The 121364-nt window shown below is 42.8% G+C and overlaps 8 protein-coding genes across 14 annotated transcripts; 7 read left to right on the top strand and 1 right to left on the bottom strand.

Moving 5' to 3' along the window:
• Positions 1-13438: 13438 nt before the first annotated feature.
• grin3bb (glutamate receptor, ionotropic, N-methyl-D-aspartate 3Bb) lies at positions 13439-26320 on the top strand. The gene is made up of 8 exons (XM_081708038.1): positions 13439-13683; positions 14666-15821; positions 16150-16295; positions 17472-17587; positions 20204-20355; positions 24084-24248; positions 24556-24623; positions 24898-26320. Exons 1-8 carry the CDS (start codon positions 13439-13441, stop codon positions 25433-25435), a joined length of 2586 nt encoding a protein of 861 aa, XP_081564164.1. The 3' UTR covers positions 25436-26320.
• A 286-nt stretch (positions 26321-26606) lies between these two features.
• On the bottom strand, positions 26607-38222 carry tmem259 (transmembrane protein 259). 3 transcript variants are annotated; one of them, XM_026996803.3, is made up of 11 exons: positions 36877-38222; positions 35606-35887; positions 35318-35480; positions 32836-32946; positions 32412-32534; positions 31817-31917; positions 31322-31379; positions 31100-31183; positions 30593-30725; positions 29668-29767; positions 26607-29445 (listed from the first exon to the last, which is right to left on the bottom strand). In XM_026996803.3, exons 1-11 carry the CDS (start codon positions 37087-37089, stop codon positions 28840-28842), a joined length of 1974 nt encoding a protein of 657 aa, XP_026852604.2. In that variant the 5' UTR covers positions 37090-38222; the 3' UTR covers positions 26607-28839. The 3 variants fall into 3 exon arrangements, with proteins under 3 accessions (XP_026852604.2, XP_026852608.2, XP_081564207.1); XM_026996807.3 differs by having other exon boundaries at positions 35372-35480; XM_081708081.1 differs by lacking the exon at positions 32836-32946 and having other exon boundaries at positions 35372-35480.
• A 136-nt stretch (positions 38223-38358) lies between these two features.
• Positions 38359-47667, top strand: med16 (mediator complex subunit 16). The gene is made up of 14 exons (XM_026996814.3): positions 38359-38827; positions 39073-39180; positions 39659-39828; positions 40039-40470; positions 40650-40755; positions 40916-41071; positions 41213-41430; positions 41682-41888; positions 42468-42678; positions 43234-43367; positions 43661-43853; positions 44236-44452; positions 46988-47071; positions 47208-47667. The coding sequence occupies exons 1-14, from the start codon at positions 38689-38691 to the stop codon at positions 47332-47334; spliced, it is 2502 nt and encodes an 833-aa protein (XP_026852615.1). The 5' UTR covers positions 38359-38688; the 3' UTR covers positions 47335-47667.
• A 487-nt stretch (positions 47668-48154) lies between these two features.
• Positions 48155-62136, top strand: plppr3b (phospholipid phosphatase related 3b). The gene is made up of 8 exons (XM_026996824.3): positions 48155-48722; positions 50153-50256; positions 50524-50709; positions 51142-51271; positions 53185-53380; positions 53594-53651; positions 54147-54320; positions 54958-62136. Exons 2-8 carry the CDS (start codon positions 50176-50178, stop codon positions 56224-56226), a joined length of 2094 nt encoding a protein of 697 aa, XP_026852625.2. The 5' UTR covers positions 48155-48722; positions 50153-50175; the 3' UTR covers positions 56227-62136.
• A 2837-nt stretch (positions 62137-64973) lies between these two features.
• palm1a (paralemmin 1a) lies at positions 64974-88851 on the top strand. Of its 4 annotated transcripts, XM_026996645.3 has the most exons (9): positions 64974-65692; positions 73282-73327; positions 75162-75242; positions 79418-79545; positions 80261-80369; positions 81562-81583; positions 82046-82120; positions 83457-83588; positions 84958-88851. In XM_026996645.3, the coding sequence occupies exons 2-9, from the start codon at positions 73283-73285 to the stop codon at positions 85524-85526; spliced, it is 1161 nt and encodes a 386-aa protein (XP_026852446.2). In that variant the 5' UTR covers positions 64974-65692; position 73282; the 3' UTR covers positions 85527-88851. The 4 variants fall into 4 exon arrangements, with proteins under 4 accessions (XP_026852446.2, XP_026852452.2, XP_026852460.2 ...); XM_026996651.3 differs by lacking the exon at positions 82046-82120 and having other exon boundaries at positions 64975-65692; XM_026996659.3 differs by lacking the exon at positions 83457-83588 and having other exon boundaries at positions 64975-65692.
• A 4844-nt stretch (positions 88852-93695) lies between these two features.
• On the top strand, positions 93696-101178 carry misp (mitotic spindle positioning). Of its 2 annotated transcripts, XM_026996629.3 has the most exons (5): positions 93696-94541; positions 95814-98087; positions 99206-99405; positions 99688-99726; positions 99809-101178. In XM_026996629.3, exons 2-5 carry the CDS (start codon positions 95948-95950, stop codon positions 99893-99895), a joined length of 2466 nt encoding a protein of 821 aa, XP_026852430.2. In that variant the 5' UTR covers positions 93696-94541; positions 95814-95947; the 3' UTR covers positions 99896-101178. The 2 variants fall into 2 exon arrangements, with proteins under 2 accessions (XP_026852430.2, XP_026852436.2); XM_026996635.3 differs by lacking the exon at positions 99688-99726.
• Positions 101179-101337: 159 nt separating this feature from the next.
• Positions 101338-104524, top strand: LOC113568558 (solute carrier family 46 member 2). Its single transcript, XM_035523234.2, has 4 exons — positions 101338-102709; positions 102999-103082; positions 103642-103798; positions 104389-104524. Exons 1-4 carry the CDS (start codon positions 101659-101661, stop codon positions 104420-104422), a joined length of 1326 nt encoding a protein of 441 aa, XP_035379127.2. The 5' UTR covers positions 101338-101658; the 3' UTR covers positions 104423-104524.
• A 3981-nt stretch (positions 104525-108505) lies between these two features.
• On the top strand, positions 108506-121291 carry ptbp1b (polypyrimidine tract binding protein 1b). The gene is made up of 16 exons (XM_026996873.3): positions 108506-108597; positions 109308-109358; positions 110498-110528; positions 113697-113757; positions 113849-114021; positions 114342-114488; positions 115135-115290; positions 115468-115578; positions 115905-116085; positions 116207-116287; positions 116425-116573; positions 117778-117811; positions 118682-118774; positions 118949-119165; positions 119282-119359; positions 119445-121291. Exons 1-16 carry the CDS (start codon positions 108590-108592, stop codon positions 119575-119577), a joined length of 1704 nt encoding a protein of 567 aa, XP_026852674.2. The 5' UTR covers positions 108506-108589; the 3' UTR covers positions 119578-121291.
• Positions 121292-121364: the final 73 nt, after the last annotated feature.

Here is a 121364-nt window from a genome sequence, read left to right as displayed (position 1 = left end):
AGCAGGTGAAGGGAGTAACTAATAAACTGGTGATGTGCGTGTGGGTCGAGAAGGCCGGCTGGGTACCAGCCGGGGCGTGACGCCCTGCCTATCCCGACTATTGTTACTGAACATTTTAACGTGCAGTGAATGTAGTGAAGAGAAGCACTGTGAAAGGCATTATGATGAGCTCTTCTGAGCCAATGAAAATGTTTTTGGGTAATATACACTACAATCATATGTATATCATACAACTACTCAACAACATTGTCCCAAATTTCTTGCAGCGCATAGATTCACACTTGTCTATAAAAATACACACAAGTTCACATTGGTGGCAGTGAGATAAGAAAGCGACAGTGTGGGTGACAGATTACTTCTGAAGGAACCGTCACAGCATTCCGTCATCAGATAATTCACAACTTACAAAGCTACCAGCGGCTCTGTTAAATTGGCCCTTAGCTGGTTTCAACTGACTGCCTCAAAATGCTGTTGTCAGTGACGAGAGACAAGGATTTCACTGCTGTCTCGTTGGTTCGTTAGGCAAAATGATTGGCTGGTGGTTAGTTGGTGCTGACCCTCTTTGGGATTAATGGCTGCGGCTGTCTTCTCCCCCGGGTGGCCCAATGTTCTACGGGCTCGGTTGCACAGGGAGAACGCACTCTCACACTGTTCTCGTGCAGTGATACAAGCAGCTTCTCTGAAGCACGTACGGTCTCTGAGACTTCAGAATGTAATGGAGTCATGACATCATTTGGTGCAGGCCGGGTATGTAGAAACAGATCTCCATGAGCCTTCCTTAGAAGTAAAAAGATACAAAATGGAACATCAAGTTCATAACATGCAGCTCTTTCCTTCTTACAGTGTTACTGTTACTTTAGGGCACTGGACTACGCTTAAAGAATTCCAATCAAGTTCTTCAATTATGCCACGGTAATTACGGCAAATCCACACTTTGACATGTTTCTTTTCTTCTGCCCTTGAAGCAACTGAAGGATGTGCATTTATTCATTTGTTAAATCTCCTCAAGCTCTCATGGGTCGATCCTGACACTGAAGAATGAAAGCACTAAATGCCAGGGAAGATGCAATAAGTTATGAATGAGACCCTCCACCCATCCTGTGCTTCACACAAGGAACGACTGAATAGAATACCAGGTCCTCATCCTTAGCTATGGCTTGTAGTAGGAGGAAAGGACCTTCAACGTCTTGCCGAATTTGTAAACGAATTTTAATCCTCAGCGGTCATTAACACGCATATCTGAGTGGATTGTCTTTTAAATGTGATGCTTTTTCCTGACTTTAAAAACTTTAAAATTGACCTTGTCAGAGTTTATTTAACTTGTCAGTATTCTTAAAAGGAAAATTTCAGGTGTCTCGCACCTTGAAACCTTCACTACAATGTGCCCAGACAAAGGTATGTTTGCCAGTTCAAGTGAAGGGGCAGTTCAAGCAGTTGAAGGGAACGAAGAGCTATGATTATATATTCGCCATTTTATGTAATAGGGGTTTTGATCGGTGCAGCCGCTATCCCGTTGATTACTTATCATAAAGTAGGAAAGCTTGTTTGTACACTAATCTCCACACATTCGAGCTGTTGAAATTATGGATATAAACAGGCACATTTCATTTCCACGGCCATTATTGTAAAAGACGGGCAAAACTGTTCATTAACTTGTCATTCAGGATTTAACTTGCAAACTTTTAGCCCCTTGTGCTGAATGAAGTCCTGTGTGGTTTATATCTGGCAGCGAGAACAGCTGCCCTGAATTTAAACTGAGAATAGAGAACAAATATCGGGGTGATGGGTGAGCTTGCTGCCACCAGCATAACTGCCTGTAAAACAGTGTCGGCACACAATGGAGGCTAAGTGCAGTGGACAGAACTGCTGAAGTGGATGGGTAATGAGAAACGGAGGTGTCTGTGTGGGAACCAGTCTTGTGCTGGATGTCTCAATAATGCTAAAAGACCTGTCACATGCATTCAGTTTTGTAAGTGTTTACATATTAATTGTATGAATCTTTAGGATCACATGTGCTTTGTCATGTATTCCTTAATAATGTTATGTCATGTGTGTCACATTTAATGCTACAGAAATGCAAATAACTGATCTACATTAAAGTTTACAGTGACGGCAAGACAATATCCTCTGTTTTCCACATTCTCTTTACAGAAACACAAAATTACAAAATTTATCTGATTCTCATGTAATGTGACCTCACTGTCTTCCATTTTATTTCGTTTTATTAAATTCTACCCCTTTTAAAATGCAGAGGTTTTTGCAGTCCTTGGTCCATTTTGATAGACGCAGAATCCATCCATCCATGAACTATTTGTCCATCTTACAGCAGAGTGCCTAGGCTGCATACTTCAGTCTTTGCAGAGACACAACAATTTTACCTCAACTGTTCATGAAGTCCTTTCTGACCTGAATGGAGAGTTTGAGAACAGGTGTAAGCTAGCGGGTTATTTTATTATACATGAATCGGGATATCGTCTGCTCTGAGATGTATGAAGACTTCGATATTCATGTGTCCTCTAAAGGATCAGGACAGACATGCCTAGTGTATCTGTTCCTGAAGGATGTGGACACCTTAATTGGCTTAGGCCTATATAAAAATGAAACCTCTTTAAGTTTGGGTAATGCCACCAACAACAGCTCACATTAGTCTTCAGAGATGGTCTAATGCAGAAAAATCATTTTCATTATCATGGCATTTTAGTGGAGGGTGTTTAGCCACAACAGTGTCCTCCTAAGCCGTGGAGCAGACACGCTAATCTCCAGGCAACTCTCGCCGTGTTTGGAGTTTGCGGCAGTGCCGGTGGAAGTGCACATAGCTCTCACCGCTGAGCTGTCTTGCCGTCAGGAAAGGAGAACTGTCAACAGAGCTAATGAACCTCAAATCTGCCGGAGTGTTCTTCATGCGTCTGCGGCATAGCGCTTCAGATCTCAAGTCAACTCTTGTCGTATCACTGAAAGCTATAAATGTAATATGTGAGACTTTGTCAAGCAGTGTTTTTCATGTTAATCGGATAGTTCTTCTTTCGGAGGGCTAACTATTAGATTCAGTTTATTTGAAATGTCCTATTGGTTCTGAGTTTCTTGGAGTGAGCTGACACACCGCTGTGTGCTAGTTTGCTGGGACATGATTCTCTGACTGGAGAATTGCGCTAATGGGCTGTGTAGAAGCCCAAGAAAGAACCAAAAAAAGCCTGTATAAACCTTTACATCCCCCACCCTTCAGCTAAAACCTTCTCTCTGTCTCTCTCTCTCTCTGTCTCTCTCTCTCTCTGTCTCTCTCTCTCCGTCTCTCTCTCTCTTCCCCTCTCCCCCCTCCATTTGGAAACACTAATCTGGCTGTGTCTTTTTCCGAATAAATACCCTAATTTCTTGTTGGCAGCACCAGTCTCCATTCATATCCCAAAATCCACTTGCTTTGGGAATTGGTCTCCCCACGAAATCCCGCTCGGCTACCTCCTGTATGCAGCCTCGCCATCCGGAATGCCGACGTGCCCCCTTCCTGAGCTGGCGGTAGCCGGAAAGGGGCTGGCGTGTGCCGCGTGAACAGTGGGTCTGTGAGCACTTCGACTTGACGCAGCAAGAGGGAAGAGGAAATGTCTAGCTTAGCGTGACCTACAAAGCCTGCGCGCTGCCGGTTTCGCACTTTCTCTGCCTTTCAAAGCGGCTTCTCGCACAGTGCAGTAAACTCCAAAATGAAAGCCTGGACCATGAAATGATGAATTTTTATGGGATGTCTGAAGGGTGTTGATATCCTGTGTGTATTCTTGCTCCATTTCATCAGGATATTTTATTTTGTTTACTTCATACTTTACGTGTGTTAATATGACTTGACTGACAGCGTTGTGTGACTGTACTACACAATGACAATAGTGCCAAAGTAATATGATTTACAAATGTACACTAATATTTATTCATTCCTGCCTGTTACTTGGCAGTTGGTGGGTCCTTGAAGATGCATGTATTCATTAGTACATTATGCTCACATGCCACTTGTTTATGGACTGCAGTTGACACATACAAATCTCAATGCAGCACTATTACTTAGGCCAGTTGGACCATTTTCAATACTGTGCAGCAGTACTTTGTACTTTTGGATTCTTTTGTCTCCTTGACTAAAGAGATTCCCTTCTATGCTATTAGAGTAATGCAGGATGGAAATATCCATCACATTGGATAGACATATTATTGCACTTGCCTTCCAGGTTCGAAATTGCCGTCCCGGATCTGGCATGCTGAATTGTTATGCACGGTGTTGTGTGCTGAGAAATCTTCATTCATTGACCGCATTCAGGCAGGTCATTTGCAAAAATGGATCGTCAGTAATTGCGTGTTCCTAAATAATGCTTATATCCAGCCTTTATCTGGCTTCTCCTTCCACTCCTCTCAGTCTTCAGTATTCATAGAGTCAAACGTAAAGGATTAGTTTCAATAGATTGGAGTATCTCTTTTTTCCAGCAGATCCAGGCTGCAGTTATTCCTGTGACGTTGTTTCTGAGCTCGTAATGAATGTTCTAGTACTTGACGTGTACCATTGCAGTGCCTTCGTGAAGCCTGTACTTTTCTATGATCGAGTTTCACCTCCTGATTCTGCTGGGATGCAGGCCTGTAGCTGCATGCGTTCTCCCAACCCGAAGATCCTACAGGCCAGACGGTTGCTTAAAATCAGCGTTACCGTTATAGCGCTACAGCGCATAATGCAGTGTAAATATTACTGATTAAAGTGCGTAGCTGCATACAAATGTGCTACTGTGTTTCATCACACTTCTTCACACTCTGATGTAGCATCACTGGTCCCCCTAGTGTCAACAGCTGACAAACAGGTTATCAGTGTGAAAGATTCCTGCCCTCTGTCCGCCCCGCCATCACAGCAGACGAGGCCAGCGCCAGGGAGGCCGCAACCATCCTGGAGTGTTCCCTTAAACACAGCGGCGGTGGTCCCAGCCTTCCCCGGGGCTGGCGAGGGAAGCCTCAGGTTTGTCAGCCTTTTCCACCCTGATGAAGATCACCAGTCACTGATCCCCTCCCCCCAATGAGCAGCCGCCTCACCCCAGGCAATTAGACTGATTGCCATTGCTGGCAGAGGATGAATGGCATAATGGGGTCTGCCCTAATGTTATCTGAAACGGTGGTCTTCCCCATTAAACAAACCAGGCTGGTGAGGACTTGGCTCCATCAGTAGGTCATTAGTTTGAATTGCGCTTCTTGTCTGGAAAACAGTGGTTCTGGTTACCTAATTGTGATGTGGTGACCGGCGCAATGTTTTTACCCACTCAAGGTGACTTTATTAACCAAATATGGCCTGAGCTTTGCCGAAGTCCTATTGCAAATCTCTCCTCGTGTTGATGCTCTTGTCATGTTCATGGGTCAAAATCTTTGCTATGGGCTCTGAAGTCTGAAGTGGGCTCTCAGACTACCACCCTGCCATTCCAACCACGGGTTGTGAAAATGTGTCAAGCGAGAGAATACTTCAGAGAGTACTTCTAATCATTCTGAATACATCTGTTAAAGTCTTGTTTTTTTTCATTCATTCTGCAACCTTGGCCTAACGAACATATCCAGTGCTTAGATTTTGTTTCTAGCATTTAGCAAGCATTAGGCTGTATTTAATAACTGTAGAAGAGATCAGCCATACTCTCTGTTATGTCGAAGAGTCTGAGCAATTTCTCGTCTTTTCCCCTTTTCTTACTTATTTTATTATTTGCCTTCCTACCAGCCTTTGACATCAGCGTTGCATTAAAAATCATTCTAATTTCACAATTGCAGCCTCTGGTGAACTGTCTCCCTCTTACCTAGTGAATGGCTGCACCTCCGTAGACCTGATCAGTCTGCTCTTTTCATAGCTCTTCAATGCCTCCATTTATCCGATGTCCTCAAACACAGAACACATGAAATATATAATCTGGTGTTACACTGTAACACTCTTGGCACTTGTAATAATATGAACAGAGTTCAGCCAAGCAGGACAAAGAAAGCAATTAATTTCCTTTCTGAAGACTGCAGATAAACTGAGGTCCAGTCACAATTTTATTGTGTGTTTCCAAATAGGAGCACCTTGTGTAAAATAAAAAGGCTTGTAATTAATTATGAGAAGTGACCAAAAACATGCATTTTTACAGCAGCCGTTTAGGCCATTAGTTATACCTGTTTGATGAGCGAGTTTCTCCGAACGACACAGGTGGACGTGCTCGGACCTTTGACGAGCGGAGAACAACAGAACAATATGAACGCTGATTGATCTTTCCTCTGCTCACGCCAGCAGAACGGCGTGATGCCAACAGAGCCAGTGAGACAATCAGATGTGAGGACTTCAGTCATGGCCTGGTGTGTGGTCTGTAGCAGCGCTGATGTCCTGCACTGACCAGCTGGGGGCACTAAGGAGCAGGAGCTCGCTCCTCATCCGTGATCCCGCGGAAACAAGGCGCAGAAATTAACCACTTAACATTAGAAGTTTTGTACTGAAATATATTTTGCATTTATTACAGTATAGTTTCTGTACTTAATTTTTTAAATGTAAATTTCCGTATATGGCCTCTTTTTTGAAATCCACTGGACTATCCAAGCTCTACATGTGATTGCAGGCCATATTCTGTGGCGTCTTTAAAGTGTCCCAGGCAATGACTCACCAGCCCATGATAAATGAGAAGGGAGGAAAATTAAATTGGCAGAAGAATGCTCATCTATTGATCTGCCACTGACATACAGCAAAAAATAGAAAAAAGACACAAATCAAAAAGTGTGTCTCCTCCCAAGGGCTGGGACTAACCTAATGGTGCATGTTGATACACTGCATTTGCATTCCATAGAGAGCAACCAGCTATGTGTGCAGTGACAGGTGATAAAATTAAAGTACATGCCGCACAATGGCAAATTAAACGATGACATGCTATGCTGAATATGTATTGTGCTGTATATATTGGGTGGCCTGAACTTTTTTTTAATACAGGAAAAAAAAGAACAACAACAACAAAAAAAAAACCACACATTTTTTACATAATTGTCTCAGATAGATGAGATAATAAAGTGTTTTCTGGAACATTTGAGAAGACTCATTTTATTGCGGCTGTTTGCATTGGGTCCTAGGCCACCCTGGAGTAATGTACTGTTTTCACATTCAAAAACCATGAGCTTACAGTGCAACTCACAGTGCATTTCCGCTGGCTTTGTTTTTTTTTAACATATTCCACATGACAAATTCAGTATGTTATTTAGGGCATTTAAAATAAAAATCATTAGTGTTTTAGCATACGATAAAACAAAAGTCATCTTAATGCGTGATGTTATTGGGACTGCTGTTATGCTGGTACACATTTCACATGTAACCCTCCTGTCTTGGAAGCCATGATTTTGCATAGCTACTCCATACCATAATATGATATTAACTTTAAATCCATATCTCTAAATCATGTGATGCGATCAGACTCGGAAGGTTTTTATTCTCAAAGTACAGGGTGTACAAGGAAATCTTCCCAGTAGAGTGTCATGCATGGTGCAGAAGATCATCACACAGACACAACAACATAAACCTGTTGTGGTGAGTGCAGATCACAGCTTCACTTAATTAATTGATTGATTGCAGTTGGAGACGTCAGTGCAGGTCCACTGAAAGGGAAAGGATGCCGAGACCTTGGACTGGAGCTTGGGCGAAGCTTTTGCATTATATTAGAAGTCTGGATCCTTGCTGCTGAAAGTCCAAAGAAAGGACTGTAGGATTCACCGTGAACAGCAAGGAGACATGGAGGTGGTGGGGTGTGAAATCTCATCATGAACAACAGCAGTTCTGAGAAAGGGGAATATATTTGCTAGTGTTTTTGTTCTCAGTTCATGTTTGCTGCCTTTGAATCAGATTGAAAAAAACCGAAATGAATGTTTTGTATAAATATCTGCCATTTTCAGATTATATGAACACTTGTCAGTTTGGTGTTCCATTCCTGTCAATCTCACACTATTGTGCGTGCACACACACAGAGGACCCATGGAGACTTCAGAGACACTGATGACACACGGCGCATGTGGGAGGGCATTCAGGCCATTACTAACTACAGGAAAACATCACCTTCCTGTGATAGCGATGCATCCCTCCCAGATGCACTGAATGACTTCTATGCATGGCATGAAGCACAGAACAATGTTGCAGCGGAAAGGTCCATCCCTCCAGAAAATGACCAGGTGCTGTGCCTGACTGTGGCTGATGTGAGGCGAACTCTGCGTGGAGTTAACCCACGGAAAGCTGCTGTACCAGACAACATCCCGGGTCGTGTGCTCAGAGAATGTGCTGACCAGCTTGCAGACATCCTGACAAACATCTTCAATATCTCTCTAAGCTGCACCATTGCCCAACATGCTTCAAGACTACCGCCTAAGAAGCCCACGGGGTTGTGTCTCAATGACTACCATCCCGTCGCACTCACATGCATCATCATGAAGTGCTTCGAGAGACTCGTCATGAGGCACATTTAAACCCAGCTTCCCGCTTCTCTGGACCCCCTGCAGATCGCGTACCACTCCAACCGCTCTACAGATGCCATCTTCACCACACTCCATCTGGCACTCACACATCTGGACAAATAGGGCACCTACACGAGAATGCTGTTCATATACTTCAGTTCAGCATTCAACACCATCGTTCCTCAGCATCTGATTGGAAAGTTGAGCTTACTGGGCTTGACCACCTCCCTCTGCAACCGGATCCTGGATTTCTTGACTGGTAGACCTCAGTCAGTCTGAATCGGGAGCAGCACTTCCAACACCACCACACTGAGTACTGGTGCTCCCAAGGGCAGCGTACTCAGCCCTCTGCTGTTCACACTGCTGACTCATGACTGTGCAGCAATGCACAGCTCCAACCACATCATCAAGTTCGCTGATGACACGACCGTGGTGGGTCTCATCAACAAGGATGACGAGTCAGCAAACAGAGGAGAGGTGCGAGAACTGGTGAGCTGGTGCAAGGCCAACAACCTTCATCTGAATGTTGACAAAACAAAAGAGATGGTTGTTGACCTCAGGGGAGCAAGGCGAGATCACTCCCCGCTTGCCATCAACGGCTCTTCAGTGGAGATTGTCAAGAACACCAAGTTCCTTGGTGTTCACTTAGCAGAGAACCTCACCTGGACCCTGAACACCAGTTCCATTACCAAGAGAGCCCAGCAACACTACCTTCTATAGAGGTACTTTAGAGAGCATCCTGAGCAGCTGCATCACTACCTGGTTTGGGAACTGCACCGTCTTTGACTGAAAGACCCTTCAGAGAATAGTGAGAACAGCTGAGAAGATCATTGGGGCCTCTCTTCCCTCCATCACGGACATCTACACAACAAGTTGCATCCATAAAGCCACCAGCATTGTGGAAGATCCCACACAACCCCCCCAAACACAAACTGTTCACCCTTTTGCCATCTGGAAAAAGGTATCACAGCATCCGGTCCCTCACCTATAAACTGTGCAACACCTTCTTCCCAGAAGTCATTAGACTCCTGAACTCTGGTTAATTCCAATTCCAATTCCAAAAATGGACACTTCTATAGTCACACACATACACACATGCTTATACACAGTCATGCACGTGCACACACATACACACACATACATATCCACACACACCCACACACACACGCACACACAGTTTTTGTATCGGACTAGTTGCTGAAGTTCTTTTGCACTCTTGCGCATTATTCCTACTTGCTGCTAGAGTACTGTATTAAATCAGCACTGTACTCTGAACTGTTCTGGCTGCTACCGGTGACTGCTGTGTTCAGTATAGGATGTCACTGACTGCTATGCACAACCAATTTTACATATTTCCAGTACTGCGTACTGGTAAAAATAAATGCACTGCCTGTTCTTTGTGTATTGGTCCTGTCCTGTATTTTATTGTATGACATATTGCACTGTATTGTATTGTTTGCATTCGTGTAGAGTGTTGTCTCTTGCAATTGTTTTGTTTTATGTTGCACCATGGTCTGGGAGGAACATTGTTTCGTTTTTGCTGTGTACTTTGCTGTGTACTGAAATGACAATAAAAGCCTTCTGAACTTTTGAACTTTGAACTTGAACTAACTGTATTTCACTGGAGCCCCGTGGCTTGTGTCTTATTATGCACTCTTACATGGCCCTGACCTGGTCCCCCTGCACTGAGGAGGGAAAATGGAGGGTAAATGAATCCAAGTTTTTTTTAAATAAGGAATTTTGAGCATATTTGTAATATTTACAAAGATATTACACAATAAATTCCCGATGAACAAAACATCATATTTCAAAGAATTCCACAGCTGGGCATAATCAGACACTGCAGGACTTTCTTGAAGCAGAATGCACTCAGTGTGACAGGTTGTAAAGGACTGTCGGTGCAGTAAGGTTGTCCTCTGCATCAAAACTGTGGATAAGTGGTGCCTGGTGCTCCTGCCGCATGTCTGCTCCTTCTAATTGATATGACAGGCTGCTGACTTCAGAGTGACATTCATTTTTGATCGCCTCTCTCCCAGTGATCCTTGAACTACTGATTCTACTTATACTACAAATTATCAAAGAGCATGAGCTTAACATCCATAAGAGGTTGAAATATTAAGTATGAGGTTTCATCATTCAGGCAGACATCGGTCTACAGCCTTTGGTGCATTTGTCTCATTACTGAGACATGACACGTACATCGATCATAATGCCAAATTAATCATTCCATAAGCTGTGCGCTCGCAGTGGTAATGATGCTTGACAGTTTATGGAGTGTTAGCAATATCTGTCTTAGCAATCACAGTCAATTTTTGGTAAAAAAAAAAATTGATGGAAAATCAATAATTTGTATTAAAAATACTTTTAGTCCATTTCCCAGTACAGCTGTGCATCAGTGCAAGTTCTGTATGCAGAGGGAGTTTTTAACTTCCATTCATGCTAACAAACTTTGTACAGCAACTGTATGTGTTTGATAATGGTAACGGTAATGAGACTTGAACCTCAAGTGGGTCTGTATGACAGCTGCAGAAAAATAAAGTTAAAGAATTTGGGCAGCAGCAGTTTCAGAAGAATGTCATCACAGTGTGTTGTTCGTGCCACTCACCACGAGGGTGTTCAGTGCATGACCTGGAGCAGATGGCTGGTGCTGAGTTTAGAGTTCAATCACCATGTAACCATGTGACTGGCAAAAGGCATACGTGGGTGATATCAAGCTCTGTGTGTGTATGCATGCTCTGTTCATGTTCGGCACACGGTCCCTGTATAGAACATCTGCCTACAGTGTCTGATTGAATAGCTCTTCTAAGCTGCTCCCCCAGGTATTGACCAGGCCTTGATATGAGATCTGGACATGAATATCAAATTTGTATAAATCCGATTGGAAGGTTTTTTACCATCCAAGTGTTGAGAGATATCAAAGACTCTGTGCCCTCCTTTATCGAGATGTTCTTATCCCAACAGCTCTGGTTAAACAGCTTAAGTCAGGTGGGCTTATGCCCTGCTGGGAAAATCTAGCAAGACAGGCCATGAATAGCAATCCCCCATACAATCACTGTAGCCTGCTTCTGGTGGCCTACCAAATGCACCTGTCCGACAGGTGATTGAATCAACTAGGCCCTTTTGTATCAGTAGTAATAGTGTGCCCCACGGAAACAGAACATTTACCACACCTTTGTAACTACAGTATGTCTGACCATCGGAAGGAAGTTACGGGTTATTCATGTAACTGTTTTGATGAATTTATTTATTTAGTAAAAGTAATATTAATACGGTGTGATAAAAGTTGTGGGTAGGACTGAATTGCACTGTAATTTGTTGCTAAGTAAAGCAGCTGATATACATTTAGATTTTTAATTGAACATTGAAGAAAATTATTAATCAAATGAAATTAATTGAACTTCACCATACACTGTAGTATACTTCATACAGAGCTTTTATTTCCTGTACTGCTGTATTATTTTTCCATGCTGACACCACTTGAGAGAACTTTACCATGCAGAAAAAAGTGCATTGCTGAGAGGAGTACAGTGCCTAGTTCTCCACTGACTGAAGACAGTGGCAGCTTAAGTCATGTGGCTTACTCTGGCTTTTGTCTCTACCACAGAACCGTTTCCACCTGCAGATGGTGACGCGGGTGCCTCCATCAGGGCTGGCCGAGCTGCTGCTGGCCGTGCTTCAGCGGAGCGGCTGGGAGGAGGGCATGGCTGTGCTCTGCCAGGGTTGGGAGGAAGCTGGCCTCCTCCAGCTCCTGGAGCCTCACGGTGGCGAAACAGGGGGCGTGGTTGAGGGTGTGGCCAAAGGCGGGGACCCTCGCTGGCACCTTCGTGCCGCCTTGGACCTTTCTGGCAGTACGCCAGGCGCGGCAGACGTGTCGGCTTTCCTGGCCGAGCGCTTCGGCCAAGAGCAGGCGCCGCCTGCCTCTATGCTGCTGTTCGGGGCGGATCCGCAGTGTGCTTCTGCTGTGCTGCATGGGGCCCACCAGCTGGGCCTCACTCTGCCCTCTGTACACTGGATCATGGGATACCCATTGAGCCCGGACGCCCTGCACTCGATCGGCCTGCCACTGGGCTTGCTGGCCTATGGTGAGGTTGACCACAAGCCCCTGGACTTCTACATCCGCGACGCGCTACAGCTGGTTGGCCGGGCTGTCACCGCTGCCACGGCTGTGCGACCAGACCTGGCCCTCATCCAGAACATGGTCAACTGCTTCGACAAGCCCAACAAACATGAACTGCCGTCATCTGGGCAGTACATTGCCAGGCGAGTGTCTTTACCCTTCAGTGCATGATCGTCTGAAATAAGTTTATGTGTAGCCAAGCTGCTCATTCACCAAATAAATTGCCTGCAGGCACTAGTTCACACCTAAAACACCCGCGAGGCATTCAGCTGTGAAGTTGGGCTGAAAGTTATATAGAAATTGGCCCATTATTTGACTTTGCCGAATGCACTGTTAGATTGATGGACATTCTTCCACAAAAATGATGCATTGATCTCTTGTTTTTACAGAGTTCATCGTTCTGATGCATGCCTCATTTAACCCCCCAAAACACTCCTGCAAGGAAAAATAGCACTTGAGAAAAAAAGGTAGAATCTCTAGTAGCCTATTAGGAAATCAGTCTACATTTCCAGTGGGTTGCCTGTTGTTTTAGGAAAGGAGCAAAACCTCTGGCATTTAGCCATGCTGGCAAATGGGATTTGCTAAACAAACTGTGATTAACTGTCTGGCTCATGGGGTATTGAAAATAAATGGCCTAATGAGAACTGAACTATATGGATGGACCTCCCTTGAATTTTTACATCTCACTGCCCTTTTAATAGGCCAGTGAGATTATATAGTATTATAATATATATTGGAGGATATATACATGTAAGATCAGAAAAGGTCTATGTATGTAAGGTCAAGAGCGGGGCTACATTTTTATGCTTGCTGAAAAGTTTGGTGGCTCTCAGGCTCCCAGCTGGAATTCGTGTTGTGGAGCTTTAAGCTGTATTCATGAGTTTTCTCCGGCTGCCTTCCCATGAGGAGTGGATCACTCTTATCGAAAGCGCCCACAGCAACCCGTCCTGGCAGGCCTGGATCCTGCGCAGATCAGCGCGCTGCAGCTTTCCACTATTCCTGTCTGTCTCGCCCCGCGAGCACAACTGTGACCGTTCGGCAGCGCAGCACAGCGGAAGTGAGCGGAGGGCGCTGTCCGGCCCCGGACTGAACCGCAGCGTGCTGAGCGACTGGGGTGGGGGGCAGGTGGATCAATAGCCCGCGGGAGTGTTTGGGCCACCTTAATCGTCAATAAACCGAATCGCTTTCTGATCCGATCGCCTATGGACGAGATTACAGTACAGGCAGCTTCACCAGGAGACAGCAGGCCAATCGCGACATTTAGCGCGACCTGTTGTCCTTTCATTTGGCATTGTTATTTCGCCAAATCGATTTTGAAGGGTGCAAAATAACTCAGAAATTTTTGCAGTGGTACACAAAGTAGTGACTTTAAATTTCTGTTAACGCTGTGAAATAGCCAAGGAGTAATTAGCATGTAATCATTTAGTCCTATTAGGACTCTCTGCCCTGGCTGTGGATGCGAGTGGGTCGGATTTCAGCTATTTCTACCTGCCATCCTAACAAGAAGGAGCCATTATAAATGCACTGTCGCTCAGCGCAATGATCTCGGTGAGAGCCACCCACATGGGGCGCAGTCAGGTGTCTCTGTCAGCTAAAATAATCACATAAAGGTTTCAGGCCAAATTGCATTTTCCAATTATTTTTTTCCCCTGTAACTTTTTATGAAGCTGTTCATCAGCCCTGGATAGGAGCCATGTCTTTGATGGCTGTAGTTCATTTCCAAGCCCATGTTGGAGCGTGGCCGGAGCATCGCCTTCCCTCAAGTGACCGGAGCTGTGAAGCCTAGCCTCAGCTCGGACAGACGAGCCGCTGTAAATTCACTAAAGGGAGAGGGAGTTTCTCAGCCGAATATGCTGCCCGTTGAAAGCAACTCCTGAGGTTTGGAGTGAGAAGGGAGCCAGGATGTGTCAGTCATCCCGATAGGTAACCCCTTTCCAGGGCGTCCCCTGTCTGGAGCCTTGGGATTTATCGCAAATGCTGGCACGGATAAGACATGCTTAACCGCAGGCCAATCCCATCACTGACACCAGTTGGTTGCTTTGCAAGAGAAGTGCAGGAGAATTATGAACACGCCTGACCCCTGGTGCTTTGTCTTCCTCCTAGTGGAAGTTTATTTTTGTCACTGTTCTGTGCTGAGCAGCTTGATGTCTGTTCTCTCCTCCACAGGTTCCTCTCTAACACGTCATTCACAGGGCTGACAGGCCAGGTCAGCGTGCGGCGCAACGCCTCGCGCGTGCTCACCACGCAGCGTGTGCACGTGTGGAGCCTGCGCCGTGACGCCCTGGGCCAGCCCGCCTGGGTGACAGTGGGCAGCTGGGAGGGCGGGCGGCTGGATGTAGAGGAGCAGGGCGTGTGGCAGGGCTCACCCCCCCGTCATCGCGGCGACGGGAGGCAGGGTGGCGAAGGCGGCCGTTGGCGCTCCGGCCTCCCCGTGGCGGGGAGCCGCGTGCGTGTGGTCACGCTGGTCGAGCACCCGTTTGTGTTCACGCGGGACGTGGATGAGGATGGCAGCTGCCCGGCTGGCCAGTACTGCCTGGACGCCGGCACCAACAGCTCGGAGACGCTGGACCGTCTCTTCACCAGACGAGCACAGGCGAATGGCACGATCTTGCCGGCTGACCACGGCAGGTGCTGCTACGGCTACTGCATCGACCTGCTGGAGAAACTGGCGGAGGACATGGATTTCGAGTTCGACCTGTATATCGTGGGCGACGGCAAGTACGGCGCATGGAAAGGGGGGCGCTGGACGGGCCTGGTGGGCGACCTGCTGAGCGGCGTTGCCGACATGGCCGTCACCAGCTTCAGCATCAACTCGGCACGCAGCAAGGTGATAGACTTCACTAGCCCGTTCTTCTCCACCAGCCTGGGCATCCTGGTGCGGAGCAAGGACACAGCGGCGCCTATCGGCGCCTTCATGTGGCCCCTGCACTGGTCCATGTGGGTGGGCGTCTTCGTGGCGCTGCACACCACCGCACTCTTCCTCACGCTCTACGAGTGGAAGAGCCCCTTCGGCATGACGCCGCACGGGCGGAACCGGATGAAGGTCTTCTCCTACTCGTCCGCCCTCAACCTGTGCTACGCCATCCTCTTCGGCCGCACCGTCTCCAGCAAGACGCCCAAGTGCTGGACGGGACGCTTCCTCATGAACCTCTGGGCCATCTTCTGCCTGTTGGTGTTGTCCAGCTACACGGCCAACCTTGCTGCGGTTATGGTCGGAGAGAAGACCTTCGAAGAGCTTTCGGGCATTCACGATGCCAAAGTGAGTTCTTTATTTGACATTTAATTCCTAATAACATCAGCTGTGCTGCATGGCTTGCTGGACAACTGATAGTAAATAGGTTAACACTTTATTTGATGGTCCCTACTTAAGGACATCTAAAATACCCATCACATAAATAGCTTTTTTACGAATGCAGGCATGGCACTTCCTAGGGTTGCCTGCAATGCCTGCCAGTCATGTTATGTGTGTCTTAGGAATTTTTAAAGCCGTTACACAGATGAAGCATTACTGTACATCGAGTATCAGGTAGCCCATGTGGTGCAGGACAGAGACGGGTTGTTCCCCACCTGTCTGCCTGTGTCCCCAGCTCCATCACCCGTCTCAGGGCTTCCGCTTTGGCACGGTGCGAGAGAGCAGTGCAGAGGACTACATGAAGAAAAGCTTCCCTGAAATGCACGAGTACATGAGGAGGTTCAACGAGCCAACCACCCCAGACGGCGTCGCAACACTCAAGTAAGAGGTCGTGGCTCTAGCAGACCAGCCATTCCTATCTTGGCTTTTCTGTGTCTCTGTTGAAACTTTCCATAAAGGATTTTTTTCCCAGATGCGTAGTATAGTCTTTTATGGGTCGTACTGTATTGTTTGGTACCCTCTTGGTATTTCTAATTCTATGAGTAGAGAAGGTCTTGGAATCCCTGGTGATACACAGCTTTGTCTGCTTGGAGAGATGTTTGCTTCAGGGGTGATGTCTGTCATATTGATACAGAAATTGGGGTGTGCGTGTGAGAAACAGAGAGAGATGGAGAGACATTCAGAGAGTATTTCTACATGTCCATGTCTGTGTCCATGCATAGGTGTGCTTTTTCGTCTAGGCTTATATTAAAAATAGATAGCTAGGAAAGTCTTGTTTGCAACCAGATTTCTTCCTATTCATACTGTCAACATAAGGGTTTCCTTGCAACGTCTTGAAACCAAGTGATATAGCATGTATGAGACACAGGAAAAGATGAAGGTGCAGCATATCTCTCTGTTTACAGTGGGACATACATCTTTGTTTTTAAAAAATAAATGCATTGATTGATTCTGATGTATTGATTTTGGGATTACAGCACGAAATTTAAGAAGTTTTATTTCAGTTTAAGTAAAAATCTTGTACTTGTGATTAAAATTGAAGCAAAAAATAAAAACTGTCTGGCTTCTTGAAGAATTCCCAGCTGGATGCCAAATTGGTATTAATCTATGTATTCTTTCCATGTCTGGTGGTTTCAGCTGACCCAACCAAATAGGTTGTTATGCAAAATATTGTACCATGTAAAATTCTCTGTTGCCTTCAATTATGATATTTTGTGGGAAATGCCTTTGGTCAGTCCTTTTTGCATAACTGTCATATAAAGTGTTGGATCCAAAACTTCACAAACATACGCTGTTTACTTGGTGCAAAACTAATACTTTGCTATTCTCTTTATCTCAGCAAGTGGTCAGAAACAAGATGGCTGTCCTCGTTTGCTCCCCTTCTCCTCAGACGTCGTTGTGTTATTTGTACATCTCGTTTAGTCTGACACTTGATCCGAGTCTGGACAAATGAGGGCGACTCCATGTCCTACACGCGGGGAGTCACAGGCCGAGCAGCGAAAATCGCATGGGCGCCTGCATGCAGTTCTATAACCCTTCTCTCTTTGTGTTGTGAAGGACAGATCCCCCTCAACTTGACGCTTTCATCATGGACAAGGCGCTGCTGGACTATGAGGTGTCCATCGACGCGGACTGCAAGCTGCTGACAGTCGGCAAACCCTTCGCTATTGAAGGTCGGGTGAACTTTCGTCTCGGAGCATTCCTCACAGTGCACAAGCTCCCTCTCACAGTGCCGCAATGTAATATTCAGCATAGCTGCACAGAGGGCTGCCTTTCAATATATCATTCTGTGTTCTATTATACAACAAATGCTCCAAAGAGAAAAAATGTTTGTTACAAAAGGAAAAATAGCAGTACAGAGCATAAAATAACCACTATTTATTCCATCCATGTGGTTTTAAAATGAGAGAAAACATACATATTAAGGTGTACAGTATGCCCAGGAGTGGCAACTCTGTCAAGTTCTTATCTTTATTTCCACTGGTGGTTAATGCGTTGGAGGTCTCAACATCACAGCCGCTTCTCCCCAAACCACACACTCAAGGGCACTCTATCGGGGAGAACACTTCAACAAGTGTTGACGTGCTACCCCTTTCATTTCCTCTGAAAGTGAGTTGAAAGACAAAAAAATGCCTTTCATACGCCTCAGCATATGCAGAAATGTACAGTGGACAGGGGCTTACAGTTCGCTGGCACTTTTGTCTCCATGGAGCAGAAGTGCTTGAAGTGCTGTTTGTACAGAATTGAAATGCGCTGTAAGCAGTAACAACAATGATAACAATAAGAAGAACAAATAGAAGAAGGCTTCCAAAGCTTTTCCAAAGATGCCCTTTACAATATTAAAGCACCATTGTGGACCAATTGTTACTAGAAGCCCATATACGTGATTGTTAGTTCAAAGATTTTGCACATATTTCAGCTTGGTGAGGGCATAGTAATATTTAAGGAATTCCTGAACTAAGTCAAGGCATGATGGATGACCTCAAAGCACTTGCTCAGTTTCCATAAGTGTTTGAAGGCATCTCTGCAGTAGTGGTTACTCGGAACAGGGTCAACTGTGGACCCGAGACAGGTTCTGCCTCCTCTCGCGCTCCAAAGTCTACTTAGAGGTTGAGCTGTACGTCCCTATTTTTAGAAGGAGAAGACAGAGTGTGTGCAGGCAAAGGAGGTGCTTCCCTGCATATTTTCACATTTTAAACTCCTTAGCATATTTCACAGCTCACCAGCTTTGTAGTGTTTTTTTTTTTTTTTTTTTTTTTTTTTTTTTAAAAAAAAGCTCTGGCAGAGATTCTTTTCTGAGACTTGCTCGTTCACTTCTGGAGGCACGAACAGGCTGTGCAGCAGAGCCCGGGTTGCTTCCTCACTCACACAACAGCACTCGCCTAAAGGCTCGGAGCGCAGTTCCACCGCGTTGCTTTGGGGGAGAGGAGACAAACCGAAGCAGCACCAGGCTTGGGTGGAAAAATGGTTTTTCCACCGTACGGCCAGCCACTTTGAGCTTTCTCGATTTTATGGGCCTGATGGGCTTCTTGGAGACAAACAGAGGGCTGTCTGGGGTTTGGCTCAGTCAGACCACTCCCTGTTCCTCCTTCTCTCATCCCTTTGTTAATTATGCACCTTACCTGAAGGATCCTCTCTCGTTAACCGTGTCTGGATTTTCAGCCTCCAGTGCTGACTCACTCTCTGCCACATTGTTTATTCAACCCAGAGAGCTGCGTTATTACTGCCATCCTACCTCTGGGCATGTGTTCATACTATAATTCAGCTGCATGTCCACTTCAAGCCTTAAACATTAGACATGGGCACACAAAAACGAATACATTTACCAAAAAGTAACAAACACTTGGGTGAGGTAGTGGTTTTAAAAGTCCGGTGGTACATAATTAATTGCCTTTGTGGCAGTAATCTCTACCGCATTTGAGCCAATTCTGTTCATTTTGTCAGGTTGGCCTGGTTTTGTTGAGGGGGACAACTGCCCTGAGTGTGTGTGTGTGTGTGTGTGTGTGTGTGTGTTGATGTCTGATAAGAAAAGATGTTAGAGTGTGCAGGGCATCTGTCAGGCAACATGACTGACAGCTGCACACCAGGGAGGCTGAGGGCATCAACTTGCTGACTGAATAAGATTCATACCTGTGTTCCATCCGGGATGCTGGTGTCTCAGTAATAAGAGCTCTTAAGCCCTGCACAAAACATAACTCATCCCTCACTCTGAGCAGCCAAGGCTGGTGGGGGGTAGTCTTTGACGAACACTTCATGTCATTATTGTAATGGATGCGGCCAGATATCGCCTTGCTTTTTCTTCGCCCTGTTTCCCTGGATACTCCGCCTCTCAGATATTTGGCTCCCCCCCTCCCCCCTCCTGCTCTTTGTTTTTAGGCTGGAGGTTCGAGCTGTCCTCTGTCCAGCAGATCTCATTTGCGTTTTTTCATTAGTGGCATCTAAGCAAAACGGTAAACAGATGACTGAGATTTTCTAACAGACACACAAGCTTTATAACACAAACCTGTGAGCTTAATTACACAAACACTTGAGCTTTGCCCCAGATTGGACCGCGTGCGCATCACAGACTCTGCATATCAGCGTAGTCTCCCTTGTATTGATTGGGCCAAACTTTCTAAAAAGGTGCCAAGGAAAATCCCCAGTGGACATGCTAGTGGTTCTCTATCCCTCTGCCCCCCAACGTCATGTCATTGACTCACCTTTACTGCCCACACCCAGGCTAGAATATAAAGTGTTGAGCTCCCTGCTCGCCGGCACACTGCCTGATTTGACTGCTGATCTGTTGACAGGTTACGGCATCGGCCTGCCCCAGAACTCCCCGCTCAGCTCCAACATATCGGAGTTCATCAGCCGTTACAAATCAGACGGCTACATGGACATGCTGCACGACAAGTGGTACAAGGTGGTGCCCTGCGGGAAGAGGGTCTTTGCGGTGACAGAGGTGAGGATGTCCGGCTCCGACGCGTAGCCAAATGCTGCTGTGACCTGTTCCGTATTGTTAACACCAGCCTCTGAATGAGCGGTGGCAGTAGCTCAACGGACGAGGGCTCTGAACTCTTTTCAGAGTTTTCGCTCTGCTCCAGTATTATAGCCTCGATTCAGCTGCCATTGACTACTTGAGACGGTAATGCCATGTGACACGTATTGACATCCTATTGTTGTGAACTCATTTATTATCTTAAATCCTGTAACATATTCATGGATGACTAACAGGTTAACTTGTAAACATGGCCCTCTTCTGAACAGATTTAAACTATAGACCCTCTGTCATGAACCGCTAGACTATGTTATTGCAACATTAATTGATGTTTAATTGCCTTTTTTTCAAAGAAAAACTGGTAATATAGTAGAAAGCATAATGCAGTTCTACCTTTTGAACTTAAACAAAAAGTTAGAAACAGCCTTCAATAATAGCAGGATTTCCTTTTTAAACATAAAGCCAATAGAGTATGTTTCCTTTCCCACCTTTTCCAGTGCAACTTTCATACCTGTGCATCATGTGCCTTATCCTTTAGTGGCCAGGGAGAGTCATTTCTTTCGACATATTGATTTTCCTCAGCCATTTCTCTTGTATCATTATCTCCCAGGCTGTCAGAGGTATGCTTTGGATCAGGTTAAAAAAAACCTTCAGAAGATTCTTGAGTAAAAAACACTTTGAGAACTCACTGATTCTTTGACATGTTCATAACAGAATGACACCAAGAGATTTTGAACATTTGTACCACAAAAACAACGGGAGGAATACTGGGGTTTTGAAGGCTTCGTTCTCTCCAAAAACACGTTTCACAGTATGCTTTAGTGTGAGCTTCTACTAATACTGGGGAAATTGACCATGGCCTTAGAGAAAAAGATTATTTCTCATTTCAGTTTTAATCTTCCTGCTTGATGTAGTGTCAGAGTTGGAATGAGAGAGATGGGTTGTAGTGTGCGAGCAGCTTGTTCAAACTGTAATAGACATGCACTGCTTTGAATCAAACTGATGAGATCATGCATCAGCTATGAGCTTAAATGGATCAATTACTGTATTTGCCAGCAAAACGTTATCTGAGCATCTTGGGAGCCATGTTAACAAAGCGTGACAGAGAAGGTAAGGAAAGGTACACAATGCCTCTGATTTCACACAGGTAGTTCAAACAGGCATGGATAAACTCATTACAGAATTCAACAAAACTCATCAAACATGGCAAAATAAGCAGACAAAACATTTTAAATAAAAGTACATGAAAAATTGGATGTAGAAGTGCAGTGCATTATCTGGGAATGTAAAAATGGCTGAATTTGGGGCACATCTGTTTCCCAGATGAATTCATCCCCACCATGTTTGGGTGTAATTTTGAGCACAGCTAGCTGGCCAGTGCCTGGTGACATAAGTGGACTGCTGGGGTCATTTTCCTTCAAGCACGTCGGACACATGTTTTGGTTCAAAGCCATTTAGCATTTCATACACAAGTAGACGCGCCGTTGCGGAGCTGAATGGAAGGATCTGAGTTGGGCTTATTTGCTCAGATCTCTGCACTTGCAGCCAAGCAGTGGCACCGTTCTGAATGACTCACAGCTGTTTAATGGGCTTTTGGGAAGTTCTTGCCTGATGGTTGGACAATGCAGTTTTAGATACTTGCTTAGACAGTTAAGCGACGATGTGAGTCTGTTTGAACACCAATACTATGAAATTGGATTTCAAATTTGGAGTTGATGTAAGCACTGACCTGTAAGTTTTTCCTCTTTGGTCCAAATATTATCTGTGTTTTTTCTGCATTTACACAAAATTTTTGCACATTCAATTGTCTGTGCTCTACACAATGACAGAGCAATCCTACGGGGCCGTAGCCGCTGGGCAAAAGAACAAAGCAGATCTGGGTGTCGTCTGCATTAGTCTGATAAGCAGTTTTGTTATCTTGCTAGATTTGGCTTAATGGTTGTATATAGAGGTGGAATAGGCGAGGTGCAAAAATTCAGCCTAGGGCAACCGCACAAATTTTTGTTGGTTCACTTGGATTGATGGTTGCCAACGGTGATGAAAACGTCCCTGCTTTCTAAATGTGACCTGACACAAGTGAGGACCATTCTAGAGTGTCCTGCCTGATTTTATAATGTCTAAATATGTTTCATGACTGAGCGTGTTTCTCAAAAATACACAAAGAGGAGGAAAGTGTGCAAACAAGATTTTAACTTTGAAGTGTACACTTACCTGAATCTGGTAGATCAGGCCATTCTGCTTAAAGGGCTGTTGAAGTGGGCAGAGGTCAGTGGAGCACACTGAAGATACTTGCATGGTGAATGAGGCATTAGCTAAACAAGCTTATAAGCTAGCTGTAAAAAACTGTACTTAACTGCTAAGATGGAAATGCCTGCAGTGAGACATCTCTGTACATTATAACCTGTATTTAGAATGTTGCATATGTAAACAACATTGTAAATGTTGGGGGGAGTCTTCTTAACCTCTATTGTACATTTGTAAATATATATTCTTTGCACAAACATTATGTAAAAACCTTTGATTTTGCATGGGAACTCAGCTGGAAGCCTCAGTGAAGTAGTGGACCCCGAACCTCTCTCACTGCTTAAGACCACACCACTTCACCAAAGAGATCAGGATTTTTTCTAACTGGCTTTTCGGAATACTGCAGTACCGACCAATCCTGATCAGGCGGTGCTGAGTGATATGTGAAAGGCTTTCTCTTGAGTAGAGCGGACTTCTTAGGAACCCTTGAGAGGGAAGGAAGTTGGTGATCTTCTTCAGACTTCCTGCTGTTACTGTCCTCACCTGATGCCCTTTTAGGTCAAAAGAACCCAAGACAACACAGCAAGCAGGAGATTTCCACCACTCTTCTTACATTCTTTATGTGCAAGTTGTGAGTCATTTCCAGCAGGTACAAATGTGACACTATTTTAACAGTCTGTGTCTTTGAGATATATTTAACATTTTCAAAATATATTTTCAACATTTTCTAAAACCAATCTTCTACAATAGCCTTTGATGTTTAAGAACATATTTCGCTCTTGAATTCTGTACAGAATTACCTGTTGGAGGCTATTTTGTGCTATAGTTAGGATGTCATCTGTAATTTAGTACTGAAATGACATGCTATATGGTCTGGAGATTATTTGGTCCATTTTAAGATGCTAGACCTCTGGTGAGCTGTATCCCCCCCCCCCCCCCCCCCCATCGACTGATGTGACTGCAGTTTCTATTTCAATTAACCAAGATTATTTCTTCTGCAATTCTAATTAGTTCTAGTCAGTAGGATTCTTTCACTGTCAAAGTAGTTCTTGGGAGCACACAGGACTCCTATTTGCACGAATCCTGTGTTGCCAGTGAGACCTCAACAGCCCTCAAAATGAAATGAATACAGTGCCCCCTACTGACCAACTGGGATAAGAACCCGTGCACATACATGGACTTCAAAGGGGACTTTTCAAATGGATTTTAGGTTTCATGCCCTCTAACGAAGCAGAGAGCTGAGCCCGCGCTTGGCTGTGTGTGTAATCTTAAACTCGTGCCTTTTGTGCCTTGGCTTATGTCACGCATGTGTTTGCAAGCTCATTCAGACCTGGATATAAAAGTTGGACAGCTATTTAATTCTTGTTTTTTTTGCAGCAACAGGGGAAGCTAAATTTCTTTTTGAAATTAAACAAAGCTTGAATGCATGTGTCTGCTCTTTTCTCCAGACATTGCAGATGGGCATTCGTCACTTCTCAGGGTTGTTTGTGCTGCTGTGTCTGGGTGTGGCGGGGGCATTACTCACTCTAGCAGGAGAACACGCCTTTTATCGCCTGGTCCTGCCTCACATTCGCAGACGGCAGAAATTTAAATACTGGCTCCACACCAGCCAGGTGAGACTGAGTAGCATATCTTCAGGCATGGTTATGCTGTACCTTGTAAGGTATTACTCTAAAAGGCACCAGATATTGATTTTTTCATTTTGTTGGACAATTATATATATTTATAAGATAAACAGGTTTTAAAATAATGGTTATCATTTCCAAGATCGCCATCTAGTGGGTCATCACATGAACAAAGCATAGTAGCTCTTATGAGGACAAATCTGTACTCAGAGTAGCTGCTACAATCTCTTAGATCATCTGAAAATTAAAAACAGCGAAGATTGCTTTAATTTCTCTCTGATTGACTGTTTTGCAGAAAATCCACAGAGCTCTAAATATGACGTACGAGGATGTGAAACGGCAGAGGGCAAATGCGGAGAAAAGGCACTGGCTTATTTTTAGAATGCATATTTCCCTTTCGATTTACCTGAGATTATCTGTGTCTTTCCTTATGTTTTAAACAACTTGCCTCAAACCTTCTTGTGGCAGTCAAGCTTGGTGATTTCCATGCTCAAACACACATGAACCAACTCAACAGTTAATGACCAGGTTTAGTAGGTGTGTATGAGCAGGGAATTCTGGCCCGCCAGACCAGGTCTGGCCAAGACAGGCATCAAATACTGATAGCAAAACTAATTTTCATTTCTCTTGCCCTTAGCTGTAATATTCAAAAGTCACAGTCCCCACAACCTCAAGCACCTCCTCCAACACGATCCTTCGCCAAGTGGAACAACGAGAGCAAACAGACGGCCAAAGAGCCTAAAGACAACAAGAGGGTTCACTTCAACCTGGAGACCCTCAATACACGGCGCCTCCTGGCCCGAGTGGTGGCAGAAGGGGGTCAGGGCGGCTCCAGTTCCAGCTCGGGCTCCGGGTCCGCCCCTGATGGGAATCAGCTGTTACGTTCATGTGAGAACGGCGGGCCGGCCCCCCTACAGCCCACGAAACCGCTCCCGTCGTCTCTCCCCGGCTTAGCAACCCTTCCCAAGAATGGGGAATTGGAGGAACTGCAGGAGAAGATCGAGGAGATCCGCGGACAACTAAAGGAGGCGCTCGCTCGTCGGGCGCAGCTTCAGACGGCTCTGGCCAAAGAGCGGGCAGCTGCCGCCGTTACCCTGGTCACCCCGGGAGCTCCACCCACAGTCACCGCTACCATCTGCCGTTCCCTTGTCAAAGACTCAGAGGGGAAAAGGTGATGCTATCGGTTTATGGAGTGCCGACATGGCTGTGGACATGTGGAGGAAACGTATGCAATGAAGGACGGAAGGCTTCCTGTGTTGACATCCACCCTGTCCAGTAGGCTTTAACTCATGCCTGGGACCTTCTGCAGTCTTCATGCTATGGCACCATCGAGCCCCAGGCACTGTTTTTGCTCATGAGAATGGTAATGGGACATTATGTGGCCTCTTTACAAGAGTTTCAGAAACGTCTGTATCTTGTATGGAACCCCAACAACGAAACTGAGCCATGTAGGCCAATTGTCTTGAGACCTGAGGGCTAGAGCGATCCAGTCCTCTGAAGACACTACTAAAAGTATGCACCACTGGAGAATATGCACAGAATTAGATTTCCATATCCTAAGAGGACCATTTACTCTTGTATGCAATTTCATTTTTGTTTGATATTGTGGTGGAGTCTGCAAAATGACAATATGGAGCACTGGATTCCTCAGAGTGACAAAGGAGGTCAAAAACAAAGACTTTGCTGGGTTGATCCTCTTCAGTTACCCAGTATTCTCCATCTGGAAGTATAGGATTGTTAAATGGATCAAATTGGGGTTTTTTTTCCACAAATAAAGTGTAATGTAAGAATGGCTAGATAACAGAATTCAGTTTTGTGATCATGAATTGGTCTGTAAATGGGATCCATTTAATGGTTTACATTTCATTCTTTTGACAGAACTAACAATTCATCAACAATCATGATGTCTTTTTTCCATTCTCAGGGGTCCACATGTTAATAGAAATTCACAGTTGATTTTTCTAGGTCACTGCCCGTGACTGTTATTTTAAAAGGCAAGTGACCATTTTATTTAATATTGGATTTGATTCATCCTGGGTTCTAACCCTATACACAGTTATTTGGTTCAAGAGAATTCTCTTCCAGTGGGCTTGATCTAGCAATCTGAAACATGATGCTCAAAGAAGGAACTCTTTAGAAAAAGGATACCAGGCTGTTTACAACCATAATATGCCAAGGTTTAGGATGTTTTGCTGATGAGTTTACATACAGCTCCAGAATATTAGGCAAAAACTGCTCAGGACTTCAGGATAAGGCCTAAAACTTGCATAATGGCAATTTTCCCACTTAAAAGGTAAAACTATCACATTAAATGCTATGGAAACAACAACAAGAACAAGAGAAGACTACAGTTTGAAAGAAACATTAATTGATGGCTTGTATTGAATTAGTGCTCTCCATTTCCCAGTGACTGTTGAAGCCAAATTAAATTGGACAGTGTTGCACCATAGACCAGTTCAGCTGTTTTATAACTTCTAAAATATCTTCTCTTGCTTTATACACCATGTATAGTATTATTGTACTGCTCTAATTTGAAAAGGCATTCATACCTGGTGCAAAAAACAAAACAAAAAGACAAGTAACCATTCAGAGTGGAAAATACATCTGCTTGTTTGAGAATTTTGTTTTTACTGTTAAATACATCTGAATGAAAGAGGAAATCTGTTTCAGTATAGAACTGTGCATTTTCTTCACCTAACAGAATGGACAGCATCTCATCACCCTGCAGTCTGACACAGAACATCAAATAGGCACAGAATAAAATAACGAGAAGTGATCATAAAAGCCCAATAGGGGGCGTTCACACCGAAAAGTCCCAAACTTAAGATATTGCACTTTCTGAACGAGATCATCCTCTCAGAGTCGCTGGCGCTTACCTAGTCTTTGTGTTGCATAGCCTTTAAATGAAACCCTGACAAGAAATTAAATTATGCACTTTCTTCCAGTTTTATCACAGCCTAAGAGTGGAGTTTGACTAATTTATGCTGTGGTCTCATTTTGATGTCATGGCATGAGAGTTGTAAACTCAAGATGACTGCACTAATGAACTAAAGCTGTAAGGACAGGGGCCATTTCAGCTTGCTTGGTTTTAGCTGAAGGTGAGCTGTAAGACATGCATGGCTCTCCATGCTCACCAATTACGATCTATTGGTAAATGCACATCAGACTACCTTTCTGTGACATCTGGTAATGTCAATTTCTAACTGGTATTGACAATGAGACTGCATAAATTTTGAATGACGGACACATGACGACTCCTCTGTGACAACTTGCTCTATTGTAAGACATGAATTGCTTGGTCTGGGTATGTGCTATAGTTGCCATGGGAGTACCTGAGAAGGTTTCACTGCTTTTTAAAAAACCTTAAATATACAGTATACTCCCACATACCATAACAATTACTATTTGGTAGATTAATAAAGAATATTCTCCATAATGTAAATTGTAGGGAAAAAGATGTCTATTTTAGGTTTGCATTTATGATGCTATTATTTCCTGTGAACTAAGCAAAGAGCAAGAAATATTAGTTAGCAGTACAAGGACAAAGTTCCGTCTGATAAGGCTATCGATACAAGATACCATCACCACCTTCCAGTTTAGAGTAGCTTAAGGCAACCATTTCAAAATGCCCTCAAGTAAAAATTCGACCTACAAATGAAGGCCGAAAACTACCCACTAGCCTTCACAAAACTGTCCCTCAATAGAGAGGAAGTACCAAGGAAACTAAAACGTCCTCCAAGAGTTTCTCGTCTTGCAGGTCAGAGTTAGGTGGTTGGACTGTCCAGGAGTAGAACCATTTCAGAAGGTTGTAAAACTGAAGCAACAACGGCATCATTTTTTAAATGAACAGTCAGGCCATCCAAACAGGTAATTTTTCTGCACAGTGGAAAAAGAAAACTCTACAGACCAAGATTACTCAACACCTGCATGTAAGCTTTAAATGTACATAAAATGCAACATGGCTAAATGTTTCCAAGAAGCAGAATCAGAGGTGTTTCTTCAGGGAGAATAAACGCCTTCTGTTTGGGCTCTGCATTATATTGGGTGAGCCTAATTACGGCATGTCACCTCAAAAACATATGCCATTGAGGGTTTGGCTTGAAATAACTGGTTATGTCAAGACTGATATTCCTTTGTACTGCTGAGCTCTGAAAGACTCACAAGTAATATTGTAGAACACATCAGCATATACAAACACACCCAGTGTTTCAAGAAACCAAATCATCAATTAATCATTAAAAAAGAAAACACACAAAAAAAAAAAAAAAAAAAAAAAAAAAAAAAAAATTGCCCTCCATATGGTCACACCTTCACATGTGGGGTCTTTTCACTATAATTTGAGAAGCATCTACTTTCATCTCAAGTTCCTAAGAAAAGCAAAGTTTGCTTCTGATCAAGCCTCAGTTATTGGCCAGACATTTGGGGGATGGGGTAACATTGCACGCCTTGGCCAAGATTGCTCCTCTTCCTCCTCAAGGGCTGCCGAATGCATTTAGGATGAATAAGCTCTGTTGCTGCTAGCTGAGGAGGAACAGGAGGTGAAATTGTAGGTCGGGGGAGGGGCAAATTAACTCTTGGTTCAGGAAGGGGCGGAGTCTGGGGCACTTTCACCCGCCCTGAGGGTGTCCCAGTCTGTGGCCCCCTGCCGCACACACGCACCGCCTGCCTCTGCTCCTCTGCAGTCCGTGAGGAGTGTGCTTGTCCCTGGCTCATCACCCTCTCCTCCATCTCCCCCGGGGGGGCCCAGGCCCTGAGAGCAGCCCTGTGCTTTCACCTCCAGCAGGGCCGTGGCACCGCGCCCCTCGCGTTCATCTCCGGCCGGGTTTGGGGCTTGCACCTCCAAGGGCGGCCCTGGTGTCTCACCGTCCAGGTGCGTGGCTGACAAGGCCTCTGTGATGATGGCCTCCGTAAGGATGGCTGCCGTTTCTGCCATCCAGTCCTGCTCCGCGGGCATTCCCGCAGCTACGGGCGGCCGGGGGGTGGGGATGCCATTGGCCGCCTCAACCTGGGGCGGATTCGGAGCGGGTGGCCGATCCTGGCCGTTGGGGGCGGGGCCTACCACACTCGTGTTGTTGTTCAGGTTGTCCTGGCCCGCCTGCTGGTTCTGGAGCAGCATCTCCTGGATGCGGATCTGCTGCAGGATGGCTGGCAGCTCGTAGTGATGAAAGAAGTAGATCATGGAGTGCTGGGGACAGACAAGAACACATTGCAGTGAGCGGAGGGGGCAGGAGGCAGGTCACGCACCTTAAAGCATTTCCCTCCCATTGGGTGGTCATTTCTGTTTATAGAAAACAAACCTTAATTCCAAAATTGTAACTATTCATTGTATAAAGAATGCTGAACAGAATTCCTATCTAAAGTTGGAACCAGACACCCTCCCCCCAAACTTTGACCAAAACAACCTCACCTGAATGAAGAGCCAGGATGTGACGAGGGCCAGGCTGCTGTACTGTCCATTAAAGCGATAGTGGTAGGCGTAAAACGCAAAATGGTACAGATAGAAGAACCTGGGAGGGGGAGACAGACACAGCTCCCTGAAATGACCTTTTAAAGCTCACGGTTTTACAAAGTGGCAGATAATGTTTGCGCCAGAGGAAGCACTATACTTCAGAGCGAACGGCTGCAAGAGCACTCAAACTTTTACTTTTTAATTGAGTTGCTACAGGCAGTTTAAACAAGTTGCAGAGAGCTTAGCAAACGATTATTTCCAACTTTGATCTTGAATATAAAACACACATACACTACATATATACTATAATATATAAATGTTAGCTGTAATGTGAAAAGATGAGTCACTCTGCGCTGCAGCTCTGAGGCATAAATAAGGAGCTTGTGGACTGGAGAGAGGTTTGAACACCAGGGGCCAGGTGGTGCAAGCCCTGCAGCTGGACAGAATCTCCTCAGGAGTGCTGGGAAAAGTGGGTTTCTCACTACACCTCCACTGCCCTATACTGTTGCCATCTTGCTTCAGTGCCTGACCAAACGTGATTTAGCTGTGATGAAACACTGATATCCGCTCTACAAGTTCCCTCGGGAAACAAGAAAAAGGAAGCTCAAACATAAGGCATTCTTTTTATGTATGGGGGTGCTTGGTTGTGTATGTACTTGGCTCAATGTGGACTGATATGTTTGTTATTATTTTTGAAAGTTTAACGTGATTTCAATGTGTGTGTGAGAGAGAGAGGGAGAATAAGCATCATAACCAAGCTTAGGAGCTTGAACCAGTGAGTTTCATCCAGGCATGTTATTGCAGCTATGCAGACCAGTGGTTCAGCAATGCTGTGCTTTATATAACTGAAAGGGCGAAGGGTGGAGCAAGCCTGCTGGCATACCTCAGCCAATGGCGTTTGCTCGTGTTCGTGTGGCAGCAGATAGCATCATACTGGTCTGCTAGCCACACAATGAGGATGATGTAGAACGCTGTGGTTGTGTCATTGAAAAACTCAGACATGATGGCTTCCATTCCTGTAGATGTGAATGAAGGAGAAATCTTAGAACTCTGCCAGGTTTCAGCATTTACATCTAGGCTTTTTTTTATGATGGCCTAAAATAATAATAATAAAATACAAACAAACAAAACTTTAAGGATAGATAACTAGACCACAAATCTCAGTGTTTTGCAAATGCAAGGCAATGTCAATATACAGAATCAATATCTTGCGTGTTGGGTGAAGTTCCTTTTGACTGTTTAATACAAATTGTGGTTCTATGAAATATGACAATATTTAGGCCACATGGCACAGCACAGTGACACTGTAAACGCAGCATGCTGCTTGCGGCTGGCTGTGCAGGCTATGTGGGTGTTCTGGCCTGGAGCACTCTCCGGTAGCTCTACCTACCCACGAGGGCCAGGATCACAGTGAGGAGAGGGGCCGCAGGGAAGGCGATGGTCATGTTCATCTCAAGCATCTGCAGAAGGTCCACTGCACACCCAAAGAAGGAACAAGGGACAGAAGAGTGACTGTATTAAACAGCAAAGGGCCCATGCTCATGGTAAAGGGAGTTTGCTGCATGCACACAATGCTGGTGGGTTCAGGGTGGACTCTCTTCCAGCAGCTTACCTATGAAGACAAAGATCTGGTGGTGGGAGTACCGGAGCAGCATAGACACAGACAGGGTCTGTGGCAGATGAAAGAAACCAATATTCAGTTACCAATAAATCAATTAGTACAGGATTTTTAAAAATACAACAACAAAAAAAAAAAAAGTATTAATTTGCCTTAAGGGCAGAGTATATTCAGTTAGGAGGTAGAATGTTAGGAGGTTTTACTCTTTCTTGGCTAATTTGATGAACTAAGATTACAACACACCAAATGATACGTTTTGGTACACATTTATTTTTGCCTTTTGTCATTTCAGTTGACCTTTTAAATATCCTCTGCATGGTATTGTAGTTTACTTTAGCTGAGGCAAATTAGGCCCACTGCAGCATTTTCAGAGCCACCAGCATATGACATGACTGCACTGACCAACACACATCAGTCATAGCACCAGTATTACACCTTCTGTTACTGCATATGACAAGGTCAGTCAGTTAAACAAAGTAAGATACTCACAAATATCACCATGATTACAAAAGCAGCCAGATATGAGGTACGTGCCATCCACATACTAACAAAACGGTAGTGTTCTCCTGAAACCACGTTCCTCAGGAACCCTAAACACACAATCAATATATTAATACAATTACTGTTATTCAAGTCCATGGTTAACCATGTTTATATGTATACGCCTTAAAATGATTTGTGCACACCAAACCATAACACATGAAAAGTGGTCATTACATAGTATTCCCTCCCACTAATCTTTAGCTTGAATGGCCTGAAGGGAGCACTACCGCAAAGCAAAATGTGTTGAGGCCACTAACCCGACATTTGGGACCTAGAGACAAACTTCTTGCAGATTCTGATTTCTTGGTCTATAGAACCAGTCTATAAAACCACAAAGCTATTTTGGTTTTGAACCCAAGAACACAAATGGCGTTAATTCATTTGTTAATGCATTGATTTTGTGGCTTGTCGTATCAGTCTAAGAAGCCTGGCGGACTTGGGGGGGGGGCTGGGGCATGTATAAGGGTCATAGAGCTTTTGGACTTTTTTTTGCCAGAACTGGGCTTGAACCCTGCAGGTTTCTGCTTGAAACTATATTTACCTTTATTTTCCTCATTTTCTGCTAAAGCTTTAACACTGGACATCAGGATGTCATCATAGCCAAGGAACTCATCCAGCAGGAAGCGGCTGAAGCCGTCTCCAAAGCACTGGTCCTTCATTGGGTCTGCAAACAGTTGAAAATGGCGTCACCAAATTAATGCCATAACCTTGTAAAACCAATGCTCAAGTTGTTATTTACAACCTTTTAAGTACTCTGCCATTAGTCATAAATATTCAGATCTTGTCATGTTAAATATTTATCAAAGCACATAAAAGCAAATAGTTGCTCTCAGTCAAAATAAACAAACAAACAAACAAACAAACAAACAAACAAACAAACAAACAAACAGAGACAGCTGGCCTTCATTCAAGCCTTCTCGAGCCTCTGTGGGCATCCAGGGCTCTGGCAGACTGGTGCCACTCACCCAGGGTGACCACCATGACAGGAATGTTGAGGCGCTGCCGTGTGGTTTGGGATAGGCGGAGGAAGCCGTACTCCAGAGAATACTCCACTATGTACTCCTCCTGAGGCCACACTGCGCATGGAAACATACAGGCCTGTCACACCACCCCATGCTCCAACACCGTTCAGCACGTAATGAGCTGGCAGCATGTGATTATAAGAACAGTAAACAGGAGCAACTGTGCTGTGAGACATCTGACCGAATCGTACAGGTAATATGGATTATCCAGTCAGCCCTTATCTATTTCTGCCTCACAGACCTAAGGCTTGGTGGCCTATTTTAAGCATTATGAAGGAACATTAAGACTCGTCTTTAAGTTGTATTAATGTTCACATTAGTCAAAACCACAACATATACAGTGCCCCTAGTAAGTGTGCAGCCTTCACTATTTTTTGTATTTCTGCATAAATTTTACCTGAAATGTTATCAGATCTTCACCTAATCCCTAAAGCTAGACAGATACAAAAACATTAGTTTTAAAATGTATTTATTAAGCATAAATATGCAACATTTAAAAATATCTCTGCTGTAAAGCTTATGTGAATCTCTAGTAGTTCATTTAAAGGGGTAATTAAAGTGGGGTGTTTCAATCAAGAGTATCGCAATGAAGTGCTAGTTTATCAGGCCCGGTCGTTTCAATAAACTCATAAAACCCAAAAAAGAACCTTTACCAGTCCACTGTGACACCACTGAGATGAAATATAAATGGAGGAAGTTCAGCACCACTGTTACTCACCCAAGGAGTGGTCGTCCAGCAAAAATCGCTCCAAGGGTGTGGCGAATAATAGTACTGAAAGTCACAAAGAACCCCAGGGTAACAACTAAGGACCTACAAATCTCAATGGTGATGATTCCACCATCAGGCAAACACTGAACAAGAACATTTGGTAGGATAACAAGGAGGAGGCTACTACTTTCCATAACTCTGTTGCCAGTCTAAAGTTCTCAAGACTAGATGGATAAGCTAGAGGCTTACTGGAAGAATATTCTGTGGATAGATTAATCAGCGACAGGATTTTTGGTTTAACTGAAAAGTGTTATGTTTGCTGAAAACCAACCACCACATTCCAACCCAAGACCCTCACCCCAGCAGTTAGGCATGGGGGTGGCTGTATAATGGTTTGAAACTGCTTTGCTGTCTGCTTTGGTCCAGGTCGATTTGCCATTATTTATGGATCTAAGAATTCTGAATTGTGCCAGCAAATGTTCCAGCAGAATGTCAGAGTATCTGTCTGTGTACTGAAATTTAACCACAAGTGGATCATGCAGCAAGACAATGACCCTAAGTACAAGTCTATAAAGAAATTGATAAAGGAGAAGAAATTTAACATTTTGGAATTGCAAGTCAAAGTCCAGGGCTCAACCCAATAGAATTGTTGTGTAAAGGGCAGTTCACACAAGGAAGCCCACCAACATTCCCGAGCTGACGCAGTTTTGTAAGGAGGACTCGGCCAAAGTTACTCCGACCCATTGATCACTAGTTCCCAGAAACATTTGGTTGATGTTATGCTCAAGGGGGTCACAGCAGTTACTGAATGCAAGGGTTCACATACTTTTTATATTAAAGATACTTGTTGGATCATTTTGCTCATTAAATAAATATAAAAAATTTAATCTTTTTGCATCTTTTGTTTAATTTGATTCCTATTACCTAACTTTAGGGGTTAGATAACAATCTGATCCCATTTCAGGTCAAATTTATGCAGAAACACAGAGAATCATATGCTTCACTGAGTGGAGTAAAGGCCTGAGCTCAGGCACAATCAGCAGGAGATAGCTGCAGCTTCGTCAGCAAGCAGAAGCCCTGTGAACTGCTAGAGAGCACCACCACCACCACCCCGTCTCTCTCCCACACACACACGCACAGTTAACAGAAAGGCTCTTTGTTCCAATGCTGACGAAGCCTGTGAGGAAGGCAGAATGCCACTCCATCATTCGTTTCAAAACCACCTACACAGTCAAAGTGTGACTAAGACATCTACACTGAACATTGCTTATAGGACATTAAATGGAAGATGATTTAATAGTGAATAGAAGTAAATAAAATCTTCAGTGAAGCTTCAAGGTTGAAAGAGCTGAGGGTTAACTCTGGGTTTAAAAATCTAATTAGAATCCAGGAGCTCTGCAGTTGTGGAACCGATGGCTGATGCTGTTAGGAACCCTCAATCCCTTATTCTGGTCATATTACATTAGCTACATGCCTCAAGGCCTCCTGGCACTGACCTGCGTGACGGCTCTGGGGGAAAAAGCGAGGAAGCAAGAAAATAGGGTAGGCAGAAAGATCCAATGCACCAACAGATGGGGGCATCGCAGGCACGAGCGGATGGGGGGCAGGAGAGAGGCAGGCGAGTGAGGTCATGAGGTCATACAGGAAGAGCAGGAGTGGAGCTGGCTGTCTGTGTGGCCGGGGGCGTGGGAGAGCGGTGGACGTGTGGAACTTTACCTGCTTGGGTTAGCATCTCAATCTCGGAGACAGTCTCCTTCAGCAGCTGCGTACCTTTAGAGGGCGCCTGGCTGAAGGATAGGTCCTGCGAGTCATTGTTTCCTGGAGCTGGGACACCAGCACCCAGCGACGGCTTCAGTCGCGGCTCGATGTCCAGCTCGAACTGTGCCGGTGAACAAGAAAGACAGAGGGAGGAATGGGATGGAAGGAACCTTGCAATTTTAAAACTGGCTGCTTCAGCATCATTTTACAGCAAGCAGCCATACGCCTGCATTCCTGGACACTCACCCGCACGGAGCTGTTGTCGAACATGTCCATGGTCATCTCCTCTTCCTCCTCCTCATCTTGACGGGCGGGGGCTGGGCCAGTGTCCGGCTCCCTGACAAGCCCCTGGAAGCCCTCAGCCTCGTAGAACTGCAGGAAGATGGGTGCACGGCTGGAGTTGCGTTGGATCTCCACGCGCAGGATGCCGTCGCGTGGCCATTTCTCCCGGACGTGCTCCAGGCAGTTGATAGGCGAGCGAGAGAAGGCGATGTGGATGTAGGCCAGAATGAAGAGCACAAACAGGGCCTACCAATGGGGGGTTGGGGGTAATCCAGACAGCAGGAACACGTGCGCATGCACACACACACAGGCAAGAAAATAAAAGGCATGTCAGTGATAGGCAAGATGTCCCACTTATATCAATAAATGTTTACCTACAGTAAAATAAATAAATAAATAAAAATAAATCACAAAGTATCCATATTCTGACAACGTTTACCCCTGAGACTGTCCTAACAATTGGTCTTTATAATCGCTTCCAATTGTTTAAGCATATCTACTAATTAGGCTATTGAGTAATCAAGATCTGGTTAAGGGGGATAAGATGGGTGCCCTGAAGATGCTCTTCAGGTCAACAGGTCATCAAGCCATTGCATGAAGACAGCCTTCCCCTTATAACTAGGAAAATACAGAGTCCATTAAAGAGTTACGCTTCTCATTATTTACATCTTATCACACAAGTCTTCAAGCACCATTTGTGCCAGACTCTTTATGGTTGTGCTATAGTCCACATGCAAATAAACGTGATGTCAGTATTACGTTATAAGCACAATATTATAGTGTCAACATCTGAGCAGACATTTAATCTGTTCTGTGCTCAACTTCCCTCTAATTTTACTACTCATAATCATAGATTGCTTTGGGTAAACAGGGTGCAGGCGAATATGTCTGTACGAGGCTGTCAAATGACTTTCACTTACTTATCTTACTGAATCGTAAGAGAGGCAATATCCAGTCAGAACCCCAGATTGGTTGGGGTTGTTGCATTAGACACAGTAAAACTGACACACAGACAGCACAACTGAACATTTTCAACAAGGTTGTGCCATGAAGCCAGAAAGCAATGTTACAATATTTCAAGACACCTCCTAAACAACTATTTTCCAGTGCCTTATTTATAGGTCTCAAATCCATTATATCCTTAATGACATAAACGCCAATATATCTTATTCCACATCTCAACAACAGCAAACGACACATTAGAACGATTCTAAGTAAACATTAAAAATACGTACCTTCAAAAGTACGAAGAACTCGAAAATCCTTCGAAAGGACGGCGGAAACAGTCTGGCATAGGTAACTGCCATCTTAAAAAAGAGGGCGTGAAAAAGTCGATCCCGCACATTGATGAGTGGATTCTGGTTAAGATTTGGATTGCGTATTCGGTTCGCCCCGCCATTGTTATTCAATGGTACGTTGTTATTCAAGTTGCCCTGGTTGTCTGACATTTTTTATTCCGGAGCCAATGGTTTATAAAGAGAACTGTTGGTGTATGTTATATCATGCGGGGAGCAACGTGCGCAGATCATTCGCTACAGATCACCAGGTTTATAGCGAAAGATATAAACGAAGATAGCTAGCTAGGTGACTTCAATGCATCAAAATGCATTTGTTAGCGAGCCACTTGCTGAGATACTTAATTTTACATTAACCAGTACGGTTCATTAATTACACCCAGTGCCAAATCTTAGTTATGGCGACGTTGTAGGTTGCTTCTTGCTTGGCAGCTGCTTTCTAGCTATGCATTTCTTATGACATGGTTACAAGGTAGCCAAGATGGCTAGCCATCAAAAACAATTAGACTCGCCAAGTTCGTTGCTGTTACGAAGAACAAATTAAGGAGGAGCATGTTACACCGTTATCTAAAATCGTTATTTTCAGCAGACGTTTAGACGGACTCGGACTTCCTGGTGCTGAATTAAGTCTTGTCCAGTAGTACATCGCAGGGTTAGCTAACTGCACTGAAGCTAGTTAGCGTTGTAGCTCAACTACACTTCGCTCAGTGGCTGCCCCCTACTACTAACATGCGAATTCAGAAATAGTTCGCTACATTAAACCCTTCGTACAGACTGATTTTATATAGTTAGGCTAGGCTATTAGTGCAGCGTACTTCAGAACCGGCAACTAACGCGACTGGATGATCTAGTAACAGTCAATCATAGCCAGCTAGCTAGCGGTTAGCAGCACAGCTCGCGCTGACGTGCGCCTGGGTCAGTACCACAGAACCCGTATATTGTGTTCCAGCGAGCTTCCCGGTGAACCCTGACAGTGACCGTCCCTCTAAAATTCCGCCAACTTGACAGTCTCTAGATCCGTTCGATGGCGACTCTGGTAACATGAATCCTATGCCACAATCCTGCTGTTTACTCTTGGTTTTAAGGCGTATTTGAGAGAGTGACGGGAAAGAAGCAAGCGAGAGGATAGTAACGTCGTGTTTCAAGGTGGGACCAAATTACAGCGCCATCTGTCCGCTGGATGACCACATAATGCGCAACGAGATCTCGGCTAAACCCCGAACCACTTCATTTTTTAACACCGAAGCAAGGACTCGCTAAATAACCACAGTAAATACTGGCTCTGAATCAAACATGCGAGGCTTTCTGTACCGTTTTTGGAGACCGTTAAGATGTTCCTTAGTTACTATAGCGAATGCCATTAAACTCCTATCCAATGGGGGCGCTATGAAACTTCTCTGGGACAGAAGCGGGGAGAGAGAGAGAGAGAGAGAGAGAGAGATACACACAAACACTTCAAAATTCCGTCGATAGACATGGAAGTTAACTGAGTTTCAGGACGTCTGTGGTGAATATTCTTACACAGAACTGTATGGTTAATGTATATGTTTATAAATAAGTCGTCATACGTTATCCCTTTCCCGCCACATACACATTTCGCATTTTGTGCGTTTTTGTCGAACTAGGTAGTTAAATGGCTACCTAGTATGGTACTCCACCATAGATTCAGTGACTATTTAGTTTGACCATTGCTTAGTCGAAACTAAGCGTTCAGGTATTACATTAGCCAAAGCCTTCGTCAGTGAAATAGCTATGGAAGTCGTGTATGTCTGCGAGTGGGAGAAGAGACCCAAAAGCAACCATAGCCCCTCCATCTCGTTGGTGTGTGCATGGTCCTGCAGGAACATCATCGCCTTTACAACGGACCTTAAAAATGAAGATGACGACAAAGGTAGGATAAGACGTTAGGTGCATAAGTGGCTTCGGTTTTCAGTCGAGTCAAACTGCATTCTGCCTTATTAATGCGTGGAGCGAATCGTTTTCATTTACCAGGAGCCGCAGGTGACGTTAGGTTGCTAGTTGTATTGTGCACCGTTAATTTTACCATCTAGTCAGCTCATTTATGATCATGACTGGTATACTGCCAGCTGTGTTGTTTGTTAACAACATTCAAACACTATTCTTCTTGTGTTTTAGATCTCAGTCACATGATCCATATCATTGACACTGAACATCCCTGGGATGTCTATTCCATCAATAGCGGTCATACAGAAGTTATCTCATGCTTAGAATGGGATCAGTCAGGTAAGTAAACCTGAATGGTCGAGATTAAGTAATATTTCAAAGGAAACTCAATCAGTTGGGCCTCATTTAGCTCCTTTATGGTCTCTTCACTTTTTTGTCCCTAAATAATAGTTCTTACAAAATCATTTTAGTAGGTTTTGGTATTCAAGATGTGCTTCTCTGTCTAGAAACTGATCAGTGTCAGCCAGAAGTCTCATCATGTAACTGGACTATATCTCATTCAGGAAATGTGTGCATGCTTACAGAAAGGATATTAAAAGCTAATTGTGCATTTAATTCACTTTAGAAGTATCTGACCTCATAAATTTCAGATATGTAGTTTACTTCTCTGAACTGCTTGGTTCTTATTTAAGAGAGGTTGTATTTTGTATGGATGGATGTGTGTCTCCTGAAGATAAGTATTGCAGTTCTGATGGCACTTGTTGAAGTGTGCAGTACTGGACATTGCAGTTTACTTAATGTAAATGTGCCTGGCTAGGATCCAGGCTACTTTCTGCCGATGGAGATGGACAGATCAAGTGCTGGGCAATGACCGAGCACCTTGTGAACAGCTGGGAGAGTACTCAAGGCAGCTCTGTTGAGGGAGACCCTATTGTGGCTCTCTCATGGCTGCATAATGGAGTCAAGCTTGCACTGCATGTGGAGAAGGTAAGGAGGAAAAAAAAATGTGTGTGTTTTATATTTTTATATATATAATATGAGTTGGTTGCTGGTTGAAGCGCTGCCACTGTTGGGGCCCCTGAGCAAGGCCCTTAACCCTCAATTGCTCGTTGTACTCAGTCATAATTGTAAGTCGCTTTATTACTGATGAGTCTCAGGCACATAGCTTTCATTGTGCTCTCCACGCCACATGCACAGTCTGGCTCAACCAACTTCGGTGAGAAGTTCTCCCGGGTGAAGTTCTCTCCGTCGCTCACGCTGTTCGGCGGCAAGCCCATGGAGGGCTGGCTGGCAGTGACGGTGAGCGGCCTGGTGACGGTGTCCCTGCTGAAGCCGAGTGGTGCGCTGCTGTCAGCCAGCGAGAGCCTGTGCCGGCTGCGTGGACGCGTGGCCCTCGCCGACATCGCCTTCACGGGTGGTGGCAACATCGTGGTGGCTGCCACTGATGGCAGCAGCTCCTCCCCCGTACAGTTCTACAAGGTGTGCGTGAGCGTGGTGAACGAGAAGTGCCGCATTGACACTGAGCTGCTGCCCTCGCTCTTCATGCGCTGCACCACCGACCCGGTGCGTCGAGACAAGTACCCGGCCGTCACACACCTCAAGTTCCTCACTCGTGAGAACTCTGAACAGGTGAGGCTACGCTGTTGGTATGGTGACAGTGGTGTGTTGCAGAGAAGTTGAGCATGGCCAGGAGTCAAAAAAGAAGGACATTCCGTAATGTTTATACTCACTGAAAACTAAAGATTAAGAAGCAGTCTCTCCTAGGGTTATAGGTTACATTCTTCATAATAAAGTGAATGTTTTTGAAGGTGCTTCTATGCGCGTCCAGTCAGATGGGCAGCATTGTAGAGTGCTGGTCATTACGAAAGGAGGGACTACCAGTCAATAACATATTTCAGCATCGCTCCCCTGTTGGTAAGTAATGTGATGTCCAGTGTTTAGATGCATTTCTAAGCTCTGCCTTATAAAACTGTTTGTGGGATGGCTTCTGGTCCTTTCAACTGCAGCATATGAAAGTGCTGTGTAAACTTGCTGTTCACCCCCTTCCTCATTTGATTTGGCCGTTGGTTTACAGTGGGAGAGAAGCAGCCGATGATTCTTAAGTGGCGAATCCTCTCGGCCACTAACGACCTGGACCGCGTCTCTGCCTTGGCTCTGCCCAAGCTGCCCATCTCGATCTCGAACACAGACCTTAAAGTTGCCTCCGACACAAAGTTCTGTCCTGGCCTTGGTAAAGAACTCCTTTTTCCGTAGTCAATTTATAGGCAGCACTCATGACTTTATTCACTGATCGTGACTTACCTTTGGAGTTTCAGCATTTTAAATGCTCCACATCTTAGAAATCTTAGTACAATGATCCTGTGTCCATCAGGTCTCGCTCTGGCGTTCCACGATGGCAGTATTCAGATATTGCACCGCCTCTCCCTCCACACCATGGGGGTCTTCTATGGGACCTCTGGCTCCTCCCAGCGTGTAGGGGATGAGCCGACCATCAAACGGCAGAGAGCTGGCGGCCCCACTGTGCACTTCAGAGCCTTGCAGTTTTCCTGGACCTCTCTGGCTCTGGTCGGCGTAGACAACCATGGCAAGGTGCACTGGCCAAAGTTGCCGACAAGCAAATTTGCCTATTTTAACTTTCGAAATTGACTAACTGACCCTCTTTTAGAGGTTGTAATTCCAAAATATTTTTTTTGTTTATTAATGTTGTTTTACTTCTTGTGTTGGTGAATGTAATGTAAACCTTTTAATTCAGACTAATTGAATTCGCACATAATCTGAGTGACTAGACAAGAAAAACAATTAAACCCGCCCTCTTTCCTGCCTCCTATTGCCGACCTTAGCTGCACATGATCCGAGTCTCTCCCTCCATGGGCCAGATATTAGACATGAACACTTTGCTCCGCCACCTTCTGTTCCTGCTGGAGTACTGCATGGTTACAGGCTACGACTGGTGGGATGTGCTGCTGCATGTCCAGCCTGGTATGGTGCATAACCTGGTGGAGAAGCTGCATGAAGAGTACATGAGGCAGAACCAAGCTTTGCAGCAGGTACCGTCACACATTAGTGGGACGTCTGGGAGGATAGCAACCTCATTCTCCCTTTGGTGGAAAATGCTCTTTAGAAAAAGGAGTACATAGGATGTTGATACTTGTTAGCAGCATGTAGACCAACATTTGCTTTAACCCACATCGAGATGCACAGCTGTCTTCCTTGTATTTTCACCTATGTTCTCCTTACTAATTGAAAATCTGCATATCCAGTGGATAAAACTACTGCCGTCTGCTTATATGAGTGAGCATTCACAACATTAGCATTACTGTGAATGAAATTCTTTCAGCAGCTGTTTCATTTGAAGTAATATGGTGGGTGGCCTGGATTATCACCTCTAAGATGCACAGTGCAGTATGACTGTTGAAAATGAGTAATCTGTGGCCAAACAAGCATTAGAGGGGTTTTTGGTTATTCACCAAAGTCATCTCTTTGTTTTCTTAAGTGACTACAGGTGTTTACAGAGATATAATGCATAATGTCGTATCCACACATAACTCTCAAGCTTTGTTACATGAAGATATCTAACAGCATGGCCAGCATGTGATGAAGCTGTTATACTTGGTCGCGTCTGCAAGGTGCTGGCCACCCGCATTGTAGCTGTGAAGGCCTCTCTGTGCAAGCTGTCTTCGGCCACAGCGGCCCGGGCCTGTGACTTCCACGCCAAACTGCTGCTCATAGCCATCAGCTCTACGCTCAAATCTCTGCTGAGGCCTCATGTGCTCAACACGCCCGACAAGAGCCCTGGAGATCGGCTAGCGGAGATCTGCGCCAAGAACACAGACGCTGGTAAGAAACATGCCCTAGAGCATCTATGGGGTGAAGAACTGTTTCCGGATCACCTTTATTCCTATGCACATTAAGATCGTTCTGGATAAGAAGAACCTATTCTAGGCTTGCCTGTGCTTAGATGGTATAAGATTGGAGCTTCATTTACAATGGAGCAAAAAATGATAATACACGTAAAAATATTGTGGAAAGAAAACAGAGTAAAACTGGTAAAAGTACACCAAACAGCAAGAACACAGTTCATTGTGACTGTGCCACAAACTCTCATCTAAAATGCATCTTAAATATCTTTTAAAAAGTGGTTTGCAGGTAAAGGAAATGAAAGCGAAATGGTTTGTATCTTCTATGATTTACTTTTTTGAAAATCCTCTGTAGGCAGGGGATGTTAAATGAAATCAGTCTGATCGAACTTCTTTGCCACTCATCCAGAAAAGTGCTTTTTGTGCAATGCCTTTTGATCTGTTGATCCATGAACGCAAGGACAATGAACACATCCATTGACCTTTCTGACTTGCTGTCGAGTGAGCCTTCTCACGTCGTCGTTATTCTGGCCAGACATTGACAAGGTGATGATCAACCTGAAGACGGAGGAGTTTGTTCTGGATGGACCCCCACTGCAGTCTCTCCAGCAGCTCATCCAGTGGGTGGGCGACTTCGTGCTGTACCTGCTCGCCAACCTGCCTAACCAGGTACGTTTAACAGAAAGCAGCTTAGAATTAATGACGCGTGAGATGTAGGGCGGCATTATTGGTCAGCCAACATGACTCTTTCTGTGGAATTCTCATTGATGATTGATGTATGAGCATCATCTATAACTCTTTCACTTACCCATCTTGGTTCTTATATTGTTCTGTTTAGTACTGATTAGTGTTAAAATGCAACATATTGGTTCTATTGCATAATGAGGTAATGTTGTGCCCTGTGACACTGAGAGACTGATGTTAGCTGCAACTCCTCCTCCTCCTCCTTCTCCGTGGAGCAGGGCTCCATTGTGCGTCCAGGCTTCGGCTTCCTTCGCGACGGGTCCTCGCTGGGCATGCTGCGGGAGATGATGGTGATGATCCGAATCTGGGGCCTGCTGAAGCCGGGCTGCCTGCCCATCTACACGGCTACGTCAGACAACCAGGACAGCATGTCTCTGCTGTTCCGCCTCCTCACCAAGCTCTGGCTCTGCTGTGAGTGCACCACATGACACGCCTCAGACATGTGCTGTCTGTGGGGGTGCTTTATTATTATTATTATTATGTTTTTTTTCGATTTTTGAAATGCAAAAAGAAGAGTACAGAAAGCCAGAGAGAGAGAGAGAGCAAAATAAAGAAAGCAAAAGAAAGTGGTCTATCTGAAACCCTCCGTTTGACCAGAGTGGAACAAACGCACTTTCACCGGGTACAACATTAGCCAGCTTTTAGTGTGATGGCAGCATATGTGCTTTGATTCATTTAACATCAGTGTTCCTGATGATGTATACTTCCTTTCTTTTACACTCCTGAAAGTTAACATGATGAATGATTTTGCTACATTTTTGCTTCCCCTGCTGTGGTTTTCCTGCGGGTGAAGCGCGAGACGAGGGCCACCCCCAGGAGCCGGACGAGACGCTGCTGGACGAGTGCTGCCTGCTGCCCAGCCAGCTGCTGGTACCCAGCATGGACTGGCTGCCCATCAACGACGGTGTCATCACCAAAATCCAGACCAAGCATCAACTGCGTTTGCAGTTCGGCAAACCCTACACACTGCCGGGACTCAACCCCAACGGCCAGGTGGAGCTCTTCTCCAGGTGAGCTGCACCGATCTCACAATCGTGATCCAGGTCCTATCTTTATCACAGGATATTTGCAGTTAATGTTGGGAATTAATTCTCTCCCACTACTAACGTCTTGTATGGAGTACTTTGGTCCACCCAAGCTCAATGACACTCTAGGTAAACACTTGTACTGAATCAGGTGAAATTATTCTGTTGAGCAGTTTCTTAAATCTTCAGTCAGTCATTTCTAACCCCCCCCCCAGGATTTGGAAAAGGTCGTACATACACTGATCCCATCTTGCATATATTATTCTAATGACCTTTACGTAGGTGTCAATAAGACCTTTTTTGGCTCATCTACAGTTGCTACAGTAGCAAGATTAATAATGGCTACAAAGAAAAAGTATCATCTTACACCGATTATAGCATCCCTCCATTGGCTCCCTGTTGATTATAAGGTTCAATTCAAGGTTATTTTATTTGGCTTTAAAGCTCTAAATGGAGCTGCCCTAGCTTACGTTACAGAATTACTCTAATCCTACTCTTATTCCAGATACCTGAGATCTTCCAGTTAGCTGGTCCTAGCTGTTCCACATGTACCTAAATGATGCAGCTTTTGGAGTTGCAGCTCTGTAGCTATGGATCATATATGTGATGGCTGATGGTATTTCTGTTCCTGAATCTGTAGCTGTACCCACTCTTACTGATGAACTGGTCGAGAGGATTCAGGCCTGTGCAGAACACCATTGGGAACAATAATATATCACACTTTATGGTGACTTGAACAGTTGTCTTTGAGTTGACTTCAGTGAGTCTTGAATGAAGGCCCTTACAGTCTTATTGATCTTATGCAGGTCTATTCATTCAAGTGTCCATGTGTGTATGCTTTGTTGTAGTCAATCCAGGCAGTGGATAGGTAGATCTGTCTGCTCTTTGAATCTTGGATGACAGCTTTGTCTGTCAGTATGCAGTGCTTTGAGCCTCTGGTTGTGTTACCAATCCTCTTATGAGCAGTGCTCATGTACATGCACATCAGCTCATTCAGCTTGTTGCCTAGTACTCCTGTCAGGAGCTTCCATGTTGTGGACAAGCAGGTTATTGGTCTAGTTGGTTGTTTGGCCTTTTTTGGGTTCCTTCATGACCAGTACTGTTGTGCCTTTTGTTAACAATCCAAAATGGGAGCCAGTAGATAGTAGCTGGTTCATTTGTTTACATTTACAACATTTGGCAGCCGCACTTGTCCAGAGCAACCGAAGTGCTTTGTAGTCGCTATCAAATACATATCCCCCTGTGAGAATAGACAGATCAGTGGTAAAAATACTATCGGCATGAAACCCTGCCTATAGTGAAAAAGAAGGCAGTAGAAGATTTTTAAGTGCTTAGTGACTCAGTGCAGAGGTGAGTTGTCTCAGCTTTATGGATCCTACATGGGTGTTGAGAGGGCAGAGAATATTGATGTATGTCTTTGTGTCTTGAGGGATGGTGGTTCTGCTAGTTGGCTAAGAGCTGTTTTTATTTATCTGTCTAAGCTAAATGCTGTGTGTGCTTGTGTATGCATGCACTCACAGTATAGGATAAATATTCCTTTGGTTTTATTGATAGGTACTTTAGAGAAGCTAATCATGCTATATTTGCATGTGTAAGATGATGAGCTTTTAGGTAATGCAAGTTTGTACTTTGTCATAAACAGCTATATTTGCAGGCAACACAAGGCCTAGTGGACTGATTTTAATCTTCATTGAGGCAGAACTGGAGAGACTGATCTCATACAACTGCAAACACTGAAGTTGATGACTTGCTCTAATTAAAATATGACAGACATAATGTAATATAGAATTGCTTCACTAGAAATGTATTAAGACCAAATGTATTCAATTACTAAATGTATTAATCATGATTAATGCTCCATTTATACCTATAATGCTATATCCTGTGCAGAAATGTTTAATAGCTACATACTATCCAAGTTCTTGATATCTTAAATCCTACTTAAGAAATAAAACATTCTATAAGATATATTATTAGATTCAGCAGATAATTTGATTTGCTGTTTTTGTCAAAACACATGAACCTTTGTTTAGTCAGGAAATTAGCTCTGACTGGCCTGTACAATTTTCATCAGACCTATTCACAAATCCTGGCTCAGCAGACAATAGCCAACAAAATTCTAGTGCATCTTTGTTTCAAGCAAGGCTGTAGCAAATTATTGTTTTGAAGAAATGCTGAAGCAAATTAGCTATATGTTTTTGTTTGTATTAGTCAGTTTTCCAAATAACAGAGCCGGTAAAAATGTTTTCCGTGTCATTTTTTAAATTGCTGACAGCCACAAAATGAATAACCTTTTGTTAAATATTTTTGTTAAAGCCTTGTTCCCAAATGGAACACTGGGGTAGACGGGCTTTTTTATTTCCAGTGACGCATTGACCGTCTTGGTCTGGATGAGTGTGCTCTTCTTCTGGCTATTAAGAGGAATGACATACCACCTGGAATGTTTGGCACTCAACACACTTGGAATTCAGACACTTGGCTTACAATTTTCCATTTTTGCTAAGAACAATTTCTTTTCAGGAGTCCAGCATCCCAGAGGATGGACAATCTCCGCTGCTTACACATGGGCATCTGTCCCACAGAGGACAGCAAAGCCTGTACCAGGTCCAAACAGACACATTACTCATTTATCATACGTAGGGGTGGGGTTGAAGACTTCAAGGCAACATCATTGCTATGATATTATACTACATCTACGCCACAAGTGTGACAAGCCTAAACTCGTCTTTGTGTGGCTCAGGTGTGGCTGTGTTACGATGCTGCGCTCCCCAAATAAGACCAACGCTATGAAACAGTGGGAGCAGCGCTGGATCAAGAACTGTCTGTGTGGAGGTCTCTGGAGGAAGATCCCCAACTCACTGCCATAAGATGGTCTCAACTGGCAGCAGGCCCATAACGAGGAGGGGGTGAAGATGTGCGTCATGTGCTACTGTCCTGCATTTGTGGGCTACGTGACTTAGTGGGGTGGTTAGCGTTGCCATACCATTACAAGTCAAAGGAACTGACTGTATGTGTTCTCACTGCCGAGGCGTTTAAATCCCTAATCAGGCAGCTTCAGTGAAATGTTTGTTTAAATAATGAGTAATGGTTTAATAATGTACTGTTTTAACTATCTGTAAATATTACCCATATTACTTTTTCAAAAAAATTTTTTTTATAATATTTTAATTTTCAATAAACTCAGTGTGCGCTATAACTTAGCTGGTGATATTTTTCAAACGAATGTGTTTTTGCAGTAACATGTTTTGGGTCAGAGAAACGGAAATCTTTCAGTCTTACTGTACATCCACAAGGAGGTGCTAGATTTGTTCTATAGTTCAATACCCACACAGACAAAATGGTCTTGATTAAAAGCGGGTGTGAAAGCATATATAGAACCAGCAATCATAAATTGCTGAATTAAACGTTATTGCAAACCCATCCCCTCTACCCCGCCAAAAAAGGTTGGGAGTTTCCGGATCAGGAATCTCTGCCTTTCAGGCATCCGAGCTTGTAGCTTTTCACGCATCCTTTTGGTGCTTCGTGACAAGATGATCTCGTGTACACAAACTTCTCCCAATCACGAACGGCATTTCTGCCCCCCTTGAGAGACCTAATTACGGATTCAGCGCGGTTAAGCCCTCATGAGCAAGTCTACAATGATAAAATTAGTAGTAATAAGTAGTACCCCCACCCCTCATCCATCGCTTTACCTTTGGCTGTCTACATGTCTAAGTAATTACATTACAGTCAGTTTCTAGTCAATACCAGTCGACTAACGGCTAATATGCGTGAGATCTATAGTTTTCAGGTTCAATATACACGAATTATATAAAGTCGAAGACGATCTATAAAAACGCCGAGTATAGACCGTAACGGTGACAGGTGCTCACCAGCCCGTCTTCATCGAGCCTTGAGGAGGGACGTCGCTTTCTCAGACGTCGCCCACACAACAGCGCTTCATTTTTCCTTGTCGTATGGCCGTTATCTTTCGAGTCCTTACACGTCTCTATGGTAAACAGCGACTCCGGTGTTGGGGCTGCCCCTTTCCGAGGGACTCCGGTTAACTGGATTATTCCCTTCGCTCCGGTGCAGCGGTAGCTGGTGTAGTCTGTACCCCTTCGTGTGCGGTGCGGAACGTGAGCAGAGAGAAGATTGTAAATTAAAAGCGCCGCACCTGAACCCGTCAAGGAAAGAATAGTTTAGGCACCTGAAAATCATCTCCGGAGGACCTCCGTGTTAAATTAGGAAATAATCCATTTTTTTCTCATAGCAGGTGAGTGAAAACGCATTGGTACCTGTATTAGACCGCAAACCGCAGGCTATTGGAATAATGGTCTGAGGTGTTGGCGCAGTGAGGTTACAGTGCCCAATATGTGCGGCGCGCTACATTTCTTAATGGCATGTTGTTTGTTTACACCATTTATTTAGTTTATTTCGAATGATCTTTTGCAGTGGATTAATCCTGCATTATTTTCCATCGTTACTTACACGTTACTCATTACTGTTTTCCTGCTTCTGTGTGCATATAATCAATCATCAGTCATCAATCAGTCTTGTCAAAAGTGGACTGCTGTGTTACTGAGGAATTGCGGATTATTTTGTGTGATAATATGCAACGGAATGCGGATTTTCTCACATTCACAGATCACTGAATGTGTGACGGACCCCCGAGTCCTATTATTAAGATAAGAATAAACACGGCGAAAATCACTCCCAACCATCTATGAGTTATCATTAAAAATATTTATTAAAGCAGACATCCACATTATAACAGGACCTTTCCAGCTATATTAATGGAATGATTGAAGGTACCCCCCCCCCCCCCCAAAAAAAAAAAAACTTGACACAGGCAGTTTTGTCCAGTTTGATTCCCTTCAAGTGTCTAATGACTACACATGGCTAATTTCGTTCTGAACTGCATGTACTGCTACCTGAACATTACCTTTGCAAAGTGTCTTATTTTCATTTTGGGGGTTCCTTAGCTGAAAAGTGCCTCCTCCTGAGAGCATACCCATTTGAATTAAATTGCTCTTTATTGGAAGCTCTTCAGTCAGTGGATCACAGACATCAGCCACTTTGAGGAATAGCCCAGCAACTAGCACCAATCCATCCTCTCTCACCACACACTCACACACACACAAATTCAGAGAGCTCTCAATACTGCTTCATTGCCTAGAAGGCATTTGTGCATTCTCAAGATAAACACAGCCTATCTTCATGACAAAAAACAAGTGTCCTGTTAAGTTCAGTCAAGCTTCGTTTGCTCTCTGTTTGAAAGTCAAGTGCATTTTGGGCAAAGAAGTTCCTTTAGACATCACTGGTCTAGAGAGCGTCTATTCGTCGCCACATGCAACAATAGAAATGTTGCATGGTTCTGTCCTTATTGCTTTCCACTTCCAGAATTAAAATGGAACGCAAGAAATTACCTAAGTATGTTTCCACAGGCAGACATGAAGTACATGTCTGAATCTCTGTCAATACTTCAATGAGATCTTTTTAATCCTCTCCCTCCAGAGAGCTGGAGGATCTGGAAAGAGTTCTGTCATTGGTTTTTTCACCCATCTGTTTCTGTAAGAGATTTTAGAGGATAATACTGCCTGTTGAAATGAAGAACTGTGGGGGTTTAGCTGCCTAAGTCTCTTTGAGAAGATGTGACCACAAATCAGTTTGCAGAACACTAACCATCAACCAATGTTTCTTCAGGTCAGTGTTTGAGAGAAGCTGTAATGATGCCCACACGAGAAAAGATCAAGAAGAAACCCCCCAAAGACAGCTTAACGTTATTACCCTGCTTCTATTTTGTAGAGGTGAGCTCTATTGGGTACTGCTACTGTGAGCTGTTTAATGATATGTGATTAGTCATTTTTCTCCTTCTAAAACACTGTGGTTTGGCAGAAATCTTTCAGTGGTCATTTCAAGACAAAGCATTGCACTGAGAAATATTCCTGAATCTGGCATGGTAGATACTGCCACACCTGTACAACTCCATTATGGGATACTCATTCCTAATGTCCAGGCCACTGTGCTGTGCTGCGCGCTCCAGTGAGGCACCATTTCTCTCTCATTGCTCACAGCTGCCCATCGTCGCCTCGTCCATGGTGTCGCTGTACTTCCTGGAGCTCACGGACGTGCTGCAGCCCGCGCAGGTGGGCTTCCGTTGCCATGACCGTGCCCTCAGCATGCCCTACGTAGAGAGCGGCGAGGAGCTCATCCCACTGCTCATGCTCCTCAGCCTGGCGTTCGCTGGCCCCGCCGCATCCGTGAGTACACTCCGCCATGCGCCAAAAATATCACCCCCCGGCAGAGGCTGTTGTGTAACACACTGTTCACATGCACTGTGCATTTAACAAGACAGATATGCGCTCACGTCCAACCTTAGCAAAAGGGTCTTAGCAATCTAAACTATTGATTTGAAAGTTCCGGTGACCTTTTTAGATCCAAGAAAGAACCTTAGAAATGTCACCATATTAAGAAGCCAAAGCTGTTTTATTTTGTGGCATGTTTGTCAAAGGTCTGCATTCCTATTCATCTCCATTTCTTGGACACATGCCAAATCTGCAGAGTGTACATGTAGCCCTTGATATACTGTGTCTGAAGCCTGTTAAATCTCAGGCTATAAGAAAGATACTTCTGAAACATTAAATGTTTTGGGCTTTTGTCTGATTCACTGTCTGGTGTTGTCTCTTGTCTAGATCATGATTGGAGAGGGTATAGTGTACTGCATGCAGTCCAGGCTCAAGATACGTCCAGGGAACGAAGGCAGCATCAATGCCGGGGGCTGCAACTTCAACTCCTTCCTGCGCAGAACCGTGCGCTTTGTAGGTAAGTGGCCTTCACGTACTGTGCAATTAAAGCCAACTCCAGCTGTTTCTGCTTTTCTTTCCTGATAATTCAATCTGTTCATAAACTGACACCATGATTTATGTCACCAGTGTACGGTCTTATGTCGTACTGGCAACACCCAAATCACCGTTGTCTTTTATGGCTTGTGGGATATTACTGTGAGAATGTTTATATGCATCACTTATTATTAGAAAGCCATTTTGAAAGCTTACAATTTTGAAAAGGGTCTAAGAATAGCACATCAGTCCATGACATCCTGCTTTATAGCACCAGTGGGACCTCGTTATGACACTGCAGTTAAGAAGTTGTTTCTCATAGCAGGAACCTTATAGAATGTATTGACTACATAATTTGAATTCAACAATGAGCTATCTACAGTTAGTGATAGTGACCACAGATAGTGATACTGTATGTGCACTGTTGTTGACCCCAGAATTATGTTGAAGCCCCTTTTTCAAGCCATTGTAGCATTTGTTTGCCAGTGTGTGTCAGCTCATTATCATATCGAAATGTAAATGAATTCCCCAGGGCTAAACTTCCTATCACGTGAGTGGAGGTTTCGAAATCTAGAATTTCTTCATCTTCCCATCCCCAAAGATTGAAACTACTATCACAGGCATATCGCTTGTGTAAGCCTAGAACATAGGATAAAATCATGAAAAAGCATACTTGGTCACCACTGGGACATTTTATGTCTATTTAATGGCTGGTGTGGCTGGAGGACCTGATTAAAGCTGCAATGCACAAGTTTGGGGATTTGGGCATCTATGGTGGAAATAGGTCAATGAAAACAACTTGCAGAAGAACATTATTCAATGCTAGTTCTGCTGTTCAGCCAAAATACTGTAGCCTGTGTGTTACGCCTGTATGTTGTTACCAATAATGAAAGCCATGGACTAAAATATCTTGTCCTTTCAAGAAAGGGAAAAAATAGTCAACTTCAGACCAGTCTTGAATCCCTTTCCGATTTCAGAGTTGGTGCCACATCTAACAAGCAAAGCTGAGGTTTATTCCTATTTTAGGCTGAGCTCTGTCACTCGGCCCATTGGCTTAAGGTTCTTTTGAGTTCGAGAGCATTTTTAAATTGCCCACAGGTGACGCCACAGATGCCATAACTGTTGCTGCCCTTTCAAAGTATCCTCCATGTTCAGTGATGGCTCATTCAGTGCACCTCACTGTCTTTAATACCAGCACTCTAAGCTACACCTCAGGTACTTGGGCATAAAAGCTGGACCTTTTTTGGTGCCTAAGATTGTAATGTCAGTCTGCTATGATGTATAACAAAGGCAACCGTCCCGCCCCACTACATCCCTCCTGACACGTCTGACTTTCAAATTCATAATTTAGTCTTCACAGGCTGCTTTGTGGTGGTGCAGGGACACATTGTTTATTGTGTTTTAGGTATTGTTTTCTCTACTATCTCAGTAATGTTACTTCTTTAAAATTTTAACCAAAAACGTATGTACTGCAGCTTTAATATGGGTGTCATGCAGAAGCACACTGTTTTTCACTGCCGGAGTGAATTTGGCCTAAAGCAAGAGGTAAGCGAGCACACCAGCACCATGGGGCCCAAGGCAACCCAAAGTGGACATAGTAATATCATCTTCAGGATCATGCAGCATTATTAACAAACATTATTAACAAAAAGAAGCTAAACAACAATACTTTATCCCTCCGCCTGTCTGACTGTTTTTTCAAGTGTAATACGATTCCACGATATTATAGTTCAACATTTTAATAGTAGTAAGAAAAAGATTTACAAAGTTTCAGGGCTGCACTTCACATTTATATGAAACTGGTTTCAGGTTCACTTCAAATTTCACATCCTTTACATGTGTTCCGTTGTTAGCAGGTTGTCGCCTCACTGATTTCCTGCGTTATCATCTCTTCAGGAGTTCATGTGTTTGGTCTTTGTGCCACCGCATTGGTCACCGATGTCATCCAAATCGCCACTGGCTATCATGCGCCCTTCTTCCTGACTGTGTGCAAACCCAATTATACCCTCCCTGGAGTGTCCTGTGAGAAAAACCCCTACATCACTAAAGACATTTGCTCCGGCCAGGATCTCCACGCCATTCTCTCTGCTAGGTAATCCCATGCCCTCCCTCTGCAAGAGGCAGGGGATCCAGATTATTGTTTCCCACTAACAACAATCCTTAGCCAATGTGAATTTTGAATTGGTTTTATTTTTGCGCTTGGTGGTTTTATCTATTCTTTCGTAATGCCCTTAATTAAACCTGTTTTTGTTTGTTTTTCCCCATGATTTTATCTTACTCTGGAAATTTGTTTTCCTTGTGGCAGGAAAACCTTTCCCTCCCAGCATGCAACTCTTTCTTCATTTGCAGCTGTTTATATTTCAGTAAGTCTCCCTATCAGTGTGAATGTGTTTTTGCTGGGTGTGAAAAGAAAAGCAAACAATGTTTTCCCATTTGACAAAGCCTAACATCCGCCTAAATAAATGCAAACATTAGTCAAAGCTTAAGTTACTATATGCCAAAGCATAGCATACTTAATATTTCTTGTAATAGGTTTAAGATTGTTATCTTGTAAAACAAGGGTTAAAAATCTACTCTTATTGATCACATTCATTCATTCATTCATGGTGTAACTGCATGCTTCATTTTTGTTGTTACTATATCCTCTAACCACTTTAGAGGAAGCTTAGTTATTAATAACATATTCCAAATGTACCTGGCAGGATGAAGGAAGTGTTCCATTGTACAGGAGGTTAGATAAACCAGTCATCCCCCCTTTATCAACCTGCAAGGATGAAAATATCACAAACTGGCAGGCAAATTGATGGCAATTTGTGCAAGTCGCTCAGGCCCATCTGCTGTGCTATCCGTTGCTCTAGATGTACTTCAACTCCACCATCTCAGACAGCACTAAACTGTTGAAGCCTGTACTCGTGTTCGCTTTCGCCATTGCCGCTGCCCTGACTGGCCTCACTCAGATCACACAGTATCGCAGTCACCCTGTGGATGTCTACGTGGGCTTCTGCATTGGCGCCGGCATCGCCGCGTACCTGGTGAGCCCCTGCCGCCGCCTGGGGTTTCCCCCCCTCCCCTGCCTGATTATGCCGGCTTCTAATGCTGTGATTGGCTGTCTTAATGCAGTGTTCATAAGGAAGTGTGTGTAAGGAAAGGCAGAGTGGCAAACCTCCCAGACAAAGCATATCTTCTTTTTCCAAAGTGTAGAATCCAAGCTAAGGGAGATCGTGTCCTCAGGGTGCCAGCTCGAATCTCTTTCATATCAGTAATTTTTCTCTTCCTCTCTTTACTGCCCCCAGAACAAGTCTGTCAAAATGTGGAAATGCTCTAATTAGTGGGTCTCCAAAACCCTTTGTGGCCACTCATATGTTTGATGATTTCTCAGGGCATCTCTTTAGTCCATATGCATTGGCCCAAATCAGCAAAACAGGAAAACCTGATGAAAAGTAGTTTTTAATCTGAGACCGGTTAGCCAAGGATAATACTTTCAAATTTTGCCTTCACAATTTCTAGATAAATGAGAAAATACTTGAATTGGATACCAGAGGTGTCAGTTTTGTTAAAGTTCATTAACATCCAACAGCTGTTGGATAATACCAAAAATGGCATTTATACATGTGTTCATCAGAAGATGGTGGGTTAAGCCTCGTCTGAAACTGCTCTGATTGGTCACAGGCATTCCATGCTGTCGCTAACTTCAGACCAGCAGAGGACACAGTTCCCCTCCCTGCCCCTCCACCTCCGAAGGATGCTTTACGAGCTCTGACCCAGCGCGGCCATGACTCAGTCTACAACAAAGGCCATACCTCTCAGAGCAATGAGGAGATCACATCACCAGCCTCCCTGGATGCGCTCAACCGGCCCTTGCAGCGGGAGAAGGCTTCCTTGGGCAGTCTGAAGAGGGCCAGCGTAGATGTGGAACTCCTTGCGGCCCGCAGCCCAATGGGTAAGGAGACCATGGTGACCTTCAGCAACACTTTGCCACGTGCTACAGCCGGGGGCCCCGAGGAGCCGACGAGGCGGCTGGTGACGGTGCCCGTGCCCATGGACCCCATGCGTTCGCAGCAGCTGGTCTCCGAGTGGAAGCAGAAGTCAATGGAGATGCGCAGTGCCAGCCTGCAGAGCGAGGAGGGCAGCAAGGAAGGCTCTGAAACGGGCGAGGACACCACTGAGGAGGAGAGCACCCCCTCACCATTGCATGCTGCAACACCACAGCCCACCAAGCCAGCTAATCCACCTGCCGGTGCCAGGGTGGTGATGCCCCCGAGGCCCCCAGGGCAGCCATCGGTCCCTCCGCCAGTGTCACCCAAAAGTGCCAGCACTCGTGCTAAATGGCTGTCCATCACGGAGAAGAGTGCTGCCAACATTCCAGCTGCCCTCAGGACGGGGAACCAGCCTCGCATTATGCAGGTCATCGCCATGTCCAAGCAGCAGGGCCTGCTGTCTGGGACGCCCAAATCGTCCGAGGCCTCGTCCTCTTCTGCCGCCTCCTCGGTCACGGGGGCTGAGTCACCCCCTTACTGCCCCCCATCTGAGCGTGACAGTGGTTCCAGCATCGTCACAGTGGACGCTCATGCACCCCACCATCCTGTGGTACACATGGTCTCCAACCCTGCCAACCCCTGGGAGTGGAGGGGGACCTCCAACGGGGGCACAGCTGGGACATACGAACTCAACGACCTGAACCGCGAGGGCTCCAGAGGCTACCGTCAGGTCAGGAACAGCTCACCATGCTCTTCGACCAGTGAGGCAGACCACGAGTCAACGCACCCTCCTCAGCACCCCCAGCCTCCGCATATCCCCCACCTGGATCGTGCCGTGGAGGGACGGAGCCTGCGCCGCAAAACCCCCTTGGTGTTCTTAGATCGGGAGAACACTCAGAGCCAGAACGAGCAGGAGAACTTCTACCGAAAGCTGCAAAGTGGCCGGCGCTTTAAGGAGTGACGTGGCATTCAGCAGGGCAGCTAACTGCACCAGTGAAGATGCCGGGGTGGACACATCTCACTATGCATCACTCAGACTCTGTCATTTTGTATTTTTGCTTGGTTTTGATTAATCTGTTTGCTAGCTGAGGGGAAATACCTGGGTGGATGTCATGCATCCACAGATTCCAAAGGAGAAACACTGCATCAGGAAACCTTACGAGCACAATGGTCTTCATTACATCTCTCCTAGAGTGGAGTGCAAACCAAATGTGTAACACCAAAATCCCAGTGAATGATCTATAATCTGCGTACTGTATTTACCAATATCTCAGATTTTCAATTTTCAACATTGTGAAATGCAGACTGCAAAAGATGGAATTGGTTATTTTGTATTGTGGCCTTTTCTCTGTTAAACACTTTTAATTTGTGTGTGCCTATGATGTCAAGTGGATTTCATGTGTGTATTTTAGTATGGTACTATTGTAGAATATATTGCCTTGGGGATAATAATACTTTAAGAAGAAACTGAATAGAGTTTGAATTGAACTTCTTCTCATGAAGGAGAGAAATTGATTTCTTTGTTTAAAGAAATGCATCACTCAAAAATGCTAATTTCATTAAGAGTGGATTATATATTGTGGCATGATATTTTTTGCAGAATGCTAACTTGCTCTGAATACTTTTCACTTATTGCTAACAGTCTTAGCATTTCTGAGTGAAGTACACATTTAAAGGGGAATGTTACTTTTTCAGCACTTGAGGCTCACATGTTCATCCATTTTTCTGGATTCAGTTTATACTCACATTCATGTACTTCATACAAAGATTTTTCTAAAGTTGGACCCCACTGAAAAACATATGGAAAAACATATTGATGGCATTCTTAAGAATACTAAAATCATGTCATTTTTCATCTATGTTTTGAATCAGTGGTGAGCAGGTTTCAAGGTGATACTTTAGAATGAGAAATACTCTGAAACTATCTGAATTTCTCAGATTCTGTGGATTATTTCTGTGGAAAGTGTTTTGAACCCCAGAGCACTTGGAACAGAACTGAAGGAGGTCCCTGATCCAGAGGGTCCATGTGTAAGAATGAGTGACATTCCCCCATAAAAAAAGAGAGTACTCTTAATATCGGTTTACATTTTAAAAACAACAAAAAAGTAAATTTTTATTGTCATTTTGAAGGACTGCATTTTTCTCAGCACTTAAAAAAGTAAAGCACAGGAAAATGTCTCAGGTGGCAGAAGACGTACAGTAATAAGTTCATAAAATACGAGCGGGTTAACAAGTGAGCCATGTCTCGCCTACTTCAGAGGGGTGGGAAAGCCGATAGACTACTGCATGTTACGTAAGTGGTTGTCAAGTTGGAAGTTCAGCTGTGTTACAGTGATGAATTAAAATTTGTTAGCCTATCAGTAACTGTTATTATATTATGTGGCCAATGCAGTACACTGAAAGTATGACACAGCTTGCTGTGAAGATTCATAGCTAGTCTCAGATCACTGCTTCTGATTGGTCAACGTCCTCTGGTTGTGATGATCATTCTTGGAGTATTGATTCAGTCATGCAAAAAAAAAAAAAAAATGGGGAAAAAAAGCAGTGTAATGCAATAAACGCTACCCTTGTAAATCATGTTGACAGGACAACTAGAGTGTGTGTCGTGGTGTGAAGATATGCATGAGCTCATGATTTTTTAAAAAACATTTTGAGAGTTGTGAGTGACAAATCAAGAACCCCATTGCTGCTTGAACAACTATGTAAATGTCGTGGTTGTTAATTCGTCAGAGGGGGTTTTGAAGCGTATGAATGACAAGTCCAGGAATAACCCTTTCCCATTTAGATTCGGTAACAATGAGTTTTATTTGTGTAATCGTTTAAGTGCTCAGTATGAAGAATTGCAGTAATTTTCATTGCTTTTGCAGGGTCCCTGAGAAATGTGCTTGTAAAGTGTTCGTTTGTGAGGATAGCCCTGAGCATCTAGCAGCCTGACAGAGACTGAGGCAACGGTCGCTTGAGGCCAGAATGTGCACTCGGACCAAAAACCCTGACAGAGCCCTCAAATACAAATTACCATGACAACTAGACCCGGAAAGACCACCCACACAAAATACATTCACATGTATGCAGATTTTGTCATGTACATAAGTAGCTATGCTGTGATGGGAAACTTGGAATTTTAGTAAACCTAACGTCACAACAAAAGTGAAGAACACAAATTTGAGTAAGATGCTAAAGTACTTCATCCTAGTTTATTTATTTCTACTAGCGTTTTTATTTGTAACACTAAATATGGATCTAAGGAACAGTCGAAATGATTGTTCACACTGAATACTTCAGTCCCTAATTACACTGCCTGGCCAAAAAAAAAAAGGTCACCACCTGGATTTAACTAAGCAAATACGTAAGAGCTTCCCATTGGATAATTACTGCATGAGTGATTGTTTCAGCTGGCAACAAGTTATTTAGCCCTAACTGATGCAGTGAGTAGCTTCTCATTTGTTAAACAACCTTGTCGAAAGACACATCCTGTGGTCATGGAAAAGATGTTAATCTGTTTCAGAAGGGACAAATTATTGGCATGCATCGAGCAGAGAAAACATCTAAGGAGATTGCTGAAACTACTAAAATTAGGTTAAAAACTGTCCAGAATATTATTAAAAAGTGGGGCAGTGGGGAAACACCAACTTCGAGGAAGGAATGTGGTCAGAAAAAAATCTTGAATGATTGTGATCGGCGATCACTTAAACTTGTGGTGAAATCAAATCATAGAAAAACAACAGTAGAACTCAGGGATATGTTTAATAGTGAAAGTAAGAGCATTTCCACACGCACAATGCGAAGGGAACTGAAGGGATTGGGACTAAACAGCTGTGTAGCCTTAAGAAAACCACTTGTCAGCAAGGCAAAAACGGCTTCAATTAGCTAGGGAGCATAAAGATTGGACTCTGGAGCAATGAAAGAAGGTCATGTGGTCTGATGAGCCCAGATTTCCCCTGTCCCAGAGTGATGGGTGCATCCGGGTAAGAAGAGAGGAGGCTGAAGTGATGCACCCATCATGCCTAGTGCCTACCGTACAAGCTTGTGCGGGCAGCGCTATGATCTGGGGTTGCTGCAGTTAGTCAGGTCTAGGTTCAGCAACGTTATTTGCCCAAAGAATGAGGTCAGCTGACTGCCTGAATATACTGAATGACCAGAATATTCCATCAATGGATTTTTTCTTCCCTGATGGCACGGGCATATTCCAAGATGACAGTACCAGGATTCATCGGGCTCAAATTGTGAAAGAGTGGTTTAGGGAGCATGAGATCATTTTCACACATGGATTGGCCACCACAGAGTCCATACCTGAACCCCATTGAAAATCTTTGGGATGTGCTAGAAAAGACACTGTGCAGTGGTCCAAATCTCCCATCAATACAAGATCTTGGGCAAAAATTAATGCAACTCTGTATAATAAATATTGTGACATTGCAGAAGCTTGTGGAAACAATGCCACAGCAAATGCATGCCGTAATCAAAGCTAAAGGCGGTCCAAAGAAATATTAGAGTGTGTGACCTTTTTTTGGCCAGGCAGTGTATATCATATAGCCCAGGCAAAAGAACACTCAAGAAATGTTTAAAAAGTCAAATATTTGCTTCTTTATAAATTTTCATCACATATCTTGGTATTTACTGATTTAATAATATTTTTCCAAAGTCATATTAGCTAAAATAATTGGTTGAATAGATAAATCAAACTCCAAAGTAGGTAACTATACGGACAGATACGCAATGTTGCCACAGCAATGGACCAGGTGCTTGTTGCTAAAGACAGGGGGTCCCACACCTTCTTTTAGGCTGTCATTCATTTCTTTTTTTTTTTAGAGGGCTGCTTTTCTGCTTAATTTAGACAAGATAAAATTGGATTCTGTGAGACTAGGATACAGAAGCAATTCTTAATGGACTTTATGGTGTACCACCTTCCATGTTAATTAACTGTTTGTCATTCAACATTCAACATTCTGGTGTCTTTGTAATAAACACACAACACAATGGTAATTAAAAATCATGGCAAAGCTGAAAATACACCATAATGGCAATTTTGACATGCCATTAGTTTAAACTGGTTAATAGCTTGTGGTATTTTATTACCTTAGTAATAAAAGTATACAGTGCACTAATGTGTGGCAGAAGACCTGTGATGTCAGGCCTCGTACATGGTCTTGAGTTTTGAGAAGTAATCCATTGCGTTTCCTGCACACTCTCAGGGTCTTGAAGCGCTGTGCCCATCAGCCAAGAGGGGACTTGGGTTGGTACTGGACCTCGTTACGCATCCCACTTGGTGTCCCTCCTACTCTTTAGCTTGGGAGAGTGGCGCTCTGCACTTTACCGACGCCCACTCGATCCATTGCAACCACGCGTGGGCCCGTCGTGTACCTTTCATTTATTTATTTTTCCCTCCAAGTTGATGTGGGCTCTAGCTGTTGCCATGGTGACCGGGGACCGAACGGTGAGTGCCTGGAGTGTGAAGCCATTTATCATTTTAATGAGAAGCAGGCGAGGGATGGGACGAGGAGGGGCTTTGAGATCACAATCAAATACTCGTTCCATCCATTTCATTACGCCGAATCCCAGTCCCAGGCGAGGCTACAGCAAAACGTGCTTTGCATGAGTCCCAGTCACATGTCTGTTCAGAAGAAAACTCGGTAAAACAGTGGGAAGCAATTATGCTGCGAACACATCCAGCGAGTTGATCTCTCATTATTCAAAACAAGTGTTTTATTTTAAGCTGACACTGCAGTGGCTCAGTGGTTAAGGTGCTTGACTTGTAATTGGAAGGTTGCTGGTTCAAGCCCCACCACTGCCAAGCTGCAACTTTTGGGCCCCCTAGCAAGACCCTTAACCCTCAGTTGATCAAGTTGTACTGAGTCATACTTGTAAGTCGCTTTGGATAAAAGTGTTAGCTAAATACCGTAAATGTAAATGCTGAGGAATATTCAGTTTCCAAGAAATCCTTGCTGGAGACAAAATCTATTCATAACATCATTTTAATGTGGATTAAATGCAAATTGTTTTGCTGTGACTCTTATGTTTCTGATGTCCATGACTGCTTCTAATTGTCCGTATTCCTTCTGTAGATGGAATGGAGGCAGAATATTGATGTGTATTTTTTTTCACTCTTTCTGTTCACACCCAATTCGTTACCCTGATCCATTTTTAAAGGGCTTTAATTAAGGCTAGGACCCCTTTGATCTTCAGGTACTTGTTGTTTTAAAGCTTTTTTTTTTTTTTTTTTTTTTTTGCAATGCACTTTTCCTGTTCTCTGTCATCACCTCTACTGGAAAAAACAGTACACCTGATTCTAAGCTTCAGAGGCTATCACGTGTACAGTGGTAATAAAAGTAGTGATCATTCGTTTTTATCCTTTATAGAAACGAGTGAAGTGACTGATAGACAGGAGCTCCCTTATGTTTATGTCTCAGATCAGAGTTTTCAGTAAGGATTTGTCTCAACATTAAAGTTTGGTGTTGCAAAACAATCTACTGCTCTGTGTATGGTGTAACACTTTGATAGTTAAGCGCACTGCCTTTAAACCAGTGAAGCACAAAAGTTATTTTAGTTTAACATCTGTTAGCTGTTTCTGCTATTGCGGGCCACCTACCCCAGTGTTCAACATGTTGAAGATACTGAGATGTTCTGCTCATTATGGTGGGAAAGAATTATTATTTGAGTTACACATTGCCTTTCTGGCCCCTCAGAACCAATTTGGAAGTTCACCTCTGACCTCTCTCATTCAGGAATTTCCAGCCGCAGAATTCCTGCTCAGTGGATACTGTGTTTCTGCTCCATTCTACATAAACTTTAGCGGCTGTTATATATGAAAATTAGATCACGTATGTCACCTTTTTGATGTTTAATGTGAACATTAATTAAAGCTCTTGGTCTGGGTCTGTATGATTTAAATACAATATGGTACCACATGATTGGCTGAGTGGATTATTATGTGAATGGGCAGGTGTACAGGAGTTTCTAATACAGTGGCCTAATATATACGGGTGATATATATATCCATATATGTCTGGCAAAGCAATTATTGCCTGACCATATCTGTAGCTTCCTGCACAACTACAGAAGGTAGAAAATCTCTCTCTCTCTCTTTCTCTTTTTTGCTCTGTCTCTCTCTCTTTCATTCACTTTCTGTTCCTGCTATTTTGCTATCTGTAGCCTATGAGACATCCTGTGTGCACCTCAAGGTCAGAGCTAAAAGCATTGCCAACCTTCCTCTCCCTGACAGAAATACATGCTCAGCAGTATTTACAGATTGGAAAGTGTATATTATTCATGTCTTCCTCACACTGGTGCAATCACAGATGACTGATGCAATCACAGAATATATACACAGTGCAGTCCAGAAGTAATTAAATGGAGACAATTTTTGGAGTATTGGCTGTAGTGTGAGCAGTGAAACCATGAATCTAGAGTCAAAGTGATGTCAGCGGTCAATAAAGACTGTATAGTGTTCATCCCCAATGGCTGAAACATTTTTCCACATAGGTCCCCAATTTTAGAGGTCCAAGTGTAACTGGACAATTGTCTGCTCTGTTATTTGGACAGCACCATTGTATCATTAGTTAATGCATTAAAAAAACCTAAAAAAAACAACAACTTTAGCATTGATTCTATACATGGAATGGTGACTTTATTAGGTACACCTACTCTATATCTGTGTCTGATTGTCCACCATGCATTTTACAGTCAGTTGTAACTTGGAATTCACCACTATGGCATAGCTGTTTTAGTCTGAAATCAGTTGGCTGTTTGTAAAAGAATCCTATACCTGTATATCTTGTCCACTTTTCTTGTCCTCTTTCATGAGTGGATTTAACCAAAGTAGGTTATAGATGTTGGCTGAGTACTCTTAATATGAATTTACACTGTATGTTGGACCTCAGAGAGCCTCGGGAGTAGCAAGACCAGGTCAGCAAAATTGAACAGTAACGCTGACTTACTCAACTTTCTAACTTCAGCATTGTTTTTTTAATCTCATATCCATCATATGAGCACGGAGCCAAAAGCACAAGGATTTTGCCACTCTGCAGTGACATACAGACTGCACTGTATTTTAACCTGTCTGCACATTTTGTACTCAGTGACATTACTAAATGGCCGCAAGTGTGTTGTTCTGTTGGAGCATGGCTTGTGAGTCCAGTTCATTCAGAGTGAGATGCAGTGCTTTCCTCAGTTGCACTGTCTGGAACACACACACACACACACACACACACACACACACACACACACACACACACACACACACACACACACCCTGTCCCTCCCTCTCTGTGTCTCCTTGACACTCAGAGCGGGAGAGCTCCTGAGAGAGTTGGCAGCATTCCAGCCTTCTGCGTCGCTAACATTTCCATTGATCAGAGCAAAATGGAAACCTGTCAAGTTACCACGGCAACAAGCAAGCCAGTGCAGGCCTGTGTGTGTGAGCAGTTAAAGAATCTGCAGAGGCGCTGGTTGTGGGAGGATGGGTCAGAACCAGCCAGGGGAGGAGAGAGAGAGAGAGAGAGAGAGAGAGAGAGAGAGAGAGAGAGAGAGAGAGAGAGAGAGAGAGAGAGAGAGAGAGAGCGAGGAGGGGAGATCTGTGGTGCTTTCTCAGCTAAACATTAATGCCTCTGTGTAGTCCTAACTAGCAATCTTTTTTTTAAACCTGTAATAGTTCAAATTATGTATTACCATAAACCATTTTAGCCATGTTTTCAAGTGAGGCATTCAGAGTGCAGTAATGACTCATAAGGTACCACTACACACTGATTTATTCACTGATGTCCAGTGTGTTTTGTTTGTTTGTTTACTAGCCTTGCAACTCTGGCAGGCATGGCGAGATTTATTTGGAATGCGCGCTGCTCAGATGTCAAGCAGTGAAGGTTTGTGCTGCCATTCGTGGGAGGGTCTTTCAGAGGGCTGGTCTCAGCAGGAACTCACCACTGTCTTTGGTACTGCACACTGTTTTATCTTTGCTGTTATGCTTCGCAGCTGTGAACCTACCGGTGCAAGAGCCCAGGGCATTGATGCTCGACAAGGAAACTGCTGTGTTTTCTATAAGCTAAACTGTTAGCTCATAAAATGCATAAAAAGCATGCAGACATTATTCTATATCACAGAATAAGTGTTAATATTCTGGCAATGTTCTAAACAGTACACAAATGCTTCATTCAATTGGGTTGCAATATGCCTACTACTAATTATAAATATTTAACCAAAAACTCCATGACTAGATATATAGACCACAAAGCTTAGCTTAATTACTTTCTGTTTTGTTTTGGGTTTATTTCTTGTTATGAAACTGTGTATTTTCGAGCGAGGACAATTTTGCAAAAGCAAGTCACATACAAAATATTCAACATATACTATGTTTTTTAAAATTGCTACATGACAGATACGCCTATTGTTGACCAGTTACTGAATGCGAAAGCAGGTGTGTGCTCATTTATAACTAAAGTGTGGCGTGTCACGGTCACACTTCATGCTACGGAGCCTGGTTGAAAAAATGGCACAGTACGTAAAAAAACAAAAAAAACAAAGAACAACTGTAAACGTCTGCGCGTCTTTCTTTAAAAAGATTCAGACAAGCAAAAGCGCATCGCTTCTTACCCGAACTTACCACAAATTTGCAAAACGCCCATTTTTCCTGTCACCCAAACGCTTCTACAGAACTGCCACTAGGTGGAGCATGTCTCCACAAAACATCTCTTCTATGGAGTTGAACCTTTGCTGCAATGTTGCTGCGCATGTTTGCACTGGTGCTTGTCTAGTGCGGTTTAGCTTTCGCAACAAATGTCATAAAGTATGATATGCTAGGTTAGTTATACAATTAATTATCTTGAAGTTAATGCAATTATTTTAATGCATGAAAATACACCTGGATAAAATGTAGGGAATATGTCGGAGCGGACGCACACACTAAATCACAGTGTTTTAACGACTGCGTGTGCCTGTTTAAGTAGGCTGTGGCTTTATGACTGAAGTCGATAAAGGTTCGAGGTAAATGTCTCGAAGTGTTGCGCCCGAAGACGTTTTCCTTGGTTCCACAAACTGTTATACGTCCATAAGGGGGCGTCGAGAGCTTTGCCTTTTATCACCTGGGGCGGATGAAATCCACTGAAATGCATCGAAACTGAAGTCCAGACACCCTTGCCGGACAAAAAGGGACAGGACACTGTCGATGAGGGGGATGAAGAGACCTGTACTTCATGAGCTGCACTGAATAGTCTTCCGACTTGATCAAACTACCGTATCAGTAGCGTTGAGAGGCGCTCCCTACGCTAGCAGCAGACAGAAGAGAGGGGCGCCACCAAATTTGCCCTGGTCACCCAGAGGGAGAGGGTACCGACTGTAATTGGTGCTTTCGCTCCTCTGATAAGAAATTCAGAAGAACACGGCAGAAAAGCTACATTTACGCTCGGAAAACAGTTCGGAAAAAATAAAGACACTGCAGAGTAAGTCTTGTTATTGTTTTTCCCCTTTGTAAGGCCACCGTGTATGTGGGGCCCTTAAAAAAAATTCCTTCCGATGCCACACCTGCGGTTCCATCTTCTTATCTGAGCTAGAGCACACCGCGATTCTTTTTCGTCGGTGGAGTGTTGGTGCATGCAAAAACGCTGCTCACTTTCTCTTTAGAAACCTTTTTGGTAGTGGGCTATAAAACCACATGTTTATCCGAAACATTCGCTCGGTGTGTTGGCATGACTTTGGATGCGCCAGTATAATAAAGAGAAGGAACGCGCACCGGTCAGCAGCGGTGTCGGAAGGTTATGGGATCAAACATAGAGGAACAGAATGGTAGACACTGCCCCAGCTTCCTGATTAGGCTTCCTAAGTTTTTTTGTTTTGTTTTGTTTTGTTTTTTGTTTTTTTTGTTTTTTTTGCATGATCACCGCTATTGTTCTCTAGCCATTTTACGCATTTTGTGATCCACGGTGTCCATGTTGTTTTTTGGATCAATACGGCCGCTGCTGTTTACCTTCATCAACGTGTAGGTCCCGCTGAAGAATTACAGGGTATAATTTTGACACGATATTGACTCTTTTTTTTGTGCTGCGGTATCGTATAACGGTGTAGGTGTAAGCGGTTGCGCCTCTTGCCCCAGAGATGGGCGTGCATGCGTGCGGAGAATCCAGTACCGCTCCTGCACAGGCGCTCATTTTCTCGCCGTGTTGACAGAAACAAGCTGCTCCGACATGGCTCTGGCTCATTATTAGATCGCGGATTTCATTAAGTCAAAATTGAACTGACCCCTACTTCTCATCATCAGTGATCTAAATGTGAGAAAAAATAGCAGGAGGCGTTCAGTAGATTTTTCCAATTCTAGCTATGCTTTGTGTACCTTTGAACTTGCTTTAGGGTCAATTCTTTAAGTTAAACGAACACAGTGATTCATTGAAGAAGATTTGCGCTATAGGATGCACAGTCTGAAGCAATAAAGGCCTTTGATGGAAATAAATCTTAAGAGTATTCCATTAAACAAAAAGCAGCCTATACACTTTGAAGGATAATGTTATATTTTCCAGCCATAAAAATGAGATTTGCATTTCATAGGCTTCACATTACATGCTGCCTTTGCTGTTTCCAAACTAACTGTGGCAATAGTTTGTGAATATATTGAGGATATCAGCCAGTGCCTTGAGTGTCCCCACTGGTATTGGAGAAGCATGTGCTATCTGATATGGGCAGGGCCGTTTGCTGGGATTCCTGGAGCAACTGTTCGAGAGTGAAGGGGCCATTTCATTGGCCTTGTTCGCAATCTCTCTCCCAACCCCAAAAGGGTTGTCATTACTACCTTAGGCTCAGCACTGCCTGCTGTAACCATCTGCATATTCACGGAGGCTACGTTGATTATTAAACTCCTACTGCACGCTGTGCTCTTAGTGGAAATGCAATGTTTTCAAGATAATTTCTCGTCAATGTAGTCCCTTTTAGAGAAAGCATTTCATGTTTAAAGGAGCAAATGTTAATGAACTTCACAAAGGCAGATCAGACATCAAATCATGATGGCAGTCTCTTAACATATTAGTACTTAGCCTGCTAACTTCCCCTCAGCTAAAATCTCCCTCGCCCATTCCTGTGCAAAATGGATTCACAAGTGCTGAGGGGCTTCAGAGCTTCAAACCATGCAGTTCCTAATGGCGTATTAAGATAAAGCTGACGTTACATTAAACAACCAGTTATAGTGTGATTTGTATTATCCCACTAATGGTGTATGACTCCTGTTCTTTGGACACAGTTTGTGGGTTCTCTACAGAAACAGCATATGCTTCTACCTCTGTGAGTGGTTTTGTGATGAATTCTTTGACTGGTCAGTTTAAATGGAAAAGCTGGACAAAAGGTTGTTGAGTTCATAAGAATATATAACGATGTAAATGAGGCAAAGTCACATGTGAGAGACATGCTGAAAGCCAGAGGAGAGGATGCTGAAGACAAAACTACTAAAGCTGTTGATAAAGCAATGTGTTCACACTGTAATGTATTCTTACATGATCAGACAGTCCTCAAAGAACCAGCGAAGCAAATGATGATGGAATCAGGTTACTAGGCTAAGGTACTCCAGTGTTCTTACTCTGTATGTTTAACTCAAGAACATGAAGTATGACACCAATCTTTGGCTAATTTTATGTCTTCTCTTTGTCCACTTGCTCAAATCTCCATTTATTCTTGTGATTTATCTCAGCACACAAACTGCCATGTACATACAGTAAAGGGAAATAATCCAAATAAAAGTCTAACTATGAAAGTGATACATATCTTACAGTGATACAGTGGCTTACTGTTATAGGCTACTCTTGACAACTACTTTATATTTCATTAGTTTTTTGTATGTAGCAGAGATGAATGCTATTAGTGTTGATGGAGAATGCCATACAATGACATACGAGGGCAGTTCTTTGGGACTTGTGGCGTCTAGCCCACATGCTCCCAGTGGTTTAATATCTCAAACCAGCAGCTACCAGCAATCCAGCTCTTGGATGCTGAATGGGTTCCTAATCTAAATGGAGCATATGGGTGTGCTGGAGCTCTGGATGCTTTTGTGGGCCTGACCCAAGATCACACCACAGCGTTGAGTTTTGAGTCACAGGCTGCCTTGAATGGAGGTATAAATCAGTGGGCTCTAGCAAATGCCCCAGGGTTAGCCTGCAATTGCCTTTTCTAGTGAGTAATCGTACGCAGGGGTATTTTTACCCACAAGGCATCATCATTAAATGGCACAGTCTCTGTATCGAGCAGGTTTTGGTGTTGAATATGCACTCAATATGGCAGTCATCCAAAAGCCCTACTAACTGAAACAAACAATACGATCGTATGTACTCCAAGGAAGCTCGGAGACAGTCACATGATGCCTTGGGTTTTTTACACAGTGGAAATGATGGCCCTCATGCATCATGCGATCTGGCTTCTGGCTTGTTCTCCTTAAATGCTAAAGTGAACAGCGATGCAGTAAGGCTCATGCTGATGACATTTGAGTAATGTTTATTGTGTTATGGTTGTTTGTTTTTGGAAGGGATTATTAAGATATGACTCATTAGACTGAGGGTATTCAACTGCAGACTGGAGTGAGACAAAGCGGTGAATGCAAGCACGCCATCTAAATCATCTCATAATAATAATGACTCCTCTAGATGAAACAGTTGAGCTTATTCACCCAGAGCACCAAGCAGCTCACAATAACACTGCTGAACATGCAATCAAGCAATCTAATAAAACACTGGCCAATCACAGCTGCCTGCGCTGGGCTCACTCCAGTGCACTCACTTCCCACACATCTGCTCTTCCTCCACACCAAGCCCTGGGGCTGACAGGTAGGAGCAGTGGTTGTTCCACTTCCTGGCACCAGTGTTAATGGAGTTCATCCAGGGCAAGGCACCTACTCATGAGCTCACATGCGGCAGCTAACCGTTCTGCTCAGTGACTTTATGCTGCGTCAAGTACGGGCATACCTGTGGGCGAATTAAAGCAACGGGGAGCGTGGGAGGTGCAGAACGGCAAGCTTTTCATTCAGGATGTTTGATGACAATTAAAAACTCTGGCAAGTCCTTAGTATTGTCTGACGCTTTAAATAAAGAAATATTGCTAACAGCATTTAAATTAAAAAGATCATGTACCACAAGTCACCAAGACTGAGTCTTGAACCACAATACCCCTACTATTTTTACCTGGAATCTTATCTAAGCAAATCACAGATAGACCTTGTGTCTGCTCTAATATACCATGTACATTTAATTCAACCTAAGGGTCACACACACATGCTAAGTCAATTAGATGGGCGGTGGTTCATGTTCTTACCCCTGCTACTGTTAACGAGGCTGTTTTATGAGCCGCTACAGTTTGTGGCTCTTGTAAAACACTAGAGCAAAAACAGCCAATGGTCCCTATTAGCTTTCAGCCCATGCTGCGATTTTCCCGAGGACCCTCTTTTATGTCCCATGCATTCACCAGTTAAAGCAGGCCGGATACGGGCCATATTAACACATCTCAGAGCAATGCTGTCAGCACACAAATTAGTCTCAAGGACGAAATTTGGCACGACCTCTTAATGCCCCTCCTAACTTCGAGAAATCCTGAGCGGTCATGGGATTTTCAAAGCCACTCTTTGTCTCCCGTGCTTCTTCTCAGAGCACCCACCAACGCTCCGTCAGCCACGGTCACACCAGCCATTGCAGTGAAATCTGCTCCTGGCCAGCCGAAAGGTATGAAATGATCTAACCGCATAAGCACGGAAAGAAGTGAGAAGGCTGTGTTCAGGTTGGAGGCCTGATGAGAAGTACTTTTCAACTGAGCGGAAAAACATCTGTTTTAGCTCAGCTGCATGTCTGAAATGATTTCGAAAAGAGGAAAAATGCCCCAGATTCTTCTTTTTTTTTCCAGGGGAACCTTTAACAAGGAAAGCATCAAATTAAAAATGTAATTTAAAAGATCTTAAATAAGATTCTTTTGGGTTGCACATTTTTATTGCAGGGTCACATGTCAAGTTTGTTTGCTGTACTTATGAACAGTCATGAAAGCCATTTATTTATATTATTTAGCAGAGCAGAAATAACAGCACAGGGTATCATCACTCTGAACAAGTATGGAGGTCTCACACTGAGACTTCTGATGTGGGAACAGTTATGGCCTCATTGTAGACTTCTTGCAGGGCCATATATTTATCATTTAAACATCTTTCGTAATTGTGCAGTTAGCACAGTAGGGTTCGGCACTGCTCTGCCAATGTCTCTGTCCACAGCAAGTTTCTATTGGGGCTACTGTAGTGATAACTAGCTGAAATGTGAGCACAGATCCACAGCTGTCCTGTCCATATAGATAGAGGAAACAAAAATATCACTGCATTCTTTAACAGGATTTCTGTCACTACCCAGCAGATATAAACCTTTAGTTGTTACAATATAGTGCAAAAGGATCAATCAACTGCAATGATGATCATAATACCTAGTAAGGTATAATTTAAGCATGGATCGGGAAAAGGTGAGAAATCCTACCTCTTCTTGACCCTCTTTCATTGCACATTTGTCAAATAGATGAGCTAACTCCACCTGGATAGTGACACTGTTGTGTGTAGTGGGAGCAGTAAGGTATCGTTTCGGCTTTATCGCAGGAGGCGGGAGGTATTTCTGAGAACATACCGTAATATATTTCAACTTTTCATGGGACTCGTTCTACAAAAGGTGCATTCGATTTATGTTGTATAGTGTAGTAAAGTCCTGATTACAATTCTGGCACTGAGGTCCTGTCATTGTTTGCACTCGCTGTGATTTAGCGATTTTGTAGGGTAATTATCATTATCCTTTGAAAATTTGGATATAAGGTCATCGCAGACAACACAGGACACACACATGCAAGTCTCCAATATTATTCATTTATAACATGTTAACCATAAGCCTTTCTCCATAATGGTGCAGTGTCTTGTCCTTAATTAATTCAAAACATTACAGACATGATGTCAATAACTCACACATTAGAGTTTGTAGATTAAACTTTAAAACACACATTGTGTTACAGAAATGGTGTCCCTGTGCCTGGTGACCACTCTAGCCTTGAGGTCCTGCCATTGTTAGTCATTAAGCATGTGACATGCAGCAGAATTAGTGTTCTGGAATGTTCTGGAAGACATATGATCACTTTTACCGAATGACCCTAAATGTGCAGCTGACTTTATACTTCAAGCTCAATGTCTGGCCAAGATGCTGGCGGCACCCACGCCAGCAGTTTCATAATATTCAGCGGCGCAACTTTGAGCCACTAATCCTGTCCATGAGAACACAGAACACGGGCTGTCCTGCGTCTCTTGTGTGCCAGCCAGAGCTCGAGGCCATTGGATGTCGCAGGGGTGTGCGTTGTCTCGCGTCAAACCAGTGCTTCATGTTGCATCCTGTCATATCAGTGGGGCTGGAGCAGAGAGCAAACCTCGCAGGTGAACCATACACCAGGCAACTTGTTAGCACCTGGTTACAGATGGCACGGCCAGTTGTTGGGGATTGCTGGGATTCCTGCTGACCAGCTGATGGCAGTTGAAAGGGGTAAACTTCATCCCAAAAAACAACAGCAACGATATTACTAATCGACTCAGATACATTAGTAGGCCTGCAGCATAGTGGGAATGGCATTCAGATTTCTTCAGACTCATTCGGGTTTGTCTCCTGTTTGTACAAGTGGTGTGTGTTATATGTCGAGGGGGGGTGAGGGTGTGTGTAGCAGGGATGGGGGGGTATCAGGATAGGAAACACATGTCGGTCTGTGGGGTGTTGGGCAGCAGGGCTGGTGGGGAGCAGAATCCACACATTCTTCTTCTCCCTGGTGGTAGGCCTCCTCATCTTTCAAACTCCCACTTCCCTGTGCCCTCACACTCCAAGTGACTCGGGGGACAGGAGACAGACAGCCTGGATCGACACTTATTAGAAAATGTGCAGCAGACTGTCCCAGAAAGGCAGGAGGGGGTGTGTACATCTGCTGTTAAAGACTGGCGGGGTGTTAAATGAGGATGTCTCCAGATCTGGGATCAGTTTTGTTTATCCTCTAATTGTTAATATCCGAGTCTGAGGCAGAGAAGCTGGTTTACTGTAGGTGCAATTAGTGGAGCTGATGCTTGTATGAAAAAACTCCCACTTCCACATGTCCCAGAGTTAGAGATGGGGCTGTATTGAGTGCTTGTTGAACCATGCAGTGCAGTGGCTTCCCTGTGCTTTCAGGATCGGAGTAAACCAGGAATATAGGAACACATGCTGTTAGAAATGTTGCCACCTCCACATAGTTGCTTTCAGTCCCCCATTTACAAAATGGTAAGGTGTTATGATCAGACTCTCACGAGAGTCCAACTTTTATCGTTTGCCTGGCTCATTGTGTCCCTTCTCCCAGGAATGTGCCATCTTAATTTAGCATGAGCTGGACATGATCTGGATATAGCAGCTGTGTCCTTCGGTGTCTGTGTTAAACATCGTAAAAAAAGCTGCACATCGAACAGGGACACTGATGAGTCTCAAACGATGTGAACAGTCACAGGGCCCTGGTTTGTATGAGAGCATGTGATTAGTAAGGGTTCGTAAATCTTCTCACACGTTTACCTCACATGTGCCTGAAATTACATCCTGGAGGAACAAAAAGTACTGGAGAGCACTGGAGCAAAAATCTATTCCACATTCCTGGGCTGAAGGATACCTGAGTGCATGTGTTCTTCGTACTAATATAAAATATGCAGTGTACTGTATAAATCGCTGTCAAGGAGGTAGCATGAATTCTTAAGAAAGAATGAATGCAAATGTGGATTTAGGGGGGTGGGGTGATATTGTGCAAACTGAAGAAATTGGAGTGGCTTTAGCCAAAAGGAAGGAACTAATCCCCCCCCCCACAGCCCATTCTCTGAACCTATAGTGGAACTGCAGAGAAACTCCGGATGCAGCCGTGAAAACAACTCAGACCGCCTGTGTGATTAGTTCCTTTTCAATCCATTGCTGACCTAAAGATGTTTCTCACTTATGCGTCTGTCTTTCTCCCTGTCTCGTCTTTCTCTCTCTCTTTCTGTCTCACTGTCTCTTGCTGGCAGGATGTCTGAAGCATTGGCACAGCAGGAGCGACTCCAGGCTATAGCAGTAAGTGAGATGCTCATACCACATGTTCTCCTAACCATTGCTGACATCCAGACTTCATCCACCTTGAAAACTCACAAATCTCAACATCAGAAACTCTCTAGATCACCTACATCTAGCCTATACCCTCCCAAAACCTGCCATTAATCTTAACTAATGAGGAAAAATTAACTCTGGTCTTTAATAGTCAATCTACACAAATTTTAGGACTGCTTTAGGAGTGCTTTTGGGTGATGTTTGTTACTGTGCCCAGGTTTCTGCTAGGTCAGACAGTGACCTCTGCATGCATATCAATATTGCTGAGGGGTCCGTACCACCCCGTTGTTTTGGCCAAGTCCAACCAGGCCTATATGTCTACACACCACCCCCAACTTCTCTCGCCTTTTCTCACATTTCAGACTACAGGAAGGAATCAAAAGGACACAACGAGCCTCAGCCACACCGATCTGTGTGACTGCAAAGATGCAACAAATACATAAAAGCTTTCTGTTTGAAGTACGCTAACACACCAGCAGTAGTGGTGCCGCATAGGCTCAAAGTGAGGTGGGGTATACAAACTCTATGGGCATGTATCTGGACACCCCTTCTAATTATTGAGTTCAGGTGTTTCAGCCATTGCTAGCAAATGTTTAAAACCAAAAGCATAACCATACCGTGGAGCTCAGTGACTTTAACCATGGTGCTGTCATATGATGCCACCCTTGCCAGAAGTGACACAGTTCTGCCCTGATCAACTGTAAGTGCTTATCACTGTGAGACGTGGGTGTCTAGGAGCAACATCAGCTCAGCCATGAAGTGGCAAACAATGACAGCTTGAAAGGACTGCCAAGTGCTGAAGCACGTAGCATGTAAGAATGGCCTCTCCTCGCTCACTACAGGCCCCAGCCGCCTCTGGTAGCACCATCAGCACAAGAAGTGTGCATTGGGGTTTCCATGACCAAACAGCTCTGCACAAGTCGAATATCACTGTGTGCAAAGCCAAGTGAAGGCTGGAGTGGTGTGGTTTGCTGCCATTCGATTCCAGAGCAGTCGAAATGTGTTTTCTGGAACAATTAATCATGTCTCACTATCTGGAAGCCTGATAGAAGAATATGAGGAGAAAGATACTTGCTGGAATGCCGAGTGCCAGCAGTACGGTTTGGTGGAGGACGTATAATGATCTGGAGCCGATTTTCAGGGTTTGGGCTAGGAACCTTAGTTCCAATGAAGAGTAATAGTGCTATAGCATGCAAAGCGACTTTAGACTAGTATATGCATCCAGTTTTGTGGGAACAGTTTGGGGAAGGTCTTTCCTATCCTGGCATGGCTGTAACCCCGTGCACAAAGTGAGGTCCATGAAAACATGGGTTGACAAGTATGTTGTGGAGGAACTTCAGTAGCCTGCACAGAGCCTTAACCTCAACCGCAGTGAACACTTATGGGATGAATTGGAACATCACAAATACTCTTTTCACTGAATACGTATGAATTCCCACAGACACCCTCCAAAATTTTGTGAAAAGCCAATGCAGAACAGTGGAGGTTCTTACACTCACAATGGTAGGGACAACTAAATATTGGTTTTAGTATGGGATGTCCAACAATCATACAGGTGTCAGTGTGTGGTGTTCATATACATTTGTTCATATAGTGTTTATGTAAGTGTATGGAAATATCACCACTAGTGAAAGAATATTTGCTTGGTTGCTTATAACAGCATACAGTCTTTAACTGATGCTCAACAGAGTTGTTTTTTTTTTTAATTTTGCACACTTTCTCCACCAACTTCTTGACATACGCAAAGCGCATTGCTTGCCCGAAGCTGAAACGCTGAAACGTGAACATGTGTTGCTCTCAGGAGAAGAGAAAGAGACAAGCAGAGATAGAGAACAAACGGCGGCAGCTGGAGGACGAGCGCAGGCAGTTGCAGCATCTTAAGGTAAGACCTTCTGCCACTTGCCACTAAACACACACCAAAGAACGCCAGTGCATGGGACCTTTCTCGTCTGAACTGAATGTGACCTCGAGGTGTGTCCTGTCAGCAATAACGGGCTCCACCAGAGCTTCCTCTGGCATCTGAGCAGCTAATGCTTAATCCCACTACAACCTTACTTTGCTGGAGGTGAATCCATAGTATTATCGACGCCTTTTACTCTCGGTTGTTTTTAGTTGTTTATTTATGAAGGCTGCCTGTTTACTGGGCATTACTGCCTTATGCCAGTAAACAGCTCCTTTTTTGGCAGCCTGGCAGGCAAAACTAAGGCCAGTCCTGAAAGTTTTATGTGGCAGTGGGGGTTCTGCTGGGCTCAGTACAGTGCAACCGGGAGGTCCGGGACCATAAGAGAGGACTGGGTCTTAGACACTTTTGTCCTGGAGGCAACAGCCCAAGCCAAGGACACTCATCCGTCAGACACAGGAAGAAGAAGAATCTGGGATGGGTGGGGATTGGGGGTGATTAGACATCCTGTTGCATGTGAAGGGGACATTGTTTCCTTTTGCTAAATGGGTCTCGATGACCCCTCATTGTGGTGCTTGTAGTTTTGGGACGTTTTTGAGATGCAGAGAGTTTTTTTATTTGCTTGCTATTTTTTCCATAGATAATACCACCCTTCCATTGTTTGCTTGTTGATATAGTTCTATGCTTAACAAAAACTCCATATAATTAATTTTGCTTTTGGAAAAGATTTTTTTTTCTTCTTGTATTTTACAGCTACTTATCGAACTTTAAAGAGCAACTTCAGCGGAGGGGGAGTTCTGCTGTGTTAGCCAGAGATAAGATCCAAAAACTCTCTATTAGCAGTTTCCATGGAGCCCAGAACTCACAGTCAGCAAAATGTCTATATAGAGAGAGAGAGAAAAGAGAGAGAGAGAGTGAGAGAGAGAGTGAAACAAATGCACAGTGGGCAGTAGGCCTTTTTAGATAGAGAGGGGCCTTAGGGAGTCTTTAACTGTATATAATTCATTTCTGATATGTGGACACAAACAGTACTAATGCCTTTAAAAGCAGACATAGCTTTTTACTTTTGCCATTCTGTTATTATCTGTATTTCTGTACTGTCTACATTAATACATTATACAAATTGTACACTGAACATGTATATAAAGTTTACGGTATCGACAACTACACGCCAGAAGAGATCCTGTGGATCTAAAATCTTAATGTGTAGCAAAAGGGAAGATGGTGTATTTAATTCACCCACATCTCAGTCACACACAGAAGGCCACTCTGCTGATGTCGTTTGGCTCCTGTGCTTCCATTCTAAAACATTAGTTAATGAGTATGAACTCATTAAAGGAATCCCACATGTCCCAGGAGTTAATTACCACAGGATGCTAATGAACCTAATTGGCTTGCAGGGTGATGCTGTGGTGGGATATGGGTTCTGTTGCCCTCGAGCCAGACTTCAATCATGTTCAGTCATCACTCTTGTTTGAAGAAAAGCATTTCTTGTTGCCTATTGCAGAACAATGGTTAAGCACAGGATACGAGTTGGGAAGCTTCTGATGTTCTGCCTTCTATTTTAGATCTCATTCTGTCAGCATGGACGCTGCAGGGGTCTGCAGAGTACCCAGCTGTTCTTCTGGGAGGGCTGAATGAATTGTGTGGAATATTAAGTACAGCCTCCAATACCACTCATTGTCTCAAAGGCAGAGAATTAACTATATGCATCAAAATGCTCCAAAACGAAACCTTTTATGTGATGATAAAACATATTTTGGAATCAGTGAAGTGTGGCTTACAAACCAATATTCATCCAAGAACAGACTGCAGGGCTATTAGTTATAAATCAAAATGTAAAATATTGTGTACATATTAGATGTATCTTACTGGCCCTGTGCAAGGAAGCAGACTGACATCTATAAACTCCTGATCAGGAACAGCTGGGAGAGGCAGGAATGACTGTGGCCGGAGACGCATTGTGTATTATGCCAAGAAGCCCCCAGGGAATGAGCTGTGGCCAAAACACACAGTTCATTTTGACTAAGTGCAGTATTCTCTTGTACGTGCACTGGTTCCAATTTTCTGGTTTGTGTATTGTGTGCCAGTTTTTAATATTTGTTTCAACATGTTTTTGTCCTGATAATTGCTTCAGAAAAACTATTGCACCTATTGCAAAATTCCAGATCGTCAATTTTAAAACATAATTTGTCCGATAATGCCAATATTTGTATTCTAGATGAATAAAATTTGATGTTGCTAATATAGGGTAATATAAGGTGACCAAATTTTCGTTTTTAAAAAAAGTTGATGAGCTTGAGCATGTATACAACACCACATTTAACTAATTTATTTATTAGACTTATGTACATAACCTTCAGAGCCCATATGACCAGATAATCTTATTCCTCTCCATTCAGCTCTTCGATACAAATAAAATAAAATAAAACATATAAGGTTAAAAAAAACAAATTTTATATATATATATATATATATATATATATATATATATATATATATATATATATATATATAAAATTATTATACATTATTATTATTATTATACATTTTTTTTTTCATAGTCATGGAATAAATGAAAATCCATTACTTCAGTAGACACTTTTCAGTAGTTCTGATGTACCCAGGTATAGTATCCTGAAGATCAGTGTCTATGTTGGAATCCAATACAGACTTCCACCCAAACTCTGGCCACTTCACATCTATAATCCTGTCAGATTTGTTTTTATATTTTAGTTTTTCTCAGGCTTACAAGCTTAAAAATCATTTAATCAGAGTGCAGGCAGTGAGGTGTGAGCATAAGGAGACTGATTTATGTCAAATTATTTTGTCACATCCAGTGCTGTACATGGACAAAAATGGATTTTGCAAAAAAAAAAAAAATGGCTGTCTCTTTGTTTGTGTTTGGGAATTCTTAGGCCTTAGTCCTTGTTAAGGCACCATACACAATATCATACAGAAGGTAAACTTCATGTATTCTCTCTGTCCGTATGCCTCTGTGAAGCATTGTGACCAGTGATTGTGTGCAGGGCGTGTACATGATCGACCAATCATGTCGTGCGAAAAGGCCAAATCCTAGACATCTTGGGCACTGAGGAAATCTAGGCCGGCCACATTTTTAGATCCCAAAAAGAGAACATGCCCAAGGAAAAGAAGACACATGGTCACTCCATGCTAATAACATGCCAGATTGTTGCATTGCAGTTTTGATTGCAATCTGAATCATACCCAGTTTGGTTTCATGTAGTGAGTACAGAGCTGTGAATATTATGCAACGCCAATCTCTGGTTTACACGAACTGAGATAGATCCATGATTGGTGCTGGCCCTGAATGGCTGATTGACCTTATCCATAGAATTACTCTTCAATGAATGGCTGTATGCTGCCAGTGCTTTTCAGCAACCAGTGGTTCAAATGGCTGCAAATTGAGAGGGGAATAGACTCCTCTAGCTGGTGAACAGTGTCCAGTTCACATATTTAGATTATGATAGTTTAAATCAGGCTTGCAAGGGCTGGCCATGGATCAGTTTAACGCTAACACACTTAGTAGCTACTGTAAGCGCCCTGCCTTGTAAGCAGTATGGCTGTCCCACAGGAACATTTGGTGGTTCAGAAGACCAGGGCTCAGCTGGCATCTGTACTTCTTAATGGCTTGTTTTGGTGAGGAGGGGATTCATTAGCTTCCCCTCGTTGCACTGCAAACCAACCAATCGCTAGTATGCGGCTCTATCCTACCTTTGGTGTCAGTCTTGCAACTCAGGGAGCCAAAGGGTGTGGCAAATTTCCCAAAGTCTGATCGGCTGTATAGCAACACACTACCAAGCTTTGACAAATACATGTTAGTGCCAGTTACCTAGGTTAATTAGGCATGCAGTGTTACATGCTTGGTCAATCAGGAAAAATGAAGAGGTTGCCATAGAAATGAGATTGGGTTGTCCTTAATGGGCACTTAAATCTTAGAATATTTCAGATTGGTTGCAATAGCACCAACTGCTGCTAAATTTAATTTTAGATCATTTCAGTTTGTAAACATAGTCATGATCTAAAACCAAAGAGATTTATCTAAAACTAAGGCAAAACTAAGGCTGTGTAAGGCATATGTTTGTGACCTTAGAATTTGTTATATCCATTATCTAGTAACTTTGTTTTTCCTGCAGTCAAAGGCATTAAGGGAGAGATGGCTGCTAGATGGCGCGCCCTCTGCTGGCTCGGAGGAAGATGAAGCAAAGAAACAACTTCAAGAGGATGAGGCCAAGACAAAAGGACTTGAGGAAGCTATTCTGAGGTGCTTAGATCAAGTATGAAATGTCTGTGTGGGTGTTTGTGTTGAACTACTCCCCCTGTCAGCAGACAAAAAAAGTCAGAGATGGAGGTCCATATTAACGGCCAGGTCTCTGGTTCTACTGGCAATGTTGAGGCACAGGTTCTGAAGCTACATCTATCAGCAGACAGTGGACCCAGCAGCCAAGCTCTTGATTATCCAATTTGTCTTTTTTTCCTGATAGTGAAATAGTGCCATCAGTCTTTTTGCTGGCAGGCAGGTCAGTGTTACTCTCCATCCCTGATGATTAAATTCCTCCTCTTGTGCTGTGGCAGGCTAAGCTCAGAGCTGAACTTTGGCTCCAGACTGGCATGTCATTGAATGGGCAATGCTGAAGAGCTACTGTCCCCAATAAGACCCAGGGTGAAAAAAGAGACTCATAAAAGGAATCATCAGCATTGCTGTCAGTTCAAATCAAAGCTTTGATCTGTCCAAATGGAAAAACTGCCTAGAGGCACTGACCTTTTTGAAAGACATTCTTCCATTTGTACTGGGGATCTGCAAGATTCTCATTAACTAGTTCAATACTGCCAAGATTTAAATGGTTTTTCAGTACTACAACTTCAGTATTACAACTTCAGTCTTAGGTACTGGGTTTCCGTACCTATGACCTTATTGAGTCTGAGGTTATGAAGCAAAATCCCTAACCCACTGGTGTTTTTTTTCCCCTGAACTTTAGACTGGAGCAGGAACTGGAGGAGTTGGAGACAGGTGTGTCCACAACATCCACCAAAGAAAGCCTGTCAGATGCTGCCCAGCAAGACGAAACCAATGTCACAGACAACAAAGTGAGTTTCTCTCCTTCACTGCTGTGAAGACACAAAGCAGCACCACCACACTCACTCACTTACAGTCATAAGACTAGGCAGAACTGGGGACAGTGGGCTCGCTATAAGGATTCGTGATTATATATGTCCACGAGAAGGCCTGTCATTGCTGATTTTTTTACCTTGCCAGGCAGTAAAGCTAATGTGTTCTCTGCATATGTACACTGGACTTTATTGTTCTCTGTAGAAGATTTTTATTTATCACTAGGGACACACTGGATAAAGCGAAACAATTAGCAGACAATTGACCTTAATGGCAAATATTCACTACCTAAGCTCAGCCATTTCATGAGGGATTTCAGTGTCTGCTCACAACTGTAATTATGGCCTCTGATTGTGTTTTCCTGTGCCGATCAATATCCACATCAGACTGCATCAGTATATCTAATGTTTTCTTGTCTCGGCAAGTGATTTATCTTCCAGGTTCATAAGCTGATTTTGCAAGCAGATCTTTACACTGTTGTTAGTTCCCAGACTACATGATCTAATGTGTAGATATACCAGTAAGGCACCAGTTACCAGTTAGCTTTTTTTTTAAACCACACTAATTAGTCAAGTTCATTACATATAAAGAAGAGAGAAATGCACCGAACCTAACCTACTGGTAAACCTTCCTTCACTATGGGCAGCTCCACTAATCTGGAATCTCTGTAGGCCTGCCTCGTATGAAATACTGTGTGCACAGAGTGCAGAAGTGCAGAAGCAGACCTATCCATTTTCCTATGAAGCTAAGTGAAGGAGGAGCCAGATTTAGCATCGCAGAGGTTTTAAATTAGTCATGAACATGACAAACATTTGGTTTTAGTTCAATTGACTCAAAGCTTATGTCTAAGCCCATGAGTAAATCCTTGAGGCGGGAAAATGCGTTTTTCATCATCAGTTTCCTGCAGCGTAGAGTGAAAGCCGAGGGCGTTTCAGTCTTGTGTGCTATCTGCATGGTTCATATACTGGATGTTTCAATGCGTTGTTACACACTTCCTGCTTAGAAGAGCTACCCCACATTTATTAGAAATAATGACATTGCCATTAATAGTCTCAAGCATGTTGAATGATTCACTGGAGTAAAACAGAAATTATAATTTTGCACTGTCTCTCTCTCTCTCTCTCTCTCTCTCTCTCTCTCTCTCTCTCTCTCTCTCTCTCTCTCTCGCAGGTTTTGGTAGACACTGTACGAGGTAAACTGCTTTTGCCAGTCCTTATCAATACTTTCCACCCTGCTTGCATGTTCACTAATTAATTATTAATCGGTTTTCAAATTTTTGTGGGAGATAAATAAGTGTTGTCAATTTCTTGAACCCTTGCAACATTCTCTGATTCGAAAGCTTCACCTCAGGTAGGAATACACACTGGCTATAGGTTACCCTGGAGTGGAAACGAGTATCATTTTCCCAACAGAATTTGAGTTTGGAAAGTTTTGAAGTGGCACACAGTCATACTGATATTGTGGCTTTTTATAGAGCCAAATAAACCTTTCATTATAGGTTTCAGTTCAGCCAAATTAAATCTTACGTCTATGCCTTTATCAGCAGTCCCTCTCTCACGGCATGGCTACGCCCTTCCTCCTGCCCTTTGACATCTACCTTTTGTCACTCTGACCTCTTTTCCCCCTTATGTCCGTGTTTCATGACCCTCATTAGAGGTCAGAGAGATCAAAGTTCACGTCAGCCCTCGTCTGGAGAAATCCAGAGGTGACTGTGACATGTTGAGAGCAGGTGAGTGTCTGTCCTCTTTAGCTGCTGTGAAGACACCTCCTTAACACCTTCCTCTCTACACTGCGTTTCCTTAAGATATTTATTAAAATCTCAATTCTGAGCTACATGTTGACTGTACACTGTATTTAAAGGACCGTGTGTTCCCTGGGAGAGACAGTGTCGTGTCAGCAACAGTACCTGTGTGTCTATAGGAGTTGTACTGAGTGGCCTTCAGTGTCTGGCTTCATTAAGATTTTAAAGAAGTGGCAAATTTCACTCTCAGACTTTAATTAATTTGAAATGACCTCAAGGTGAAGGGCAGGAGATGCGCAGATTAAGAATAAATTAAAACCTTACAAAATGTAGGCTAGCCACAGAGCTGCAGGATTCATCTTACCTAAATCTGTAGATATCTGGTCTGTTTTTTTTTGTTTGTTGACAGTTTGATGATTAACGCATGGAGAGGTACAATTGTGCTCTTGTAATTTTTTGGATGATGAAATTTAAAAAATGTTTATTTACATTGCATATATACAATATTTATATATGCATTATTCATTTTATTAATTTGTTCAGTGTCTCATGATGAAGTCTTTCGAATGTTTGAAATATTGTCCTTTATCGCTGTGGACTATGCTTCCATAATAGAACTACGACTTGCATTTCCTTCATCTAATATTGTGTCCCCTAACTGTCTCTGTCGTCTCAGTCTTCGTCTGCATGTATGTGTGTGTTTCAATGTGAGCAAACAGTGAAACTTATATAAAATTATCCCCCATTTACAGACGGAAATTTTAAAAAGTCAAATGACAGTTGTTAGAAAAGTTATTTCAATGTAGATTCTTTCGAAAATTGTGAAGTTGCTATGGCAGCACTTCTCCTTTGAAAAGGTTACCTTGGTGCTGCTCTTTTAACTGTTGTCATGGCGGCATGCAACTCGCAGAACACAATACTTAACAAAACACCCTTTAGAAAATGGTCCTTTAGCAGTACTACTGTAATTGAAGTGATGATTACAACCTACAACACATTTATCTTTCTGTGACCTATTCACTATGATTCCTGTATTATAGTACTCTAAAAGTAATAAGGGTATTTTTCAGCCCTGTATATTTACTGGAAGTATAGTAAATAAATGCTGTCGGTGTTAATTTGACCTCTGTACTTTCATATCATGGCTGATGTGGTATTGTATTCAGGCAGTCACACATAAAGAACTGAACCATCATTCGGAGATGGAAACCCTATATTCCCAGAGTTGCAGGGTCAGACAGGAAATGCACGGCTGAATGTTTTTTGCGAGAATGAGAGTGACCCCTTTCCAGGATGTTAATCTCTCCTCTGGTTGGCTGCGCAGCGATGTACTCCGTAGAGATCACTGTGGAGAAGGACCTGGCCACGGGCATGACCAAAGTCCTGTCCACCAGCACCCTGCTCCCCAAAGACCTCTCTCAACATGGGGTCAAAGTGTATGAGGATGAACAGAAAGGTGACTGAGCAGGGAGCAGGGATGCCAGGCGGGTTTAGACTGGAGGCTGCTTTACGAGAACTGCAAGTTCTGGAACATCTGGAAGCTTCCATGGGGAGGAAACAACAGTGCCTTCTAAAATTACCCTCTTTGAAAACTATGCAAAAAGGTTCATGCAGAACTCTTTCTTGTGTATCAGTGGGTTTTAACCTACACTGAAAATACAAAATCTAACTTTTTAGTGAGGTACAATTAGTCAAAGGAAAATTAAGCACTTATTTTAAAAAAGGTTTTCCTTGGCACTGTGCACTGACAGATGAAAAAACATAAAGGAATAATAGTCTGTCTAATGGAATCAAGTATTCAGTAAAAACAAAATGAGTAGTGCAACAGTCTGAAAGCTTGTCCGATCTGAAACTATGACTAATTAATCAAACACCCCTAACAGCAGCTTCTCGTAAAGGTACAATTTCAGCTCAGCATGGCTTAATAGACGCCAATTTTCAGTTTTGCGGGGTTTTTTTCATTGTAATTCCCATAAAATGTATTCCTTCATTTTGTATCATTATTTGCCCCTTGTACTGATCTTCAGCGGTAGTTGGTAGGCATGGTGTTTGTCTCCACTCAGTCGGATGGGAAATCCTCCTCACCCTTTTTCGATTATTTCAGTAATATGTGCTCGTAGCTACATCAAATAGTATTTAAAAGTTTGCTTCTTTTTCTTTCATTTGATGTGCAGGTTTTTAAGAATCTAAGCAATGCTTTTTTTCCTTTTTTTTTTTTTTTTTTACAAAAACAAAAAATGCGTTAAAAACGTGTTTTTCAAGTATCTGTCCCAAACATGCTAACGCTGCTAGCTGCTAATGCTAACAGGCGCTAATCCTATGGCGTGTCCTCCTTGCTTAGCCTGTTTGCTCTGTATGCTAATGCTTGCACAGCCTCTGGCTGAGCCTTGGGCAACTGAATGTTCACTTCCAGTGTGAGTTCCAGTGACTTTTCTCAACAAATGTCTAGTGTTCCACTGATGGCCACTGAGTGCTTTCTTCATTCCCTTCACTGAAGGCTGTCATAACAATGTTTAAAACATAATGTTTTAATTGTGTTATCTGTTATGTTCTTATTAGACAGTATGTACCTCAAGAAAAGACTTTTATACCCATTGCCACTGGTATAAAGCGGTTCATGATAAACTTGGTTTTAAAAAAATATTGTGGTATCCCTTCAGTATCCAGTTTAATTACTGCAAAACAGCCAGGTGATGGTGTAGCATTATGAATTGTTATTACTGCTATGACAAATTTAAAGTGAAGGGCATGAATAAGGTTTGACCCCTGAATCTATCCTAGCTTGCCATGCCTAACTGATCCTAACCTAACTTTGTCTTTCACAGTGGTGCATGAGGTACGCACTGTGGACGGGACTGTGGCCAATGGTGTCCACCAGCTGAGCTCTTCTGAGGTGGAAGAGCTCATTCACAAGGCTGACGAGGTCACCATGAAAGAGGATGGCACGCCCGCACAGGAGGTGGAGAAAGTCTCAAAGTCAGAGAAGCCCGAGGTCACCCCAGCTCTGGCGGCTGTCCCTGCCCCTGTCGAGATCACGGGTGTGGAGGCCAAACCTGCTGTGGCTGCCCCACCCACGGAGGTGGGCACCGCTAGTGCGGAGAACCCCGTCACCATGGTGTTCATGGGCTACCAGAACGTGGAGGATGAGGATGAAACGAAGAAGGTTCTTGGGATGGAGAGCACCACTGTGACGGCTGAGCTCGTGGTCATTGAAGATGGAGAAAACAAGGCCACAGCCAGCAATGCACAGGAGGAGCAGGCACCCCCGAATGGAGGCCCCGCCGAGCCAGCCAAGGCCCAGGAGGTAGCAGCAGATGCAAGCCTGCCTGAGGTAGCCTCTGCTGACATCAGCGTCAAAGAGAAGCAGCCCTGTAAGTGCTGCACCATCATGTGAACGCAGGAACACTGTCCCACAGGGACCCTTCTTCCCAACGGTGTGCCGTGACACCATGCAAGCAAAACAACACCAACGCAAACAGAGAGGAGCAACGTCTTGTACCTTTTGATAGAAAGCTATTGTTTTCCTACTTCATTTGTACCTGTTTCAGAATTTACTTTTTTATTTGAGTTTTTTCCTTTGCATTCTTCAGCCTCCAGTGCTTCTTTTTTGCTTTGATTTTGTTGTGGCAGGCAAATGCTCTCTAGTGGCACCTGTTAACCACACCTTCCAGAAACAGGTTTGCAGGTTTAATTGTTGCTCTGTTGCTTTACGTTACCAAGCATCGGTCAACACCCCCCTTCCTCTTTTCCAGCTTTCACCTCTTACACAAATTCATGAGTTTTGTAGTCTTACCTTTCTATATGAAGGACTCAGATATCTCTGTAAGCATATAATATATATGAATCATTTATTTTTAATATATATTTATTTTATGTTGGATTCTCAAGCTCCTTGTTTTGCAGAAGCATGGCGTGTGAGTTGCTCTCTGGTTCTGCTAATGCATTTCATCTTTCTCCAAAGTGGACAACACTAGGAGGGGAAAGAACAGTCCTCCCAGAGTGCAACATTACGACTGATCAAACTGTGAGCAAAAACATATTCTTGCTATTCTGCAAGAAGCACTAAAGTTAATATGGGATTTCAGAAACACATGCTACACTTAAATACTAGGCCACATGTTATTGGATATCAGTGGTGAGCAAGCCTAGCCATGTATTGATTTCAAGTGGCGTGCGTGCGTGTGTGTGTGTGTGTACATGTGCACTTTTGCACCAGCATTTGTGATGGTGCTGTCATTTGAATTCTCTGTCTCACACATTGGCATAAAAACACACATGCTGTGTGGAATTACAGAACAAGCCTCTTATCAGGACCATGTGTTTTGTTACACTCACACATATACATACACATACACTCACACACTCACATATACACTTACATATACACTCACACACACACACACACACACACACACACACACACACACACACACACACACACACACACACACTCACATGCTTGCTCTGTTCCCTCACTATGGTCAATTCTGCATTCTTTTGTTTTACATTCGTATGAGTCTATTTGGGAGTGGCCCTCTTTATTCTGAGAATTATTCGTGGAGTGTCACTAATTTTAAAGAGAGGGGTCTTTCATATTGAAAAATCAGAATGAGTACATGATTTGATTCTCTCCCTGTGAGCCTTACTTTCTTTGTGTTCAGTATTCATGCTCAATCAGTGTCCACTGCTTTTTGATGTTACCTGAAGTCCAGTTAAATCCCAGGCCTTTTCGAATGAATGGCTGATAAAATAACTGCTTTTGTAATGTGTGGGGCACTGATGTGAGTAGCTCAACAGCCTTGATCTTTCTCGGAGGTAGATGGCATTCGTGCAAGCAGCAGGACTCTGCGATTAGTCCAAGGGGTCATGTGGGATGGGGGGGGTCATGTAGGACGATGTGGGGGTCATGTAGGATGGGAGCCAACTTACACTGCCTCTGCTCTCACAACCCAGGGACAAAGGACCACAGAGAAATGACCGGTTTGCTAGAGCCAGACCTATACAAAGTCCAGTCAGCCTGTTCAGCAGTTATTGCTTGTGAATGATGCTTGTGACTGTAAACTAAGAAACTGCTGAGGTTTTCAGGCACCACGTACCCACGCACCCCTCAGAGCCCAGTCACACAGCATAGAGCCCCACTATCGAACGGCATGGAAGCTGAAAATAAATGTAGTGGCACAGAATGATAATTGGCAATTCAACCAGTTTAACCAGATCCGAAAGATGCCTATCACAGTGTAAAAAATATCAGCATGCCAAAGCTTTTTTTTTTAATTCTTTTTTTTTTCTCCCTTTATTGGTCATTACCTTTCATCAGCTGGTGTTAATGGCATATTGCTTGTTGATATTAATGGAAGACGTGATCGTCCTGTCTGTATGTAATACCTGTTCATGTATTATGAGGATTGATTTCATTAAGGATACTTGTGGTGCTAATTTATCCAAACTGTCATGCAACAGGTTCTTTTCTAAAATGCATTCTTTGCAGCTAGCCATTCCTCCTTGTAGCGTCAAGAGTGTATGTCCCCTGAGCATCATGCCTGCTTTCCGAAATTTAGCACGTGTGCTAATAACAAAAGCTAACCTTTCTCTCTTTTTTTGGCTAATTTACTTTTACTTTTTAATTTTTATTCATTTATTCTTTGTAAAGACACATACATTAACCTGTTTTTATTAAGAAGTATGATATTGCCTTATGCGTTTTCATTGGCACTACCACACTAGTTTGGAGGTATTTGTTTAGGACCGATTCGTAATGCACGGGTGTGTTGGTGTGGGCACGTGTGCGTTCCTTGCATAATGGCAGTAATGATGTCTACATAGCTGCACTTACTCTGGTAAGATTTCCGTGGGAAATCTTTGGCACGTGCCTTGACACTACTACAGTTCTGACTGCGAGCCAAAGGTGGACAGAACTCATGGAAACAGACACACCTGTGTGTCCATATGAACCGCAAGACATCCCATCTGCAAAGACATCCCATCCCATCCACAAAGCCGTGCGGTGCGGCGTCAGTGAACCTTTCTAGTCTGCACAGAAGTCCTGATCTTGGAGCAGCTCCCTCAACCTTCACCAATATGGCAGACGAGCAAAAGCTGACTCTGGAGCAGCTATTAGGGGCTTCCTTTACCATCGCCCAGACTCACACGGCATTGTGAGCTTTACATTTACCTCAGACCCCTTATCTTTTGCTCTGCAGCGCACCCTAGTGTTCATCAGTACTAACATTCCAGTTCCAATGTGTTTCACAGCCCTGAATGCCTTGTTGCCGGGCCAACTGGACCGGCATCTCTCTTTGTAAACATGCATGCTTTTTATAGGTATATCCATATATCTACATATCCATGTCCGTGTTCAGTAATGTGTCCCTCTCCCTGTATCAGAAGTCTTCCCTATCCTCCATAATGTCAGTGAGCTAGATGTTTCAATCATAGTGACTAGGAGCGTGGTAGCCGAAGGAGCGGACTTCCTGCTAGTGTCAATGAGATCACTTCCTCTGCTGGAGTGAGGCTCTTGGCTGCTTTGACACCCTGTATCTTCCTGGAAGGATGAACGTCTCCTAGTCCCTGTTGTGGGAATGAGCGTGTGTGTTCCCACTGTCAGAGCTCTGTGCTCTGACAGTTTGGGGAAAATCGGCTTTCTTACTGAATTGAAAGTGCTGTAGAATGGGTTTGAAACATGATATTAAATTGTGACTGTGCTTAAAGGAAACCAACAATCATGTCTTCGTTGGCTTTTTTTTTTGCTCTCTTAAAGCACCTTGATTGGAGGAACTGTCTTCAGTGTGCCATAGATCACAGCTATTAAGTCCATAAAGAGTAGCATTTTAGGGAAAGGTGTCATAAATTTACAAATCTAATTAGTGTACATTTTGGATAGAGTAAGATGGTGCCAAGCAATATATGCCCAGCCATGAAAAGTAAGTTTAGGTGAATTTCCTTTCTATGAGGGCTGACTGATTTGGAATTCGGGGGTTTTCAATGTTTACTCCCCCTCTCGCCAACATGTTTTTAAAACTATTCTGAGAAAGAGTTCTAGATTTGTCAGTGCTGTAGTTCTAGGCTAAAGGAATGGACTACACTGTCCATATGGTATGAGGTGGGGCTGGATTATGTTATTATGTGGGTGGTGGCAGGCTATTCTTTGCTTTTGTCTAGGGCTTACTGATAGTCAGCAGCATTCCAGCCTCATATCCATGCTCTCAGACAGACACACGCACACACACACACACACACACACACACACACACACACACACACACACACACACACACACAGAGCAGCTGCAGCCAGAATATAACAACCAGGTCCTATCACACCAACTTGGGGCTTTGTCTATTTGGCTAATACCTTCTGGACCACACACGCAGATGGTGGAGTCTGACACTCACACACACATATCCAGCCAAAATGGAGGAGGGGCTTGAACAGAGACATCATCCCAAAGCAATACCAATGGGCCATGTTTTAGTACAGGACCAATCGTTAGTGGCAGGCCTGGCTCATAGGGGATGTCGCAGACTGCAAACTGAAAAAGCCCGAGTGGGCCACCATTAACAAAGCTGAGCACACACCAGCTATAGATGTGCTTTTTGAAAACCGACCCAAATGACAAATAGTATGAATTAATCAATATCAAACATAAAAATCATGCAATGCTAATACTACCTCAATGATGATATGGGGAATCTTACTGAAACAATAGTGGTTTATCTAATTAATTTTAGTTTGTTAACTAGCTTAAATCTGAAATTCATGTTAACAATTGTTTTCTAAGGTTAGCATGGTCAGCAATATGTCAAAGAAAAACTGACCACTCTATCTCGCTCAAGCACACACAACTCACCCATCTTCCAGCATCACCGCATTGAGTTGCATTTGATTGTGAGTGTGTTAACATGAAACAGCAGTGTTGTGTGTACATCTGTCTGAAGGCCAGCACAGCACAGGTAGGCAGAGGCTTGTTTCAGTACACACCTCCACGGCAGGTATTATGCAACAGCTTGGAACATGGCAGTGAGGTAAGAGAAATTACTGTACAACTGTATGTACTATACATATGCATTCACACACACACACACACACACACACACACATACACATACACAATTATTCAATTATTCAGGACACATGTACGTATTTTTCACCATATTTTAAAGTTTTGGTAGCTTACTTTAACAGAAGCTTAAAGACATTACCATTGCAGTCTGCACAACAGCATACACGTTCACACTGATTACGAAATTGTGACGAGATGGTGTGTAAAGGAATGTTGGGTGTGGACATTACAGAGCTCTTCCACTAGATGGCAGAATTTCATCATTTGCAAAACTCGCAGTTTAGTTCCTGAGATTAATATTATAGATATTATTATAATATTATTATTATAGATATATTCACATAAAAAGTCATACAAAAATATTTTACCCACAACACGGTGTTCTTTGTCCCATCCAAGTATAATCCTTCCACCTTTTAAACACTGTTAATCCTCATTAACTGTTAACTCTGGAGAAGGATTAATGCCAAATTGAAATGCATTTATGACAATTGTGAAATGCAATACAAAAATTACATTATTTTCGATAGCAACATATGGGATACATGCCAGGAGAAAAGCAAAACCTCTATTATATTATTTTCACTTCACATATTATTTTGTTTTTACCTCTTGGCTAAAAATAATACATGGGCTTTGCATTAAAAAACAAACACTGAATTAGTTTCAAAATTAAATACAGTCCCCTGTGAAATATAAACAAGAACAAGAACTGTACAATGCATTCAGAATTGTCAATGCATGTTTCATTTATTCACAGCTGCCCCAAATTAATCCCTAATTGGTTCCTATTTAGTGTGTGCTAGTTATCCAAATTCTCTTTGCTGATTGAGCAAATCATTTTTGTTTGAATACTGTTGGTCACAATTATTAATCAAAGCTTTAAAATGGACAAAAATGTCTAGTTGACATTATTTATGTTATGCATTGTCCAGCATAATAAATGAACAGTGATTATGCTGTTGCCCTTGTGTTATTTACATACAAACAAAGAGATACACTAAATGGTGATTGAACTCAAGCAGAAAAATCAAAACAACAGGAAAGGGTTACTTTTTCTGACAAAATGACCTTTTTGTATTCCTCTGGGGTTTTTTAAAAATAATTTTTTATTTCTCACACAAAGATACACAAACACACACCAAGGGAAGAAAGAGGGACACAGAGCTAATAATCTGTAACGTAATAATTGCATACTAAAACCTATGAAGACACAGACATCTGCACATACACATACACACACATGACTCATGCACCAATCATCTTACCCTACTGGGTTCTTAACAAAGGACACAGCATTTGACCAATTGGAAACTGGTGCTGCTTTCACCCTATGAGACGTAGCCACGGCTCGCTCCAAAATGAAAGGGCCCAAAGAATAACAATACCAAAGTAAGGACAATGAAGTTTCCACAAACCAGTCTTTCAAGATGGTTTTTTTTTTTTTTTAAAGGTTATTCCCAAAAAAAAGCTGCCATCAGAACTCTTTTTATTGTGAGTTGAGAGTTATGTTAGTGTCATCTTCCAGCTGGAGCATGCCTAAACATGAAGGAATGTTGGAATCAAGACAGTCATACAGTATTCACACAACATATATCCAAAAATAAACTATATCAGGGCATTGCCAGACCATGAATGCAGTTCCTCACCCACATTAGACATCCCAAACAAGACTGACATTAAGTGTACAATGCTTCCTATTACAGACAGAAACCAAACTTAAAACAAGTTGTTTAGCTTTAATAAACAGATCATACAAATAAGAAACCAGCACACAAGCTATATAATAATACATATATTATTAATAATTGTGAACACAGTGTATTGCTTTCCACTTCAAACATATATACCTCATTGAAATGCAAACATTACACTGAACATGAGATTGCATTTATGAAATCATATGTGAAACATGATTGAATACGTACCAAACATATGAAAACGTACCACAATAAAAACTAAAAGATCTATTGCATTAACTGTATGTGTGAATTTGTATTTAGGGAATGAAATGCTGAACTGAATGCAAACCACTCTGAAATGCAAACAAGTCAGAACTATATTGCTTTCCAGTGTGCACTGTGAATGTGTCAAAAAACAAACAAAAACACAATATACATTACTGTTGTTTGTGCCACAGCAAAATGGAATTGAAAGAAATGGAACAAAATTTGTGGTATGTCCATATGGGACAATACAGACCACAGCAAGCAATCACAGATTGCCTAAATGTACATGTACAGCATGTGGCAGATGCTTTTATGCAGAGCAAAATACATATTTATCAATATGACTACGTGTCCTCCCATGAGCTTGGTGTTACTATCACCATAAGCTACCAGGGGAACTACAGGAAGCCTTGAGACAAAATTCAGCATGTAGTTGCAATGATGGGACCCTTCTCTGACTATTTTGTTTCGCAAAATAGTTAGAGAAATGTCAAAGAAAAGCTGGCTTGCAGATTTGTTGAGGCATGCTGACTCCATGATGTGCTAGACCAACTATACGATGCCACTCGTCATTCGGAGATGAAGACAAGCACCCCCTTTGACACCTTCATTATCTGGGTTAGTGACATTATATGGTGTGCCGTTCAGAGATTCCTGTAACAACCTGACAGACAGCTATTTCACTTGGCAAAATATTCATAAGAAAATTTAAAGCATCTCACACCACTCGCATTTTTCTTACTCAGTTAGTACTAGTTTCCATATCATGTCAACAGAATTCTTCTGTGTGTTGTTTGTTAGGCTATGTCTGTGAAATGGTCTTCATGTTTTGGAAATCTGAAAAAAATATCAAAAGTTGGCAACATTTTAAGTCACTCTAACTTCCTTGAGTGTTTTAACAATTTAAGTAAGTTGGAAAAAAGGTATATTCTTGTTACTCCAAAACATTCCTTACATGGCTGTTCAAGGTTGAACAATAAGTGCTATGCAGCCTTTTCTTATCACTAACTAATCCGATGACTCAGTCATTCCTCTGGAATTTCACACTCTCTTATTTTATATTTTATGATATCACTTATCACTTTTCTGCCATAATTTAATTTATCTTATGGTGTGTGTGTCTGCCCCCCCCCCCACCTCCCCCAGGATAATCAGTCTCTCTACACTCTTTACTGCAAGTCTGGATGTGGAAGGTGTGGCTGATTATACTGGTTGAACTTTGTCTGTGAATTTGATACAATAAAGCTTGGAGGCAGGCTTAAAACATGGTGCTAAATGTATAGATTCTGCTGCTTGGTGTTTCACTTTTAAAAGACTATCACTTCACTGCACGAATCTGAACCATTGTTGTCTGGATCACTGAATGGTTTCATCAAGTTTAGTAGTTATCTTGAAGAATTTAGGACATTTTATGGTTTGGATTAAGGTTTTGTTTTTATAAGTTTCTTTTGAAGATGGGATAGGAGTGTTTGCTTGGTAAGAGGAGGACTTAGTGTGAAGGTTAATCACTGACACATTCTACAGGAATATGGCCATTGTATGGTGTTTAGAGGTTTATGCTTGATCTTACTCTAAAGGTCATTTAATACGATCTTGTGATTAAGTTATTAAATCTTCATTGTTTTATAAATGACCTGTCAGTTGTTTCCCAGTATAATATCCCATGCAATGAACCTTGGCATAATTGTTGATTGATACACCATATTTTATTGGCAAAGCAAGAGATTTTGATAAACTATAGACATGGAGTGCTACTAAATGTTGTCATATAATGGGATAAGTTTGGAATTCTCCGAGAATGTTCAGAGTTAATACATCAGATTTCTATAGTAAACATTAATGAATGACAGCTATGGGGACTAGTGCACATTACTCAAATTACTTCAAAGCTTTATTTTACATTACAGGAACATTAGTATTTAAAACAAAACACTCCCTGAGTAAGAACTTCTGCCCTTGGCCATGCACTGAGCTGGCTTACCCATTGTCTGTTTTGAAATTTTAAAAAAAATGTTGCAATCCACCCATCTACAGAATGCTATCAACAATAGAACATGGTAAGGGTTTGACAAAATTATGACGATCTCTTTTTCTGGGGCCCCGCCCATCTAAGAGACTCGCCCAATCGGCAGTGCGTAAATGTAGGCTTCCAAGAAGTGCTGCTGCAGGTTTATCAGGGACACACAGGCCACTGTGTCACGCATGGCCACTCTGGCAGTCAGTTTGGGGACCTAAACTCTTGAAGAACTACGTCAGACAGTTCACATGAGCAGACTGTCTTATCTAATGGTTTTACTACATTCTGTGTGTCTTTTCTCTATTACTTGAGGATAAAACAAGGCTTAGTTAATTTCATCTGGGCATTATGAGAAAACCTCTGTATTGTCGTCATTGTTAGGAGGTAAGTGAGTTTTTCAGAACAGTGGATTACTTTATAAAACTGGTCGTTGTTTTATACATGGCATTCACCTCTCCATTACTATTTTGTCTGTTTATATTTAACTAGGCTATAACAAATAAAATAAACTTAAATTCTATTAGGAATATTATTTGTTTCATCTGATATTCAATATTCCACTTGACAACTAAATATTGTACTCAACTATTTAAGAAGAGAAAAATTATAATTTTTTTTCCATGCAGCATACATAAGTCAGATATCCAGTGTTTCCATTAATTACACTTCTGTGTGAAACATTTCATTGTATTTTTAAAACTAGTTATATTCTTTCAAGATAATGGGAGCTTACATTTTAAAGGATTGAATTGTAGATGAAGGAGAGGCCATTCTTCTGAGTTTCTCAAGTCACCCTATTTGTAATCATGTGCTTCATCATTAAAACTGAATTGGTGTGTTAACCATTAAATTATATCATGTTTATATATATATATATATATATATATATATATATATATATATATATATATATATATATATATATATATAAAATCATTACATTATATCATGTTTATATATATATATAAAATCATTAAATTATATCATGTTTATATATATATATATATATATATATATATATATATATAAAATCATTACATTATATCATGTTTATATATATATATAAAATCATTACATTATATCATGTTTATATATATATATAAAATCATTAAATTATATCATGTTTATATATATATATAAAATCATTAAATTATATCATGTTTATATATATATATATATATATATATATATATATATAATCATTAAATTATATCATGTTTTTATATATATATATATATATATATATATATATATATATAACATGATATAATTTAATGATTATATATATATATATATATATATATATATAAAAACATGATATAATTTAATGATTATTTATATATATATATATATATATATATATAAACATGATATAATTTAATGATTTTATATATATATATAAACATGATATAATGTAATGGTTTTATATATATATATATATATATATATATATATATATATATATATATATATATAAACATGATATAATTTAATGATTATATATATATATATACATATATATAAAACGCTGATAAAATGTTAATAAAATGTTCTAATCAGCAAAAGTAGTAAGCACTGGAATTAGAACAGCTTGTGCCCTTCGACCGTATTAAGTCTTTGAATTAAAGCAATGAAATCCATGTCCTGGCTTTGCAGAAAGAGACATCCCTTGTATCGGGCAACCTTCAAGAGAAGCACATACTAGAAGGGGGTCTCTGACCTATTCCTCTCAGCCTGCTGCATCATCGGTCCCTGTGCCTCCTGGGGAGCACTTATCATTCAGAACAACCATGGGCAGTACTCCTAAACGATGGGTAATGAAACCTCTGACACCAAAACTAGAGAAATCTGACCTGCGTCCCATGCTGAGCCCTGCCAGTGAACCATACTCCCTAGACGAGGGCTGGATCCCCAGCCAGGATGGAGGTTCTCCTGTGTTCAAGTTCGATGCTGTCTCAGTGTCTCGCATCCAGCCTATGATAGTGTCAACCATGAATGGGGAGGACATGGTGGTCCATGCTATGCAGGTGTTGGTGTCTGAGGAAGGAAACACCAGTGGAGACTGGCCACCCAGTTATCCCAGCAGTCCTGGTTCGTCTAACAGTTCAGACACCCACATGGGCTTCTACTCCTTTGTGGACGACCCAACAAGCCCAGAGGCAGAGAAGAATGAAGCATACATGGTTTCACCTGAGAGACAGGCCAAGCTGTCCACCCTGAAGGAGAAGAATAGCTTCAAGCTACAAACTTATGCAGAAGACAAAAGACCCGAGAAGCTGTTCCAAGATACTAATGGAGATTCCCTTTACCGGTTAGATGACAGCATGGCAGAAAGCAATGGCAACAACAAGTCCGATCGAATAGAGATCATCCGTAGTCAGGCACCCAGGAAGAATCAGGTCCTCAAAGAGCAATGGAGTGCTCTGGAGAATCTGGATCTCAGCAACTCTCCCCGGCGTCTGCTTGAAGGATTTAGCCTGTGCTACAACTCTGTAAGTATGAAACTATCTGAGTCTGAAGCAGAGCCTGGCAGTGTTGACAGCCAGCAGATTGACTTCAATTCAGCCCGCAAGCAGTTCCTAATGCTGGAGCGTTCCAGACAAGACCCATTCCAGCAGGGTCCTCAGCAAATGCTGCTCTCTCCTAAACCATGGGGAAGATCTTCAGTCACAGAGGCTGGCATTTTTGCAAAGGAAGTTAGCATAAACAGTAAGCTAAAGGATGAGTATAACCAAAATCTAGTCTCTTCAAAGAGACAAGAGGAAGAGCCAGTGACCTTTAATAAGGATTCCAGTGACCAGGTTCAAAGTAGTTCGACAGATGACCTGGTCACAGAACTGAATAGCCAAAGTGTGAGCAATAGGAGAAATGGAAGCTTTTCCAGTGAGCCTTCAAAGTTAGAAATTAGGAGAAGTTCATCAGGGACTTGCATGAGCGAAACCCCCATTGAGAGGGAGATTCGAATAGCTCAGGAACGAGAAGAGGACTTGCGCCGTTCACGGGGAATATTACGCAGTGACTCATCAGAGATGATTGAGATCAAGACCAAGCCTATCCTCGCTCAGCCATTGCCACAGATAAAGCCAATCAAAGCCAAAGAAACCAGTAGGGTAAGTTTCCTCATTCAGCGTGAGTTAGAAAGAGTGAACCTGAGTGAGAATAGGAAAACATTTGTCTCTGAGTCAGACCAGGAGCCCACTTTATCCTTGAGGACAAACCCCACAGGCACACCTGTTTCTGTGGATGACACATGGACTACAGAGCGTTCTGTGCGTGTAGATCAGATGAATCTTCTCGACTCTGAAGAGACCTTCTCTCCTTGCTGCCCCCATCGACACAAAGATGAGACAAAGAGGGGCACCTCTCACACCAGTGCTGTAGGAACTCTAGATAGAACTGTCAGAACAAGTTACACTACAGACATCAACAATTCAAGTCCACCATTTTGGAAAGCGAAGAGCAAAGCAAAAGTACCAGGGAGAACCTTTTCCCCTGTGCATTCTCCATCCTTTCCTCCAGAATCTGTGAGAAGAAGCCAAGCTGAATCAGCCCGGTCTCATTTGGAGAGCACAAATGAGTGGCCGTGTTTACTAAACGCCTCTGACATTATCCGCAGGGAGATTGAGGAGGACCTCAGACGAGAGCAGGAGCTTCAAGAGTTACGGGAATCCAGCAGTCTGGCTCTTTCGGTAGACAGGGACGTGGACACCTCTGAGCCCTCCGTGCTGTCTCTCGTTACTTTAGAACATGAGCATGGGCAAAGCAGTAATAACAGGAGTCTGGACACAGCAGTAATCACTTCACTGAACAGCTCTCAGGAGAACCTGACGGAGATGGATGCACCTCTTCCAGACAGACACGGGACCAGTAATAGTCCTGTTTTTCCCATGAACGTGGATTCCACCCCGGTCTCCCACACGTCATTGGCAGGTATAAAGCTGTAGCTTGCTCACAGACTACTGGTCAAACGGAGTTGGGCTTTTGCAAATATAAAGCTTTAAACAGTTTGTGACAGGTTTTTGCAATTGAACCGCCTATGCAGGAAAGGAAGGGCAAATGTATTGTTTCCAAAGGTCACTGGTATCATTCAAATTCCAAATCATTACCAGTATGTCGTGCAGGGATTAATCATTGTGGCTAATGTGTCTGATATGACAGCAATACCAGTGATCAACATGCAGAATAAGTAGAATATGTAGAATATGATGGTACATTCCTCACTGAAATCACATCTATAAAATAAGCTTATAGTAGTATACTTAGTTCTCCATCTGTGTTGCTCTACCTTTTCGTTTTTGGTTCCTCACATATCTTTTTTATCTTGGCACTTATATTTTCTTCTTTAAAGATACCAAATTTAGCATGTTCATCCATGTATCATTCAATAAAAATACTCCATGAATACTCATGTAGCTGACCTGGTAGAGAAGGTAGAGCAATGTGCTAACACAGTGAAGGTTTTGATTCCCAGAGAACACACATACTGATAAAAAAAATTGTGTTGGATAATAGCAATTGTCAAATGCTTTTGTTTTGAGAAATTCCATCCGTGGAATTTACAGCACAGTTATTTGAGAGCAAGTGCAAGTGAGAGCATCTAGGATATTGTCCTCTTTTATGTAGAATCTTTCCGTCTCACTGACTTACAGAGCAAGTAACTGATTAACTTTTGTGTTACTTGTTTATGGATGTCAGTATTTGAGGAGATGAAAGAGCTTACTTTGTTAGTTTCTGAACTTTGAACATGACATGTAACAAAACAAAAAGACTAATTATACAGTGTTGAAAAGTGGTTAATTATTGATTCAGTGCACACGAAATTGCAGTTTTAAAAAGGCCTGTAAAGTCTGTGTTACATTGTCTGATTTCACATTCAGTGAATCTGCACGTCACACATACTCAGATTTGTGTGATTACAAAATCATCCACAACAAAGTGTAGCCTATTAACAGAAATAGTTGTACAGACCACAGTTCTCCCTTTCTGTAAATGGTGTTTATTTTTTTGCCCCTGCACTTCATATAAAAGGCCTCATTTCTCATCTAAAGGGTCGAGATTTCCCACCATTATGACAGCCCAGCCTTGGTCTAGCCCAAGAAGCACTGCAGCTGTCATTAGGGGACTTTCGCTTCTCCCTGTTGGTCAACGGCCTGAGGGCTCCTCCACCCTCACCCCCAAGGGCCTGACTGAAACCCTGCTAGAGGACTTTGAAGAAAGGCGGACCAGGCTGAAGCTCGAAGAGAGCTCTGTAAGTAAAATACTTTCCAAGCTTTGAAAATCTTTGCCCAATTCCTTAGAGCAGTGGCCCAGAAAATTCAACTAAGCCAATCACTGCTTTATTGTACATCACTAGAAACAAAGACATAACTAAATATACTGAGCAAGTAAGATAATTCATAAATCAATATAAAATAAAATAAATATACCATGAATACAGGGTTAATTTAAAGCAAAACAGAATGGTACATATTTGCCAGACTGAGATTTCTAACTTGGCTAAACTAAGATCTTCTCTACCTTATCTCTCTAGTATGCTGGTATTCAGCCTATTGACTCTATCAATAATGCGGTAAGGAAGAGTGTTGATACCGACACACAGATCACAGATTTCTAGGTCTAAGCCTTGGTTCATGATTGCTGTTTTGCTGCAGGTCGTGGACGCTACGCGTGTGACGAGGCACAAAAGCCCAAAAGCCGTACGCTGGGAGTCGCGCGTGTACACTAATGAAGACAGCTGAGTCTACACGTGGAGTGAGTGTGGAATCGGACGACGCTCATGCCTGCACCGATCTCTAGACTCGATGAACTGGACAGGCTGGATTTAAATGCTACAGTGCGCTTACACAGACACACACCCTATAGTGACACTTAACCAGAAGCACCATGAATTATGAAGGACATCATAATATACCACGAAGGGGATCTCTCTAAACATGGCGATAAACGAACAGTGGCCAATGAATGTTAGTGCAGGTAATACCTTTTCCTGCCTATAGTAGCAAAGTATAGCGCAGTGTGCATGTTTAAGCTTCTACAAGCTTTTGTGCTCTCTCAGAGACAAAGCTACTCTTCATCTGATGGACCTCTGCCAAGCGCTACTTGACGTTGAGACAACAGGAATAAAGTACTCTGGTTTGAAGAGACTGTGTTAATAAAGCTTGATAAATTCTTCCTCATCATCATCATCAAAAAGAGGCTTTAAAAACCTGTGCAGATAAAAAATTGTAATCCTAAAAGAATAGACTGATAATAATCTGTCCAGCAGATGCCCTCTTAAAAAAACTTCTTCCAAGACAGAGCAGAGTTTCTGTCTGGACATCTTAAGCTTAATATTATTTCAAAATAAAAGATTTTGTCTTTATGAGATCAAAGTTAGGAGAAAATCAGTTTTGGTCTCATCAATTTGCTTTCCTATTCAAATGCTAATCTGATCCTGCACTTAAAAAGAAGCTCTGAGCACAATGTCCCAGCGATCGACAAAATGACTTGAAACTATTAAATTGAAAAAAGGGCATAAAGTTCAAAGCAAAAAGACTTGTAACAGACCGCAGGAATCTTCAGCGTGGTAAGGGGCGTGGGTATTAAGCTCAGTTCTCGGAGAGCTGCATGGATATTCATTCCAGTAACGGTGGTTCCAAGAGTACATGAGCATCTTATGCAAAGTGACATAAAATCATGAAATCAGTTGCCGCTGCGCAAGGGAAGAACAAGCACCTATCGCCCTGTGCATCATGTCCAGGTGCAGTACTGTGAAGCGCACTTATTTGACTGAGCAGCAGAGGGCGCATCTGCGATATTGTTGAAGGCAGAAGGACTCCAATCTCCATAATGGCAGAAATAGAACAGGTTACATAGCCTAGAACAGTGTAACGAGCGGTTTAAAAAGTATTTTTTTAAAAAAAACCAGTGTAAACAAAGAAATAAAATAAAATGCAGAATCTCTATGAAAGTACCTCTTAGTACCAAAATGTGATGTTTGTACTTTTGATTAAAGACTGATAAGCTGGAAAAGAACAAAATAAAGTTTGAAACTTAATGGCTTTGGCTCTACTGCTTTTAAGGCCCTGTTTTGTGACTGGACTTCAGACACGCTCAGACTCTGCCCGGCGTCCACGGTCAGTATGGGCATGGAGCTGTACACACAGGAGTGGGCCACAGCGCTAGATGCTGCCCAGGAGAGCGTGGGTTTTGCATGCGCTGCAGATGCTTGAGGGTTTTCCCTTTCTTCTCTCGCTTGTAATTTCACTTCACTCCCCTTAGCTTCTTCTTTCCTTTCTGGAATTACTGTCGAAGGGAAACTTCTGGGGTCTGCTGCATATAACCTGTTTTAATCATAGCATACACAAGTCCACTGAAGCAGTCAATTGGATGAAGAGAGAACACTTTAGGTATGTATAATAGACATTTATATACATTTTTTTTCCAATTATAATTCTTTCTTCTTTATATATAGAGGGAGTGTAGTGTGTACACTACATATTCTGTATGATGGCTTGACACAATGGATTTTTCTATATTGAAAGTGTGGAAAATATATGTGGAATATGTGGAAAATACTTTTTTATATGTCATAAAGGTACCTGAGTCTGATATAATGGAAAGGCTTTTGAATATGATGGAACCGGTTGTGGTTATCCATAAATTGGGGGCCTCCTTTTTTGAGATGGCGCTTACCCTGACAGTGTACAACCGCTCGCTGGAAACAGCAGGCGGTCAAGTGGAGCAGGCTCAGACAGCTTCCTCACGCTTCTTCCTGCTTCACTCTGTAATCTCTACCATGGCGGCCATGCTGTCCATCGTGCCGCTCGGCCGTGTCGCCGACCGGCGGGGCCCCAAAGTTTTCCTTGTCGTCTCCCAGCTGGGCTCAGTCTTGGGAATGTGCTTCCTCCTGCTCTTCTTGTTCTGCGACCTACCTGTGGAGTTCCTCTTCTTGGGCACGGCTGTGTACGGCCTCTGCGGGGGCTCGCCGGCCTACTGGGCAGGAGTGGTGGCCTTGGCGGCGCTCAGCTCCAGGCGGAGGTCCCGCACACTCAAACTCAACGTGGTGGACATGTGCGTGGGGGTGGCCGGCGTGCTGGGCGGCCTGCTCTCTGGCTACGTGTACCGAGTGGGCCACCAGGGGGCTGTGCTGCTCGGGGCGGCCATCACCCTCAGCACGCTCTCGCTCCTGCTTTCTGTGTTTTTCCTCCCCACCCCAAGAGGAGACGGTGAGGAGAAAGAGGAGCTGCTCAGGGAGCCCACGGGCGAAGGTCGGCCGGACGCTGCAGCCGGCGGCCTGCTGATGACGGCCATGGTAGTGTTCATCCTGGGCATGGTAGGGGCGGAGGACGTCCTCACGCTCTACGTGCTCAAGCCGCCTCTGAGCTGGGACTCGGTGTGGGCGGGCTACGGCAGCGCTGCCACAAACGCAATGTACGTGAGCAGCTTTCTGGGCGTACTGGTGCTATCCAGGGTGCTGGGAGACACAGCGCTCTCGCTGCTCGGAATCATGTCCAACTGCACTGGAATGGCCATCATGGCCTTCACGGTAGAGAGCTGGATCTACTTCCTGGGTAAGTGGGACCAAGGGGTGATTTTCTCTATGTCTGCTCGCCATGAGCAACAAAAAAAAAAGACTGAAACTTGAATAATGACAGAACTTCAGTGACATTACAATAATAAAATATAGTTTTCTGAGGTCTTTACAGATGCAATGCTGACATGCAGAAGCACTCACTCTTTCCAAACAATATCTGAGCTTACAAAAGAATTAGGCTTTGCTATGTTGAAATCATGGCCAGTAAAATATAGCGGAGCACTCACTGCTTTTATAACCTATAGTTTATGTTTTGTGTCCAACAGCTCGAGGAATAATGATGTTTGCCTGTGTTCCCATGCCAACACTACGAGCAATGCTTTCCAAAGTTCTGGACTCACAGCAATATGGTAACCTTGGTGATATGAAACAAAAAGTAGAGTAGTGGTGACAAATGGAAAAACCCATGGACAAGACTACATTAAGATGAAATAAAACCAATATTTTAGATTATCCAAAATAATAAAACTAAGAAATTGAATCACGAATCATGGATTGAAAAAGTCCAACAATAAAAAGCAAATGTATAAATAAAAGTAGACTATAATAAACAAGTATAAAAAAAAGAATGTGCATACATAATATTTACTATAACATACCCAGAAAAAAATTATATTAAAATACATTTGTAAAATGTAGATAATCCAAATATACTTAAAATAAAAGCCTAACATCGCTGACAGTCATTCCTTTGAATTGTAAAAATTTCAACACTTCTGTTTTGTGGTTTCATTCTAGGTACACATTACAATCCAAAAAGATCTTAAGCAATCACAAGATTTATTTGGACACTTTAGAGATGGAGTCAAAACATAAATGCTTTGAGAAGATAAAGAAAACATGAATTTGCTGAGAAACAGATAAGAAACACCAATCGTGAGAACACTTTTGCTCTGCTTCTGGTTTTAGGCCGGACGTTTGGCCGGCTCCAGCTAGTCCTGGCTGTGACTGAACTGGTGTCGACGGTGTTTTTTGCCTCGGTTTACCCGCTCACTCTCCACAGCTGCAGTGGTGTCTGGTTCCTCCTTTCTTGTGCGATCAGTTACCTCAGTGTCATACCCATCCTGTGAGTGTCCCCTCCCGCACAACAAAAATGAGCAGTGGTGAATAAATCACTCAGCACCGTCACTAGGCAGAGGTTTAAAATGCACATGACTAGAATGTTTTCTCAGCACAGACAATTCCATATCTCCGTGAACCTTGCCCTGCAGAGTGCCTGCTTGGTTTCACCAGTCTCAAGCAAGACTGTGGTTCATGCTATCACTGTGAATTACAGGCCTGTGACTAACCCTGAAGATACCTCACTTGCTAGTCATGTGGAAAAGCAGTAGTGATACATGTAGAGTGGATCATGATTATAGATTTCAGAATCACTTGAATGTTGCTTCATATGTATGAAAAAGGTCAGTCAGTTTAAATGAAGGACTCTTGATACAATGAAAAATACATTTTATGGTACTTAAAAAAATACATCTCATTATTTTGGGTTATCTTAAAATGGAACATCAGTTTTAGTTTAGAATCATTCCATTAATTCTGCACGATCTTTCAGAGCTAGTTTTTCACAGTGTTTATATCTGAAGATTTCTCTTCAAACTATTTAAAACTAATAAATAGTATACTAATAGTAACAGCCGCAACATGCTTTGTTTCCAGGTACCTTAAGTTCAGGCAGAGGAGGCATGAGTAATTTCCCACAAGCATTAACAGGAAGCAGCCAGGCTGAACACTATGAGATGCTTCCTCAATTATCACCAATTACCCACTGGAATAAGACTCACAACAATTTTATAATGCAAAATATGTGCTTTAATCGATCATAGTGATAGAACACTGAACGTTTATGCTGCATTCAAGTCCAACCGCCTGTAAGTTCTGATGGTCTGAACGAGCTGGCTGATTCACCTGGTTTACTGGTGCTTTGCTGTACTGGACCGAGGCCCGCGGCTGTGCCTTGAGCATGGAGTAGAATGCGTTATCCTTGCTGTCGAAGCCCCGGCTATGCTTGGAGACGTACAGCCTGAAATCCTGCAGTGGGCAGAGTCATTGAGCAAGGCATGCCTCCTAAAATCCACACCCACGGTGCCACCCCTCCACCCCTGAGGCCGGCACCGGGGCCGTGCACCAAGTGGAAGTGTTTGAAGCAACGTGGCGTGCGGCGTTGCAGGTGCTGCTTTCCGAAGGTTGTTGAGCAGCACCAGGTTGAGCAGGGCACGTGGCGAGTGCCGATCGAGCTCATCGTGGCTCCTCCTGCTCGCGGCGCTGGATGCTCAGGGGGATGTCGAGGTGGTGGGCCGACTCATACCGCCGCCCCTCCCACACACAGGCTTGCAGCACGGCGCGGGCCTCACGCAGCTCCACAGACTTGGCCAGGCTGAAGGTGCAACCCTGTCTATGGCATAGCTGCAGAACAGCACCGACTGGCTGCTCGACCCCTGGGGCCTGGAAAACCACTGCTGCTGGAAATAGGAGGCCAGTGTTCAAGGAGGAAGATGCCTCTGGTTTGTGGAGTGAAATCCAACTCTGGAAGTTTTCTATGTTACTAAGTCTTCTTGTAGTTCTCTTTAACTGTCCTGAATGGGGCAAAGATACAAGGAGACAAGGTTACTGACAAATACTGGAACCACAGAAACTGTCACTGGTCAGAAAAAAATAAATTAAAAAAAAAATGCTCTTTGCGGGTTGCCAGATCCTCATTCTGCAACATTTTACATAGAGCTCATTACATACAGGCCTAATTCTAGCAATGCCAATTCCACAAAATGTAGTGCTATATGACCTTAATGTAAAATGTATACATTTAAGATAAGTGAAATCCGCTTTAAAAAATAAAAAGGAATCCTTAATGAGAAAACGAAAACTCACGTTTGTTTGAATTTTCCTTGGCTGGTAGGTGTTGCTGTGTCTATCTTTCTTTAGAAGATGCCAACAGTGCAGCAAAGCCTGGGGCATACACCGTAGAAGTGGGCTTCCCGTCGCTTGGAGGAGTGCGGCAGGGTTTAAGGGGAAAAGAAACGCCTCTGCAGGCGTGGTTTTTGCAATATTGCACGGCTCGTCCTCGGAAGCACTGATTCCATGTGTACGCATGTCCACTTTTACACCGCCAGCAAAGCGTGTGGCTGTGGTCATCCGGTCTCCCTGAGACACCTTCCCCGTTGGGCATATGACAACAGATGTTTGCATGGGTGTGAACCCACGCCACTAATTTTTTAAAATCTGCTAACACAGCACTGGTTGCTTGGTGCCCGTGCTGCAACAGCTGCCGAAAAAAATTAACCAAGCTAATGTTAGCGAATATGCGAATACGTTAACATACTCCGAGCCGGGCAATTAATAAGAGGAAATTAATGTAAAACATTGATGCTACGGACAAAAATGGTTTTGAAGTTTGCCATAGAGACAAGTAAAGCTCGGTTTCTAAACCGGCAATATTGAGATGACTGTTATATAAATGTAACCCGTACCTCATTATCCTTATCCTTTGTCATTATCTTTATTGCAAAAATATCTCACAAAACGCAAACTAGAAGAGTGGCATTCAGAGTTTTCGAGGAAGTTGGCAGGCAATGAAGTAGTTATCTAAAATAAAACTTAAGAAGATCGTTGTTTAAAAGCAACCCGTTTAAATGTAAACAGGACGAGAGGAGTTATGACGGTAGGGGGTTCATCTCTGAACAGGATCTGGATTTTGCAAACCAGCAATTTTGGAATAATTGTGTGATATAAATGTAAGCCATACCTCGTCCGATAATATCCTTACAAAAGACCATTGCAGTCGTAGGTTTTTGATGCCGTGCAGAAAAGACTGATATAACGTTGTTGCAAACAGTTCATTTTAATCGTAAATGGCACCAGATTGCTGTCACAGCGGAACACGGTGCTTATACGTTAATGACAAACCTATTAGCGACAGACCAGGGATTATTGAATTCTATTACAAAACTGTAGGAGTGCTTTATTAGCAGCTTCCTAAAATGACCGCAAGATGTCACTCTATAGAAAGTTTCCCACCATTAGAGACGACTCAACCAAAACAACACCAAACGGTTAATGCTTGTCTTTTTACACAGAATTTAGTCTTGCGTGTAATTAAAATATTCTCAACAAACCTTTAAAGTATTATTAAATCGGAATTTTTAACGTCGTCAGCTGTTTAATGTCTAATTTCGATTATAGTAATAGTAATAGTAGTAGTAGTAGTAGTAGTAATAATAGTAATAATAATAATAATAATAATGATAACAGTAATGAAAGTAGAAAGATGAAGAAGAAGAACAACAATCCGTCTCTTTTAGACCGGCTGTTTTCATCTCTTGTATTGGTTCCATCCGTTGTATTATAAAAATAATAGTGACACTAATAATAGTAATTATGATATTAACGATAAAAATTATAATAATGATAAAGTTTGGAGAAGACTTAAAAAAACAATCGCTTTTAGACCTGTTTTTCTTGTTCCCATCTGCACAGTCGATCTTCGGCTTTCAGGCAACGAGTCTCAGGATCGCTCGCAGCCTCCCAATCTATTATTAATCTTTAAGCAGGTGTGTAACCTGCACCTATGTTGAAAAGCAATTTTCTAAGTGAGCAGTAGAATTATTGATGATGATACCTGACTCCATATTCCTTGTCTTTGTTTGAGAAAAGCCAATAGAACACCAAGAAAGCAGTTTATTTGAGGACGTGCTTCAAGAAAGAATTATAATTGTACATATTATACTTATATACATTATATTACAACTAAAATTACAAACGCGTTTACTCCTGATTATTCATTTTTGCTTGTTTTAACGTCAAAGCCTTTGTGAAAGCAGGCACCGTGTATGTTACTTTATGGTGCACCTGCTTAAGATTCTCTAATGCACTCTTGCACATTCTTCCTACTGGCTGCTAGAATACTGTACTAAAGAAGTGCTGTATTCTGAACTGTTTCTGGCTGCTACCGGTGACTGCTATGTTCAGTATAGCATGTCACTGACTCCTATGCACAAACCCACGTTACATATTCCCAGTAATGTGTACTGGTCAAAATAAATGCACTGTCTGCTCATTGTGCATTGTATTTATTGTTATGGTATTATTGCACTGCATTGTACTGTTGCACTCGTGTGGTGTGTTGTCTATTGCACTTGTTTTGCGTTGCACCATGGTCCTAAAGGAACATTTTTTCGTTTTTGCTGTGTGCTTGTATACACCTGAAATGACATTAAAGCCTTTTTGAACCTTTTGAACCTTAATCGGGGTGATTAGTTGATTTCACTGTAGAACCTTCTTCAGATATCAGTGAGATTTTGACTTCTTTGATGACAGGAGTGGCTGGAATTTAACGGACAGTCTGATCAGGAGTCAGCACTGTGTGTAACTGTTAACTGCTAATACCAAAGTCAATTTTATCAGTGTTTATTCACCAATCTGTCCTCCTAAAACAGCCGTGCACTTATAAAATAGATCATCTTGCAAAGTTTTGTTTCTCGTATGTGTTTTATCAGCAGCATTGACAAATATGCGGCCCATTTTAAATTATTACGATCTGTCTGCTAAACACGGGTGGAGGTTAAACATCTAATACATGAGGAAATGCATACACGCAAGAAATATTTTATGAATTTGTTCGACGTGCTCCTCACTAGCCGTACACCCATTTAAAGAGTGTGGGGTGCACGCGGATCCCGCGAGCGCCCTTCACCTTCCGTGCGCGCAGACTCACCCAATCACGCGGAGGCTCGCGCCCATACTTTTCGCGCTCCCCAATCACGAGACGCATCCGCCTCGAGTATCGCCGCCATTTTGTCGCGGTGTAAGAAAACTCGAGCGGGCGACAAAGTTCCTGATTAGACCTGTAGTTCCTCTTTGTGCAATGGACGGGTAAGTTTATTGTTGATTTAATTTTTCTCCCGAATGAAAACTAGCGTATTGTTGTTTGTTTTGTGGTTTTTCACAGTTCTAATGATATTGACCGGATAAATGGTTTTGTTATCTTTTAAGTTAGCTTGCAAAACGCTCTTTCGGGTTGCGATGGAAACAAACTAGGATGGTGATAGTTGGCTAGCTTAGCGTAGCTAGCTTTCCGTGTAGTGTGAGGTCTTGGTGATCTCACTTTGAAATCGTTTAACTAAGCTCGATCATTAGTTTTTTCCCCCCTTACTTTCATCAGTTATAGAGTTAACGATTCTAGTCCCCGTTTGCACGTTTTGTTCGTGCTGTTCCTGGTTTTTACTTTTTGCCTAGTTATTTGCCAAAAAAACTTAACTTCTGCGGTCAGGTTTGCGTGCAAACCGAGCCTGGCTAGGTTACTTAGGTTAGCTAACCTTTTTACATAACTTTTATTGCTTCATGCTTCTGTGGCTACAACCGAGCTAACCTATTCTGCACACATTCGGTTATTTTGACCACTTGTTGCATTGCAGATAGCCAGCTAGTAATTTTCCGAAAGATTCAGGGTTTAAAATTGGCCAATCTTGCCAGCAAACAATTGTAACGCATTGTATAGAAGTAAGATGTTATCTAGTTAATAATTCGCAAACCTCGTTTGGTTTTTGTTGTGCCATTGACTTTTTGTTTCTTTCTCTGTACAGCCGCCTAGAGACTGAATTGTATCCTATGGGATCAAGTTACGCCGAATTAGAGTAAGTTCTCATATTTTTCATCTTGGAGTTGGCCTGTGCTTTATGAACGTATGAATCTAAGTTTAGACAGCCCTGCCATTTTTTTGTGTGTGCCATGTATAACTTATTTAACAGTGCCTGTTGTCAGCCCAGGCATACACTGAACTTTCTTGCTGGTTAGGTGGTTGGCTGGCTACTTTTTACAGTCACACAGCCACAAAAGGTTTAGTGTCCCAGTTTCTTTATCGAGAGCTTGCTAGGCCGTTGTTGGGACTGTTCTTTTCGCTTAGAAATGGTGCCCCGTTGTCGTAAGTTAAGTAGGTATTGGAATATAGGTAGCATAATGCATATAGTTTTCTTTAGGGGCAAATGTTTTTGAAATGCGCTTTGTCCCAAAACCTCCATATGTAAGCAAATTAGATTGTTTCTTTGTTAACTTATTTCGTTAAAGATGACGCACAAACCAGGTGCATACAAGGCTTTCTATATCCTTCACCTTTTGAAAGATTAAACCACTTGTGGTGATCTCTCTTTTCGGGTTGAATTATTTATGTTTGGCGAATCAGTCTGCAAAAGAAGCGCTCAGCTTGTTGCGTTTCCTGTAAGATCAGGAGAAACAGGATGTGGGGGTTAATCTTCAACCAGTGACTGGCCTGAAATGCCTCTCAGATTGGTAGCTTTGAGGGAGTTCTGTGGGAAAGAAGAGTGGTATGCCATTCCCATTATATCTGTAGTGGGAAAAGATTGTTTGGTTGAGGCAATTGCATATGCAGTTGACTGTGTTTGAAGATGGTATCAGTTGACTCAACAACTATGTATGTAACTGATATATATATATATAAAAGCATGCGTGCAGTTACTCACATGGGAATGTACTGTAGTAAGAGATCTAGATGAAGGACCTCTATCTGAACCTTCCTGTTTCTCTAGAAACTGTCTACAAGCCCCCGTGTGTGTGTGTGTGTGTGTGTGTGTGTGTGTGTGTGTGTGTGTTTATATGAATATATATTGTTTAATTTTAAGTATTTGCATCAATAGGTTTTAAAAGGGCCTTGTTTGTTCGTTCCCAGTTCTGAGATGTGGGGTTTTTTCTCACTTGAAATCTACTGCTATCTGTATTCTGCATCACCTAATTTTTTTTCTTTTTATATTCCTCACAGTGTTGTCCATGAAATTGCAGTTGGCACAAAGGTAGGCATTGTATTTATCCCTTTATTTTTATAGGCCACAGCTAAACAAAAATTGTAAGAGGGTTGGTTTTTATTTATTTATTTTTGGGGTTGGACAATGGCTCTGTTCCTGAAAACTCAACTCAGATTCTCGTTAAGCTGCATGTCTGTTGCTGAGGTGTAGCATATCACTGCTCGCCTCAAACCAACCTGACTTGTTTCACCATAAATATAAAGGCCATTGTGAAATCAGACTTGAATTCCCAGGCCACCGCCTTTTAGTGGTCGTCATGCATCACAGGAACTCGTATCGCACTGGTCTTTTGCTGCCGAGTAATTTTTAGTTTAAACATTGGATTGGACAGTAAGCATGGTTACAGATGAAGACCTCATTTTGTGTTTTTCAGCACAAAAAGTGCTTTTTTTGCTATTCTGCTTTGAAATGTATTTTCAATATTATAATATACCTGTGCATATAAATGCAAAAAGAAACTCCATTGCTTCTCGTCAGCCTGCAAAGGTTACTGTGACACGTATGGTCCTCCCTAGTCTTTAATGAAAGATAATCATCTGTGGTATGTGGGTAGTAAAGGGGGCCTGCAACATGCAGAACAAAGGGGTGATTCAAAGGCACCATTAACATGACTATCTTATGTGTTTTGGGCCAACGGAGTGGTGTAAAGTGGCCCAAAATTCTCAATGTTTGTTCTAGGATATTGTAAGCAGGCAAGAATGTAATGTTTGAAAAGTCCATGCACTTTCTCTCTCAACTTGCAGACTTTTTCTTGTGTTGTTGGAGAGAGGGAGAGAAAATATATGCTATCTTGTGAAATAGGTTCAGGGGGAGTGTTTTCACTGTGGGGGGTGTTTAGTTGCAGTTTTCTGATGTGCAACATTTTGTTGTCTGTATGGCCAGCAAGGATCATTTCAGGAGAGGGACTGTGAACAATTAAGAATTGTTGGGGGGGGTGGTTTTGTTTTTGTTTTGTTTTTTCTCCCTATATTTTAATAATAAATTCAATGATGGGTAAATATAATGTAACCAATAATTCTAAATGTGTACAAATTTCTGTTCTAGAAAACTGGGTGACTTAGTTTTGCATAAAAAGGACACGTGTAAAATGGATATGTTAATGCATATTGAGTATTCTTTTCTTCCTTTTAATTTCATGATTTGTGAATTCAAGTATCCTCTAAATTGATTCATTCAGTATGTGCTGAGAAGTTTTTTGTGGTCTTTACTGATCATTTTCACCTGTGTTCATAAGTCAGCCTAAGGGGATGGTCAGCATTATGCTGCTTGATTGTTTGCCTTGGCCCTGCAAATGAACCCATTTTAAAAGCATTCCTCAAAAATGGGCTTGGGTGTTGACATGATGACATGAATGGAGCCTATTCATCACATGCAAATATGTTTGCCTCTCCCCTCTGGACACACATGTTGCTCTTGTTTGTTCAGCAGTGCTGATTAGAGAGAATGTGGATGGGGGAAGTGCTAATGGATGAGACTGGCACTCGGTTGATACCATTGGCATATGTTCTTATTGTAATTGTAAGTCTGACATCTAGCATGTTGTGTACTGGGTGAACATCCTATTTTTCTTTGCATGTGTGTGGTGGTTTTTTGTTTTTTATTAAATGGCAAAAAAATTCATGGCTTGGGTGGAGAATACTTTAGGCTTGACTATTACGAGAGACGTACACCTGGCCCGCCGAAGACAATCAGCCTTGTGTGTTCAGGCCACAAAGTCCTGGGTTGGGTTTCAGTCACCTGCAGCCACAGGCATAAGGTTTCCATGGTGAGAGAATGACAATCAGGGCTGCCGTGGTAACGGCCCCATTCTTGCTATGCATTGCCACTGTCTCCAGCCTGCCTCTTTCTCCACACCTTGCTGATCCCTTTAACCTGGTTTCACTCCGATTCACAGTCCCCACCCAACAAGTGCAGCGAATTCTTCCGTTCTTTTGTTTCCTTCATCTGTTGAAATAACTGCTGCCAGGTTACATATGCATTTGGACTTGAGTATTTGACATAGCCGTCAGCTACTAAGTATGACTCAACAGGTTTGACATCTAAGACTCTGAGGTCTTCCTCTCCCGTTTTCTGAAGGTTGGCCTGAAGACTTGACGGTGGCTTTATGGCTAGAAATCGGTGTGGAGTGGTGAGGAAAGTTTGTTCAGCAACACTGTACCACAGTCTTTTCTCCTGTTTTACCTCATGGTCCATAGTGGTACCCTCCCCCCTCTGCAGTGCTGCATATGGTTCTAATTGAGCCTTGTAGCAGTGGAATTTTAAATGTGTGGTGGAGGGTCTGTGCATGTGGCCTGCTCAGTTGGGTGATTGATTCCTCTGGTCACATGGAATGGTCTCAATGTCTGCAAAGTATTTTGAGGTAATTTCTGACCCATATTCACTGTGGCTTCCAGATATCTAACAGCTTGTTAAACTTGCATCCTGGAGCATTTTCTAGGCATGTGTGTTTATTTGCATGTGTTTGGAATGCATCTGATCTGTCTACGTTGAATTGGGACTGTAAGTGGACCAAGCTTGTTTGTCCAGTTGTGCAGCAGGCACACAAATAAATGGCTTCGTAAAAATCCAAATATTAGCTGAATTGCGTTGTTTAGTTTGAGAAATATTTAGAATATTTTTCTCAGTCGAGTAAATCAAATTGGAGCCTAGTATGCAGGGTCCTGGTGGGGGAGTCAAACTAATGTTAGTCTACCCGCTCATTCCTACTGCCTGATGACCCAGAAACTTCCCCCACCCACTCCCTTTTAAAACTCCAGTTCCTTCCTTGTTCCTGTTCTGGGGAGCTGGGGGGAAGTTTAGGGCTGGTGGTTGATCTGTGAACCCACCCTGTGCACAGGAAGACTGGATGTAGTCACATTGCCCTCTTCCTTTCTGCCTTACAGACTGTGTAAAAAATAGCCCAGGGCTGTCCTTATTTGGACTGTTAGCTGTCTCTCGCAGGATTGTGAGTGTTTAGCAGCTTCCTGAAGCTGAATGTTTCACCAAGTCTGTTCTTGTTACAGAAATGCAGCGACTTGTTTACTTGAAACACTGAATGTTGTCTGTTCGGTGGTGTGGCAATTAGTCAACCATGGGAGGGATTTGAAGGTTGTCTGTCAATGAAGATTAATGTGAGATATATATTTTAATTAATGGATGTTTCCCTCCCCCACACAGAGAGGATCTGACGAGCTTTTCTCCTGTGTTTCCAACGGGCCATATATCATGAGTTCAGCGGGTATGTTTGGTTCGGTGAAACAACACCCTCTTGCTACACTCACCATGCATGTGTTTCTCCAGACTTGCCTAACCATGTGGTCTCATCACAGCTAATGGCAATGACAGCAAGAAGTTTAAAGGTGACATCAGAAGCCCCGGTATTCCGTCCCGTGTCATACATGTGCGCAAGCTTCCTGCTGACATCAATGAGGCGGAGGTCATCTCTCTAGGCCTTCCCTTTGGCAAAGTCACCAACCTGCTCATGCTGAAAGGAAAGAACCAGGTATTCTTACCATACTTCCCAAAGCTATCAGAATAATCTTTGCAAAAGGAGAGAATAGATATTGATAGCGGGGTTTCCTGACAAGCGCACACAATGGGAAAGAGTAACCATACGGGCTGAAAAATGTCCTTATGAAAAGGGTGACGTGATCTGAACAGTAGGAGACTGTAGAAGCTCTGTTTTTCTTGTAGCATGAAGCTATTTTAAATTCTGTCCAGCACTCCTAAATGCTGATAACTAACAAGACAGGCAAGTTCTGAAAGGAAGCGAAGACTAAACTCTGAATGGCACATGATCTAAGCTAGACTTTGTTTGCCTAGGCTTTCCTTGAGATGAACACAGAGGAGGCAGCCCAGACTATGGTCAGTTACTACTCCTCAGTCACACCAGTCATCAGGAACCACCCCATCTTTATGCAGTACTCCAACCACAAGGAGCTGAAAACGGACAACTCTCCAAACCAAGTGGTACGTGCTTGGGAAGAGCTTCTGGCTTGCTCCCTCATACTTTCCGATCTCATGCCCTTCAGTGCTCCAGGACTGTAGAACCTCTTTATATATTTATATTTTCCAGAATGTGTCTTTTGATCATGGCCCTAGTAAATACCATTTCTAAAGCCCCATTTCCTCTACTGTTTGTTAGCTGATCTGCAGCTGCAGTAGAGATTGACACTCCTCTAGCTTTAGTAGAATGTCTGAGCCTGTGGGCTTGTTTACGGCCGTACGTGTATCTTGGTTTTCTGTACTGTGCTGCCCAAAATTCCTGCCTTCACTTTCTAAACATTGCTTCTCTGTAGACCTCACAGGGCCACACACACATTCCACAGTGAAGGTATATTGGTCATGTCCACCACCTCTTTCTGTTATCAGTTACATCAATAACTCCATTCCAATAAGGGGAAGCCGTTGTTGCACGCTGTTGACTAGTGAATGTTTTGCTGCAAATGGGAGACATTACTGGTTTCCCCTGTTTTGTTTGTAAGCATTGTAATGAGTGCAAATAGTTAGGCAAACTTCGTGTGCCTTTTGAAACGGAATAGGAAGTAGGATATGTGGGCTTTCTTGTCGCTGCTGTGACGAGTGCTCCCTTCTCTGTTCCACTCTGCGATGGCAGAGGGCACAGGCAGCACTGCAGGCCGTCAATGCAGTCCAGACTGGCAGCATGGCCATTGCTGGCGTGGACCCCACTGGTGCCACAGGCCCGAGCCCTGTACTCAGGGTCATCGTGGAGAACCTGTTCTACCCAGTCACCCTGGATGTCCTGCACCAGGTAAGCTCCCCGCTACGTTTCCCGACCTTGGCCCTGAAGTCTCACGGGGAAGTGTTGCTTCTCCATGCTTGTACATAAGGATTTTACTCTAGACAAATCTGCCAGGCATGTATTTGAGTGTCTTGGAGGTGGGGGTTGTTTTCTTTTTAACCTAATTGTTTAATGGTCTTTTAATAGATCTTTTCCAAGTTTGGCACTGTGCTGAAAGTGATAACCTTTACCAAGAACAACCAGTTCCAAGCTCTTCTGCAGTTTGCTGATGGGATTACTGCTCAGCATGCTAAACTTGTGAGTAGCACCCCCTAGAGGTCACTTTGTAAATATTTAATAATGGTCTGTGAATTGGTTTTAAGACATCAAATAATTGACAATTCTTTCTGAAACTATCCACTGTTTTTATTATACTAGTTATTTGCAAAATTGACATTCCTTTGTTCTATCTAGGTCTATAGTCACAGAAAACCTGTTAGAATCATGGAAATCTTGTAACTGGCTTTTTCCCCTAGTTTTTATAAGTGTTTCAAGTCATTTAAGTTGACTTGTGGATAAATGTAGCTGGTTAGAAGTTGCACATGCCCTGCTATCAGGTCTAACTTTCACCTGCCAATGTCCAGGCCCTGGACGGCCAGAACATCTACAATGCCTGCTGTACCCTGCGCATCAGCTTCTCCAAGCTCACCAGCCTGAACGTCAAGTACAACAACGACAAGAGCCGAGACTACACACGCCCCGACCTACCCACGGGAGATGGGCAGCCCGCCCTGGAGCATCACGCCATGGCAGCTGCTGCCTTCGGTAAGATGACTTTGAAACGGGACCCGCAGCGCTCCCTGTTCTGTAGTCCCACACCGAGCGCTAGGCCCGATCTCCACTCATGAAGCTGTATGTTCTGGCCCGCATGTCTGTTGGTGTGCAGCTACTCCCGGGATCATTTCGGCCGCGCCGTACGCCAGCGCCCACGCCTTCCCCCCGGCCTTCGCCATTCAGCAGGCTGCAGGTTTGTTCATGCGCAGGTCCCACTGCTCTCTTCTATACATGTGGTGCTTGCCCGCTGGACACGTGCGTCATCGTAAGGCAAGTACAGGAGCAGGTAGGTTTCTCTGAGCATAACTTTCTCTGGACTTTCTCTGTTAGGCCTGACCATGCCTGGTGTTCCTGGAGCCCTGGCCTCTCTGGCCATTCCGGGGGCCGCAGCGGCGGCCGCTGCAGCCGCAGGCAGACTGGGCTTCCCCAGCCTCTCCGGAGGACACTGCGTCATGCTGGTCAGCAACTTGAACCCTGAGGTTAGAGACATGCTTTACGACATGCATCCTCAAAGGACCAGTTCAGGTTGAGCTTAACATTCCTATTTTAAGTGTTCTTCCGCATCAAAGCTTTCTTCGTAGTGAGTTGGTTCAAGTAAAGTTTTGTCCCTCTGTCAGGAATGTTTTGAAGTTTTGTTGTTGTTTGTATCACGGGGGTATGTATTTTAAATCTTCATTAATTGTTTTCACCAAGTTTAACCCCACGAAACATAATCAAGTTTTGGAAGTCTAAGATTTCAGTTTTCAAGTTTCCATTTTTAATACGTGTGTTTTATTCTAGATAGCATTTTGATTTATGATAACCTTGGCTTTTATAAAATTTCCTCCCAGATGTTTATCCTTTCTTTTTACTTAGCTTTAGTAATTCCTTTTCCTAACATTCTTAAGTTAATTTGAGTTTCATGTATATTTTCAACTGACCCCTTTCTAAAAGAATATTCTTGTCCATTTATACAAATTCATTGTGAACTATAATTCTGCCATGAAAGTTTAAGAGCAGCACATTTTGCGAAAGCACAAAGGAGTGACGTGTTGAGATGCAGTCGCATCACCAAGAGATGTTTTCTCAACCCCCTTCCTTCTTTGTTCTTTCCTTCATTTACACACGTGGCAAACCTGACACGATGAACTTGAAGATGGCATGACTATTATTTTAAAAAGGTTCCACCATTTAGGCTTGGTTGTGTTGAGGAATGATTTGCTTTGTTCTTTAATTACAAAGAAAACAGCGTCTTCTTCTGTTGGATAAGTTTCTTTTAAAGTTAACTTGACCACTATTGTATTTCTGTATGTATACTGACCTTGTTTTTTTTACTTCCTTTTTTTTCTCTCCCTCCCCCACTCCCCTTATCTCACCTTTTTTTTATTTTATTTTGAAACCATATCGTCCTATGCACGCACAATACACCCACTCCCACTTCTCTGTACATTTTTTTGCACCATCACATTTAACTACAACACACCACCACCACCACCACCACACTTATTCCACACACTCTCATGTCTACCCCTCCCCTCCTCTTTCTGCTCCCAATCCATTAACCATCTTCATGATCCAACCACCGTTTTTCGCCATTTCCCGTGGAACTGCCTCCTCGCTGTGGATATGTTGAACCTCCATTCTGCCTCCGATCTTTACCTGTCCCTTCTTCCCTCCGCTGCCTTCCTCTGCTGTCCTCTAAAGAGAGTTACGCCCCAATGCCTCTTTATTCTTTTCGGTATGTTATCCTTAGCATCTTTTTTATCACTTGTTTGTTCTGTTCTCTTTCAATTTCTTCCCTCACAAGGCAGTTTGTTCCTAAAACATGAGTGCTTCTGTGGTTTCTGCTGTTTGTGTGTTGAGAGAAGATAGAGGCCAAAAAGCTGCAGCACTCTCGCCAACGCTATGGAGAAGTTAGAATGTTGTGAACCTGATGTAATTTGGGCAGGAGGAGATGCTGTATCTTTTTGTGCTTTTAATGAAAGAATATTTACCAATTTCAGAATGCATGCTTTTGGAAATTTTGCTTCTGTTTTTGCATGTATTGAGGGAAGCTTTTAAACTTTGGATAATAGTCAAGACTCCTATGCAATTTATCCATTTTGTAGAACAGCCTTATTTTTCACTCCACCTTTTGCCTTAAAGCTAGCTTTTTTTACAGCTGAGTTTCATTTTCTCAAGTCTGTTTTATTTGCATATTAATGAGGAACTCGCAGAAGTCCATTTCTCTTCCACAGTCTGTAAAAGTGCCCTTGCGTACCCTTCCCCTGTCCTCTTTGCTAGAAGCATTTTCACCTCGCCAAGTATTCTAAACACTGTCCAACACTAGCATTACTGAAGGCCTTTCTCTTAGACCTGTACCTAGGTCATGGGAATCAAGTTCATGTCCAACTTTAATAGTCAGCATAGGTTAGCTAAGATTTCATGGTCTCATTCGATGGCACTTTTTGTACTCTTCTGAAGTTATATATGCACTCGTTTGATGGAGTGTCTTGATTGTGACCTGAAGTTTTTTTGTAGGGCTCAGATGTGTTTTAAAGGTGTTAGGGTTAGTTGTAAAGGTGCTTTTATATTATTAGTCTGACTTATTACTTCATGTTCTGTCTAGGTGTATATGGTGATGTTATAAGGGTGAAAATTATGTTCAACAAAAAGGAGAACGCCTTGGTTCAGATGGCTGATGCCACCCAGGCTCAGCTAGGTAACTAACTCCCATCATTTTAGTTAAAAGTGCAATATTACTTTTTTCATATATTTGATTATCATCTTGACATTTCTAGTGTTAAACGTATCACAAAAGTACTAAAAAGCATTTCTCATGATTTATGAACAACTGTTTTTATGTATTATACATGATTTTTTTTCATATTTTTAGCCATGAGTCATTTGAATGGACAGAAGCTGTATGGGCGGGCGCTGCGCATCACTTTATCCAAACACACGACTGTTCAGCTGCCTCGTGAGGGCCATGAAGATCAAGGCCTCACCAAGGACTACAGTAACTCTCCCCTTCACCGCTTCAAGAAGCCTGGCTCCAAAAACTACTCCAACATCTTCCCTCCCTCATCCACGCTACACCTCTCCAACATCCCGTGAGCAAAAACCCTCTCTCTCTCTCTCTCTCTCTCTCTCTCTCTGTTGCATCTAGTTAAGAAAAAATACAGGAGCTGTGTGCTCTTATGATTGATTGGGATGCTGTCTTTCACAGGCCTTCAGTTGTTGAAGACGATCTTAAGATGCTGTTTGCCAGCTCTGGTGCATTGGTCAAGAACTTTAAGTTTTTTCAGTAAGTTTCTGACAAATGTTATCATCCTTGGCAAGTTCATACTTTTACTCTCTTCTTGATATTTATGCTTCTTGTCAACTTTCAGGAAAGACCGTAAGATGGCCCTAATTCAGATGAGTTCAGTGGAAGAAGCAATCGAATCCCTTATCGAGTTCCATAACCATGATCTTGGCGAGAACCATCATCTTCGTGTGTCTTTCTCCAAATCCACCATTTGAGGATGGAGACAAAAAAGACTGAGGCTGGAATGACCAGTCACTTACAAACATTAAGTAGAGATTACTTCTCACTTTAAAGAGCCTTAACCACAATATACTTCCAGCATTCCTCTAGTGAATTTATGAAGTATATATAGTGGTTCATAATGACCATTTAAAGTTTTTTTGGTGTGAGGAATATCAACTATCCACTGATGCCCCTCTTAATTTCTTTTTCCCCTCCTTTCCCTGCATTTTGTTCGGTCAGTTTGCATCGGTGGACTCTTGCCTTCAACGGCATTTGAACCTTTTTAAAGTACTGCTCTGCTTTTCTAGTGCCTTACTTTCTAATCTTACAGCCATTTCTGAGACCATAAAAATTCTCATTGCCTGAAACCAATGTTGACAATGCTGTAGTTTACAATCCATTGGTGCACACTTGTGTAATTTTACTTTGAAGTTAAGGTTTTGTTTCGTACAGCTGTAGGGCATTGTGGAAAGTCATATATTTTCCTGCTAGAGCTACAGTATCCCAATCGGCCCCCTATCCTTACCACATTCCCTGTTTGTTTGCTCAAGTCTTACCACATATACTGTATCTAGATCTAGACATAGAATGTTTACATTCTTTTTTTTAATTTAATGCAATCATATCTGTGTACAAATCCATTTATGTGTATTTGAATTTTCATACTGTTGGCCATTGCATGTTGGCCCTGGTCAGTGGCTCCTGTGCTACTGTGCCTGATCTATTTCTGTACCTTACATAGACCTTAAGTATTGACTTCATATATGATGATTATATAATGTTTTATAACTATTCTATTGTAATTCCCAATATATTTTGTATTCTTGTACCTTTTTATGTGTACACTACAGCTTGAAACCAAAGGTTTTATTCAGCATAAGGAGATGTGTATTCTTCACACTTGTACTTTCAGAAATGTCCATTAGAATGTCTAAAGTGATTTCAGTTAAGAAAAGAAAAGGAAAAAAATGTATGTAGGGATTCTCCTACTTCTAGATTCATACCAGTCAGTATGTGTTTCTTTCTGCTCTGTGTAGTAGAGTGTTAGACAACTTGCTTAAGTTTGAGTTTTAGCCATATCTACTTAAAAAGAAAAAAAGAAATCACAAGTTTGCCTCAGCTAAGAAATATGAGGCTTAGCTGTCAGTAGATTCTCTCCACATGATGTTGGTTAAGCTGTCCTATGAGTGTCTGGGTAGAGACACATTGGTTCCTTTATTTGTTTAAGATGACCATTTTGGGGGGGGGGGAGTTTTTAATATTTTTCAGACTGCATGGAACAATGAATTGGCCTTTTTACATTTTAAACCAAGATTTTAGATTTTGACTCTTATTTGTTTTCTAAAATGCACAGTGGTTTTTAGACCATTATTTTCCAGTTTTGTGAAAATGGCAGGACCTTATTATGCAGCCCTTGCACAGCATTTAAACATCCTCAGTACACATCAGCCTTTATTTTAGTGCTTTGATTTCCCTCAGGGGAATAAATGAGGTGTAAATAATATTTTTGTACCACAATGATTAAAAAAGCAATAGTTTGTGTTTTATATATATCTGAAAGCAGATGTATATTTTGATTACAGCTATAGACCATGAGCATGCAAAGAAAAAAAAGAATTACACTTTTTGCAGAAACTCACGTTTCTTGTCATTCCTTAATATGGTGTACTTTTGATATTGTCTTCATTAAACATTCGTTTACTCTGATCACTCCAATTCTGTCTTTTTTTTTTTTTTTTTTTTAATTAGTTGCGTTTAAATAAGTACGATGACAGGCAAG

The sequence above is a fragment of the Electrophorus electricus genome, chromosome 26 (genome assembly GCF_041902795.1).
Source record: "Electrophorus electricus isolate QZ-2024a chromosome 26, ASM4190279v1, whole genome shotgun sequence".
NCBI lineage: Eukaryota > Metazoa > Chordata > Actinopteri > Gymnotiformes > Gymnotidae > Electrophorus > Electrophorus electricus.
This window is presented reverse-complemented; position numbering and strand designations above follow the sequence as displayed.

Coding starts and splice junctions, on each gene's coding strand:
- plppr3b (XM_026996824.3), top strand. CDS start 50,176: ATGATGCCCACACGAGAAAAGATCAAGAAGAAACCCCCCAAAGACAGC. Junction 50,257..50,523: donor CCTGCTTCTATTTTGTAGAG/GTGAGCTCTATT, acceptor CATTGCTCACAG/CTGCCCATCGTCGCCTCGTC. Junction 54,321..54,957: donor CCGGCATCGCCGCGTACCTG/GTGAGCCCCTGC, acceptor GATTGGTCACAG/GCATTCCATGCTGTCGCTAA.
- palm1a (XM_026996645.3), top strand. CDS start 73,283: ATGTCTGAAGCATTGGCACAGCAGGAGCGACTCCAGGCTATAGCA. Junction 79,546..80,260: donor CTTGAGGAAGCTATTCTGAG/GTGCTTAGATCA, acceptor CCTGAACTTTAG/ACTGGAGCAGGAACTGGAGG. Junction 81,584..82,045: donor TTTGGTAGACACTGTACGAG/GTAAACTGCTTT, acceptor GACCCTCATTAG/AGGTCAGAGAGATCAAAGTT.
- grin3bb (XM_081708038.1), top strand. CDS start 13,439: ATGAGTTTTCTCCGGCTGCCTTCCCATGAGGAGTGGATCACTCTTATC. Junction 17,588..20,203: donor CAAACCCTTCGCTATTGAAG/GTCGGGTGAACT, acceptor ATCTGTTGACAG/GTTACGGCATCGGCCTGCCC. Junction 24,624..24,897: donor AGGGCAAATGCGGAGAAAAG/GCACTGGCTTAT, acceptor TCTTGCCCTTAG/CTGTAATATTCAAAAGTCAC.
- tmem259 (XM_026996803.3), bottom strand. CDS start 37,089: ATGTCAGACAACCAGGGCAACTTGAATAACAACGTACCATTGAATAAC. Junction 35,481..35,605: donor TCGACAACAGCTCCGTGCGG/GTGAGTGTCCAG, acceptor TCACCGGCACAG/TTCGAGCTGGACATCGAGCC. Junction 29,446..29,667: donor CATCCTGGCTCTTCATTCAG/GTGAGGTTGTTT, acceptor GTCTGTCCCCAG/CACTCCATGATCTACTTCTT.
- med16 (XM_026996814.3), top strand. CDS start 38,689: ATGGAAGTCGTGTATGTCTGCGAGTGGGAGAAGAGACCCAAAAGCAAC. Junction 41,889..42,467: donor AGAACCAAGCTTTGCAGCAG/GTACCGTCACAC, acceptor CGCGTCTGCAAG/GTGCTGGCCACCCGCATTGT. Junction 42,679..43,233: donor CGCCAAGAACACAGACGCTG/GTAAGAAACATG, acceptor TATTCTGGCCAG/ACATTGACAAGGTGATGATC.
- ptbp1b (XM_026996873.3), top strand. Junction 116,086..116,206: donor CATGGCAGCTGCTGCCTTCG/GTAAGATGACTT, acceptor GTTGGTGTGCAG/CTACTCCCGGGATCATTTCG. Junction 116,288..116,424: donor CGCCATTCAGCAGGCTGCAG/GTTTGTTCATGC, acceptor TTTCTCTGTTAG/GCCTGACCATGCCTGGTGTT.
- LOC113568558 (XM_035523234.2), top strand. CDS start 101,659: ATGGATTTTTCTATATTGAAAGTGTGGAAAATATATGTGGAATATGTG. Junction 102,710..102,998: donor GAGCTGGATCTACTTCCTGG/GTAAGTGGGACC, acceptor TGTGTCCAACAG/CTCGAGGAATAATGATGTTT. Junction 103,799..104,388: donor CTCAGTGTCATACCCATCCT/GTGAGTGTCCCC, acceptor CTTTGTTTCCAG/GTACCTTAAGTTCAGGCAGA.
- misp (XM_026996629.3), top strand. CDS start 95,948: ATGGGCAGTACTCCTAAACGATGGGTAATGAAACCTCTGACACCAAAA. Junction 99,406..99,687: donor TGAAGCTCGAAGAGAGCTCT/GTAAGTAAAATA, acceptor TTATCTCTCTAG/TATGCTGGTATTCAGCCTAT. Junction 99,727..99,808: donor TTGACTCTATCAATAATGCG/GTAAGGAAGAGT, acceptor GTTTTGCTGCAG/GTCGTGGACGCTACGCGTGT.